Below are 117,098 nucleotides of genomic sequence, written 5' to 3' on the forward strand. Positions count from 1 at the left end.
GTCCTGCCAGCAGGAAGGGCTCTGCAGGGTGAGATGAGGGTGAGCATCTCCCTGCTGCCACCTGAACCCAGCACAGGTTTGGAGGGATCAGCCAGGTGAGAGTCGGAGTGGGGAGAGCAGAAGCGATGCCCTCTTTGGGTGCTTGGAGGTCTGTGTTTTCTCTTTGGTGTGCAGGAAGGGAAACTCCAAATCTGTATCCAGGTGCAGGAGATTGTTCTTTTGCCTTTGTAGCAAGGCTGTTCCTGCAGGCCCATAGCTGTGACTGTGACTTTGCCAGGAGCTGGTGCAAGGAGCTGCCCATGCTCCTGGGAGGGGGGAAGGGGGGGGGATGAATGCCCAAAGGACTGCTTTGGTGAGAGGCTGGGTGTTACTTTTGGCACAGGGGTAGCACAAAAATGCCTTTGCAGGGTTTCACGCAGAGATGGCCTCCGCTTAGATTTTAGTTCCTACAGTTATTTGGGATCTTCTGTTCAGTCCTGGGAGAAAGGAACAAAAAGGAGCCCTGCCTCCAGAGTACTGGGCAAAGGTTTTCCCATAGCTTTGATCTATAGGGAGGCCGGGGAGCAACAGCCATGGCTTCTGTTTGGTTTCATTCCTTCATATGGGAGGGTTCGAGCTACCGGCTGACACTCCAAGCTTTGTAGCATCATTAAAAGCTGCACCCAGAAAACCCGGTCTGTGCTATGGGCTATGACTGTAGGAACAGGCAGGACCGAGGCTGAAAAAAGGGGCAAAAAGGGGGGCAGTTCAGGCCGCTGTGCCGGAGCTCAGAGCGGTGTCCCAGCAGGGATGCGACCCTTCTTCTTTGCAGCCCATCCCAGCCCCGTTTCGGGGACGGCGGAGCGCGGGGGACACCGTGCGGCCAAAGCCGCCATCGCAGCGCTCACTGGGGCCCCTTGAGCCCCGATCCCCCCCCCCACCCCCGCGGTTCCATTCTCTCCCACCGGGCCGGGGTCCGCCGGTATCTCCGGCCCTGGTTGGAGCGGACCCGACTGCGGGCTTTGCTGGACGGCAGAGGAGCGAGCGGAGCTCCCGAAGCGCAGCTCTGACAGATCCGAAAATCTCTTTGTGATCTCAAAGTGGAGATGAAAGGGGAAAAAGCAGCGACTCGGCGGCGAACAACCGGCTCGCTAATGATTTACATCCCGCCTGCTTGTCTCTGGCGAGGCGCAAGAGGAGCAAACAGCTCCTGCCCCATCCCCTGTCGTGTTCCCATCTGTGCTCTGTTTGTTTAGGCGCTGTGTTTCGGGAGGTTGTGCAAACAGCAGGAGGGAGCTTTGCATCCAAAACGTTGCTGTGTCTGGGGCGATCTGGGGCTGGGAGCGCTCACTCTGCATGCACGCAGCGTGCTGACCCCAGGGTAGCGCATCCCTTTGAGAAGCAGAGGATGGGAGGGAGCAAACTCTCTTTCCAGCACAAACCCCGCATCTCATGGCACAGCAGAGCTCTGTTTCAGCCGCCTCTGCACAGCTGAGAGCCTCCAACCGTTAACGAAGTGTTTTCCTTTGTCCTTAAGGAACCTTTCCCACACACTGCACGGCCCCGTTTGCTCCCCGTTTTCCCATCCCCAGGTTATTGCAGCAGGATCCGGCCCTGGGCTCCGCGCTGCCTTTGTTCAGCTGGAGCAAGGGGAGGAGGGACCCGCTGCCTTTGTCTGCCTGCAGCACAGCTGGGGGCTGCTCCTTGGCTTTCTCCTTCCAGAAACGCTGCAGAGCGAGGCAGACAAAGCAGCGCCATGGGAATAAACCCGTCGTAGGACTTAATGAAGAGATGTCAGTGAGCGGGGACGAGGCGGGGGGGGGGAGGGGGAAGGATGGAGACGGTCAGCAATCAAAGCTGGAGATGTGCCGAGCATGTAGAGAGGGAGAGAAAGAGGAGCTCCTGAAGCAGCAGCACAGCAAGGAGCAGGTCTGGGTCAGCCGCTTTGTAGCGAAACCCAGCTCTCATTAACGGAGCCAATCCCACTGTCTGCAGCCAGCAGCAGTCGCCCTGTGGGGCTCAGCTCTCACCGTGGGAGTGCTTTCCCCATGGCTGTGTTGAGGAAGGAGCTGCAGAGCCTTCAGACCCTTCCAGTCACCTCCACTGTGCTGTGCTCCCGGCTGACGTTCGCTTGGAGACCTCTGTGTCTGATGGAGCTGTGATTTCCCCGTTAAAAAAAACACTGTTTGCTGTTTATCATTGGGTCATAAATGGCTTTGTTAACTCAGGGAGGTAACCGAGGAGTGGGAAGGGACACATCTGTGGTTACTTAGTGGTGAGAGATAGGGTGAGTTATCCATATGCCAAGCTCTGCCCCAGTGCAGCATCACAGCTCTCAGCACGCAAAGCACAGCATCTGCAGCCTCCTCCGAGAGCACTGTCCCCTCCCTGGCTGCTCTCAGCTATGGGAAATCCAACATCCATTCTGTGGGCTGTGATTCCCTTACAGGAGCAGGGGAAATCCTGTGGGTTTCTCCACCCCTCAGCAGCTCAGTGCTGGCACTCACTGCTTCCGACACACTGCCAGACACACGAGTGGGAGGATTCCATCTCTCCTCGGATGGTTTCCACAGCTGCACCTTGCATCCTGCAGCTCTGCTTTGCTCCTGCTGCTGCGGGAAACAGGAGGCTGCAGGAGGTGATAAAACAAGAGAGCTGTGCCTGCCTCGGAGGTGACGGTGGGCCAGGGTTGGGGAGCAGGGAGGTGATTCAGGTGCACTCTCCGTGCGTGGGGTTGGTTTGTGTTTAAGGCATTGCTGTGGGTGTTCGGGCCGAGCAGCGCTGGGCTGTTTGCCTCCCCCTCTGGGTGCTTCACGAACGGCAGATGGCATCCATGGGCTGAGCCAGCAGCACCTGCTGCTGTGTGACCCTGCCCTGCTGCTGGAAGGGGCTCCAATGGGCTGCCAGGGCTCTGCTAAAGGCATCCAGCAGATCCAAGGGAGTTTGCAAGCAACTCCACGTGGAAAAAAACAAAAGCCAAAGGATCTTGCAAATAACTCGATGTGAAAAGGCCGTTATGCGTCTCCCCCAGTGCTCCCGTGTGCAGGCATTGCCTCTGGGTCCCAGCGCCTCACAGCTGCTGTGGCAGGGCTGAATTCTGCTCCTCTGAGCAGATCTTATTGCTGCTGCACGTGGTGTGTGTGTTTGAATCCTACTCACACTGCTGAGCTGTGCCATGGATCATTCTGGCTTGGATAGCTGCAAATTCTCTTTCCCCAGATGCACGCTGCATCTTTCCTGTGGGTGATGCTGGTTGTTCCATCTCTGGCACAGACAGACCCCATTGCGGCTGGAGGGACAGAGCAAAACCCCAGCGTGGATCTCCGTGACCCAACCAGGGGCTTTGGATTGTGAGGAACAGGTACAGCAGGATGAGCCCTCAGTTCTGCAGGGCAGCCTAGCAGAAGTGTCCCAAGTGGGTTTTGTGCTGCGTTCTGACAGCACTGCACACAGCTACAACACCCAGCAGGCTGCTGCTGCTGCTTGAATGAGCAGGGATGCTCCAATCCATGCACTGCACAGCTCCACGAGCAGCAGACATGCACCAGGTGACAGCACACAACCCTGGCTGCTCGTTCCTCCCTGAGCAGCACTCCTGGTATGCTGGGCAGGGCGTCCCAAAGTGCCTGAAAGCAAATTGCAATCAGCGATCATTGTTCAGGGGCAGCAATTCAATGCATCTCACCTCATCTCACATCGGGAGGGCTGCTGCTGTCAGTCTGACACTGACAAGCAATTAAGATGCCAATTCAGTAGCGGGCACGCTTAGGCTTTGGCACAGAAGACCTGCTGATGACAAAGCACATTTGCTGAAGCTGGCCTGGAGGTTGCTGTGGATGGTGCTGCAAAGGGAAATGTTTTAGGAATAAGTGGGTTACGACCCGGCTTCCTTTCTGAGATACACAGATAATTTGATCTGCCTTGCAGAGCCTTTGCCAGCCGAGCCATTGCGGTTTTCCAGCTCTGAATGGCACTCAGCAAATCGTGCAGCCGATTGCTGCCGTGTCCCCATCTGAACTCCCAATTCCCCAAGTTGTGCTTGCTGAAAGGAGGGCTGATCCAGCACTGAGTGGTGCTGCTGCTGATTGCTGTGCTGGTGTTGTTGCCAACGAACGTCGCCGCTGTTGTCCTCAAGCAGGCTTTGTCTGCGCAGACAGGAAACTTCTTGAAAGCAAACTCTCCTATGTCTGGCTGCAGAGCAGAGATCTGCCTGCAGAGCTCCTGTGTCTCGTGTCAGACCCACAGCGTGCACAGCAGTGTGCTGCTCTGCTCCTGCTCACAGGGAGACCATCCCTGGGCTCAGCGCTCCCTTTGCTCATCAGCCAACCCTTCCCAAATGGGGACCCAGCGTGGAGTTGTGTGTGAATGCTGTCACACTACTTCCCAGAATCATAGAATCACAGAATGACCCGAAAAGGACCACAGTGAAAATCTCATTTCAACTCCCCTGCTGTGTGCAGGGTCTCCAACCACCAGACCAGGCTGCCCAGAGCCACATCCAGCCTGGCCTTGAATGCCTGCAGGGATGGGCATCCACTGAGAAAGCAGGGGTGGAGCTCCTCCACTGGGCACTGGGGTCCATCTGTCATTGTCACCGTTGTGTCCCCATCAGCTCCCCAACCCCAAGTGCCATCCCTGCCCAGCCACCAGCAGACACAGCCTCCCATTGTGCCCACATGCAGTGGACGTTGAGTCACAACCATGAGATACAAAAGGCTTCCAGCTTTTTTGGAGGGGAGTTTGCTTATTTTTGTTAGAAACAGCTCAGCATTTCTGCAGCCCTACGGGCCGCCCATTGCTGGTAGCTCAGCCCTTGCCCCTACTTTTATTTCTCTTCTGGATGTTCTTCACTTCTTAAACTTCTATACATAAAGCTGCTCAGAGCAATGCATTTTTCTTTGCTCAGTCTGGCTGGCTGGGGTGGGATTTGTGCTTTCCATGATCCATCCTTGTCTGCAGCATATCTGGCTACACGCAGCAGGAGCTCAAACTGCTCAGCATCCCCTCGTGGGACCAATGGTGCTGTGCAGAACGATCCTCCAGCCACCCATCCTGGGCACAAAGCTGACACAGAGAGTCAACAGAATGGATGGTTGTAGAAACGAGCCAGGCACGGATGGCCTGAGCAGGGGATGGGGGGTGATAAACCAGGCAGCTGCGGTGGGTGCAGGTGCAGAGGTGGCCCTTGTGCTGCAATGGTGGCATTCGATAGGTCATCAATTCCTTTTCCAAAGGCTCCCGTTTGCTGCTTAATGCGTTTCCCTTCTTCTGCTGATGGATGGGGCGCCCAGAGGGGAAGATCAGAGCAAAACCCCTTTCTTCGGTGTTTTTGGAAGAGTGATGGGTTCCGCATCTACCCGAGCAGCCCCATAGCGGGAGGCCACTAATGAGAGGCGATCGTTGGCCTTTTTGTTGCCTCTGGCTCTGTGACGCCTGGCAGGGCACCTTTCCCTATCGGAGTGCTGACTGCTGTACGTGGGTCTTCATATTCCGACCACGACAAGGATGTTTCTAACACACAGGCAGCGCTGTAACATCAATTTAGAATGAAGAAATAATAATCCAAACGCTAACAACAACGGTAATAATAATAATAACAAAGCCTAGCAGGCTGGAAGAGAACCAAGCTCTCATCCTGACGAAGCATCGGGTCGATCCGACTGCCTTTGAGGTTTACCTGACACAGAGCCAAATTCCTGCCTGACTTTCATGTCGGTGTTAGCAGACACGCAGCGCTCCGTGCTGCTGCAAAGGGAGCAGAGCTGGGACGGCTGTGGATGGGGTTGGGGATTTTCCGTGGGTTTCCCCTCCGCTGAGGAAGCAGCGGTGATACAGAAGGCCACAATAAGGGATCCTTATCGGCGGATTCCAGCCGACTTAGATCTGTGTCCCTTGACATTTCCATTAAAAAGGGCTTCCTGAGGGAGCCTGGAACAAAAGCATACCTCGGCTGAGTGTCAGCGAGGAGAACCGCGGAGAGGAATTTATCTGCTAGAAACAGAAAGAGAAGCAACCCCGAGTCATTTCCTTTCATCCCGGGGAAAGCCTCTGGAAGGCATCCTTGTAAATCAAGAGGACTTTAAACGTGTGCTTAAGGCTAAATCGTGCTCGAGTGCTTCCTGGGCCGCTGGGCAAACCCTGAGCGATCCTACAGCTGTGCAGGAGCTTTCACCTCCACCAGAGACGTTTTGTGCTCTATTGCAACAGGGAGCTTTGCTTCTTCCCCTTCCACTCGACGGCAATCCCTGGGCTGTGCCTGAACAGGATCCGATCTGTTTACTTTGACATCGAAATTACAGCAGTTTAGTTAATCTCATCTGCGCTTTGTTTGTCTCCCCTATGGGCTCTGCTGGCCGCCCGCAGATCGAAATGCAGCTCCTGTTACTGTGAATAATTCATTGGTGCCACTCTGCTTTGGTGCAGGATGCCATCAGGGCACCCAACCCAGCCCAGCACAGGCGGGAGATGGCTGATGTTAAACCTGGGATCGAGGTTTGCTCAGCTTTGGGGTGGAGAGGAAGTGTGGGAATCTGCAAAAAAGCCCTTTGCTCCATTGCCTGGTGAGGTTCCATACAGCCGCTGGTGATACAAAGCAAGGGTGCAAGATCCTTCGAGTCCTGGGGCTGCAGGGATGTGTGCATGGCTGCGTCCCACGTCTCGACTTCAGCACCCGTTTCTAGGGCTGTGCTATGGATGCCTTCAGCAGCACCTTTCTAACCCAGCACTCTGGTACCCAGCCTGCGAGTCCAGGAGCTCTGCTTTGCTTCTCATCCAGACACGGGATGGCACAGCCGATATCTCTGTGCTCAGGGACACAAAGCCTGCAGCGAGGGGCCGGGGCTGTGCTCTCATCCTTCACATGAGCCCCCGCTTTTGCCTCACCCCGTCTGCCCCGAGCTGCTGGAAGCGATGGGAAAACCCAGGTCTGATGAGTAATGCCGCAGTTATCTCTTTCTTCCATCGATACGGTGTGTCCTCACACATGCCACAACTGGGCAAGAGCTTTTGTTTGGGCTTCTCTGAGAGATCGTCGCATTCTTTTAATATCTCAAAACAAAGAATTACCACAGGGGCAAAAAGAAAAAGACCACACGGGGAGGTGCTGCCGAGTTAACCAGAAACGTCCGGACAATGAATTTCTATTGGGGCAGCATGCAGACATTCCGTTCCCCCCACGGATCCCTCACTGCACGCAGGGCTGAGCACCGGTCCGTGGCTTTGCCTCCCTGGCCTCTCCTCTCTTTCATTTTGCCCTCAATACGCGGTTGTAGGCTGGTTTATATTCTGAAAGAAAGCCAGTTCTGCCGTTGTTCTGTGTGTGGCTGTGGCTGTCCGTGCATCCCTCCCCCGCAGCCATGCATCTCTCCTCCTCTTGCACCCGGGCGCTTTGCTGCGCACCCTCCCCCCCACCTTGACCCCCCCACCTCTCCTTTTGGGTACAACCATCACCCCACACCCCCTTCAGCTCATCCCTGCTACGCGAGACCCCACTTCTCATCCCACCCAACTGTTTCCTTTACACCTCTGCCACGCTGCCGCACCCGTCTCCACCCCCCAACCCCCATTCCCCCCTTCATCCCAGAGGTTCCGGGGGTCCCCCTGCACCTGCCCAGCCCCGTGCCCCCCCCATCCCCGCACCGACAGCCGGGCGGGGCGGGCTGCAAGGCGGCCAATGGGCGAAGGGAGGCGCGGCCGTCGGGGAAGCCGCATTTAGGAGCGGGGCGGGCGGCGGAGCCGGGTAGAATCGCGGCATGGAGCGGGCGGCGGTGGGGCCCGGGGGCACCTCGCTGGTCGAGGGGTTCATTAAATCGCCCCGACCGCTGATGAAGAAGCAGGCGGTGAAACGGCATCACCACAAACACAACCTCAAGCATCGTTACGAGTTCTTGGAAACGCTGGGGAAGGGAACGTATGGGAAGGTGAAGAAAGCACGGGAGCGTTCCGGCAAGCTGGTAAGAGCTGGTCCTGCGTTTCTCCGTTGTTATTTCGGCAGCGGTACCGACTCCGGTTCCGTCCCGCCGGTACAACCGGGACCGGAGCGGTGCTACAGAACCTCCGATGCCGGGAGAGCGCGGCCCTAAAGGGGGGGGAGCAGGGGGGCTGCGGTGCTCCGCGCCCACTTGACCCAGTCGGGCTTCCTGGGGTGAGAGGGGTTTGCAGATATCCGATGTGGAAGAGCAAACATCGCGCTCCGGTCTCAAGGATCGTTCCCTTCCTCTCGCCCTGGTGTCGAGATGGTTTTACATGTTGACTCTCGGTGGCGTGCAAGCAAAGCTGAGCCCCTCAGAGCCCTGAGTGCTTGAAGTCGTGATTCACTGAATTCACTGCTCGGCCCCTTTGGAAGAAAGTGAAATGCAGAGCTCAGCCCCGAGCGTAGACCTGGTGTGATTCGGGCAGCTCAGCCTCAGGCACCCCGTGGTAAACAAGCAGCAAGGCTCTGAGCACCACAGGGGTGTAAGATCGGCCTGTTAGCGTGCCCCTGGAGCATGTCATCGAAAACAACTGTGAACTGGAGAGGTTTTCCTCTCCAACAGCTCTTCATTAAGTCAGACCTGCCGTTTCCATTCCCCTATCTGATGCTGCTGCGTAACCAGGGCCTTGCAATGCTGTTCCCACCCAGAAGCCTGGGAGGATCTCATCCCTGGGGTGGGTGGATGAGGAGCCCTTTCTGCACCAAACAAAGCTTGTGCAGTGGATCTTTGAGCCACGGGAAAAGGTTCCTACCTGTGGAAGCCCCTCAGGACAGAGACTTGTTTGTCTGGTAGCATAAGTCCATTATAATGCAAATCAAATCCACACACCAGTGGCTCTTCTATAAGTGCCAAAGATAGTCAAGGGCTGGACTAACTAGTACTGCAGCGAGCCGGCCCTGTGGGAACAGGAGGCTTAACCACAAATCTCTCCTCTTCCCACAAATTCTTTCTTGCACCACTCAGCATTTCCGGACCTGTTTAATCTTTAGGCTTATCCCAAGCTCAGATATTTGTTCCTTCTCTAAGTGGCTTTCACTTCCCAAAGGCCGAGGTGCGAGCAGGCACTGCTGCTCCTGGGTTACCCCTCCTGGGTTGTGCAGATCCCACATTACAGCAGCACTGGAGCTGCTCCGTGCACGGCTTTGGCCTCTGGTTAAATCAAACTGCACAGACGACAGACCAAATATTGAACCATCTTTCTTAGCTGCTTGGCCGTCCTTCTTTTCTGCCCCTTTTATTTATTTTTATTTTTTGCCCTACCCCCTCACGCCTTTCGTTTTGAAGGCTCATGCTGTGGTGGTGCATCCTGCACCTGCTGCCAGGGCAGCATTTGGTCCTTTGCTTCCCATCCCACGGTTCTTCCAGCCTGCTTCCCCAGCCCCAGGCAACCAGGAGCTGGTGGGGACCTTTGTGGGGTCAGGAATGGATCTGTGGGTTTGTGCAGCGTTGGGGGAAGGCAGCACCTGGAGTGTTCCAAAGCAGCAAAGCCTCCTTTGATCTCCACTAAGGGGTGAACCCCTGTCCCTTCTGGAGTGCGTTGTAATCCATATTTCATGGAGCATGAAACGCAGCACTTGCAATCTGGAACAACTTCTGAAGTGCTGCCTGAGGTTGTAGCTTAATGCATCTTTCAGCAGCTGCTGAAAATACCTGTTCTGCCCCCCAAAAACTGTTTAATTAAAAGCCTTTTTGACTTGGATAGTATTCGGGAGTTCTCAGGGCTCTGACAGCGGGGCTGTTTCCTGCAGGAGATTTTTTTTTTCCACGTAGCATTGATGGAGCTGGGGGTGTTGGTTGTGTTCCTGTATCCCTGGAGCTGCCATCCCCACTGCTGGCATGCCATCCCCTCTCTAAGGGCTGCAACTTGCAGTTAGGGAGGGGATGTTCTGGGACAAAGCAGCTGCTCGGTACCTCTGGGGAAGGGTGAGAAGCCTGAGGGCTGATGGGTGGATCAGTCACTGCTTCTAATGGTTTGGGCTCTGGTGAGACCCAAGCAGTGGCTTCTCCTTGCTGCGTGCTGTCCGTTAGGAGAGCCCTGGGGCTCTGCAAGCACTAAACCTGCTGGTGAAGGTCACTAAGTGTGAGTGTTCCCTGCTCAGGGCACACACAGCCAATGGCACCTCCTGAGGCATCCCACCCTGCGGCTGCTTTGTCTTTTCTTGGCTGCAGGTCTCGCTTTGAGTCCAGGCTGAGTCTCAGTCTGCTGTGTGCACCCCAAAGTGCAGTGCTGAGGGTCAGCGGATGAGAAGAGTGGGGCAGCAGGGAGGTGGGAAGCAGGAGCAGGGAATTCTCTGCATAAAGGCTTTGCCTGCATTGCATGGGGGTCACGTAATCAGGAGAGCTGGAGCGAAAATTGTTAAACTTTAACCTGCTCACCCGGAGCGAAGGTTCTGGCAAGGAATACCTGGGTTTCGAGAAGTTATGATGAAGTGCCTTCAGTATTGCTTTCAGTATTGTTTTGCACAACGCCCCGTGCCTGGGTTATTGAACTCCCTTGGCCGGAATCTGCTCTGCTCTGCTTCTGCAGTCAGGCTTACACCATGAAGACAGCATTGTGGCAGCTGAGATCTCACTGCTGTAGCATCTGCTGGCTTCTGGGGCTGCGGTGGGCACTGCTCAGCTCTGCTGTCGTGGCAAATGTGTGTCAGCCTGGGTCTGCCACTGGGCTTTCTTGCTCCCCTAAGCCAGAGGGAGCAATGTCAGAGGTCCTGAACACCACCTATAGAAGGGGCCCCGTGTAGCTGGGCCTGTTGGTTCTCCACAGCCCCCTCCTTGTTGCCATGAGACCCAGAGTGGGGGTCCCTTGGTGGATTAACTCTGTTCCGCATTCTTGTCTGGTACAAAACAAGAGGTTCTGCTGGATTCAGTTGTAAATTCAACCCTAGGAGCGCATTGTTTCTCCTCAGCCCCTTTGAAAAAGGATTAGAAGGCATCTATTCTCCAGCGCTCACTCTTCTTTCTCCTCCCCTTTCAATTTCCTCGTAGAAGAGAACTTGAAAAGCCAATGGAAGCCGGAATGCAGCTCACATCATCAGCCCAGTCCTGAGCTCTCTGCCTCTGCTCCCTCACACCAAACATTCCCTTCCCTCTCCATAATCAGCTCCTTGAAATAAGTACTTGCGAGGAGAACAAAACCTGTTTTTTCATTTCCGTGACCCCAACAAGACGTTATCTCTGCAGCCATGTGCAGGTTGCATTCCTCTGGCTGCAGCCCAGGCTGGCTGGGACTCGGCTCCTGTAAGAGCTGCAGGCACAGGGAGCGATGCTGAGCCCCTTCCCAAGGGCTGGTGCTCCTTGCCCTGCTGTGGGATGATGTGGTGCTCCTGGGTGCTCACTGTGTGTTCTGCTTTACAGGTGGCCATCAAGTCCATCCGGAAGGACAGAATCAAAGATGAACAGGACCTTATCCATATCAGGAGGGAGATAGAGATCATGTCGTCCCTCAACCACCCCCACATCATCGCCGTCCATGAAGGTGAGCTCCTTCCTCACTGCCTCTTTTCCTTTCGGCCGTTTCCCTGATTTACCCCATAGGAGCTCGCTGTGGGGAATCCATGGCAGGGGAACCAGCGAGCTCCAAAGCAGCAGGACTCCCTACAGCTTGAGGCAGGAGCAGAACTTGCTCCTGCCATCCTTTCCCTTCCCTGGGGCATAGGAAAACCAAACCACAACTTCAGCAAAAGCTCCTGCTGCTGGTTTCTGCTGTATGGCCAGGACTGGGCTCTGCTCCCAGGCTGTCAGGGCAATGCGGATGGCAGCCGAAGGGCAAGTCCTCAGGATCAGATTTGGGCTGCTCCAGTTGGAAACTTGCTCCTCGCTCCCTTGGTGACAAAGCAGCGTGGCTGTGCCCTTCCTGGTGCCTGGGGTTTGTCTCTCTGCGCCAGGTGTGTGTGTGTGTTGTTGCCACCTCTGTGGTGTACGTGAGGTATCCAAAGTCCTTTTGTCCTCCAAACAAAAGCACACTGGCTGGTGGTTTATAGAAGGTGTTTGCAAGGGCTGAGTCATGCTGCTTGCTGGAATTCAAAAAATACTGAGGCAGCTTTCTGCAAATAGGAGGAAAGCACTCCAGCTGTGGAGCACAGTGGGAGCAATTGGGAACGCACAAAGCCTGGCTGTGCCCGTGCCTCCGAGCCTTTCCCTAGGAGGTGGGGTCTGTGAAGCACGGCAGGTCCATGTCTCAGCCTCCTCCTGGAGGACCAAACACATCTGTGGCCAAAAAAAATCCGATTGTCCCCATCTGACCTCCAGGTCACAAACCCAGCACCTCCCGTTCTGCAAAGCACGCAGGCAGGCATGCGTTCGGCCAGGACCTCCGCTCATCGCAGGGCTCTGAGCATCCCTCCTAATGCTTCCCGTCTCCATTCCCATCCAGTGTTTGAGAACAGTAGCAAGATTGTCATCGTGATGGAGTACGCCAGCAAAGGAGATCTGTATGACTACATCAGTGAGAGGCAGAGGCTGTCGGAGCAGGAGGCTCGCCACTTCTTCCGGCAGGTTGTGTCGGCTGTCTACTATTGCCATAAGGTGAGTGGGGGCTCTGTGGGCTCGGATCCCACGGAGGCACATCTGCTGGTGATGTTCAGTCAGGGCTGGGAGCTGTGGGATGCTCAGGGCTGTTGGGTTTTCTTGGGAATCGGGGTTAATCCCGCTCCTTATCTGAAGGGTGCGGTGCCTTCGGGCCTCTGCGGGGGAAGTGCCCCGACAGCTTTTAGGAAAGGTGCTGCCTGGCTGCTGTGGTGTCAGGCTGAGTAACCCTGCACTGTCCCACCCATGTCGGGGGGAGACGCCCAGGGCTGAGCTCTGGGTCAGCACCTCTTCCTTTTGGCTGTGGGATGGGCTCTGTGTGCTGGGTGGGTGCTGGGGGTCTCCCTAGGGGTGCTGTAAGGCTGTGCTGGGCTCAAGCCTTGTGCTGGGTACTGTGGCAAGAATGGGGGGGTCGCAGGCACCTCCTGAACCCGGTGCAGACTGGGGCACGGCTTAGCAAATCCTACAAAGCACGGAGCTGTGCTCACCCTGGGGATGGGGTACTGGCTGCTTCTGTGGGCACAGGGCTGGGGTGGATGCAGGAGCCCGACGTGGCACGGGGTGCTGATAGCAAGCACCCAATTCAGGACGTGGTTTACAGCTCATCCTCGTGCAAGCAGCTGGAGTTATTTGCTGCTATCTCTTTGCTGTCACTGATGTGAACGCCCATGCTGTCGCCACTGTGCTGGCACCGTGAACGGCAGTGACCTCCCCGTGCTTCATTTCCCTTCCTCCAACATCCTGTGAGCTCAACCCGCCTCTCCTCCCCTCTTGCAGAATGGGATCGTTCACAGGGACCTGAAGCTGGAGAACATCCTTCTCGATGCCAACGGGAACATCAAGGTGAGGGGCTGTCGGCCCGTGGCCACACATTGGGGTTCACTCAACAAAGAGCTCAGGGATGCTGGCGCAGGGAGGGGGGCTGTGATGCCCTATTTCTCCCAAGGCATGTGGTTCCCCCTTTATGGCTCTGGGAAGGCTGCTGCTGTTTGCCCTGGAATGAGAGAGCAAGGCTGAGAGATGGGGACCAGAGGGCTGCCCCTGTGATCTGCAACTGAAAGGGAGAGGCTGCAGAGGTAGAGCGTCAGAGTAAAAGCCATCAGCGTTTATCTCTCTGCTGATAAGAGGGCAAAGTCTGAAGCGGACTTCAAAACAGAACACGCTGAGGAAGAAGTGGTTTCCCAGTGAAAGTCTCAATTCCCACAAGCACGGGGCAGCCAGGTGCCTCTCTCCTGGGTCAGAGTGGTTGGAGATAAAGGGATGGGATAAACTTTATCTGTGCACTGGGTGCTGGTGTCATTGGGACTGTGCCTTCTGCTCCCTGAGTGGTGGCTGTCCTGGGCATAATGAGTGCCCACATGCTAGCAGAGCTGATAGGGCACGTATCAGCTTTGTGGCTGTAAGTGAGCCAGAGGAGAGCCCTGTGGTGCTGCTCTGGTCACAGCTGGACACAGAGCCACTGCTCCACCCGCAGACAGCAGCCTTGCTGTTTGCTAAGAGCTGTGAGCTTGGACATGCTCAAAGCCAGGTTGGATGGGGCCCTGGGCTGCCTATTGTAGCAGCTGGTAATCCTGCCCAAAGGAGGAGGTTTGCAGCTCCATGACCTTCAAGGACCCTTCCAACCTAAGCCGTTCAATGATGATTCTGTGATTCTCTCCAGATTGCAGACTTTGGCCTGTCCAACGTTTACCAGCAGGACAAATTCCTGCAGACGTTCTGTGGTAGTCCCCTCTATGCCTCACCTGAAATCATCAACGGACGGCCCTACAAAGGCCCAGAGGTACGTGGTGCCCTGTCAGGTGGTCTCACTGCCTCTCAGCTTGGGTTTGGGGCAGCTCCGGGTGCTCTCCCCGTATGGGAGCTGGGATGGCAGAGACCCTTTTTGGGGTAGCAGCCTCCTGAGGCAGAGAACTGTGTGAACTGGGTGTTGTGGTCCTGCCCCATGGGGGGTGGTCCTGCCCCATGGCATGACCTGGGGTGGTGGCCTGGTCCTGCTGCCCTCGCCTCAAGGTCCCCATCCTTCCTGCAGGTGGACAGCTGGTCCCTTGGTGTCCTCCTCTACATCCTGGTCCATGGCACGATGCCCTTTGATGGCCACGACTACAAGACCCTGGTCAAGCAGATCACCAGCGGGGATTACCGGGAGCCCACGAAGCTGTCAGGTAGGCAGACCCTCACCACCCCATGCGTTCCATCCTCCAACTCATGCTCTCCTGGTGCCTGACCTTCCTCTCTTCCCCCAGATGCCTGTGGGCTGATCCGGTGGATGCTGATGGTGAACCCGGAGCGCCGTGCCACCATTGAGGACATCGCCACACACTGGTGGGTCAACTGGGGCTACCGTGTGCCTGTCGGTGAGCAGGAGCTGCTGAGGGAGAGCAGTGAATCCCCATTGGCCACGGTGGCCGAGTGGCTGCGGCGCTCCTCCAGACCCCTCTTTGAAAACGGCTCCAAAGTGAGGTGCTTCTTCAAGCAGCACATCCCTGGTGTGGCCCTGGAGAGGCAGCGCTCCCTTAAGAAGTCCAAGAAGGAGAATGATGTCTCCCATGCACTGCAGGAGGGGGCTGCAGTCCCGGAGAACCCCTCCAAGTCCATCCTCAAGCGGCCCAAGGGCATCCTGAAGAAGAGGAATTCCTGCGAGCAGAAGGTGCCCATCCCTCCGCCAACAGCTCCTGGGGGAGAGGCGAAGAGTGAGGATGGGGATGTGACTGCTGTGGGGCTGAGCCCGGTGCTACCCTCTGCAGTGCTGGGGGATAGCGAGGGCAGCAGTGTGGTCCCTGTGGCTGTGCCCAAGAAGGGAATCCTAAAAAAGCCCCCAAAGAGGGAATCAGGGTATTACTCATCCCTGGAATGCTGTGAATCCGGGGACGTCTTGGATGCAGGGAGCTTGGACCTTGAGAGCAATGTGTTTGCTGACAACCCCACCATTGAGCAGGGCCCCCCCGTCCTTCCCAGCAGCCGGAAGGGCATCCTCAAGCACAGCAGCAAATACACCAGCAGTGCTGAGCCCCACAGCCCCCCCAGGCAGAGCTTTGGATGCTTTGATGAGGTGTCCCTGCCCAAAGCCCCCCTTGCCCCCCGCCCTCGCCCACCCAGCGCTGTGAGCGAGGACAGCATCCTCTCCACCGAATCCTTCGAGCAGCTCGACCTCCCCCCACGCGTCCCCGCGGGCAGCAGCGGGGCCATGAGGGGCTGCGTCTCTGCTGACAGCCTCCTGTGCTTGGAGGAGGAGGAGGAGGTGGATGAAGGGCGCAGGTTGCGCCGCTGGACCGTGACCCACTGCCCCAGTGCGTTGGGAGAAAGCTGTGACAACATCACCGAGGTGTACCGGCGTGCCGTGGCCATCAGCATGAAGCTGAGCTGAGGGCATCCTGTGGCTGTAGGGATGGGGTCCCTGAGCCTGGGATGGTCCCTGCTGTGGGGAGGGGGGGCACAACCCCTCCTTTCTCCCTCCAGGGCTCCCTTGTGTCCGGGAGGGGGGCTGCCCTGTGTCGTCCCCGTCCCCCCCCCTATTTATTTTGCAGCCTCCAGGAGGATGTTGGATGCACACAGGGTTGTGGGCTGGGGAGGGGGATGCCCTGAGCGCACATCTCAGAGAGGAGGGGGTGATAAAAGGACCAAAGCCCTAAGCTGCCCCATTGCCTCCCCCCTGCTCCTGCTGAGGGGAAGAAGTGTTCTCTGTGGCACCACACCGATCCCTCCCTGCTGTCCTCCATGCAGAGAGGCTCATCTCAAGGGAGGGATGAAATGGGGTGAGGGGTGGGATTTCTTTTTCTTTGCACTGGTTTTGTTTTTCTTTTTTTTGGCTGCACAAGATAACGGATGGGGCAGGTAATATACCTCAAACAACTGGAGATGTAGCAAGGTGCAGGCAGGAGGCTGTCCTGGCTGCAGGCTGGGGTTTGCTGGCAATGGGGTGCAGCCCCATCCTTCTGCTGCTCTGAGAAACCTAACTGGAATGAAGCACCGACTGGAAGAGCGCACGCACTGTGATGGTGATGAGCTGAGGCTGCAGGAAACCCAGAGCTGCCCCACACCGCAGCCTGAAAAGGGGCTCTGATGCCAATTTTTCATGGTGAAAGGAGAAAAAAAGAAAAGAAAAAAAGAAAAGAAAAAAGCGCCTTTCCTAAGGCACTGCTTCTTTATTTATTGCCTCGTGTGTGAGTTAATGTAAAACTTCATCAGCACTGGATTTGCCCAGCTCAGTATCAGCCCCCCCCCGTGGGTGACTGTGGGGTGGCTGTGCTGCACTGCTGTGTGGGCAATGGTTCTGTTCCTTCCTCCAGCGTGGTCCAGAGGAAAAAAAAACAACATTAAATTAAAAACAGAAGGCGTGTGTTGGTTGTTTTCCTGGTTGTTCTTCCACCGCAGTGTTCTGGGGGATGCTCCAGGCTGGGCTGTGCTGACTCCAGTGGGGTCCTGTGGCTCTGGTGGTGATGCTGGGGCTGTGCGTGGCTGTGGGGTTTGCTCTAGGATGGCTGAATGTGAGTTGGCTGTGGGTGTGTGTGTCCTGGGGGGTGTAATGCATTGTGTAGTGCGCCCTCAACCTTTATTTGCAGGCTCTCCAGCGTGCCCACCCCATTCCTCAGCCAAGGGAACCCCAAAGCGTGCATCCTCCATGCAAATCTCCTGGATTTTCCACCCAGGAGAACACAGCTCCCAATTTTTGCTTTCCCAACGTTGCTGCAGAGCGTGTCCAGGTCTGTGAGCTGTGTGCAGGTGATGGCAGCAGGAGCTGTGCTCTCAGGCACCTCCCCTGGAGCAAAATCCCTCTGGAGATGCACAGCACCGCTTTGCTGCCCCCCCCCCCCCCCAGTTGCCCCCCTCTCCATCCCATTCCCCTCCGTTTCCTTTGTCTGCTCCTCCCGCTGCGGCATTGAAACTGCTTTTATTGCTCTCTAAAGCACGGTAACAATTTCCCGTTTCCACTCGAGTAAATCAGAGACATTTCAGGTCCCCACTGCAGGAGAGGGCCGACGCTGTGGGGCACGAAGTTCTCTGCCCCCCACTGCGCATTCCCTGCATGCTTTGGCCCCATGCAGTGATACCTACAGCTGCTGCGTGGCTGTGCAGGGCAAAGACTCCAGCTTGGCCAGCATCCCCAGCACAGCCAGGGAAGCAGTGGGGCTTTCAGCCCCAGAGTGCGCTCGCATCTCTGGGGTTCACCCAGTGCCCCATAGGGTGCTTGTTTGTCGGGTGTGGGGTGTAGGAACCTTCAGGTGGATGCTGGGATGCTGCATGGAGGGGGGGGGGAAGGGGGATCACCCACATCTGGAGCTGATCCAGGAGCCCCACGTGATATCTCTGAGAATCCATCAAGTCCTAAAAGAAGGGAGGAGAAGGATGTTCTGTGCCGGGGATCTGGCAGCAGGAGGGAACCCAGCCCAGCACCGCTCCCTCACAGCACAGTGACTCAAATCTGGTCCCATCCTGCCCGGGCTTGTGCTAGAAGCCCGGATGCACCGAGCCCATATTTGGGGCTGGAGGGGACGTGGTGTGGGAGGGGAACACGAGTCCTTCATGGGGCAGCAGTGCAGCACCGGGGCTGTGGGAGCAGCGGGGTTCGCGCCCATTGCTTTCCCAATCACCCATTTGCTGTCATCACCGGTTGTGACAGAGCCACACAGCTCATCTTTCTCATAGAAATCTCCTGTTATTTGGTTTTCTCCCTGCGTTTTCTGCTCCAGATATCCCATGTCTGTCTGATACAGCACGGGCCGGGGGCCAGCGCTATTTCTGAGACATTCTGCATTAACTCAAGTGCCAGCACAATTAACACAACAAAGTTGTGACGTTTTGCATGCGATGTTTTCAAAGCTGTGCTTTTTTTTTTTTTTTTTAATTTAATATTACCTGTTTGATTGCCGGATTTCTTTGAAGATCAGAAGAGGAAAAATCCCCCACATGAAAGCCTTCCTATTCTCAGCCTGGAGTGGTTGAAAAGAAAAGAATAAAAGGAGAGAGCGGCATCCGGAAATATTGCTCCCACTCCCCAGGAGAGTGAGGAATGGAACCATAGAGCCATAGAACCATAAAGGTAGGGAAAGAGCTCTGAGATCCCCAAGTCCAACCTCAACCCATCCCGCCGTGTCCCCACATGTCACATCTCCATGGTTGCTGAGTGCCTCCCTGGATGATGCTTGTTGGCCCCACACCTGGAGGGCTGTTGGGGCTGTTGGGACCACAGTGCAGCACCCGCCACCGAGGCTTGGTGAACCTTCACCCCATTGGCCTCAGCCCATCCATCCATCCAGTCCAGATCCCTCTGTAGTGCTTTCCTACCCCCTAGACAGACCAACACTTCCCCCCATCCCCCTGACATCTGGATGGTCGTCCAGCACTGCAAACGCTTCCTTAATGCATCAGCAGGATGGAGCGCAGGGGTGAGAGCAGAGAGGTTGGCATTGCCCACGGAGTGACTCTACGGAGCACGGCAGCAAAACCCCTCCGAGCCCTGTGCAAATCAGGCAGGGAGCTGGCAGCACTCCTGCAGAGCTGCAGGGCTGTCACAGAGCCCATGCTGTCTCCCTGCCAGCTGCAGCCCTGCCCGCCCTCCCCAGCCGGCTGAGCCGCCTGCTTGGGGCACAGGTTGGGCTCCTTGCACAGGGGTGAGGCACGAGGCAGGAGCCCGTTTTTCTGGTGGCAGGGCTGGGCGTTGGGGCTCACACACACACACACACACGCACACACACACACACACGGAGCGGCGCTGCAGGAGGTTCCCACCCGGGGATGCAAATCAAACGTGGCAACGATGTCCCAACCCCATGCAAATACCATGAGCAGGAATGAGGCCTCCTGGCAGCTCCGTGCTGAGCGTTTCCCTTTTTTGCACCTGGAAGAATTGCAGCGCAGTTACTTGGCTGCCTGCAATGCAATGCGATGGGGAGGGGGCTGCAGAGCTGCGTGGGTTCAACGCGCATCGGTTCCCTCAGTTTGGGAGCCACAACTTCAGCCCTTGCAAAACCATGTCAGGGTGCTCCTTTGCATTCACAAGCAATCAGATACATCATTTGGACCTGCAGGTCCCAGCAGCCCCCCGGGGATCTGCGCCATCAATTATTTCCTAATCTTATCTAAGCTGTCTCTTGCTTTCCCCCCCCCCCAACCCTGTGTGCCTTTCCCTCCCACCTCCCTCTGCTGTACTTTGTACCCTCTGACAGCACCGCTTCCCCCCCTCCAGCCCTTCTCTTTGATCGTAGGAAGAAGCAATTGATCCTCCTTATCTTTATTGTGGTAGAGACATTCCCAGCGCTGCCCTTAATTAAATTCCTCTTCATTTTCATCCCTCAGCCTTCTCTTTCTCCCAACCCCAGACACGTATTTATTTTCAAATGTGCAATTAAATTATTAGGTGGGCCACGAGCAGAAGAGGAGCTGCGTGCAGTGGGGCTGTGCTCCATCCACACTGTCCCCATCCTCATGGGGGGGGGGGGGCAATGGGGGGCAAACCTGTTGCTTTTCTTCTGCTCTCTGCCCCTGGGTTGGGCTGCTGGGTGATGTGAGCTCTGAGATCCATTGGCACTGTGACATACCCCATGTTGTGGCCAATGGATGCTGATGTGAATTTGGGGCAGGCTGAGCCCCAGTCTCCAGATGCGGGCAGCAGCACTGGGAGAGAGAAACCTGCAGCCCATTGGGGTTGTGCTCATCCCACGGAGGAGCAGAACCAACAGAGGATGCATTGCAGCAGCCTGGAAATCAGTTCCCATCAAGCACACAGTGCTTTGGGGTGGCCCCAACTGCTGCTCCCAGCAGAGCTGCAGGAGCTCATGGGGAGATTTTGGGTTTACAAGCTGCAGGTTTAACTACAGCGACTCAGAGGAAATGGGGCTTTGCTGAGTGTTTTTGGCTGCCTCCCCTCCGCTGCTTCATTTCCCTCCATCTCTGCCTCTCATCCCCTTTAACATCCCCATAGCACAGGACAGGCACCACGAGGCTCTGGAGGTGCTTGAAATCGAAATGGGGAGGGAATGTGGGCTCAGCAATGAGCCCCCACAGCCCCCAGCAGAGAGCCAAGGGAGGCTGCAGGCAGGGGGAGGCAGAGATGGCACTGGCACCAGGCAGGGGAGGGAGGCAGGAATGGCACAGGGGCAGCAGGATGGGCTCATAGGCTCCTGGTGGTGCCCACAGTGATGGCACTGTCAGCAGATACGATGCCGTTGTCACCGACCCACACTGCTGCCAGCAGGTGAGATCCCAGCACCCTGCAGCCGCTGGCTGTGGCTCCTCTCTGTGCTGCCCCAAGCCTTTCCGCTCGGAAATTTTTCCTCCAGACACTTTGACCTCAGGGGTAGCGAGTATTTTTCATGTAGATCAGTCGAAATTCCCCTGGAGACAGCGCAGGAATGCAAAGCATGTTATCCTTGGTACCAGCTCTTTCTTTTTACAGCCTAAGCTTGGCCAAGCCGGCAGGCAGGGGGAGGGGATGTCTGGGGTCCCGTTGGCTTTCCCATTGCTGGGGCCAGCCACCCTCCAGCCCCCCCCCCTCCTCCTACTCCTCTGGAGGAAGGCTGCTGAGCCAGGAGAGCTGAGGACAGGGGCTGTGTTGAGCTTTGCAGCAGGACCCGTGGCCATGACCCCCTTATGGAATCAGCGGTGGCATCTGCACCAGCATCCCATGAGCAGGAGCAAGGCAATGCACCCCCAAATGCAGGCAGGTGCTCAGCAGCTCCTCCTCTCCTTGGGGCAGAGAGGCAATATGACACAGTGGGGACATTTGGGAACTCCACCAGCAAACACATTATTTTATTGTCCGCGACTCGTGCAGCTGGGAACCTGACAGCATAATGTGAGCGAGACAAATCACCACCTTATCCATCTCCATTAAGTGCAATTACCCCCTTGGATACCAAGCCAATGTATGACAACTACTTCTCCCCATGCTGAAGAGCGATCCCACGTGAGGCAGGGGGAGACAGCAAGGCATGGGCTGCAGGATGGCCCTGGTTGCAATGCTATACCCAAAGGAAGAGCTGCTCCCACTGCCCCCACGTCCCCAAGTCCACTTCCTTATCCAGCTCCCAGTAGCAGACTGGCAGCCCAGCTGCTGCAATTACATAAAATGCAATTAGCAAGGCAGCCGAGGGAGGCCTGAATGGCATTAAGGAATTCCTCCCCAGCTGACGTCAAAGCTTCACCTCTCCTCCCTCTGGCACAAAGGGGGCTCTTATGAGCCTCTCCAGCCTTGCTTGGAGAATGTGAGTCCTCAGGGAGCCCCGAGCTGTGCTTGGTGTGTTGGAATTGTCCCCGTAGCCGTTGTCACTGCAATGCCCAGCTCCACGTGCTGGGATTTCTGTCTCCTCCCTCACTGGGAATGGTGGTGGGAGTCCGGACCTGGGGGCATGAGGATGCTGGAGGGGCAGTGGGGTTCTCTGCTCCTGCTGTCCCCAGGTTGGGGATGGGGATAGGGTGATTCAGGTGGGCTCACAGCTTTGTTATGTGGGATGTCAGCAGGACGTGTGGTGGTCTCCAGCTCTGAGAGGTGGAAAGGATGGTGCTGGCTCTTTCCAGGGCTCCCTGCTGCCCCTAGCAAGCCTCTAAAGATGGTTCCTAGCAGCTCTGCACAACCAGCGTGCCCTGAACAGCAGAACGGCGTTTTGGGGGCTTTTCTACCTCTCTCAAAGCTGTGCCCATCCCTGGACCCCACTGAGCACCGTATCCACCGCAGCTGCTCCTTTCCCCCACTAGCTGCAGAGCTTATGGGGCTCCTACCCCAAAACCTCGTCCTCCTGGCTCTGCAGCGGGCAGGAACGGGTTAAGGCGCTAATTAGGATGAGGGACACCGCCCGGCCCCAGCGCCCATAGGGGGAGGGGGGGTTGCTTCAGATCCCCTCCCCATCTTCTCTCCACCTCTTCTCTTCTTTACGGCTGCCGGGAGCCCTCCAGTGGCCGCAGCCTCGGAGCCATCCCTGGTGCGGGGCTCGGATGGGGTACCGGGCATCTCCAGCTCTCTGTATGGGGCTGCTGCTTCCCTGGGCAGGGACAACGGTTAACAGGTAATGAACGTGTGGATGCAGGCGGGCAGCGGTGCTGGGCAAGCAGAGGTATCGATGCCTGTGTCTGGCAGTGTGGTGATGGGGCAGCAGCCAGGAAGATGCAACGGGGGGGGAAGGGGTGAAGCAGGGGAGACCCCCAGTGTGGGGTGGGGAACTTGTAGGGGAAGGTCTGGGGGGGTGCTAATGTATGTGGGAGGCACAAAGAGGGGGTAAATGGTGACTGAGCCTGAAGGCAGCGCCCTGGCCTGGGGGAAAATAACAGCCAGTAGGCTTGGAGGATGTGTAAGAATGGGGTCCATCCATGCACCCAGCCCTTGGTGCTGCCAGGACCCTCCTCCCCCCAGGGCCTCATTGCCTGCCTCCTCCTTCCGTGTTGGCTCAGCTGCCTGCTCTGATCAATCCATTGCCTTTCCAGGTCAATGCAAGCAGCTGAAACCCAACCTGCTGCTTGCTCCTCCAGCTGTCTTCTCCTCCACTTCACCCTGATGCATTCAGGCTGGTACCTACCTGGTGGCCAAAATACTCCCAGCTGTGCCCAGGTCAGAAGCGATGCACCCCTCCCCGTGCCCCCGTGCCCCAAAGCAGCCCTGCACATGGGGCTGCAGAGCAGGACAGCTGCTAAAGGCCAAATTCTCAGCTGAGGCAAACTGGTTCAGTGCCTCCGGAGTTGGTGGAGTTGCACCCATTTGCACCAGAAGAGGATCTGACTGTGGATAGATCTTAGTATATATTTATATATATATATATATATGTATGTGTGTGTGTGTAGATATATTACATAAATATATAGGTATGAAATAATTTAAGAAACATCCAAGACTGCATGCTGTGCTCTTGTGTAGGGCTGGGGAGGCGGCTGCCCACCTCCCCCGGCGCTACCAGCTTTGATTCACAAATGGAAACAAGAGTCTTGAATTAACTTAAAAACCGCACACACACACGCACACACAACACATTGCAGAGGCTGGAAAACTCAGTGGCGTGATGCTGGAAAGTCTGGGTGTCCCTGAAGAGATCAGATCAATTGAAGCCAAAGGAAGGGGCAATAAATAAATGAGGGGAAACCAATAGAGGGGGGGTCTCGTTTGGTGCTGATGCTGTTTGTGGTGTTGGGTCTGCGTGGGGACGGCACCGCAGCCCTGCTCTGCCCCTGGTCCTGGTGATGGGGTTGGAGAAGCTGGTGAGACGTGTGTCCTGCTGTGAGCTCGCTGGGAGCAGTGATGCTTGCCTTGGACCTGCTTCCTCCTTTGCCACGTGCTTTGCTTCAGCTCCATCTTTTTGCTGTCTTTCAGATTGAAAGGGAAAAGCCAGCCCCGGTGACTCCTCTCTGTACAGGAACTTCTCCCAGAGCTGGGTTTGCTCCAGCTCAATCCTCTCTACCAACAGCCCTGAGGTGGGCCCTGCAGACCTTCCTATTGACTTTCATAGCAGATCAACGTTTAAAAACAAACAAACAAAAAATCCCATCCAAACTGTCCCCCTAGAAAAACCCAACACCGCTTTCATTACCAATTTCATCCAAAACTCCCCCACCCTGAGCATCCCACAGGACCGACTTCACCGTGCTCCGAGCAACCGCAGCTGACTGAGGGCCAGGAAAGCAACCAAAGAGTGCACAAAGAAATGACCAAAGGCTCCGGAGCGCCGTCCCTTCCCGCTCACTCCTCCATTGGGAAATGGAAAAAAACCCCGGTGCTGCGGATCAGCTGGGGAGCAGGACGTGCTCCAGAAAGTAGGTGATGGAGTCCCAGTGTTTCCAGAGGAAGAAAAGGAAGAGGACGAGCAGGGCGGTGCTGAGGATGCGCATGCGGGTCTTCATAAGCGGTGTGATGAAGTTGGCGATGGTGGAGACGAAGACGAGCAGCACGGCCATCAGAGCCAGGATGACATTGATGAATTTGCCCAGCAGTGCCCGGGCGTTGGCGTTCTCCACTCCTTCCAGCTGCACCACTTGCTGTTGCTGCTGCTGAAGCTCCAGCTTGGTCACCCGCGTCAGGCAGGATTCCACTGCTTCCTGCAGGGTGCAGTTGTGTTACTTAGCCCACTTGAGGGCTTTGGGGATTTGCTCTGTGCAAGGTGTTGCTTGCTGTAGCTCTGCTATGTGCACAAACCTATTATGATGGTGATGGGTGGTAGAAATGGGTTTCCCTCTGTGAATCTGTGCCCTGTTTGTGCTAGGAATGGCCTCTGTACCATGGGTACCTACCCAAACTGGGATAGCAGGGCTGATGTTAGCCCAAGCGTAGACAATCCCACCCTGAGCCTTGCATGGCTGTGAGCAGCTGGGGATTTTAAGGCAGCAGGGACTTCCTGGGGCACAGACAGCATTCTGGGGACACAGCTTCTTGCTGAGACAAAATCACAGCAAGGACCCAATCTGGATGGGGCTAACAGCTGGAAAAAGGGCTCCCTTTGTCCCTCCCTCCATTGCCCCCAGGGTCCCTTTCTGGCCCCCTTGGTGGAAGGTGCAATGTGAGGCTGAGCCCTGGTGCTCCCCTACCTGGATGTCCCGTGCCCTCTCATAGGACTGGTAGGCCACCTTTTCCTCCATGCTCGCCAGCTCCTGTTTCAGGTTGGTCATTTCATTCTGGTGCAGCTCGGTGAGGTCGTTCAGCTGCTCCTCCAGGCGCTCATACCTGTGTGTGGGGGCAGAGGGGCACTGGCATTGGAGGGACCCCCCCCCTCTTCCCTCCCCGCCCAGAACCCCAACCCTTGGATCCACCTCCCTCCTGCCGGGGGCTGATGATGGTAACATACCTCCTGATCCTCTGTGGTGCAGCTCCCACCATCCCCAGTGTGCAGGGCTCGGTCACAAGCCCAGGAAGGTTCCCTCATGGTCCCCTAAAGTCACCCTGGGTGACACACATTGCCCCCCCCCACTCTCAGCCCTATACCTGTAGCGTTCCTCTTGCAAACACTGTGTCATGTAGGTGTAATCCCGCTGCAGCTGTGCCTTGAGGTCCTCCATGGAGTCCTCCAGGTGCGACTGGCTGTCCTTGATCTCCCGCAGCTCCTCCAGGATGGTGTCAAAATTGCTGTGATGGCCTTCCAACGTGTTGGATTTGGGGCTCCCCAATCCACCGGGACCGGCCCCAGAATTGCTGCCACCAGCTGACCCTGAGGTGGCACTGGAGCACTCATCATCACTGCCATACTTGGGGCTGGAAACCAACGTGGCACTACCGCTGAGCGCCCGCGAGGCCTCCTCAGGGTGTCCATCATCCAACGTGTCCTTCAGGTGGGCGATGTTGTCTGCGCTGCCGAATTTATTGCGGATTAAGCTGGCAAATTCCCGAGGCTTGGACACCACTGCGGTGTGGGTGGCCTGAGACAGCCCCGAGAGCCCTCCTTTGACGCCCTCCACCACACCACCACCAAATCCACTGATGCTGGAACGGACGTTTGCCCCGACGTCCTTGAGACCTTGGTGCATGTCCCGGAAGACATCTTTGGGCTGTCGGGACGGGCCGTTTTGCTCGATCTCCTTCAGCTTTTTGTGGTAGTGCTCGAGCTTCTTGTGCAGCTGCGCGATGGTCTGCGCCGATTTCTGGTTCTTCTTCTCAAAGACCTGCTTGATGCGCGACGCCTGCTGCTTGTCCGCGTTGTTGGCCAGCTTCAGGTACTCGGCCACGTTGTCGTCACGAGCTTCCTGCTCGATCTTGATCTGCTCTGTGATCTTGAGGATCTTTTGGTGCAGGTGTTCGATGGCTGCCTTGGTCCTGTGGGGGTCCGGAGTGCCATCGGGGACGTCCAGGCAGATGGGGCCGTCGGTGTCACCGTGGCCGGTGGTGGAGGGCAGCCCAAGCGTGGCCACGTCCCCCTTATCCAGCTGTGGGCAGAGGATATTAGGAGAGGTAGGTTGGATATCAGGAAACATTTCTTCTTGGTAAGAGAGGTGATGCATTGGCATCGGGTCGGGATGGTGGGGGAGCCACCATCCCTGGAGGTGCTCAAGAAAAGAGTGGATGTTGCATTGAGTGATGTGGTGGGGATGGGTTGAGGTTGGACTTGGGGATTCTAGAGGTCTCCCCAACCTCAATGAGACATGAGGGCAGAGCTCAGCAGGGTGAGGCCCTGAGTGGGGGGAGCCTCAGCGTCATGGAGTGATGCGCAGGGAGGAAAGAGCAAGAGAATCTAACCAGAATGGGAAAGAGCAGGAGAATAGCTAACCAGAAGTTGGATTATTTTTCTTTCTGTCCGCTCAAGCATTTTTCCAGCCGTGGAATCATTCAGGTATGAAAAGACCACTAAGGTCATCAAGTCTAGCCATCAACCCAGCTGGTTGGGTACAGGCGGAATCCCAGTCAGAGGGCACAGACATAACTGATGGTTGTCCAGGGTTGGTTTGCGCTCTTAGCAAAGAATATGCAGTGCTGGGAACCAGCTCTGTGCTGGGGAAAGCAGAGAGGAGCTGAAATGGAAACCTCTCATCTGAACTCCCATCAGAGCAGGGACTGTGCAACCCAGTGGTCGCCTGCTGGGACCTGCAGGCACACAATGGTCTCCATTTAAAGATGGAAAAATTGAGGAGTTGGGAGAGAGAGAACCACCTTCCTGAGGCTGGGCTTCAAACACCCACAGAGCCTGGACCCCAGGCCAGCAACCCCCAACCCCCAGTATGCTGCTTCACCACTTGAAAATCATCATTCTTCCCAGCTTCTACATGCAGATTCCTATGCAAATCTCAACGGTTGTATAAATGGCTCCTGGCTTCTAATTAAGAGCTGCTTGAAAGTTAAATACTGTTGGCAGACCTGAATAATTTCTCATTTCCATCACATTTTCCCCGAGTGACCCTTTAATAGGGATAACGCCGCGAGATCATTACTTAAGAGTGTTTTATCACTGGGAAATGCCTTGTGCAGGAGGGAGGAATGTTCTCAAGGTGCTGCTTATCGAGGTTCCTTTCTGTGTCAAGTGCTGAGCCGGGCTCGAGGAGCAGGGAAATGCTCTCCTCTTGTTTTCATGTCCCTCCCTTGCTGTGGACACAGAGCCAGGGGCTATGCCTGTCCTAGTGCCCAGCATGGGGTTTGTAGGGCTTTATATAAGGCATGGCTCGTGCTTGCTGGAGACCACCCAGGGGCACTGGTTCTCATTATAAGGGTCTTCTTGCAGTGCTTTCTGTAGTTAACACAGATAACTACAAGCTCTGTGCAGCCCCCAGCCCCTAGGCTGGGCTTTTCTTATTTCTCTGTTACAGGGGAAAGGTACTCAAGGATGCAAGCAAAGGGAAAAACAAACAGGACCTGCCTGCTTCCAGGGCAGAGCTGCACGTAGCTCCATCCCTTTTGGATCAGCATTTTCCAAAAAGAACCCTGGGCTTGATGCTCCCCTTCAGTCCAGGGGAAGGTTTTGCTTTTGGTTCTTATGGCCAGGAAGAAGTGGGAGGCAGCAGGAAGCAGGCTGTTACCCCAGATGTCCCATTTATAGACAGCAAAGGACAAAAAAACAGCAGTGGAAAAAGAAAAGCAGCCCTGGAGCAGCCGGAACAGGAAACGTGAAACGGGGCAACGAAAGGGAGAAGTGGCTCAAACTTCTATGAAATGCGGTGTTATCACAGCAGAGCCTCCAGTTCCCTTTATCCTGGAGCTGAATTTGTGTTGTTTCCATGCATGTAACCCTGTGAAACGCTTGCAGGCTTTGAGTGGAGGGAGGTGGGGAGCCCCAGCTGCACCCCAGGAGCTTTGGAGAAACAGGAGGAGGTTTGGGAATCGCTGATCCCAGCCCTGAAAACGGCCTCAGTGGGGTCTGACCTCGTGCAATGCTGAGCTCCTGCAAATCCCATCTCTGGGATTTATTGGGGGGAGCCTCTTTGGGAGCACAGGGATGGTGGCACAGCGCTGATGCTGCCCACTGTGCTGCTGTGGTCGGGGCAAAATCCTCCAAAACCACAAGAAAGCTCTGCCCTATCTCAGACACAGGGCAGAACCATGTGAGAGCCACATCAGGTTATTGCTCTGAAAGCGGCAACAACAACAACAAAAAGACAATACAGATCTCTGCAGCATTAACAGGCAGTGCCTGCTAAATCCCAGCCAGCCTAAATGACTGTGCAGCAGATTTAGCAGGGGGATTAGCAGCAGCCACACTTTCCCTACATGCAGTAAAACCTTCTGGTAAGCACGCTGAAATGAAAGCGTCCATCTCCCATGCTTGTTTTCCAGGCAGGCTGGAGGGGGGAGCTGATGTGGGATGCGGGAGGAATGCAGGATGAGAGGAGGAAAATTATTCTTATCACCAGAGTTCAGCCCGGGAGAGCTGAGATATGCAAAAGGCTCAAGTTAATAAACTGAGCAAACAGTGCTTGGAGGGCCACGGCCGGGCACAATTATGCAATGCTGGTTTGTTTGCTGCTGCAGGTTTGATGGAGGAAAGCCCAGGTAGAAGGTGAGGAGCCCAGGGCCACAGCTGTGTCCCCAGCAAAGGGCTTTGGGTCACCCAGCGGGGCTGCGAGGGATTCAAACCCATTTTAAGAAATTGCACAACGATCACAGAGTTCAGAAGATAGCTCTCGGGACACTTACTCATGCTCCAAACTATTTTGGTTTCCATATGCTGCAACCTATTAGGAAGCATGGGAGATGAGCTAATGCCACGTGGCTGTGGAGAGGTCGATTTTTGGGTAGTCATTAATGAAGTGTAGCTGTCCCCATGGCCCCTCTCCCCCCGGGGGGCTCAGAGCAAAGCAGAACTCAGTGTAGATCTTTCCTGTGAGCTGCTAGCTGCCATCAGCCTGGCATTACAGGGGATGTCCCCAGCCCCTTCCCATCCCCATGTAGGTTCCCAGCCCCATGCCGTGCAGATCAGAGCCACTATTCCCACCCCAGGCATTGAAAACAGAAGCAGAAGCCCTGACTCACACCTCCCACTTTCCTTCCAAGCCTGCAGCAGGGACTGGAGCAGGAGCTCCATGCCCTCTTTGCTTTGCCCCATGCCCTCTGCGCCCTGCCTGCTGGCTGCCACCAACCCCATACAGACAGAGGGGACAGCAGCAGCTGCCTCTGTTCATTTCCCAGCCTGACAGTAATTTTTCTTACAGATAATCAGAAGCACGTTAAGGGTTTCAGCTCCCAGTGGAGCTTCCCACCCCATCCCTGCCGCTCCGGCACAGATCACCCCTTGGTCTCCACGCATTGAGTATCCACGTCTGGATCCCGCTGTCAGCACCAGAAATGAGATCTCTTTGCCCATCCTCCCCAAACCCAATCCCAAACCAAACCCAAACCCGATCACCACGGCACCTACCTCCATCTCCAGCAGATTCGGATCCCCCAGGGCTACTCGGCGCGGGCTGCTTGGCTGCATCCCCACTGCGATGCCATGGCAGGGGTCAGCCCAGGGGGTACTCAGGGACTGCCCGGGGGGGGGGGGCTCAGGGGCAGCACGTCCCCCAGCAGAGCCCCCAGCCCGGGTGCAGGGCTGCAGCCCCCCGTGCAGAGCCGTCCCCGCAGCCCTGTGAGCTTCCCAAGCGCTCAGGCAGCATCGGGGCTGAGCTGAGCTGTGTGCTGCCGGATTGCCGACTCAGTAAATCCTTCCGAGCTGTTTACAGCTCTACTCTGACTGTAGCTTTCAGGGCTGTAATGCAGAAACAGCCCTCATCCCTCCAGCGGGATACGCACGCCGCCTCCAGCCCTGCACGTTGCCTGTGCCCCACTGCGGGGTGTTGTGACGGGCACTGAGCGCCCACGCTGTCACACACCAGGATGCTGAGCCTGGGAAAAGCCAAGCGGAGGCACAAAGTAGAACTCCGGATGGGAAACTATGCATGGGAAAATCCCAGCCAAGCCACTGAGCGCTCGGTAGCCCGGCAGCAGCTCCGCTCACAGTTGGGATGCTTTGATCCTCACTGCACCATGAAGATCTCTGTGGGGGTGTTACTCATGGGAATGGTGGTAACGACACCTCTGCGTTCCCACCTGCATGCTCAGCACCCGCAGCTCTGTGTTCCCACTGTGGGAACTGCTGGGGTCTCTCCCTGCCTTCGCACCGTGTGCTCAGGGTTCGCTGTGCACGGCGATGCAGGAGTGCAGCTTGCTCCTTAGAGTGGCACATTTAGGATAAATATATGCTTGTGAGCCTCAGAGCTGTACTTTTAGCACGCCAGGAAGAAAGCTTGCAGCAAGCACACGGGGGACATCACGCCCCCAGTGTCACACTGATGCTGGGGAGCTCTGCTCGTTACCTATTGCTGAGGTTCTGGAAGTGGGGAAGCAACATCTGTGCTGGGGGCATGCAAAGAAGCAGCCACAGTACAGTGATGTGGACACAGACCTGAGTGCAACACCTGAAGGCTGCATGGAGAGCCAGCCACCGGCCCTGGAGGTGCCAAAATCCACCTCCAAAAGGCCACACCGGGGAGCAGCCATCTGTGTTAGCTCCATTCGGTGCAATAGAGAGCGATGGGGAGCTTGCACTGAGTGCTGCAGCCTCTGCCATGGCACGGAGCAGCCGAGCCGCCTACGTGCCAGCTCCAGGTATTTGATACTTCGCTTTGTCTCTTAACTGTGATTCCCTCATGTGCAATTAAAAAGCTATTAAATGTCACGGCTGCAAAGCGAGCGGAGCGGCAGCAAAGCTCGGGTACTGCAGCAGCTGGTGGCAGCCTGGAGTCACCAGTCCCTGCATTTTGCTGGAGTCAAAGCCAAGGTTCTGGGCAAGGAAACTGACCTGCAGCTTGGATAAGCTGCTCCCAGTGCTGGGCTCTGCTCTGTGCTGGCTGAGCATAAACATGGATGGCAGGCTGAATGGGAGAGGCTGGGCTGCAGCGCTCTGGTTTGCTTCTTTTTCAGTAAAAGGCATAAAGACAACAGCTTAGGAAGTCTCTTCTGCCACACATTTAATTGTACAGGCCGGAGCAGTGAGCTGATCGTGACCTAGATACATGCTTAATGGGGAGGGCTGTGCTGTTCCCACAGCTGAGACACGCAGACTGCCCTGAGCACTGCTTGCCATCGCCTCCCATCACCTCTCAGGCTGTCCCCACATCTGTCCATGCCCATGCATGGATACCACCACCAGCTCGGAGCTGCTCTGGGTGCAGACGTGGGTTCTGACAGGGCAATGATAAGGACAGCTGCAGATGGAGCAAGCAGGGGACATGGAGGCAGCAGCTGCTCTGAGACACAGATGCATTTCCAGTGCTGCTGGACCCAGCGCATCCCCCTGCACCAGCACCGTACATCACAGTGCACCAGAAACTGGAGCAGCCTGACATGAGCAGATCTGTGATGTGCAGCTGCCAAAGCACAGTTCAACACCTCTAATTAAACACCAAGGGTAGAAGCAGGATGAGGGTCCTGCTCACAGTGCACAAGCACAATGCCCAGGGCATCTCCAGCCAGGCTGGCAGGCAGTTGGATGAGATGGTGCTGGAGATCAAGGAGCAGATGGCTGAATTCATCCCAACAGCCCTGGGGCTGGGAGCAGTGCTGGAGGGAACTGCTCAATCCCCAAACCACAGCTTGCATGGCTCTGCAGGGACCCTGTGTGCCATAAACCCCAATGGGTGCTTCCTACACCAACAGTCCCCACATTTCTCAGGTCTGCCCTCTCCAGATTCTGTTGGCAAATCTCTCCTGCCCTCATCATGCTGTGAGCCTGCATGAGCAAGCCCCTGCCCACACACCCTGCACAGCAGCAGCAGATTCCAACCCAATTCACACAGAAGGGCACAGAGTCCTCCAAAAAGCACCAATTCCCCCGTAAGTTAAAACCCCCAGGAGCAGAAAGCTCAGGTCAGATAATCCCATGAGCATCCCAAGCCTTGCACTGGGTACCACCCTGCAGCCCTGCACACCCCGAGATCCTTGCTTAGAGGAGCAGATGGGGGGTACTTACAAAGACACCCAGGAGAGAATTTAAGAGCAATATCCTCTTCCCAGGACAGGAGTCAGGAGGGTGTGGATCTTGCATGAGGATGCCCTGCTCACTCCTGCCAAGCGTCAGATCCTCTCCCTCTGCCATGGCTGCAGTTAAGGAGTCCAAGGGGCAGAGAAAGGCGCAGTGGGATTTGCAGCAGAGGCTCTGCGAGGCTGAGAAGCAGCCAAGAACAGGCGGCACAGGCTGGTGAGAGGGGAGGGAGCCTGGGGGAGAGGCAACAGCCTGGGAACGGGGTGCAGGGAACAGCAAAGGAACCACGTGGAAACGTGGTGGCACTGGGGCACTGGGGACGTGCTCCTGCCCTGCACAGAGATGGGTCCTTGGGGTCATGGGGATGTGTCCTCACCCTGCTCTGAGCATCTCTGCGTTCCCCATGCAGTGCCACCACAGTAGGTCCCAATGGGGCAGTCCTGCAGTCCCTGGGCACATGTCACAGCAGCCCTGGACATCAATCACACGTGAGGAACAAATGGCCAGGACAATTCAGTGACCATCCCCCGCAGCTACAGTTATTCGGGGCCATGTCTAAGCTTGGAGAATTTAGGGGAAAATTAGTTTATGGGAGAGAGGAACGCCGGGAGCTCCGGGAATGGTGCTGCCACTTCCTCTGCTGGGTCAGGAAGTGCTAAAGCTGCCTGTACTGCAAGGGTTTGGTGCTGCTGGCAGATGGAGGAGGTGGAGGCAGCAGGGTCAGGAGTCCCAGGGCAGGACCATGCTTTGCTCACCCTGACTCAGCCCCCAGGAGCCCCATTCTGCTCCCAACCCTCGCCCACCCCCCGCTGCCCTGGGGGGTCCCCGTGACAGCCGGACCCCACGCAGCATGTGCTCAGCATTGCTGCTTGTCAGTGAGCAGGAGCTGGGGGTGGGCTGGAAACAACAGCCATATGTCAGAGAAGGCTGAGTGAGGAACATGATGTTTTCTGCTAGGGGGTGAATCAGTACGAGAGCCTGATCATCTTCTCCTGAATTAATTAAACAGCAATCCGGCGTATCTGCGCTTTCAGAACTGCTCTTCCCTGCTCCTCAAAGCACCGATGGGGATCCCAAACCCTCAGCAGCCCCCCCGTTGCCCAGAACACCCAGTGCTACCGCGTCCCCTCCTGCAGCAGGAAGAAGGATACTCAATCAGCACTGTGGAGCCAAACCTTCCTACCAGCAAGCTCCTGGCACCAGGGCATCTTCTGCTGAAGCTGGGCTCGGGCTGTGCTCTCCCTGCGTCCCTCTGTCCGTCCCAATTATCAACTGACACAAGTTCTGAGTAACCAGAGCCGTAAGAGGCACAAAACCCATCCCCTCCCCTCCCTGAAACCCAATGCGGGTGGATGCCAGCGGTGCTGGGCCAGCCAGGAATGGGCGCTGAACTTTGCCTGAGTGCCCCACGGGGCGAAGGCTGAGCCATCCCTGCTGCTGTGCTGGGGCTGCCCTGAGCCCCCCAACACCTCCACTTGTCCCCAGCCCAGTGATGGCTGTGGGGTGCACGCTCAGTGTCTCCTGATACAGCCACCGTGACAGCTATATTGAGCAGGGATGAGCCCTGCTCTGCATTCGGTGCCTCCGGGGACACCAGGGATTGAGCTGCAACGACTGACCACCCCCACAAGGCTGGGGAACACCTCCATGGTGCAGGGAGGGGAGCAGCGGGCACGGCATCAGGGCTGGCAGCCTATAAATAAGCGAGGCTCGTCTCCCTTCGGTAACCATCCCAAGGCTGACATGTACGAGCCCCAGCTGCCTCCGTCCCACCGCTGTCTCATGGAAGAAGCATCCGGACCGGGGCCGCAGCGATGGCAGCTGGTGCTGTCACTTGCAGGGGGAAGACGAGGGCAGCGGGCACGGAGCCTGCCTGTGGGGCGCGGTGTGGGTCCGCAACGGGGCGAATGGGGCTGAGCGCTGCCACTCGCCTCCCCCTGCGTCACGGCGCTGGCACAGACAGACAGACAGACGGCCGGGCGGACGCACCGCCCCGGCATCGCGCTGCGGTAACGCTGCCCTCTAACGGTCGCATTCCGCTCCACGTCCCCTCCGGTCCCCTGAGCTTTTTGATTTTGGGGGCTCACCTGGACGTGAACCATCCCGCACGCCCCGCAGGCTTCCACGCAGCTCCCCGGCAGCAACGTGCAAAGGGTCCCGCGGCTGCTCCGTCCCGACTCCGTCCTTCGCTGCGGGGATGGGGAGGGGGACGGGGACGAGGGTCCCCCTGGGATGCTCTGCTCCGCCAGCGCTGGCTCTCAGCCCGCCCCACTGCTGGGGGAATAGCAGCCCGGGGACCTGCAGCCAGCAGCTCCGTGGCCGTAATCCTCCTGTCTGCCTCCCCCTGTGCGCTGGCGGGTCACCAGGGGAGGGGATTAGGGAGATAAGGGGAAAGCTCTGCAGCACGTTCCCATTGCCTGCCCGTGCCCCAACCGTCCCCCTGCCACTGCCCCATGTGCCACCATGTCCCCAGCTGGCACGTCCTCACGTGAAACACCGAGCAGCAGATCCAACACCAGCATTAATGAACACCCCAACATGCTGTCCTGCTTTGGCTGAGGCAGCAAGCTGTGAAATCCAGCAGTGCTCCCAGGTTATTTGCATCTGCATCCCCAGGAAGGGGCTCCCGCAGCCCAAGGGCTCTTTGGTGGTAAAGATCCCTTTTAGGGCACAATTTAGAGGTCAGACAGTTGGGCTAGATGATCTCTGATGGTCCCTTCCAACTGAATTTCTCCTCTCCTCCCCTCTCCTTTCTCTTCCCTTTTATTCTCCTCATTCCCTTCTCTTCCCTTCCATTCAAAATCAGTTTCATCCTATCCTATCCTATCCTATCCTATCCTATCCTATCCTATCCTATCCTGTCCTGTCCTGTCCTGTCCTGTCCTGTCCTGTCCTGTCCCATCCTATTCCATTCCATTCTACCCTATTCTGTTCCATCCCATCCCACCCCATTCCGTTCCATTCTATCCTGTTCTAAATTCCCCTCCGTTCTAATTCCATTCAATTTCATCCTATCCTATCCTACCCCATCCTACCCTACCCCATCCTAAATCTCACAGCATAGGCACGCACAGCACAGCTGCAATTCTTTTTTAACCCTGCAGAACATCTCCCCATCCACAGCCCCAGCAGAAGATGAGCTGTTTGCAGGCAGGCAGCTCCCTTTGGGCTATGGAAAAATAATACGGTATGAGAATGTCACGTAGCTCTTGTTTCTCTAAATAGTTTATTTTTTCCACTGCCCCACAATGGCCCTGGTATTGCCTCTCTTCCTATTACTCTTTGTGTCATAAGCAGTTAATTATTCATCCCCTTGTTGCACTGCTGCTCTGCTCCCACCTCCTGGTGCAAATGGCTTCAGCTCCAAACTTGGGCTGCAACCAAAGAGGATTCAGCAGGAAATTTAGGCTGTGGCTGCTCAGATTAATGACCTGCACGGCTCCTGGCCCTGGACCTGGTCTGGGTGTTGATGCTGCCAGGGGGGGTCAGCTGCAGCTGTGGTTCTGCTATGGGGACAGATACCCACAACCCAGAGGTGCCCCATCTCTGTGCCACCGTCACAAGGGAGCAGTGCTGGATCTGCTACCAGCACAGCTGCACTTACAGCTATGGAGCAGGAAAAGCCAAGGGAAAACAAAAAATATCTCTGTGATCCTTTCTTCATTCCCTCACAGAGCAACACGGGTCTGCAGGTCAGACTTCCCTCTCGGATGCTTGGAGCCAAGGAGGAGCAGCTGGGGGGGGGGGCACAATGCTTCCATACCCTGCTGGGTCTCCTCCACTCTCCCACCCCCAGGCTCTGCCCAGCCACTTCCATCCTATTACAGAGCTATTCCTGGCCATGCCAAGCACCTTAGCCCTGTGCTGCTGCCTCCTTCCCAGAGCCACCACACCTCCTGTCCCTCTTTTAGTGCATCAAAACCTCAATACCCCACTTGGCTGTGTCACCAAGCCCTACAGCTTGGCTAACGCACTGCTGTACCTTCAGGCAAATCACAGTGATTTCTGACCCCTCTGGGCTGCAGCAAGCAGACACTGCTGACCTCTATAGACCAAAAATCCCTGCATACCACTGCCTCTATTTCTGAACTCTTTCCTCGTTATTTTATGACCATTGCCCACCCAGCACAGCTCTGCCATTCACCTCAACCTCGGTGTGCCGTGCTGCCACGGTAATCTCAGCTCTTTCATAATTAACAGGGCTAAACACTGGATGGAAATAGCATCCTCCCTATTAGCTATGCACAGAGTGGTTTAGAAATCATGTTGGGGGAGTGGGGGGGGTGATCTGCAGCCTTGCTGTGCTGTTCCCTTCCCATTGTGCCCCAAGCATGGGCACCAAGTTTGCTTCTTCCTGCATCCATCACTACTCCTTTCTGTTCACTGGGAATACACCAGCTGCTCTCCTTGCTGTCTTTCCAAAGCTGGGTTCATTTTGGCTGCATCCTGCTGCTGGCAGACACAGCTTTGCTTTCACACCTGGTGGAGGGGAGTGAAGATCCTACGGAGGAATTGGGATTTTGTCCCCAAACCCAGGTGAGATGTGACCCATGAAAGAAAGGGGATTTTGTCCCTAAGTTCAGGTGGGATGTGGCACCTGCTAGCTAAAGGAAGGGACCAGGAGCTGGATGTGCTGCAGCGTGCTGGAATGGTTAACAGAGGGGATCTGGGGTTGTTCCCCAGCTCTGGAAGCTCATTCTCTAAATGCAGTTGTATAATCAATAAATGTGAGGGTCTAGGAGAGGTGCAACCAGGCTCCACTCCTTCCAACAACGCAGGTTACCTTCACCTGTGCTCCCATGGCTGACTTATTGCTTGCCTCCAAGGTTCAGGCTGTGATTCAGCAGTTCCCATACAGCACCCATGGGCTGGGATGTGTGGCTGAGCATCAGCATCCCTCATCTGACCTCAGCGTGCACTGTGCTCACCCCTCTCTGGGTTATCAGCAGGTTCAGCATCTGATGAGCAATTAATAAGGTGGGCAAATACCTGCTGACTTGCCCCTTAGAGCAACAGATGACCAGCTCAAATGAGAAACTTCTGTTGAGATAAATCAGTGTCACTGGTCCCTGAATCCTTCCTGCCACAGCTTTTCCAGGAGAGGAAGAGGTGGCATCATTGGGTGGCATCAAAGCGATCTGAACTTTGCCAGGTTCACTTCTGTGCTTCTCAACTCAACTCCAGGCTTGGAATTCAGCACATCCCCGCCTTCTCCAACCCCATGAGGAGCACAAACCCCAGCAGCAGCCGGGAGGGATCTGCGCTCTGCAAACCCAATACACCAGGAGCAGATCCATCCTCATCTCTATGGCTCTGTACCCTCCCCCAACCATCCCATAATAATAATCCCTACCTTATCAGCCAGGCTCTCGCTGTCCTCAGTGAGCAGATAGACGGCCCCGCTCTCAGCCAGCAGGATGGCAGTGTCAGTGGTGGAGGACGACCTGGGCCGACCCTGATGCTGATGCAGGATGGCGGTGAGGCTGCTGTCCTGGGGAGCTTTTCGGATGAGGTGTGGGCTGCCCTTCTGGGGGTCCAAGGAGCCACTCTTGGCCCTCCGGCTTCCACTGTGAAGGCTGGTGCCACGCTTGATGGAGGGACGGGAACGGATCTGCTGCAGCACCCGGTTGAAGGCGGTGGGACGCGCTGGGAGGTCGTGCAGGGAAACGGCGTAGGAGACGCGGTGCATCTCCGGGGAGCGCTCCTTCTCGTCGGGGGATTCGTGGTCAGACAGCCCATAATGAGGTGGCAGTGAATCCTGTGAGTTCTGGTGCTCGCGTTCCCTCGACCGCCGGCGGCTGTGGAAGAGGTGCTTCAAGCCGTGGCCGAACATGGAGCCCTCAGACAGCTGCTGGATTTTCTGCAAGGAATGAGAGGAGAGAACGTCCTGTTATTGTCCAGAAGGATGGCATCAGCTCGCTCCCATGGCTGTGTTTCAGCAGTTGGAGGTTACAGAGACAAGTGACAAATGTCCTTTGGGGGTGTCCCCAGACAGTGCTCACACCAGCGCTGCGCCAAAACGTGATGTGTAAGGGCTAAGAGCTTTTTGGGGGCGGGGGGACACCCCCATTTTCCAAGAGGACCTGAGTGGGGGAGCCAGCACAGCTGCAGGCACCCTGAGTGAGTGCTAAACATTGATGGTGTGCAGAGCTGGGGACACGCAGGGTGGCTCAGGATGGCTCAGGGCTGCAGCTCCAGCAGCACCCATACAGGTCTCTGAAGGAGCAGCAAAAGCATGCAGAAAGCCACACAAACCTCCAAGCAACCCTAAGGGCAGCATGTTTTTAGTAGGAGAACCCACGGTCCCCCCCCAGCCCCACAGCATCAGCCCCAGCATGCAGTAGGGATGGCACCCCTCCTGTGGTCTGGGTGCTGGAACAAATCTACTGCTGATTGTGGCCACATAACTCCAGAGCAGTTCCTCACAGTCACTACAGTGCCTGGACAGCATCCCCAGGAGATGGGCACTGTGGGTCTCCAGATGATGATCCTGGCCCTGCTGAGGTTCAGGGGAATTTTGCTGCTGATGCAGTGCAGCAGAGATTTCTCCCCAGGGAAACTGATTCCCGTAATTGGAGCACTGTCATTTACTCATGCTTGAAAACAAGCATGCAGGGAGCTACTTATAGCTTTTGTGGCCACTTGGCAAAAGCACTGGTTTCTGAGATGTGACCTTTGGGAGCCACAGACGACCACAGGGCTTCACATCCCTGCAGGAGGGACCCCATCTCCTAAGCCTGCAGATATGAAAGCCCAGCATCCACGAGGGGCTCATTCTCATCACACCTGCAGGATGCACAGGGGATCACAGAACCACAGGATCATGAAGGCAGGAAAAGGTCTCTTGGATCACCCAGTCCAACCCCAATCCATCCCACTGTCCCCATTGACTGCAGCACCCCTAGGGACAGTGACTCCCCCCCCACCTCCCACCAGGGCAGCCTGGTCCAGTGCTGACCACTCTTATTTCCTAACATCCAACCTGAAACGGGGGTGTTACACAAGCACTAAACACTGCAGGGAAAACCTTGAATCCTTCCATTACCCGTTCATAATGAAAACGCATGCCCTCCTGGTTCTTCCCAAAAAGTCTGTAACGAATCCACAACGCTGGATTGCTACTTGGGGAAATTGTGATTTAAATTTTATTCTATTTATAGTGTCTCTATGGAAACAGAAGCAGCATTAGGTGGGTAATAACCACAAAGCTGTGGATTTCTGTCACCAAGGGTACGACGTAGCCTCAGATGCACAGTTTGCTCTTTAGGAAGTCCAGGTGGAAAGGAACAAGCAACGCCTTTCCTTGAGGGAAAAAGAAACAAAACAAAGGGAAAGGTGCAATAAAGACATTCTATAGCAGCTGCATTGGGTGGAAGCCAAAAAAAAGGGGAAAAAAAAGGAAAAAGAGGCCAAAAGAAGGGAGCAGGATCCTGGCATTGCTGGGCTGTGGATGTAGGGCTCGCTGAACTATGGACCTGTTGGCAATGAAGAGTGGCCCCTGTGAACACGCTGCTGCTCTGCAATACTTATTGCTGATGTAAAATCTCTGTTTTTCTTGTGTTGCTCCGGGATGTGACTGCACTTCTACAGCAGAGGCATTTTTCTGGCACAGAGCTGCTCGTGGCTCGGAACAGATTGTCTACATGGGCTATTTTGGAACTGCCATTGCTTAATAACTGATGCAATGGATATGGAGGTTAATCTTGCTGTGCAGGCAGCTGTAAACCACCAAGATTATTACCAGAATACACATACACACGTATTTATTAACACAGGTAAGGTCTCCTAGTGATGCCAGGATCTGGTTTCCATGGACTGCAGAGGAGCAGCTCCTGGCTCACATCCCTGTGCCAGTGGATCAGACCTGGGGTATCAGCTGGGTTTGGCACAGAGGAACTCGTGGTCCATCACCAAAGGTTTTCCAGCTCTTTGATGGGCTCTGCCCTGACATTCAACCTCCATTCCTCAGGTTTCAGATGCACAAGGAGGGGATCTTATCACCACGACCGTATAGCAGAGCCACGTGCCAGGTTCAATTATTATTATTATCACTATTAATTATGCATATCCCTGGCATGCCCAGAGGCTCCAGCCAATATTCTGCAGCCCATTGGAGGCACTGCATAAAGAGAGTGGAAAACTACCCCACTGCATCCCATTGCATCTCATCCCATCCCACAACACCCAGCACCTCAGGGCACCAGGGGAGGACAGGACCCCTCAGCCACAAACACATAGATGTTCTAAAATGGAAAATAAAGCACTCCCCCCCCCCCACGCTTCTCCTCTTGGGGACAGGAGGAGAGAACAAACACGTGACAAGTGTTAGTCATGTTGCTCCGTGCACTACCGAAGTGCTGTAGTGATGTAGTGCACTGCCTGCAAGCAAATCTGCACCTTTGGCTGCAACTACCAGGTGCTGCTGCAGCTGGGGAGCTCCGGACCTCAAATCTATAGGGCATGGAGAGGAGCTGGGAGTCACTGGATGATAACACGGAGGGCATCAGCCCGTGGCTGTCACCTTTGCATTGCTGTTATCAACCGCAGAGATGCTGAAAGCATGCTGGGGTCCTTGCTGCAGCATCTGAACATCTCCTGCATGGGAAGATGCTCTCCTTTGGGGGGGCTAGGGGCTTAGCAATCAGCCCCCATGGGGCATGAGGAGCTGTTGGGGTCCTTGGCATCACCCTGGGAGGTGTGGGTAAGCGATGCCCTGGGGAGGTGATGGATGGAGCTGCTTTGGTGACCACGCTGCTGCTGGAGCTGCCTGACAGCAGCTCTGCTCTGGCAGCCACAGGGGATCCATCTCACCTTGGCGGTGTCCTTTTAAGACCAAAATACGCTTGGAAAATTGTTCGTGCGATGGATTAAATAGAAATGTACCAGCGGGTTGAGAATAGGTGGCTGGCGACCTTTACGGAGAGGAGTTGTCCTCTGCGGCCCGCCTGCGAGGTTCAAAGCTCAGCCCACCACAATCCCACCCCACTGCTCATGCCAAGGCCCCCAGGGCTGCATGGTGGGACCCCCTGGATGGCTGCTCCCCATCACACGGGGTTGGGTCAGGCCCAAAGAAGGGGAAAGGCTGAGGACAGCACTGTGGGGTCATGGCTGCTCTCAGCTTTCGGGTTCAGAGGAAGGAAAAGCTGGGGCGGCGCAGATGGAGATGGTGAAACTGGAGATGGAAACGATGCCAGGTTTCAGCTTTCAGCCCTCTGACAGATTGGACCATTTGGGAAAATAGAGAGAAATACACCCAGATCTGAGATGCTTGGGGACACAGGAGTGGGAGCTGAGCTGTAAGTGCCCCTGTGCAGGGACTGGTGAGCCCAGAGCTGCAGCCAGGAGGCTGCAGTGTTTGTATGGCTCCAGCCACTCTGCTGCAGAGCAGAAATCTCCGCCACCCAACATATTTTTAAGCAAAACTATGTGTCATGCATCTGCTCTGCTCCTTGCCAGAACTTTTCTTTTCTTTTTTAAACCTCTTTTTCCCTAATGGAGCCTTTGCTCTTAGCACAGGACTTGGGGTTGGGGAAAGGTAAGCTGCTGGATCTATGCTGGGGCTTGGGGATGGGCACAACACAATGCAGCTCTTTGTTTCCATGTTCCCAGCTCAAAACTGTCCCAGCATACAGAAGTTCACACCTGAGGCTCCTTCACTGCCCACTGGGAGCTGAGTGTGGGGCTGTGAATCTGGGATTGGGCACCAGCCTGGAACAGCTCCAGAGGGACCTGGGGCAGGAGAACTTCCAGATGACTCCGCTTCCTAAAGATGCCACGAATGGCAGCAGTAGGAATTGGTGGTAGTGGTGGAAGGGCCAGCACTGAGCTCCCTTTGGGAGCTGCGGGCAGCACCAGGACGCAATTTTTCCTTCACGAAGCACATTTGAGGATTGACTCCATACAGGCAATTAATTATTGGGCTACAAATGCGTTACGGGGAACATCAAGAGGTAAACCTGCATTTGGGCACCGTGCTTGCATCAATAAAATCAATGGCAGCCTGGTCACTGCCATGAGCTGGATGTGGCTGAAGATGGGCTGAGCTCCAGCTCAGCACTGGATGCGCATCTGAGGGATGCAGGTGGATTCCTGGGGTTGTTTGGGCAGCGTGGGCAGCTGCTGGGACTGCTTCACCCCAGCAGCATCATCACTGCAGGGACATGCTCATCCCAGGGGCATCTCCATCCCAAGAGCATCCCCAGACTGCGAGCATCGCCATCGTGGGACCATCCTTAGCCCTGGGAACATTGTCATCCCAAGAGCACCTTCACCCCCAAGAGCATCCTCATCCCAAGAGTATTTTCATCCCAAAAACAAACCCATCATTGGACTATCCCCATTGTGTGGCCATCTGTACTGTTAGGGGTCTCCATGGTGGAACCATCCCCATCATGGGACCAATCCCATTGTGTGGCTATCCCTACTGCTGGGCCATCCCCACCGTAGGACCATCCCTATTGTGGGTCCATCACCACAGTGGGACCAACCCCATCGTAGGGCCATCCCTCATCCTTCAAGGTGACACCTGTGGCAGCACGGGGACCACATGCTGGTGCCATTGGCACCCACCATGCCACACATCCCTCCAGCACCCCAATGCCAGGCTCACAGGTCACTGCCTGCCCCAATAACCCCACGGTTACCCTACAGACAGTCCCAGCAATAACCTGCAGGGACCCTCAGCCCCCCCATCTCCCTCCCGTTGCTCACCTTCAGGTCGGGGGGTTTGGAGCGCGGCGGGGGACCACCACCACCCGCCTCCGGGACCACCGCCGCCTCCCCGGTTTTAGCTTCCATGGCTGCAGCTCCGTGCTGCTCCCCCGCGGCCCCGTGCTCCTCTTCGGGTTGCTGCAGCTCGTCCGAACGGCACCGCTTCATACCGCCGCTCCTCGCCCCCGGGATGCGGGGGCTTCTACGGCCGCGGTGGCGGCGGCGGCGGGCGGCGCCCGGGCGGCCGCTGCGGAGCCCTCGGGCTGCGCGCCGCCGCCCCGCCCGCTCCTGCCCCGCCGTGACCGGGCCGGGCGGCGGCACCGCGCCGCGGCGGCTCCGCACCCGCCGGCATCGCCGCCGTCACCGCCGCCGATCAGCGCTTGAGTGGCGGCCGAACGGACCAATGGCAGAAGGCGAAGGGAGGAACCGGAGGCGATGATTGGTGGACGCGCCGCGGAGCTGTCGCGGAGCGCGGTGCTGAGTTAACGCGGCTCGAGGTGGCGTCGCCGCCGCCTCCTCCTCGCGGGACTTCATTTCCCAGAGCGCCCCGCGCGCGGGGGCGAACTACAGCTCCCGGCATGCCCCGCGCGCAGCGTCCGTTGCTCTCCTCCCCGTTTGCCCCGCGGCGCTCCGATAAAGGTTCCGCGGCGAGCGCGGCGCCGGTTCGCTGAGGCGCTGCCCCGGAGGAGGAAAGCGGCGGCGGTGGCGGTGGGGGGTAGGGGAGGCGGGAGGGTGGGGGGGGGTGGGAGAAGAGAAGAAGGAGGCACGGCCGCTGTCGGGAGCGCAGTTCCCTCCGGGAGGGGAGGACAGGCCGCAGCCTGGCGGGGCCGGAGCGTCCCCCGCGGTGGGGAGGGGAAAGCGGGACGGACCCGGAGGAGATGGAGGGCGAAGGAGCCCCTTCGTGGCGGGGTGGGTCCGGGGGGCTGATCCGAGAGCTGTGCCGTTCCTTCGGTCATTACAACCGGCACCTGGCGAGGCTGCAGCATAACCTGAGAGAGACCAAGAAGTTCTTCCGCGACGTTAAGTATTCCCAAGGGAATCTTTTCGTTTCGGGGGTGGAGATCGGAGAGGGATCCACGAGCGGGGCCGGCGGAACGAGGGATGGAGGTGAGGGGGGCAGGCCTCAGAGTGGGGTCTATTAGAGGGAGGGAGGGGCAGAGTGGGGGCTGTGGGGCTGGGGGGGAGGAGGGATGTGGGAGGGGGCAGAGTGGGGCATGAGAGGTGAATAGGGGGTCTGGAGGGGAGGGGGGTTCGAGGAGGTTGCTGAGGGGTTGGTTGGAGTGGACTGGGGGACCTGGGGGGGAGTGTTAGGGCCTTGGGGGTGGGATGTGGATGGTGAGGGGCTGGCTGGGGAGGTAGATTGTGGTTTGCTGTTATGGTGTTGTGTTATTGCAGGGTTAAAGGGGCTGTGTGTGTGTGTGTGTGTGTATGGAGATCTGGGCTCATGAGGAGGGTGGTTTGGGTGACCATTGGTTTCTATAATTCCCTGAGATGAGATTGGAGTGAGGTGGGGATTGGCCTCTTCTTGCAGTGATCACACAAGAGGTGGTGGCCTTATGTTGTGCCAGGCTCTCTTGGATATTGACAGAAATTTTTGCTCTAAATGAGTCGTCAGGCATTGGCATAGGCTGCCCGGGGAAGTGGAAGCCTGGAACGGTGCAGAACTGTGGAGTTGTAGCATTGAGGGATATGGATCTGCAGGGATGGGTTGGAGGAGGGTTTGATGATCTTAGAGGCCTTTTCCAACCTTTATAATCCCATGGCTTGAGAAGGCTTGTGGGCTGCAGCAGGCAGGTCAGGTGTGAGTGAGGGCTGGAAGGTGAGCTGGAGCTTGTGTGGGGTTGGAAGCTGTGGGGTGGGGGCCAGCAAAGTGAAGCACACTGAGCTGGTGGCTTTCAGAATGCCCTACATGCATTGCCAATCAGCTGCTTGCACTTCATCTGTTAGTGTTGGCAAACATTTGTGAAGTTTGGAGACCTCCTGTCTTGTGCAGAACTTTGTATTCCATAAGACTGTCTTGTGAGAAGAGGTCAGCGTGACATTATATATATATAAAGATCTTCTTTATGCATTTCCAAATAGTTCATGAGTCATCTCTGTTGGCTACTTGTCCGTGCTTGTCTTATGCTTACCGTTCTTATTTGAAAGTGTTGTTGAGCTCTTCTGTTGGTCTGTGTCCAAAAAGAAAGTGTTACATATGAACTTTTAGGCTAGAAGTGCCTAGCTTGCTCAAAATTCATCCGACGTGTGTTTGTTTATATATCTTTCAGTGACTTTAAGGAAGGTGGAGCTAGCTCGTTTTGCTCTTTCTGTTGGTCTCAGTGCTCTTTGAGTGGAGCATTCGACAGGAGTCGTTCTTGTTTGGTTGCTTCTTGTAAAATGATGCCGGCCCGATATCAATTGCATATTTAAAAGTCTGCTCATAGAGCTTGGAAGATGTGTGTGCAGTATTAATTGAATATTCCTGATATGGGATACAGATTTCAGCAGGTGTCCTGCCTGTTTCTGCCACAGAGTGCTTAAAACCTGGTTTTCCAGCAGTAACCTTGACCTGGTTTGACTTTGCTATGCCATGTGTTACCAGTTGGCCTTCAAGTATCAGGACTGCAAGAAACACAGACTGCTTTGGAACTTGCTCATGCAAACAGTAATGGCAGTATAGGCTGTGGGTTCAGCGTTTCGGATTATAGAGGCTGTGTAACATTTACAACCCTTTGAAACCTAGGGCACTGATAGTGCTTATTGCCTTTGTGCATGAGTAGTGAGCTCTGAATGGAGTTTTTTTCTTGGAAGTTCTAGTTAAATTGTGTGCTTGTAGTACTCTGAAATGTGATGCTTGCTTTCTCTGGTAATGAGTGTTTTTCCCTGTCTAACACAGGGAGATTATTTTAAGTGTCAGAGGGTTTGCAGCACTCAGTTTGCACAGACTTTAGAATCATTTTTCCTAGAATTTGCCCTGCAAGTGGTTTCAAAGTGAAAGTAGTGTTGACTAAACAGTTCTAAAGTCTTTTTGCAGAGCTGTGCAAAATGTTGGAGCGTGAAATAGGTAGGAAATAGGAAGTGAAATGGACAGGACGCTTGTTGCCTACAGCTGAAGGAGGAAAATAAACAGAGAAAGTAAACTGAGATGTCTTGGAAACAAAACAAATGCGTGAGGGTTTGCTTTTGAGACACACGTGAAGCTGGTGTAAGAGTGGAGAAAGGTAAATGCCCTTTGAATCAACAGAAATCAGCAAGCTAAAGCACAGGCTGGGCAGTGCAGTGTGAAGGCAGCCCCAGGGAACTGCCAGGTTGGGCTCTACCTGTAGCTGAGCTGAGCAGCCAGGGCTGAGCAATGAGAGGGGCAACCTGTCCCACCTGCTTCTGCTCCAGGAGGATGACAGCAGTGTTTGTCAGGAGTGGATCATAGTGGTGCACATTAAGAAACAGCAACTCTGCCTCTGTACTGCCTGTCTTTTTCTTCATTCTGTGCTCAAAGTAACACCACCTCTTTAACCCAGGATCTGAGTTTGCTCTGTGAGTATTCATTTCAGAAAGCAACCTGAACTGCACCTTTTGTACAGATAACCACAGCACCCCAGCATTCTGGTTGGCAGCACTGGTATCATCTTGATGTGTGCTTGTCAGCCCTGGGCTTGGTGGCCTAAAGACTCCATGCATAAATGTGTTTTGGAGGGGGTGAACGTGTTAACCAAAGGTTTTTAGGAGAGGTTTTTATCTGATGCTGTATTGACTTGAGAGTATATAGGCTGGTTAAAATGTGACTTCTCCCCATGCTGCTGTGATCCTCAGGTTAGGGCTTGTATTGTGCTGGTGGACATGTAAACATAAGGTGAGCTTTAAGACCAGATAACATGTGGAGAGGTGGTAGGGAGGCTGTTTGAGAAGAAACTCCTTGAATAGGTCAGGGAAGCTCTGGCCAACGTGCTTGGAGTTGAGCAGAAGGTGAAGCTCGCTGCTGCAGACCAAGATGTTAAAGCTGTTAGGAGTGTTTGCTGGCGTGGTCATTAGCTGTGTTTGGCCTGGAATTAACAGCACTGCTGATGGATGTGTGGTGGCTCGTGTAAGGGAGCGTGTTAATTGTAAATCTTGTCATGGTCCAAGCATTCTGCAACGCATGGGCTGCCACGGAACTGGAGGAATTGGGAAGGTGTCAGTGTCTGCAAGGAGCACGAATGTGGCATCAGGAACACCACAAACGAGTCTGGAGATACAGGAGGAGATGGATAAGCACTGAGGGGTTCTGCAGGTTTGGTAAATACAACCTAAGCTTGTTTTGCCAAGAGTTGGTCTGCATTCTGTGCTGATTCCTGGTGAGAGATCTCCTTGTTTGTGGACAGGCTGCCTTTCATCGCGGGCAGCTGAATGGGATGCACGCGCTTAGGGACTCCCCTGCAGCCTTATTTTTGAAGTGCTTATCACATGTCTCCAAATGACACAGTTTCTGTCAGGGCCAGGAGATGCTCACACAGAGATGGGAGCATGGCTGCATCTCCTCAGGACATCCTAAATCTGTTTTTTTTGTTAGGTCAGCACCTCGGGAGGTTGTTTTTTCCCTATGTCAGTGCCACGGCCTCCTAGGTGCACTATGAATCTCTTTATGCCTTGCCTTCATAAGCAGAAATAGCAGTAAGTTCTGTGCAATACAGAATCACAGACAATTGCTCCATGACTGCAGCTTGCTCCAAGTTTGAGACCTTAAAATCTCTGAGGGTGACATGATGTTAAATATCACACGTTTGTTGCTGGTTCTGACTATAGCACATTTACTTGATGAAGAACACAGGGAGGTTGTGTGTGTGAAGAGAAGAATGATGTGGTATTCATCCATTCTGTGCTGCAGTAATTTCAGCTGAAATGATGGATTTCAATCATCTAATTGGCGTTAAGTGCATGTAAATGCAGAGGCTGCCCAGAGCAAGGAGTGGGTGAAATCTGCCTGTTTTTCTACAAACCAGTGTAAGGAAGATTTCATGGCCAATCCAACTCCTGATTGTGTTTTCATGGTATCTGAAGAGCAAACTTGAATCCTGGCTGAAATTTCAGTGGATGTAACTGGATCAAAGGAATCCTTATCCTGTAGATGAAGGCATAAATGTGCTCCATGTGGGTTTTCTCTGTCTTTTCTTTGATGCGCTGCTTGATTTTGCCCTCTGGTCACTTGATGTGGTCACTTTGCTCTGGTTGTGTCTATCAAAAGGCTTGTTTATCAGAGTTGCTTCGAGTCAGACTTCAACCAGTGATGCCTCCATAACCTTTTGTAGGATTTCCTTGTCATGTCAGAGCGCCCACTGTAAGGCCAGCTGGGCTCATGCGGTCTCCAGGCTTTTAGTTTATGAGGCTCCTAATTTGGATTATTTTCACAGAGTGGAAAGGCATCAAAATGAGGTGCAGAAGAACTGTTGGCTTTATTTGGTTAGCCGTATTGAGGAAGTGTCTTGGTATATCAAAGCGTCTTGTTTTCTTGGGGCTGGAGATGCTGAAACAATGTTGGGTGCCGGAACATGACTCACTGCAGTTCTTTTAATAGCCCTGGTGAAACAGGACCTTCCCCTACAAAATCCCCACTGGTGCTTCTGTGCTTTGCCATCTGAGCCCAACTTCATGCTCCTCTTGTTGCTTTGTCCAACCTCAGGGCGGTCATCCTTGTTGGTAGCTCTGAAATTCGGCCGTTGTGTTTAGGACTAAATTAGTTGTTTCGTTTTTGGGTGCTGTCTGCCTTCAGGTCTGGAAAAATGGGGCCTGCTCTTTGGCTGGGTGGAGCATCAGCTGATGGGGACTCGTGAGACTGAAGGGCAGCAAATGGGGAATTTGTTTGTATCCATTTTTTGGTACGACCAGAATTGTTCTGTTGCTGTGTGTCAGGTAACACAAAGCTGCTTACACTTCAGCTTAGATGACTGAGCATGAGAAAAGCTGTGTTTAGTACTTCTGAAAGAATTCAGCAGCTGAATTCAATAGGGAGACTGTTTTCCCCAGCATTAATGTAGTAAAAGGCAAACACGAGGAGTTGCACCATCACAGCTAAGAAATCAAACAGCTTGGTTAGTGGGCTGTTGTAGGGATGCTTCCAATGGCAGATGGGGAAGGAGAGCAATTCCAGGGAGTTCTGGCTGCTCTGCAGAAGATGTTCAGCAGTTTCCTTTTACAGCAAAAAACATTGTTTGTGAAATTGGTAAGAATATCTGGCAAGCTGATTTAGTTCAGCTATATGGATGACTCCCTTTGGATGGAAAGGAAAGATGTGTATTGTTAGGTGCAGTCAGAGGAACAAATCTGTTGCTTAATGTGTTTGAGGCTGCAGTGTTCTGTGCTGCAGATGATGTTAGGCCTTTGGTTGTTTCAGCCTTGACAGCTGTTTCCTCTTAGCTTTTAGGATCTACCATCCATCTGCCACCACCCTGTTCCAGAGAGCTGTGTAAACTCCTCCTAGGGCAATAGCTGGGGAGAGCAGAGCAAACCTGTTTCATGACTTGCTGTGGACCTCTGTACCGACACAGTGAAAGTGCCACGTTGCTGATGGACGTGAAATTGCTCCAGGACATGAAAGCAAATGCTTGGTGCTCTGTGGGTTTCTTAGCTGGCTGTGGGGCAATGATGTCTGAATGTTGGTGTTCAGCTGCCTTAGAGTTATGAGGCTTACTGTTCAGTCGACCTGTTCTGACTCAGTTTGTACTCAATTTCAGGGCAGAACTTCATTTCCTTCCCTCGCCATGAGGAAGAACACCTGCAGCAGACCGTGAGCTGGCACCCTTGCCTCCTCATTCTTGGCCAGAACTGTAATGCCAAATGCCAGTTACTCAACATACTGCTGGGTGAGAAGCTGCTGCCTACCACCAAAATCAGCAGCGAGGAGAACTGTAAGCGGCGGCGGATCCGTTTCACACATGGGACACAAACACGGGTTAGTCTAGCACTTCCTGAGCAATATGAACTGGTCCACATGATGGCAGCCCACCGAGGACACTGGGACACCATCCCTGAGGAGGACTTAGAGATCCGTGGGGACAGTGAAGATCCTGCTCACCGCATAGCAGAGCTGGAGGTCGTGCTGCCGTACTCGCTGCTAAAGGTAACCGTGTGTCTGCACACAGCTGGCCTTCCTGAACATAAGATGCAGTAAAACTTTGTGATAGTGGAAGTCAGTGATGTCAGTGGGAGCTGGAGGTGTTAGAAACGAGGAGGTGGGGCTCTGTTTGCAGTGCTGTGTCTGTCATTGCTTGTACCTCCCCTTGTCCCTTTCCCCAGTGTTTCACATAGCTGTAAGACATGCTCCTGTCCTGGATGTGTGTGGTTTGGTGCTCAGCAAAATACTTCAAAGGTGAGAGTTGAAGCCTTTTTATGGCTTCCATAAGCATTCTTTGAATAGCAAATCTTACACTGAGCTGTTTTTATTGCAGTGTAATGTATGTGGAGCATTGTTTTGGCTATCAAACATCCACAGTAGATTATTTATTCTTAAATGTAAAGTGCTGAAGTGCAAAGAATCTGATCTGTGTTCGTGCAAGTAAGAGTATAACTTTGTTGTTGAACAATGATCTATCAAGGTAACTTTTTTCTGGGGCACCTGAATTAAGGCATCATTTCAGCTGGGCACGAAGTGGAGATTCAGTCTGTTTTCCTCAGGCTGAGATGTTTTACAAACCCAGACTACTGTGAAGCCTACCCTTAGTGATGCCAACAAGGCAGTGCTGTGTTGTGGGATGTTTGTGGCCTCCCATACCCACTGAAAGAACAGAAGTGATGTTTGTAGATGGAACATGAGGCATCAGCACCTTCCTGAAGAGCACCGGATCAGCTGCTGCAAAGTAAATGCCTGTTCTGGATCTGCATGTGGAATCCTGCTTTGCTGTTGCATACAGAGTACTTAGCTTTATATTTATTTTGCTTGTGTATGTTTTTATGTGTCAGTTTAGCCGTGCTGCAGTTTACAACCCTCTGTGCATTTACGTTTCTCATGTGAGTGACAAAGATCCCTCTGTCTGGCTTTGGTTATATTTAGGACACTTAGATGAAAACAGCTACTCAGATTAATTTGAAAAGGGTTGGTGAAATAAAACCCTTTTCCAACAGCAGGAGAGGGAGGGTGAATCACAGCTAGCCTCAAGACTGACTCAAAGGATTCCTTACATAAGTTTGAGGGGCTGAAAACAAGAACAAAAATATTTTTTAAGGCTGGTGGGAGAGGAGGTAGGTGTTTGAGCAGGGCTGTGATAGTTCCCTATTAACTTAATGGGGTCTGGTGTTCCAGAGGGAGGCTTGCTTGTTTCACCCCTCTAGCTAATGTGTATTTTCCAGGTCTGCCTAGCCTGCATTAAGACAACTGAGATAAAAAACAAAGCCAACAACCAGCACAAGAGCAGCTAGTCGGGGCCACTGCTTCTGTAATTAGTGGATTTGATGTCTGCAGTAGTAATGGATGAGGCTTTTTGGATATTATCCAAAACTGTGTCTGCAGAAGTACTCTGAAAGAACTTCTGCTTTTTATTAGCTGTGAAATAAGACTAGTGGCCTAATAACATTTGCATGCTTGACAATACCATGATATTCAGTACGGATCTTAAGGGTTTAGCTTTGCACAGAAACTGGAATTTGGAGGATCTTGCCACCTTTTGGACAAGAAGGAGGGGAATTCAGTCTGAATTTTACCCCACCTGCTGTCTAGGATTCCTGGTTTATCATCTGTTGGCATTTTTTCCTTTCAACAGCAGAATGCTTGTGTGCTTAATGACAGCCTTACAATCTCAGCATTTGGATGTGAAGAGAACTTGCTGGTGTTTAAGGAAGCTTGCAGACCTTTTGCTGTGGGCTCGTGCTGTTTCAGGAGATGAGGACGTTGTTTGTGTGCTGCGTTTGATTTTGGCATTTGAAATCACATTCATTCTGCATAATGGGGGCACTTACTACCAGGAAAATATCACCAGGATCTGGGGGAACGTTGTAAAATACCACAGGATCTGTGCAGCCTCAACATCTCTTCTGAAAAGACTTAATTGCACAGGCTGGCTTGGGCCACCTAGATTACATGCTGCTGTGTTGTGCATCCACTTAGTGCTGAATCACGGTGCAGATGCTTGCTAAATGAAATCTCATTAACCACTGCTATGGTGAGGAAAGGATACGTTATATGCAAGTTGAGTGTCCATAGATATATGTACACACACACATCTTGTACTTTGTGATAAATCGAATATGAATGTATGCTGCTGTGTTGTGAATGTAGCACCTCTGGTTTATTCTGCTTTATAACATCTTGATGCCCAGATGCCCTTCTGTTATTACTGAAGGATGTCTTCATCAACTCGCAGAAAAAAGGGCTGAGGAGGAGAGAACTGAGAACTTCATTTCCTTGGGTTGTCTTTGGTGCAAATAGGTTTGTGAACGTGGTTTTTTTCTGTGAGCCAGCAGGGAAGGAAAGCATGGGGAAGGTGCTCCGTTCCTTGGGGATCACTGTGTTCAGGAATGCATTTAGGTCATGGGGAGTAATCCATCAGGCCAGACAGATTATTAGATTTACTGTGGAAGTAAACAGTTGGCTCTGTCCCTAAATCTTATCAGTTGTGCCTAGAAGCCCAAACAGACTTCTCTGAAGTATTGGTTTTCATCTGGGTGGTGTGGCTGAATGAGAGGAGGGTAGCCAAGCTGAAAGCTTCCTTTTTCTGCCTTCGTTTTGCTTTGTGCTCCGTTCTACTTTCAGTCTCAGGCTGGGAGGCTTTAGCCAGGGCTCGAAGGGAGAGAGGACATTTCAGCTGCTCTGACAAAGCTGGAAAACGAATAAAATAAAAAAAAAAAATACAGGATGGTTTTGTGAACTGCAGCAGAAGAACCGAATTTGAGTTTTTGTTGCATTTCTTAAGGTACTGTAGCGATGATTCAGGTCACACTAATTGGTAGCTGTTAAAGTAGGAAAGAATGTGGTTTCATAGCTATGGGGCTGTAATTTTAGAGCACAACCTGCTTAAAATTTGGAAGAATGTGCCCTGATCTCCTCCTTGAGAGCATTTTGGGCTGTGGCACTAATGCAGGAACACGAAAGGCTTCTGTGTTGGCTGAGTTCCTTCCGCACAGTCTTGGATTACTTTGGGGTGTGCTGAAGTGCTCATCTTCCTCTGTCCATTTCCACTGGAATATCTGAGGGCAGCAGATCCTGAATACATCAGCAGGAAGAAATTATTCTTTCCTCTTGTGGGATCTGTTCTCTGTTTCTAGTTTTGCTGGCTTAGCCATGCATCTTTTATAGGGGAAGAACACTGCTGCTCAGACTTGTTGCATGCGTTTTTCTTGCAGGTTTTTTTGAGTTGGCTCTTCCAGCAGAGGTTTAAAAGAAAACCACCAGCAAAATGAATTCAAAATAGAATCTAAGGGTAGATAAGCACCTCAGGTTAATAAAGAGGCTGAATTACCTCTCGTGTAGTGGTAACTGTCAGACTGCAGTGATCCCCTGACTCTCCTTGGAAGGCACAGCATTCAGGTGGGCTCAGCATGGTGGCCTTCCCTCATCGTCTGCTTGGTGTAGGAGCTGGGGTGAGAATCTGACTGGTTTTTGTTTTTATTTTAGGGATATAGGAGGTGGTGGCCATCCTGGCAATGCAGGTCTGAGCCTGTAGATGAACACACAGGCTGTCTATGTGATGTTTCTCTGAAGGTGCCTTTTTGCATTGCTGTTGACATCTGTACCTGTTGAATTATGCATTACGTGGAGAGGAATAGCTGCAACTACGCTGTACACTGAGTGCTGAGTAGGAAGCTGATGTTGAAAAAAGGGCCTTTTGGTTAAGAGAAACGTGGATGGAGTTACTTGACAGCAATCTCATGCCTACAGCTCTGTCAGAAGTGCTCACGAATGTGACCTTATGAGAACCTGCTGGGGAATTGCAGGAATCCAGTCTGAGTCACAGGTTGTCCCATGTGGAAGACTTGATCCCCAGTAGTACGAGGCTGCATGGGCACTAAGTAAGGCATTCATTTAATAATAATAACAGAAAAATGTTGCTAACGATGCTTGGAAAAGCCTGTGATGCCTCTATGGAAACAGAAGGCCCAGTTGCTCTGCACTGTGTTGGTTTTCTGCCTGTCTCCTAGAGACAGCACTGGCTTCCTCCTTTGTTTGTGGCTGGCTGAGTCACGTCCTGGGGAGCATCATCCCGCTCTGCTCCAGCCCTGTGCTGGGCAGGTGTGAGCAGCCCAGAGCCCCATCGCCATAATGACTTCCTGTTATCACTGGGACTAAGGGGTAGATGTGGTCAGGTCGTTCATTTTGGTAACTCTGGTGGAGAAAAAACGATGGAGGAATTCTTAATTAGAGCCCGTTGTTGTGAGCTGGGAAGATGGCACTTCAGTTTGTCTTCAGTTCAAAGCCTTCCACATTTGTTAAGTCAAGTCACACACACACAATTCTAATGCTGTTCTCATATGCTTGCAGGTGTATGTGTTCCTCCTTTGAACCTTTTCTAGTGAAATTAGTAAGAAAAACACCAGAACTCTAGGCAGCAAGGAAATAAATAAAATCTCTTAGGTATTGGATGGATTTGGAGGATGTTATAAGCAATCTTATCACAGCCATCTGTTCCTCCTCCCCATCCTTTGGCTGCAAACTCTTTGCCATAGGTTGTTGTGCTGCCCTACTCCTGGCAGCTGTGGGCAGTGTAATGCTTCTTGCTGTTGGAAGCTATGTTGAAAACTGACAGCACAAATATCTCTTGGAAGAGCTGCAGATCACGTAGACATCAGTGGGAGGCTGAGAGTGTATTTATGGGGGGAAGTTGTTGCAAAATGGGAAAGCCATACTCTAGGGAGTAACTGCTGTTCTGTGATAGTGGTTCTGTGGGAAACTCGTTGTAAGTTTTGTTCTGGATCAGGCTAAAATGCAGGAAAACAGTGCAGGTACACAGTGAGAGTTCTGGAGTCAGTGGGCACTGATTGATTCCAGACTGCATCCCTGCTGCTGTGAACTCATTGGTTTTACAGGTGGGTTTGAAGTAAGCGTTCTGAAGGGTGCAGATGTTTCTGTTCTGCACTTTGTGAATGAGTTACAGTGCATTCTTGCCTCATTGCTGCTAAAAAGGACCTGCACACAACTATCTTCTTTAACCTTCTTACTTGTCAGGAGGTGGATGTTGTGGTAGCGCCGTGTCGTGGATTCCAGTCTGCTGAAGCCACCCTGGGAGAGTACATGAACCAGGTCTTGCTTGTTGTCATCTTTGCCATCAGCGAGGCTGAACTTTCTTCATCAGATGAGAACGAACTGCGTGAAATCAAAGAGAAATTCTCTTTGCCCATTTTCTTCTTCAAGGTGCCAGAGTCAGGAGTTGAGCTGATCTCTCCTAAAAAAACTGATAACGAAAAGTCTTCTCTTTACTGCCAGCTGATGGACTTGGAGTACCTGAGCACCAACCACTGCAGCTGCGGGGCGCCCAGCCCTGATGCCGATGCCCAAAGCATGCTGGTGGAGCAGCTGGAGAAGCTCCGTCTCCTAAGCACTTTTTCCAGGCAGGTGCTGCAAAGGCACCTCGTGGAAGCAGCCACCAGTTTAAACGAGGTTCACTGCCGTTGCCTCAACATCTTCATCAACCAGGCTTTCGACATGCAGCGGGACCTGCAGATCACCCCCAAGAGGCTGGAGTACACCCGCAGGAAGGAGAACGAGCTCTACGAGTCCCTGATGAACATTGCCAACCGGAAACAGGAGGAGATGAAGGACATGATCGTGGAGACTCTTAGCAGTATGAAAGAAGAGCTCTTGGAAGATGCTGCTAATATGGAATTCAAAGGTAAACTGCTGGCGGGAGAGCGATTGGAACAAAGTGGTTGGGGATGTTAATCAGAGTAACAGTTGATGTCTCCTATGGGATAACTGATAGGAGTCTAGACTGCAAGCCAATTCAGACCTAGTACACAAAGGATTTGTTTCTGTAGTAGAAAGCACTGCTCTTAAATCTGAGGCTTGAAAATATTAAGTTTTATATTTCTTATGAACTGGGCACTTTTTTCCATTCTAGCTGTGCTGGGCAGGATATTTTATGTGTTTTAATTCCCTCTTCTGCAGAAGAAGAAAATGTCTCAGCTTCACTTCAGAAGGTGTGCTGGGACTTGGGAATAGGTCTGTCCTAAGATAAAAAGCTGAATTTTAACAGTGAGGACTTGATATTCTTTTTTTGTCATTTTTGCTTGATTTCTTTGAGGGATCTGCATTACTCTTTGGAGTATAGACCCTCCTAAAATGAAACCCTTTCAGATAGCTAAGGTTTTCCTTCAAAAACTTTAATGCACTGTTCTCCTGAGGCTGCACTTGGCCTTTGGTGTGTGCTTTTGGGAAATGTGGGAATCCTCACTGCATCTTAGAGTACCAGAGTCTCCAAGGAAAACAAGCTGGGGAACACAGATCTGTGTAAGCTGAGTGAGGGCTGAGGTGCTAACCAAATCTTGTCTCCAGGTATACAGGGCTTGTCATAGATTTCAAAGGGACAATTTGTGCACTGATGCTCTGCAGCTTTTTTCTCTTCTGCTTACGAAGCAGGGGCTTAATACATCATTTCTCTTCAAAGGAAAAGCAGTTCACTGGGCTGATAAGGAAAGAGATTTTTACTCCAAGTCAAAAACAACTCTGGGCTATTGACGTAGAATTGGAGTGATCTGATGAGATGTGAGAGGCCAAAACTGCAGATAACTTTGATTTATTTTCTCTGAATTTCAAACTGGAATGTTGTGTCCCGGGAGGAAGAAGAGAAATGAAGAACTGTTTATGCTGCGGGTTAGGATGTGGATATTTGTGCTTCTGGAGGTGGGAAATGGATAAGATCCTCCCTGTTTGTTGAAATGTTTGCTTGGTGTGAAAATGTCCTCCTCAAAGAGCTTGTTCTGACTGCAGCATGAGGTTATTTGCATTCAAGGGGGAAAAAAAAAGGCATGTGCTAAATGTACAGTTGTTAATTCTCTCCGTTTAATGATGCTGTTACTCCACAGACAGGCAAAAATCATTTCTGGTATTCAGTTTGTCCCATTAGAAGAGATACCCACTTACACAGAGTTGAAGCACAGCACAAGAAAGCACTGGCTTCCTTGTTTATATCCACAAATAACCAACACTGGTGTTCTCTTAGGAGTGAAGCATCTTGCTGGCTCTCAGTGTTTGCAGTGCTATCTTAGAAGGAGGATGGTGTTACTTTGAGGAGCTAATGCCATCTGCTGATCACGGATTGGTTTTCAGTCTGGGCTGTTGGCCAAAATCCAGAGACAAATCTTCCACTCCTAATAGTAACGTAACACTCTTTGGCCTGGTTGCAGTGCACTGTGTGTGATTGCTCTGTATTTGTTTGAAAACACTAAGAGTTGATCAACCTTTTCAAGGTTAGAGGAGGAAAAAACATCACGTAACCACCACTACTTCCTAACATCTGATGTCCAGCAGTGCTTGTTGCTTGCAGAGTCTGCTGACTTGCACTTCTCTGTCGTTTCTTTGTCTCACTTAAAATGCTGCTGGCTTCAGGTTACTTTATCTGGGTCTGAAGCAAATGATGTACCTCTGTAGGAGCAGAACAGTGGAAAAAAGTGCCTTTGGAGCAGAAGCTGCCCGGGGCGGTGTTGTGCTGTAGCTGTTTTGCAGAGCATTCACAGCAGCTCTCTGTTGCCCTTGCTGCAGTGGTGATATGCTGAGTACAGAAGATGCCTCTCTTCTTTTTTTTTCTTCCATGCAGATATCATAATTCCTGAGAACGGGGAACCTGTGAGCTCCAAGGACATCAAGTGTTGCATTAAACAAATCCAGGAACTGATTATTTCTCGGTTAAACCAAGCAGTTGCCAACAAGTTAATTAGTTCAGTGGATTATCTGCGAGAGAGCTTTGTAGGTACTCTGGAGAGATGCCTGAAGAGCCTGGAGGAGTCCTGGGAGGTTTCAGTCCACCCTGCGAGGAGTTTGGAGAAGTCAAAGGATGTTTCTGTACACATCACAAGCAATTATCTCAAGCAGGTACGGGGGCTCAGCTGGCAAATAGGACACCAGGATGTTCTAGTTTCTTTTACTCTGACACTGCAAGGGTGGGAGGAAATGGAGAGCTGGGGGGAACACAGCTTTGAGGCACCTGGTTATTAAGAGAGGTGCTAAAACTTGGTTCTTAAATTGTCACTTGCAGGCCTAGCACTTACCCTTCCTAAATCTGTATGAAGTGATTAACTTGCAGTCCAGAAACACTTAGGAGCTTATTAAAAAGTTAATGATTTGAATCAAGTGAATTCCATCCTTTATTTTCCCATTTTACCGTGAGCACAGCTTGCAAAGTTCATCTTTCCCCTGCTTTCCAGATACTGAATGCAGCCTATCATGTTGAAGTCACATTCCACTCTGGCTCAACGGTAACCAGGATGCTGTGGGAACAGATCAAACAGGTTTGCTTATCTCTATTACTCCTAGTAGGCATTATTGTGTAGTGAGGTGTTTTTCAGAGCAAAATACTTGAATATGTCTGGCTGCCCTCTAAATTTAGACTCTGGGCATGTGCCTTGGGAAGCTGTTGCTTTCTCTCTGCACTGTGAGTATAGTTTATTCCTGGGAATGCTAATATTTAATTTAAAGCAAATGCCTCTTTAATATTGTTTCCTTCTGTTCTGAAACAGCAAAGGAATGAAGAGTATTTTGAAACATTTGCTGTTTGTATTTTGGATAATTGCCTTGATTTTTTTTTTTCTCGTGTTTTGCAAAGTCTTGATTCAGTGCAGTTCACTGTTCTCCATCTAAGCAGGCTAGACTGCCTTGGGTCTTTGTTTTAGATTTGTCTTCATGCATGCTTCACAAGTCTCTGCTCTAATAGCTGTCCTGTACTGCCTTCTCTATCTTGAGTTCCTTCTATGGGTGACTGAGAGGAATGTGAGTTTTGCCCAAATAGTTGCAATGTGGACTGAGTGGTAACAAGCCTCCAGATTTGTTTTGCTTATTTCTGTTTTTTCTTTTTACTAGATAATCCAACGGATTACGTGGGTCAGCCCCCCTGCCATCACCAGTGACTGGAAGAGGAAAGTTGCTCAGGATGCTATTGAGAGCCTCAGTGCATCCAAGTTAGCCAAGAGCATTTGCAGCCAGTTCAGGACCAGGCTGAACAGTTCCCACGAAGCTTTTGCAGCTTCCCTGCGGCAGGTGAGTATGAGGAGATGTGAAGGAGAGCTTTCCAAGGGTGGCAATGCACAAAACAAGAAGACTTTTAATTGTCGAAAGAGTAATCTGTGCAGTTAGTGCTGCTGTTGTGAAAGGTGGTAGAGCTGATGTGAGCGTCCTAGTACAAGATCCTACTTTTAGAGATGCTTTAAGGAGGATCCTCGACCTTGTTACTCTGAGGGCTTTACACCAGGCAGGATGACAGTGCATGGGTGATATGTCTTGCAGTTAGAAGATGGCCATTCTGGCAGGCTGGAGAAAACAGAAGACCTGTGGCTGAAGGTGAGGAAGGATCACGCCCCTCGGCTGGCACGACTGTCGTTGGAGAGCAGGTCCCTGCAGGATGTGCTGTTACATGGTGAGCAATGCTTCATGTTCTGCGTTCTGCTCTGTGCCTTCCTACTTCTGAAGCAGTCAGTGGGTGGAAAGGGGTGGGAGGCACGTTCTGCTTTGCACTTCAGTGCTTCAGTGAGCCTCCATCTGACATGTACTGAGTACCTTGAGTTGCGCAGCTCCTAGCCTGCGAAAAGCTCTGGCCTACCAGCCTGAGAGCATGCTTTGTATGTAGCAGGAAGGAGTAAACATGCTTTGATTTCTGATTAAAAGGATATTATGCCTTACAGGCAAACCAAAGTTGGGCCGTGAGCTGGGCCGAGGACAGTATGGCGTGGTCTATCTGTGTGACAGCTGGGGAGGGCACTTCCCCTGTGCACTGAAATCCGTTGTTCCTCCAGATGAGAAGCACTGGAATGACCTTGCACTTGAGTTTCACTATATGAGGTATATTTCACAAGTGTTTTTCTTCATTCCTTATGGATGTCCTTAAATTCACTGCTACAGACGACCACTATTTGCATAGGCAGAATCTCGTTTGCTACTTTTCTAGCTTGCACTCAGTGCATTGACCTTGTGAAATGCTAAGCTGCAGTTTCTAGCAGATGCAAAACAGCTTCTCAGTCTCCATGCAAAAATGTGACAGGCACAGAACGGTGGGCAGGCAAGCTCTTTCCTGTCTTAATCCGATTCCCTGGTGTCTGCACTGTTCAAGTGCTTGCTGATTTTCAGTTAATTAGAATTAATGGAGTATGATAGCAAGCAGTTCTTCCTTCCCTGATTTCTGGTGTTGAATCAGTCCTTCTTTTCCAGTCTCTGTCCTTTCTGAGGTAGCTGGCCTACTGTATCTCCTGTAGTACTGAAGTCACAGCTATTGGTCACTTTTCCTTTAGAAAGTGAGGTTTGGCCTGGGGTGCAGGGAAGGCTGGAAGAATGGTCACCTTTCTGTGCTCAACTTCCTCCAGGTCTCTGCAGTCACACGAGCGGCTCGTGCACCTCCATGGCTCTGTGATAGATTATGGCTATGGAGGAGGCTCCAGCATTGCTGTTCTACTGATAATGGAACGGTTGCACAGAGACCTCTATACAGGACTAAAGGTAACAGCAGTCTGTGTATTTGCCTTTTTATGTATTCATTAATAAGAGTGTGATGTGGCCACAGAAACATCCTTACTGGCGTTCAGGGGGTGGTAAACAAGACTGCTGGTTCTCAGCCTGGTGTAAGTGTTGCATTGGGAAAGTAGTAACAGTAGCTCCTGTTTCTGTTGCTGGAATTCTTTTCTTTTCCTTTTTTCAAGAGGATGATCTTGCAAGAGTTAGAATTGAATTTCAGTATTTTCCCTTTGAATAAGAGTAAGCATAACTTCTTGTAGGAACCAAGTCTGTGTGTTTATTCTGCAGGCTGGGCTGGAATTAGAAACACGATTACAGATTGCCTTGGATGTGGTTGAAGGCATCCGTTATCTTCACAGTCAGGGACTTGTGCACCGGGATATCAAACTAAAGAATGTCTTGGTAAGGAAAACTTTTGTGTCTGACTAATTTCAAAGTCTTTTTGGACTCCCTTTAAGCAGGAGGGGAAGCGTGCTATAAATGCCACAGCTTACTTCATACAGAGTCTTTTAACTTGTGATGTCATCAGCAACAGCTGGCCTTGCAGCGGGGCTTCCCCAACTCAGTTTCAGTCAGGATGGGGGAAGGGAGTGGTGGAGGCTCACCTGAAGGTACAGAGCATGAGCTAGCAGTAGGACTTCCATTGCTTAGCCTTATTAAACCCAAACCACACCCTGTAGAGGACAAGTGAAGGTGTGTTTTGTTGCTGAGCTTACCTAGGTCATGTTCATGAGCAGCCAAGCCATCAGGGAAGCCTCCTTAAGAACAAACATTCGATCCTTCAAACACCAATCGAAACCATAATAATAAAAAGCAGTAATAAAACTGAGAACTGTGATTCACAGCTGTCTGTGTGTGAATTCCTCTACAGCTTGACAAAAAGAATCGAGCCAAAATCACTGACTTGGGGTTCTGCAAACCAGAAGCCATGATGTCTGGCAGTATTGTAGGCACACCTATTCATATGGCTCCCGAACTTTTCACAGGTATGCTTGCTGACTGAATGCACTGCTGTCTCACTCTGGCTTGAATTTTGAAAGCCATTATGCTAAATTAATCCATCAACTTTCTCATGAAGGGGAAAAATAATAACTTCAAAATCAAATCAAATCAGAGGACCGCATGCTTACAGTGCATCGTATGTGTTGGGTTTTGTGCATCTCAAATCTTTGCTTACATGAAAGAACTGTGATTCAGAAACTTTACTGAAATGGCTAACACTGCTTGGAAAGTGAAGCTGCATTTAATTTGGAAAGTATTATTCAGGTGGTTCTCGCTGCTCACACTGAAATACTTGTTTGCCCTGCTGATGAAATGTATTTTTGTCACAGGAAAATACGATAACTCAGTGGATGTTTATGCATTTGGCATTCTGTTTTGGTACATTTGTTCGGGACACGTGAAGTTGCCAGAGGCTTTTGAGAGATGTGCAAGCAAAGATCACCTTTGGAACAACGTTAGGAGAGGTAGGAATGGCTTATGTTGAACTCTGGGTGGTGCTTTGTGTTTGTGTAAGATTTGAGAGAGGAGGAAATAACTTGTCCTCTTGTAACTGAAAGGTAAGAATGCAAGTTGTGTTGTCACTGACTGCTTAAAGACTGACATTTGTAATTAAATTTGGGCATATTCTACTGAAAATCCAACAAATCAGCAGGGATGAAACGAGCAGGCTTTCAGTTACCTCCTGTGACACTGTGGCAAGAAGGTGGTTGTGCTAGCTAACAAACCATGTAAACCCTGTACAATATTTATGATGGAAGCTGGATGCCAGAATTAGCCAACCACTGCATGATCCCTTCAGGAATGCTTAATCTCTTGCAATTTCTGGAGGCCCTGGTGATCTGTACGTTCACATGTTGAATATGCAGCATGCTGGGAAAGCTGTCACAGGGTTGGATGTTATGTGACAGATTGGCAGCTGTTCCCCAAAATCTAAACTTACTCTCATTTATACCTCTGTAGGTTTAGCACAGAACTGTATTTTGTGGTAGCTTCACCCTTAGTGCTGCATCACAGGATCAGGATGTTGTACTACTTTGTGTCCTGAGTTGCTGTCCATATAATCTCTGCCCTTCTCATGTGAAAAAGATTAATTCAGATGAGTGAGATTTGTGTTTGGTCAAAAGGCTGCACTCACTGCTGCTTCTCAAGAACTTGCTCCCCAAAATACCATCGAGAGTGTATTTGGGGGGCGATGGGAAGGACACATTTCTTTTTATTGGGGAGAGTATTCATTTTGCTCCCAAATAATCACGAAGAGGAGGCTGCAGTGAAATCCTGGCCGTCCTCTGGAAGGCTGTGGGCTCCTGATGGACTTCAGCAACGCTCCCAGGGCTGACTCAGGAGTCTTGCTGCAACGTAAACCTTTATCAGTAGCACTAAACAGTCTGCTGTGGTCACTTCGACCTGCACCAAAGTAATGGACATCAGACACAGAGGTGCTGTCCTGTGTGATGGTGACTGGGGGTCCCTTTCTGTTTCCCAGGAGTTCGCCCAGAGCGCCTTCCTGTGTTTGATGAGGAATGCTGGCAGCTGATGGAAGCCTGTTGGGATGGAGATTCCTCCCAGCGCCCTCTCTTGGGGATTGTCCAACCTATGCTGCAGGGGATCATGGACAGGCTCTGCAAGTCGAGCTCTGAGCACCCAAATAAAGGGCTGGATGACTCTACTTGAAAAGGAAGAGCGGAAGGAATTTTGAATTGTGGGAGAATTCTGAACCCCTAACTCTGCAGATGGCTTCTTCAGATGCAGCTCTTTGTGGCTAACATGAGCGGGACAGGTAATAGCAACCAGAAGATTGCTCGTAGAGGTGAGACCTTGGGGATGTTCCATCTCGAGCAGCAGCCAGAGACATCTCCCCAGCACACCCCATTGATTCTAGTTTCCCTGCTGCAGCTTTTATTATGGAGTTGTGCGAGTACGATGGGAAAAAAAGAATCCACTCCCCTGAACTGAAAGGGATTTTTTGCCAATCCCACGCAAACACCAATCAAACAAAAGCATCCTGTGTGCTTGGGTAGCATCTGTGTTGCTAGGAATTGATTGCGACAGTCTTTACTGAGTAAAGTAACAGCTCTCTTCCCATGAACTGATGGTCCTCGGTGGCCTTCAGTCCACACATAACTCTGTCCCAATCACTGAGATTGGCACCAATTACCGTGCGGTCAGAGGAAAGAGAAAGTAGAGGCTTTAGGCTAGAAGGTGTTCAGAAGCTGAGAGGATCTGTGTCTGTATTAGCTTCGTGCAACACTCCAAATGTTTACATTGACAGGAGCAAAGCTTCCATGTTTTACCTAAGGGGGATTATCTACTGTTCCACTGCAGTTAAAAGACCCCAAGTTATAAGCTATTTATCTCTTATGTACCCTTCACCTCTTAGTTCTGTAAAACAAACTCTTGTCTGCTAGTTTTGGTTCATAATAGTTATCTGAATGTCTGAAGAAACCTGACCTTTCTTTTCACAGTCTTCTGGTAAAATGGAAGACTGCTCAGATTGCATAGCACAGAACCTTAAAGTCATTACATCTAATGACTGTCCATGGGGAAAATGCCAATTCATTTTAATTCCATGTGGGGCTCGAATTAGTTGTGATGGCAAAGACAGTTTTAAATTGTACTAACTATGACAGACTTTTTTTTTTTTAATAAAAAAAAAAGGTTTCTTCAGCTTTTATATAATTTCACGTGCTTGGTGAGAACGTAGTCGAGGGAAAACAGGTCATGCACTCTTCCTCAGTAGCTTTTGTGTGTCCATTCATCTGATTGCTTCACTCTGGGGTCTCTAATTTGGCTCTGTTGGTGCCCTCATGAAGTGGCTCACTCTCAAATGTTCTTGCCCCCGTGTCTTTTGCATCTCTGGGCAACAAACCTGTGGGGTGGAGGCTGAGATTAGAAACTGCACCTTGTTTACTACATGAGGAAATAGAGTGGGCAAGTTCTCACTACGTTTCCTCTTCTTCCCAGCTGCAGGGGATGGGCACCCAATGGCTTTGTTTCCCAGGGAAGCTGGCATAGTGCATCCAGAACTGTAGGCACGTGGAATTACTGCACCTTGTTGCTGGAATTTATTGGCTAGTACATAACAAAATTACAACTGATAATCTGCTTGTTAAACAGCTTGAGCAAAGGAAAGGGATACGTAATCCTGCAGTAGTAGTTTAGTTTAACTCTTTCCTTCTTTGTGCAATAGACAGACTTAATGCTTTTTTATATTAAATAAAACAACTTTTTTTTTTTACTTGCCTGCACACATTATAAGCATTTTTCCAGTCTGTGATGGCATTAACAATGTGGCTCTATACAGACACATCTATGGCTGCTCCAGCTGAAGGTGCAGCAGCCAAAACTGCATCTGCAGAAGAACAAATGCTTTTCCAAAGTAGAATTGCTGGGCATCGCCCTGCCCTGGTGCACGTTCATGCCACCCATGACACTAATAGTATTAACTCCTTTACTGTGCGTGGTGGTTATAACCTTATTTAAAACAAGGAGAGTCAAGGTCAGTCTCTTGCAATTAATAGATATAACTTGTGTAAATAAATGTATGAATAAAACTTAAATCTCTGTATATGCAATTCTAGAAACTTCTTGTATAGCTTTCCCCACATAGCCATTCCCAGACACTCCTCTGCTGCCTTTTCCTTGCTCTTTGCAGCTACTTTGTCTTGTTTCCATTTAGTATGTTTTCTTGCATGTGCGGCATCACAGCTCAGCAGGCTTTCCCAAACTTTGCACTGCTTTCTCTGCACTTTTTCCCATTGACTATGAAGTTCTTCCTGAGAGGAGAGCTTTCACAATTGCTCTTTAAAACGTCTCCCCCCCACACACTCTTTTTTTAAGAGTAAGGTGACCAAAACTAATAGGAACTGTATTAAAAGGTCCTGCTATGTGTAACCACTGCCACCTGTGTGGGATGGCATGCTCAGATCAAGAACGGCCATCCCACACCATAACACCTCTCCTGGAGCTCTGTCCTGCTCCAAGGGGAGCTCAGCTGTAGGATTTTAGATGCAAGCTTTCTTTGCACAGGTCAGGGAGGAGTTTAAGTGCTCATAGGGACCCATAGGAAGCAGCAGTGGAGCTGCGAGGTGCAAGAACACAGTGCCAGGTGCTGAGCCTTGCTCTGCCAGCACTCAGCCTTCACTTGCAAACACTACAGAGGAAAAGGAGCTGGGAGCAAAGGCTGAGGATGGCACAGGGCTGAATGGCCAAAGCCCTTCATTCAGGGGCTCCTCCTGACACTAAAGGGCTGCGGATCTGCTCCCTCCCAGCCCTCGTTACGGACAGCCCGTGGCCTTCAGCTCTGAAGCAGCAAGCAAATAGGAACTGTTGTAGACCCCGTGTATTTTGTATCGCTTTTCTATGTTACAGTGCTCTGTATTACGGCGTTATAACAATGTAACGAGCTTACCGGGCGCCTAAGAGGAGAGGAAAAAAAAAAAAAAAAAAAGTGCAATAACCGGAATCGTCTGCCCTGAATCGTTGTATTTTTACTTTGGTTTTGTACTAACCGTGTTTCCGTGCTCTGAGAGACGCGACCGTGAGTTCAGCCCTCAGCGCCGCTCTCAATAAACCGCTGGGTCCGCACTTTCTGTCCGTTCCTTTCGCGTCCCGGAACTCCGCGCTGCGGTCGCGGCGTCCGCCCGGACCTTCCGTGTGCGCACGCGCGGGGCTGCCCGCCGCACTGCCTGAACGCCGCCGCTCCGCCCGCCTGAAAGCACCGAAAGACAGAAAGCTCCGAGCCTCGCCGCTCAGTGCTGGGACGGGTGTGAGCCGCGTTTTAGCGGTCTGATCGCGGAGCCGGCGGTAGGAAAAGAGAACGGTTCCATCAGGCGAATGGCGGGGGCAGCCCGGCGCGCGGCGAAGGCCCCCGGAGGGGTCCTCGGGTGACGGAGACGGACGGAGCGGGGCGGCGGCCGCGATGAACCTGGAGCTGCTCGGTGGGGCCGGGAGCGGGGCTGGGAGGTGGGCGGTGTGGAACCGGGGCTGTGGGAGCCGGGTGGGACGGCCGGGGTTCGGGAGCGCGCCTCGCTCAAACGCTGCCTTTGCGTTCCGTTGCAGAATCCTTCGGCCAGAACTACCCCGAGGTAAGGGATCACCTGCCCCGCGGGGCTGCCCCGGCCCGCAGCGGCCCTGCGCAGCGCCCTGACCGCCCTCCTTTCACCTTAGGAAGCCGATGGCACGTTGGACTGCATCAGCATGGCCCTGACCTGCACCTTCAACCGCTGGGGCACGCTGCTCGCCGTGGGCTGCAACGACGGTCGCATCGTCATCTGGGATTTCCTCACCAGGGGAATCGCCAAAATCATCAGCGCCCACATCCACCCAGTCTGCTCGCTCTGGTAAGGGAGCGCTTCGTATCTGCTGCCGCTTGGTGTCACACCGCCGGCTCAGGCTGCCTGGGGCTCAGCCTGGCCCTGAGCTCCTTCGGGGATGGGAGCTCAGAGCAGCAGTGCCTTCTGAATAAAAGACTTCAGCCCAACATCTGACCTAAATCTCTACCCTTAGTTTAATACCATTCCCCTTTGTTTTGTCTGTTTCAGACCACGTAAAAAGATGGTCTGTTTCAAGATAATTTCCTTTAAAAGTGTTTGGAAACATGAAACACCCGTGAAATCTTCTGGTTACTAGAATTCAGAAGTTGGTTTTCAAGCCAACGGATTCACAGCCAAACCATAATATGAGATCTGCTAATTTAACACACCAATTAGTGGATGCTTTTTATGTATCGAAGGAGTAGCTTTTGCTTGAAGTGCCCCTTGTTTCTATAGCTGGAGTCGGGATGGCCACAAACTGGTGAGTGCCTCGACTGATAACATCGTGTCGCAGTGGGATGTGCTGTCTGGGGACTGCGACCAGAGATTCAGATTTCCTTCGCCTATCCTGAAAGTTCAGTATCACCCTCGAGACCAGTAAGTCCTGTGGAAAAAAAACCAATGCTCTCATTTGGGTAGAATTAATGATTATGAAAGTGTTTTGACTGGACCTTAAAGTGCTTTTCCTAAACCTGGTAGATCTTTTCAGGTTGTCTTTATGCAGTGAGGGCCCTAACTTGGATTTGTTGTGGCTTTCTGGATGTCCTCTGTGAGTGGGGCCCTAATGTGGATTGCTTGTGGCTCTTTTTATTTTGAAAGGAAGGGAGGAAAGTAAACATGGGAGCAATCCTTAGAACTGGGTATAGAAATGCCTCGTTGAGTTTACAAGTTACTGCACGGACATAAAGGAGCCTTCAGAAGAAGAAAGGAAATGAAAGCAGACGCTGGCTTGATGCCATTTTGTAGCATAAGAAAGAAAGGCCGGATGAAAGACTGAATAAAAGATGGTGTTATTCTGCCTTTCTCAACGTAGACCGACTTTTTTTTCCTATTGCTACATGTGGAAGCTTCTTTTCCAGAGCAGAAACTGTGAACTCTTCTGCTTTTGCTTTGCAGAAACAGAGTTTTGGTTTGTCCCATGAAGTCTGCACCAGTGATGCTGACGCTGTCAGACTCCAAACACGTTGTGCTTCCTGTGGATGATGATTCTGATCTCAACGTCGTGGCCTCCTTTGACAGGCGAGGGGAATACATTTATACAGGCAATGCCAAAGGGAAGGTGAGACTGTGGCAAGAGCCCTGGATGCTGTAGCTTAGCTCGCTTTATCAAGATGTGTGATGTTTCTAGGTTGCTTTCTTTTATTATACAAATGAATGTCTCTTGAATAATTGATGTGTCGTTATGTCCTCCTATTTCGCCTTCTAAGATCTGTAGCATGTAGATCTGAGCTCTTTGTGTTGCTCTTGTCTTTGACCATATTTGTTGGATCCTTTTCCAATGTTTATGTCGCAGAAGTGTCGCAGAATCTGTAGTAGAAACTTCAGTAGCAGAGTTCCAACTATTCCTGTGTAGATTGCTGAGGCTTCTGTTGTCAGGGTTAGTAGTTATGTGAGAGGTGCTAAAAGGGGAGCGAGTAACAGCAAGGTGCTGATTGCCTCCTGTTTCTTTAATCTTCAGATCTTGGTCCTAAAAACAGACACCCAGGACCTCGTTGCCTCCTTCAGAGTGACAACTGGCACGAGCAACACCACAGCTATTAAATCAATCGAATTTGCTCGGAAGGGAAGGTGAGTTACTATGGATTACACCAGGTCTTAGAAATAAAACCCCATCAACCTCCCACGATTATTTCCCACAACATATTCTGATTTATTTTGTTTTGCTCTCTTTTTAATGCAATGCATGTTCTGTGGCATTCTTCCCACAGCTGCTTTCTAATCAACACAGCTGACCGGATCATCAGGGTGTATGATGGCCGTGAAATTTTAACCTGTGGGCGAGATGGGGAGCCTGAGCCAATGCAGAAGCTGCAGGATTTAGTGAACAGGTGAGAAGCAGCAGAATGGGTGGTCAGCCTGCAGTAGAAAGGTCAGCTTGCCTTGAAAACGTTGAGGTTTGTGTGTTCTGTACCTGTGGGCGCCTGCGTGAAGGGCAGCTCAGCATCTTATTCAACAGACAAACGTTTGACATTTGAAGTGTGTGAGTCGCAGTTTGATTTGAAATGTAAATATCAATGTAATGTTTGAAATGTAAACCTCTTGAAGGGAGGTTGTGGCGAAGAGGGATTTGGCCTCTTCTCCCAGGCAACGAGCAGGACATGGAGCAATGGCCTCAAGTTGTATCAGAGGAGGTTTAGGTTGGACATAAGGAAGAACTTTTTTTCTCAGAGAGTGGTCAGGCACTGCAATGGCTGCCCAGGGATATGGTGGAGTCGCCGTCCCTGGCAGTGTTCAAGAGGCATCTGGATGATGTGCTGCATGCTATGGTTTAGTACTAGTGGTGGCAATGGTGATGAGGAGACGGTTGGACTGGATGATCTTATAGATCGTTTCCAACCTTGTGATTCTATGATATTATTTGTGGATGGGAAGATGTAAGGTTGTGGTCTGAAGAACAGTCCCACGGTCCTCATCCTCAGCATTGAAGTCTTTTATGGTTTCTTTTCTCTTTGCTTGCAGGACACCTTGGAAGAAATGTTGTTTCTCTGGTGACGGTGAATACATAGTTGCAGGTTCGGCACGTCAGCATGCTCTCTACATCTGGGAGAAGAGTATTGGAAACCTGGTTAAAATCCTCCATGGGACCCGAGGAGAGCTGCTCTTGGATGTAGCAGTAAGAATGCTGCCAGCTATCGTTAAGTTTCTCGTTTAGAAAGCTAAGCTTTCTGAGTTCCATTTACCAGTAAAGCTCCTCCTCTTTTCTCTTTCATATAAACCCAGTGGCATCCTGTCCGACCAATCATAGCTTCAATTTCCAGTGGTGTCGTGTCAATATGGGCTCAGAATCAAGTGGTAAGTGTTCTACATTGCTTCTTTTAGAGCTTTCCCTGCTGGTCTCCATCCATTCCAGTCCCAGTAGCCTGAATTATTGCACGTGGAAATCTTTTATTAAACCCAACTCAGCAAACTCTCTGGCTTCACCTGCCTAGCTTGAAAGATGTTTGCCATCTTGTTGAATGTGAGTAGGGTACTTACATTTCACCTGCTGAGCTTTGTGTCAAGTGCTAAATGTGATCTTGGGGATGTTGGATGGGGGAATGGTGTCATTCTGAATGTGTAGCTGAAACACTGGAAATTGGAGTGAGCCAAAACTACTGTGGCTAAACACAAACACATCCTTGGTTTTACACTGGCATTCATTTAAGGAGTATTGTAATGTCAGATTTTCAGCAGGAGCTTGTTTGTGCAGTTCCTAATTTGCCACGTGGCTCTATAGCTGATTGAGGCTTGATTTCCACACGGAATAAGATTGCAATTGCAGGAATCCCCAATTTGGCAGCTATTCCTTCACACTGAGGTAAATCTCATCTTGAATTTGTGACTTAGGAAAACTGGAGTGCCTTTGCACCTGATTTCAAAGAGCTGGATGAAAATGTAGAATATGAAGAGAGAGAATCAGAGTTTGACATTGAAGATGAAGATAAGAGTGAACCGGAACAGACAGGTACTGTAAATCTCTTTGTTGTGTAGTTGGCCGTTCAGGTGTTACCAAATAATCGTTAGTCCAAATATATGACCCTAATAAAGATTAAAACTGGCAGCTGTGGGGATGAGAGTGGTGAATTGGGATCAGTAGGGGCTCAGTTTGGCCACTGGGTGGTGCCGAAAAATTGTGCAGGGGAAAAGGCTGCAGTTACTGCAGAGAGAATTGAGAGCTCTTCCAGGTGAGGCATAGAGCTCTCCTCGTTTTTTCAGGCTTATATTTACATCACTTTTGTGTTAAAATGTAGCATTGGTTTGTAGGAACGAAGCATTAAAACAACTTCTGTCCAAGAACTCTCAGTGAGAACAGTGCAGCAGCTGGGATTAAAAACCTGATAGCTGCAAGGGGAAATGCCTCACGTGTGTGGTGCTGCAGTCCTCACCCCCGCATGCTCAGACATTTAAGAGCAGTCCCATTCTTTCTGAACAATTTGCTTCTCTCCTTTCTTTCGTTAATTCTTCCTTTCTCCCTGCTTCTCAGGTGCTGATGCTGCAGAAGATGAAGAAGTGGATGTAACCAGTGTGGATCCCATCGCTGCCTTTTGTAGCAGGTAAAAGAATAACTTTGTTGAAAGTGTGAATACAAAACACATCACTGACATTGCCCCCAAAGCAGCTCCCTCTGTACTCTTAGGTTTTTTGTGTCTCTGCTGTAACAGGTAGAAAGAGCTACTTGTGTGAAAAACCATTGGCAGAGAAATAGGCTCAGGGTTTGTAAATGAAAAGAAACAAGATATTAAAGACTCCCGGTTTTACAAGAAATCATAACTGTTTATTTTACAGTGATGAAGAACTGGAGGACTCCAAGGCTCTGCTTTACTTACCCATTGCTCCTGAAGTAGAGGATCCGGAAGAAAACCCCTATGGGCCTCCACCTGATGCTGTTCAGAGCTCCTTAACTGATGAGGGGATGGGATCTGAGAAGAAGAGGCAGTCGTCCTCTGATGGACCTCAGGCACCAAAGAAGAAGCCCAAAACCACCAACATAGAGCTACAAGGAGTACCTAATGACGGTGTGTAGAAGCTGCCATTGATTCAGCACCAGTTCTGCATCTGAGATAGTTTTTTTTTTTTAGCTTTGCTCAGACCAAAAACAAAAAGTCCAGAAGTTCACTCTTTCCTATGAAGTTAATAATTATAACAGTTACTAATGGCAAAGTTTGCTGGTGTTTTGCAGGCTAGAAATGAGGGCAGACATCCCAAAGCTGTAATTTTGCATTGCACACCTCATGTAAGCACCCTAAGGGATAACAGCCTGGTGACAGCTTGTTTTTTCCTGCAGAAGTCCATCCGCTGCTGGGTGTGAAGGGAGATGGTAAATCCAAGAAGAAGCAAGCAGGCAGGCCTAAAGGATCAAAAGGTAAAGACAAAGATTCTCCATTTAAACCGAAACTCTACAAAGGGGACAGAGGTGCTTTACCTCTGGAAGGAGCAGCGAAGGGTAAAGTGCAGGCGGAGCTGGGACAGCCTTTGACAGGTAAGGACCCACTGGGAGCGTCGTTGCTTGCTTGGTGGCCTTGCAGAGTCGTAGCACTTTATCTTCCCAAATGGCCCTTGCTCGCTGGATGCCACTGATGTCACTGCTGTCAAGGATAGGCAGACGTTTCTGTGTTTGTTTTTCAAGTGGAAGGGCTTTTAGTATTTGTAACAAAAGCGATACCTGCATGCGTTGTTGCATACGAGGAGCATGTTGGGTTTCAGTAGGGATGGCACTGGTTGAAATGAAGCGTTTCTTACAGTCTGTTTGACAATTGGAGCCTGGGATGAAGTGGAGTCTCCTTCTCTGGAGATGTTCAAGACCTGCCTGGATGCCAACCTGTGCGACCTGCTGTAGGGAACCTGCTTTGGCAGGGGGGTTGGACTCGATGATCTCTGGAGGTCCCTTCCAACCCCTACAGTTCTGTGATTCAGGAGCTGAATTCTTTAATCCTGGCTGTGGAGCAGCCTGAGTGGAATTCCAAGAAGTGCAATTGCTGTAAAAGAAGACAGATTTTGTTGGATCATTTTGTGTTCTTTGCTTTATGACCACGCTTTGTTGGTTGCTTACCAGAACAGGACTGTTGCTGTCACCTTTGTTAGGACCCAGACTTTGAATCTCAGACAGGGACTGGCTCTCAGCTGGTGGCAGTGTTTCCCATCTGTCTCATTTACTACTCGAGTTTATTTGGGAAATGCTCATTCAAGTGTAGTAAAGGAAGTACATGTTTGGATTAAATGATGTGCATTCTGTTTGGGGTTTTTTCACTGTAAGAAAGAGCCTGTGGTCGATACAGAAACGGATTCAAAGATGTGATGTAACTGAGATCTCAAGTTTTGCATTTCTTTGAACAAAGCAGTGCTGTGGATTTTAGACTGCACAGAATTGTTGGTTTTTTTTTTGTTTTTCCCTCCTCCTTCCCTCACTGCTGGTCCTGTGTTACCCCTGTGTTTTTGCTTATCGCTTCCTATGCAGTTGTTACAGTCTGACTTGCTTTTATGAGACCACTGTAGAATTTAATTTGCTAATTGTGCTCAGCTTGAGATGTTCATAACCCTATCAGTGAGTTCAGCACTGGGTTTTTGGGCAGCGTGAAGACAGAACTGGGGTTGAGTTTAGACCCCAAATTCTCTGCTTTCTTTGCCCATTGGAGGTAGCAGAGCTTTTTCAAATGTATTTTTACACAAGCATGTAAGGGTGTTCTGCCACTATGCTGGTATTCAGCTTGATTGAGCTAGAGGCAAATAACACTGCATGGATGGAGTCCTGTCTCAGTTATTGAGCTCCCTTACACAGTGCTGCTGATTTAAAAGGATCTACCAGATCCATGCAGCAGATCCCACCACTTAGTGCTGGAAATGTCTGTGTGAGTCACACAGTGAGTCACAGGCTGCCCACTGGAGGAGCTGCCCCTTGGCTCCCAGCACTCAACAACAGTCTTCTAGTCCATGAAATCCACGTCTCTCTTGTCTTTATGACTTGCAGTGTCTATTTTGAACAGCCAGTTCTCCCTGGGGGCCAACCCACGTGCAATGCAATGGCCTCCTGCCTGCACTGCTGGAGCTGGGCACACTCCTGTCTCTCTTGCATGAAGCTGTTAGCTCTGCTCGTTCCACGTGCTGCTGCTTCCTGCAGGAGCCCATCACTCACTCACACAGCCTCTCCACAAGCATTTATTCTCTGGGAGCTGCAGGCTGATTTGCTGTTAAGAGTGGATGTTTGGGAGCTGCTTGGCTGGGGCCTGGCAGCCAATATCTTGTTGTCAAAGCAGCTGTGTCAAAATTGGCTTTCAGTAAAAACAAACTGGGAAGCTTGATCTGTTGTACAGTTTTTAGAGCAAAGCCATGCAGCAGTCTTGTTTGACTTCAATGTAGGAGGAACTTGTTCCTTTCTGTTATGCTTCTGCTTTGAGGTTTTGGGGTCGGTGCATCTTTCCAGCAGGTAAGTGTGCTTGTGGGGTAAAAGCTCAGAGACCATGAACTGCCTCATCTGTGCCTGTGGTCTCAGATACAGGGTTCTTAATTTGTGGTAGACGGTGCCTCGTTGGTTGTATCTCATTCTGGAAGGAACGTAGAGAATCGTATTCTCAAAGGCTTTCAGTTTTTTTTCAGATGATTTATTTTTCACCTGTCTTTGATCTCTTTAGCAGGTGGTGCCATCTCAGAGCTGTTATGAAGACCCTCTTCTTTATCCTCCTCTGTTCTTTCCCGTGTTGGCACCGTAACATGGAGAACAGATGCAGCAGTCAGAACGGACTGACTTTAATACAGCAGCCTGATTGTTCATGGATTCAGGGAGTGACTTTTATAAGAGATGAGTATTGAAGAGGAAACGGCCTTCGTTATTCCTTAATTGCCTCTCGGTCGAGCAGTGTGAGATGCTGACTCTCAGGTCACACAGTTTGCAAAGAGACTGGCTGGACTGCCTTCATGTTGGCACGTGTGATGTTCTGCACTGAGCTGGTACCCGACCCTCTGCCACTCCAGAGCTCATCACCAATTGTCTTTTAAGTAATTTTTTTTTTTGTTCCTGGATTGAAAAATCCCCAAAGTGTGCGTTTTTATTCCTGATACCAATGACTGTGTATCCTCCAAACTTCCTTTTCTTTGCTGTTAATTCCCATTCCAGTGAGTTGTGGGCCTTTCTGTGCCAGCTGCGTTGCCTTGCAGCTTTGGTTAGCTCAGTGTGATGCCTTCTATGCTGACATGCTTAGTGAAACTGCTGCTGATTATGTGCCAGGTTTGATTTCATCTCAAGTGGCTAGAGACCTAACGTGAAGAATCAAGACAGCCTCTGAAGTCTGCAAAGAATGAATTTTCATGTTGTTAATATTTTAGACACGAAGGATGACTCTGCTGATGGGAAGAGGAGCGCATGGAGGTAGCTCTGTATAAAATACAGTCTAGACAGAAGTGTATAAACTGAGTGGTATGAAGAGCACTGTTGGCAGTGTCTTTCTCTCCTTGCAAGTGTGTTTATTCTGTTTCCATTTAAGATGCCCCACCAGGAGTGCTGTTCCCTCCTTAGCTGCTAAATGCTGGTACTTGGAGAAGGAACAGCCAATATTTCTCCTAACTGGAACTGTATTTTTTTTCAGCTACTCTTCCAGGGCTTAAAGATGAAATGAATAATGGTGTGATTGTAAAAGACAAACATGTGGACCATGACTTTTTAAAAATGCTCTTTTTCTTTTTTTTTTTTTCCCCCTATTTCTGAGTCAAATATAGAAGGTGAACACTCACAGCTTATTCCAGCTGTGCTTTAACCTTTCACCTGCAATACTTTCCATGTGGGATTGGGGTGGAGACGCTTCTCTCTATCTGCATCCAGATCTTTCTGTACCAAACTAAGTTTTCATTCCCAATGCCCTTTGTTCTGTAGAGACTTCCTAGTTCCTACAGATTACCTTCAGGTTTTCCCCAGATGCAATTATTGAGGTTATCACCAAGTATTTAGATTTCCAAAGCATCCTGCAGACATTAAAAGCCGAGGAGTCACGAAGGGAGGTGTGAATTTGCAGTGGGAAGCACGCAGTGATGACATGATACATAAGCATGGCAAGAGAGGAGACGTGTTACATCAGAAGGATTTCAGACTGGTATTTTCGTTTCCCGCTTTGGTGCTGTGATCTGCTTGATGCCATTTGTTCCCACGTGGGCAGCATCGGTTTCCTTTTGTTCTTTCTGCTCGTAGGATGGCTTGCATCTCCTGTGGAAAACTGTTTTGTCAAACCTGCCCATACGTGGCGTGGCTGAACGCAAAAAGCTTCACAAGATGCACAGGCAGTGGCTCTCCTGGTTGTGTTAAAGCGAATCGTTTGCCACAGGCTCCAGCCTTCATTTCTGTTAAACCCTCCCTGTACAGTCTGTATGTCCTTGGTTTGTTGTCTTCTCTCTTTTTGTTTTATTTCCTGACGTCTGTAGTTTTGTACAATACTGGTCAGATCCTGGCTTGGTGGTAGCATATAGCACTGGTTTAGGTTTGTGCCTGTAAATAAAGAGGTATGTTTTATTTCCTAAAGTCGTGGCTTAAGTCTTGGCTTTTCCAAACTTCGTGATGGTTTCTGTTGTGATGCTGCCAAGGAACCCTGCCTTACAGCTCTGGTGCAAACGTGTGCCTTCACCACAGCTGCTGTGTCATGGCTGGTTTTATTGCTATTCTTGGTTTTTCTGCAGTGTGGCATTTGGTTGGTGGTGTCTTTACTGAAATCCCCCACGGGTTGAAGACCTGAGTGCAGTGTAGGAACCCTGAGAAGTGCTGAAGGGAACTGAACACGAAGAGTGCTGGGTGCAGAGAGCATCTCTGCAGGAGCTGACTGCGTTTGTGGCCACTCTCCATCTCAGAAGCCATTTTGTTTTTGCTTTTAATAAATTAAGGGCTATTGGGAAGAGAAACTTGGATGTTCATTAGCCAAGCCAGTGAAGAACGTGGCATTCTAAATCCTTTCTGCAATCCATCGTTCAGACAATCTGGTTATCGACCTGGTTTGACCATAGCTCTGTTACACCATCAGAAAGAAACAACTTGATCATGGAGAGCTTTTCTCATTGCTTTGTTCTTTCGGGATGCAGTGGGGTTGGTGCTGTTGAATCCCATCTGCATCTGCTTTCCAACCCATGCAGAACCACTGGGTGCCATCAACTCTTGGACAATGATGGGTGCCAGTGACGCAGCCCTGCTCACCACTGATCTCTGGATGTCAAAATCTTGTTCTCATCATCTTGGTCCTTTGGGGAGGACTTCAGATTTTAGGATAAGTGTCTATAGAGCAGAGCCATACAGCCGCTATGTGTGTCATGATTTCTTTGTGCTAAGCAACATTGCTTTAGAGGTTCCAGTAATTAAGATGTATTGTTATATAGTTTGCTGGGAAGATTGAACTGGAACAGCAGCGTGGAAATTCATCTGAAATGGCATGGAAATGTCAAGGAGTAGAAAGGAGGACTTAATAAATAGTCAAGCAGATCCCAGTTGCTGGGATACAGTGGGTTTAAACGTTCTGCTGCCTGGGAACTGGAACTCCTCATCGGTTCTGACCCACACAGTGATGTTCTGCCCCTTCCCTGGCAGTGTCATGCTTCAAACCTGCCTCGCTGGGGGACGCTGGTGAGATTTCTGTTTGAAGATTGACCAGAAGTTGTTCTGACTGCTGAATTCACACGGTGCCACGTCCGATGGCTGCCACGAAGACCTTGGGGAGCGGCTGCATCCTTGGCGTGATGCTGCCTTGGGTTTTCTGCCTCCGGCTGGGGGCAGCTTCCTTTCCTAAAGTGACCATCCCACCAGAGCTGCAGTCAGCAGAGGCTCACGTCGCAGTGAACGCCACGTCGTGCAGCGTCACCTGCGGCCTGGGCCTCCAAGTGGAGGAAATGTGTGAGATCACAGCAGCAGGGGAGAGGAAGAACTGCACCACGCGCCGCTCGCACTGCACCACCACGTGGGGCTGCGGTTTGCTGCACCTCACCGTCCCCATGGGCAAACCCCTGGTGCTCAGCTGCCTGACCTCAGACGTCATCGATTTGGGCGTCAGAGGGTACAGCTGTACGTGGAAACTCGCCCCGGGTCTCATCACCATGAACGATGTTTTGTTTGCACCTTTCAGAAACCCGGGTTTCGCCGTTGCCTTTTCCCCAACCAAGGAATCTGATGCTGGGACGTACCGCTGCGACGTGCGCGTGTTGAAGACGTTCAGGGTCATCAAGAGGATCTACTTTGGGCTCAGGGTGATCCGAAATGACTTGGTGGACCTGGACTTTGGCAAATCCTTGACTCGAGAGCAGAAGCTGGCAGTCAGGAACGAGGAAGGAATCGAAGCCAACAGCACCCTTGTAGACGTGGAGGAGAAGCTGTACTTTTGGCAAAGAAAATCCTTTCATAGATCCTTGATAGGGCTTGGAACCGGGCTGGTAGGGGTCGTCATGGTGAGCCTGGCTCTCCGCTGCTTGCAGGAGAGGTTGAGAAGCAGAGCTGCAGAGAATCAGACTCAGTTCTAGTGGGATTTCTTGTCTCTGTCTCGCTTATTGTCACAAGTAGAGCAACATCAGTATTGGTGCACTGTTTCACAATGAGGTTTGTAGTTATTCTCTTGGTTGGGTTGGAGAGTTTGGGGTGTTTTTGTTTTGTTTTGCAGCTCAGAACTTGGGATCCTGTTTCTCCCTCATCCTCTTGAATTTCTTCTCCCTTGCCCAGGTTTTGTGACACAGATCCCTGAGGTCGGTAGCCGGAGCAAAAGAGGTGCAGAGAAGTGAAGATGCTGCAGCTGGGTCCCTGCTGGGTCTCTGTGGTCCTTCCCAGCAGATCCCAAGGTCTGTTTTGGGGATCTGGGAGTGCTGGGAGGAGCTGAGCCTCCGCTCCCTGCCTGTTGTGTTTGTTTGTCTCCCACTTCAGAAAGCTGAAGCACCATCAGCAGTAGTTGGAAGCTTCCACTCTTCCTTTTGTAGTTCAGAGCAGCGAGGCAGGGAGCATTAGGCAGCACAAGCACATCTTCAATCTGAGCACTGCAGCTCAAGGAGCGTAACGGGGTGGTTTTAATCACGACTCAGAGCTGAGCTCACTCCTAAAATCTTTAAAGGAGGAGGAGAGGGAAGAGTTCAGCGGGCCTGTGGCTCGTTTTCCTGGTGACTAATGAGTACAAAGCGTGCAGCAGCACTGTAGGGAGCATTGTTTCCCCATTGGTAGCAGAATCCGCAGAGGGACTTATTAAGTGCCTTCTCTCTCTGGTTTCTGTCTTTATTTTACAGTAAACAACTCTATTTACTCGCTCTGTTTCCTATTCTTTCCCCGTGAACTGAAGTACAGGAATGCACCACGCATCCAATTCCGGGGAAAGTAATGATGGAGCTCTGCTATTTAGATCAAAGCATACTATTATATATTTTTTTTTCTTCAGACCAGAAAAATAACGCTTTAATGTAGAAAGAGCTGAATATACAAGCAGGCACTTTATTTGCAGAACATGCTATTGAAAAAAAAAACAACATCAGACCAAAACGTAGCGAGCTGAATCTTCATGTCCAATTAAGTGGGTAATGGGTATATCTGAATAATGATCTGCAGGCCGTGGGGTTGTCTGTGTTTGAGTGAGGAACTGAGCCTGTTACCAGCCTTGGATTCTCTGTGGGTTGTTTGCTGGGTTCTGAGGGAAGAATTCGCTGCTCACAGCCACGGGCAGAGGTTGGTGGAGGTGAAGGGGGCCGTCCTGCAGTGCTGGAAGTTTCCCCTGGGTGTGCGTTTGTTGACTGGCTCCGTGCTTTGCGCTGATTTACTGCTGAGCTCCCCTGTTGAGCCCTGCTTTAGGCTAACTGTTCTTAACAACAGATTTCTCATCGACTGAAACACACGCAGGGCACGCTGCCTCTGGGCAGGGCGAGGGGGGTCAGCTCGGCTTTCTGCCCACACTTTCTCCACCCCTGAGCAAAATGCAAGCAGGGGAGACGCAGATCTTGGTTCTCTCTTGTCACCTCATCCTCTCACCCGCAGGGAATCTCCTCTTTCCAAGCAGCAGCACTGACACAGAGCAGTGCACACCCACATTTAGGACACCTCGAGGAGCCCACTGCGTGCCGGCTGCGTTCATCCCACCCAGACCTCTCCTGTCTGTGGCTTTTTTGATGGTGAGTGCCCCACATCCTGGGATATGCATGCAGCAGACTTTCAGAGCTCATTTTGCTTCTGAATGTGAAGAAATTGAACTCTGTGTGCTACAGATACACACCGCAGGAGTGAGGAGGCTCCGTTCTGCATGGGGTGAGACCTCCTCGGGTCCTGTCTGGGGCTGGAGGACCCTCTGAATAGCAGGAGCAGGCAGATGCTTCCTCGGGAGCTGGTGCTTAAAACCCACAAAGAAGCAGTCCCATCTGGAGGAGTCCCCTCACACTTTGTAATGCAAATATAGAGCTTGTTTCCTGTGGGCAGCCGGGTTTTAGAAATGCGGAAAGATGACATGAAAGGTCCAGGAGCATCCGTTTCCTCAGTGCTGATGAGGAGGTCAAAGTGGGAGCCAAAGGAGTCCTTCATCTTTTGATGATCCGCTCCCTCTTCTTGCCGAAGGGAGGCAGTTGCCCGGAGCAGGGAAGCTGAATATGGTTCTTTTAATGTTTTAAGATGGAAGGCAGTGATGGACAGCGTGGCACCAGCACCAGGAAGGGCAGAACGGGGCCTTTGGCTGCTGTTTGAAATGATGCTTTCCCTGCATGCTTTGAGTCTGCCTCTTCTCTCCCCTGTAACTGTCCTGCACTGCAGAAAAAACGTGTCTTTTTGCTGTTAATTTGTGCCTCAGCTTCTTTCTCCTCTATTTCAGCAGTTGTTCCTCTGTCTCACCCAGAGGAGGGGGCTGCAGAGAGGCTGCCTGCACACCCCTCCTCACACTGAGGCTCTCTGTGGCACAAACTTCTGCAGCCTGCTGCTGGGCCCAGGTATTAGGAAGCAATTAGAATTGCACATGCTAAAGCCAAACAGATTGTGTGAGGGAGGAAGTCAATTTGCTAATGGCATTAGCACTTGGATAGAAGGAGGCAATAACAGAATGGTGAGGCACAGGCAGCTGTTTAAATTGCTGTTAGCTACTGAAGCTTATCTAAATTGAATAACTAGATTGCCTTAACTGCTGGAATTTGAATGGTAGCTAAGAGGAAAACAACCCCCATATGCTGCTCTTACACCCAGCCTGGCTCTGCCATCCTCTGCACACTGATCTGTGTTAATTCTTTTGCTCAGTCCCACAGTCTGCTGGGGTGCATTGAGCAGTGCAGCTCACAGGCTGTTGCCTTCTTCTTCTCCCTTTCCCAGCACTTTGCCTTCCCTCGCTGCTGCTCTCCCCCCCTTTGGCTCATTTGTTACTATCTTGTTTGCTGCAGGCATCCCTTAAACCTCAAGCAGGATGGAGGGAGTGCCTGGAAATGTGGCAATTTTCTTCGATAGCCATTGGTTTTGTAGAACAGCTTTCCTAGCCCGGTATTGCAGAGGGTTTTGCAACATAACAGTGGATGTGGTTCGGTGGGAGCAACAACTGGGCTTGCAAATGCAGCAGCAATGCAGTGCTCAGCAATGGGGCTCAGCTCAGATACCTGCATACCTCCAGGAGAGGCTTTTAGCAGGTAAGGTGTGACATGCATAGCTTGTGGCTACGAAATGCATGCGAGTGCACAGCTACCACCTGCATAATGCATCCCCCTCCCTCCCAACACATGGAAGGATGCTTTGAAGAAATCCAGTTTGCTCTCCCCTTTCCTTTTGCTGCCTTCCTCCCAGCACAGCTGCACTGGGAGCCGTAGATATTCCGCTTGTTCCCTCCCCTGCCATTTCTCCCAGCTTTTTTTGGCAGTGACACCCTGCAGACATTTGTTCACTTGTTGCCTGTCTCTTGTGATAGCAACGTGGAGCTTCGGAGCGTGTGAACAAAGCGGTGTCTTTTGCTGAAGCACGCTGAACACTGATGGGTTTTTGGGTTCGTGTATTATCTCAGGTGAAATAGAGAAAAACAAACCCACTGTTGCAACGCTAATCCTAAGCAGGGGCGTGTTGGTTAACTCTGCATTAGAAGACGTTGAGTCAGGTGTGCTTAGTCTGATTCCAAGGTTTGAATGGGATTCACCATGGCCACCAATTTCCCCTTGGTGTCTGTGTGCCGTTAATGATGGCACTTGAGAAAGCAGAAACGCACTGGGGGCGATCCATCTCTGTGCTGGCTGCTCCCTGCTGCGTGCTTTAATTATGCTTCCCCCCCCACCTTACAAAGCCCCTCTGCTGCTGCAGTCCCTGAGCTCATTAAGGGGCTGCGGGGAGGAGTGGGCTCACCTGCGGCCCCGTTCAGTGTGGGGCAGAGGGGCCACAGCTTGACATGGGCTGAACACAGCTGAGCTGGGCTCTGGGACCTCATCCTGCCCCTAAGCCACACTTAGGGCTCAGTGCGTTGTTTGGCTGCCAGATAAACTCATCCCTCCACCCGTGGGCAGTGGGGGCTCCTTGGAAAAGGAGTCCATCCCTCCCCCTCCATCCTTACCCCTCCATCCCTCCCCTCCCCATGCACTGCACCATCCGAGCTCATTGGAGCTGGAAGCTTACAGGCCAGCTTCAAGAGCAGCTGGGGTTTTCCCAGCACTTTCCCAAAGGTGACCCTTTTTGCTTCCATCCCAAAGCACGTTCTTTTTGTGAGCTGATGTCGAGTTCAGCTTGGTGGGAACAGAAGTGCTTAAGCACAACTGAACGTGAGCGAGTGCAGCAGGAAGGTCTGGGTGATGTTTCCTGTGGCCACTGCTGCTCAGCCCCCATCTCACTGCCCACTCTGACTCCAGCACAACCACAGAGCTGTGCCACACACCGCTGCTCCGTCCCTTGCAGTCCATCCTGCAGGTGGAGGGAAGCAAACAGGTTTTATTTAAGGCCAGAAGGAAGGAGGGAGATGGATTAATCCAACAGAGCGCAGAGCAGGTGATTTCATGCCGTGCTTCCTGCCACGGTGGAAATTATTTTCTGTAATGGAAGTGAACCTTCACGAGCCTGCTGGCTCATGGCTGGTCTCAGGGATATCCTTCCTGGAAGAACTCCAGTCAGGGTTTAAATGCTGCGATGGATGATGAAGGTTTTTTGGCAAGCTATCCTAAAAATCAATTACCCTTTTTACTAATGAGCCACGTGAAATTTCTTTCTTGAGTTTTCTAGCATTACTTGCTTGCCATCAGAACACCAGCCAGGAAAAGCACACTAAATTAACAGATCTAAGCAGAACCCCAACAGACACCTGCAATTCCTCACCCTGAGGACAGCCCCTCCTCTTCCCATCAGATATCGCTGTCTGTGGGTTAGAACCAGAGCTTACTGTGTCCTAATTAACTTCTGCTGAGTTCTGCTGGGTGTTGTGTCTGTGGGTGCCATTGGCAGCGCAGGGCTGGGGGGATGCTGAGTGCTCCCAGTGCTCGTTGCCCTTCCAGAAGCATTCCAGGCTCCAGCAGTTGTCTGAAGTCTCTAAAGATCTTTATTTAAGAACTGCGTGCTACTGTAGCCAATAAATAACCATAATTACAGTAAATACAGTATGCTTACAGTGCTCCCCCTTTGTTTTCCTTAAAAAAATAGTCTACAAGCAAGTTGTTGAGAAGAAAGCTGCCTGGGTGCAGTGAGGCTGGATGAAAATATTCCCAGCTGATGGTTGGTGTGGTGGGGAACAGCTCTGCAGGTTTGGAGCAGGCAGGATTCAGGACTCCAGGCTTTATGGATGGGATGCCATCCCATTCTTTACCCCGTTATGAATGGGATTCGTTACTCAGCTCCTTCCTTGGGTGAAGGATGGGAACGTCTCCCATTTGGGATCAGTGTTGAATCATTCCTGCTGTAACTGAGCCATTCCTCATCCAAACTCACCTGGCTGAGTGCTGAGTTTGGTCCAGACCTCCTAAAAATCAGAAACGCAACGTTCCATCTGTAACTTCAGTACGACCAGGTAGGCTGTTGCATGTTAGATGTGAATATATCAGAGCTGTTCACCTGGGAGACCCAAAGCTTTTCACCCTCATTGCTTATCCCTTCCAGCATCCTCGTGGCATTGGTGGCACTGCTAAGAAGTAAGAAGGACCCTGTGAAATTGGATGACTTCCCTCACTGAGCCATAACAGCATTGGAACAAAACCCGGGCGCTTAACTCGTCCCTGTAAGTCAATTCCTAAAGTAAATGCTCACAGCAATTACACGTGAGGGATTGTTAATGAGACAGGAAATTGATTTGCAGCTTAATGCAACAGTGCAAATCCAGTGACCTCGTGTTAAGATGCTGAAATCTTCTGTGTTCTCCTCCAGCTCACAACACCCTTTAGGCCCTGTGCTGCACTTCAGAAGCTCTGAGTGCTCTCACAGGAGGTTTCTCCCACATCTTTCCCTCCTGCTGAGGGCTTTGGTTGGGCTTTACGTGTGGGTTTATTTTATAGCGTGGATAGAATTTAATTGGGTATTGCCTCGGGTGCACCTTGCTAAAGGAATAGGTGTGTGTGCACATCACTGTGCGTCCCAAAGCCCCCTGAGAAATTCAAGGGGAAAATGGGCTGCCCCCCAAAAGGCAGCCCTTGCTGTAACACAGCCAGTGCCTCTGGAAGCCCTCTGCTCTGCCTTCGGCCTCTGTGGGTGCTGCAGGTGGGGAATCCTCACTGCTCGCCCTGCTCTGCACCCAGCCCGCATCCCTGCGTGTGCTGCAACGCCTTCCAGTGTGCCCCTATCTTTGCCCCAAGTCACCCCCAGTGTCTGGTGGGCACATGGCTGCCTGCCTGCCCTTTTCAGGGCTTCTGTGTGACGGTGCTTTGGGGAGCTCTGGTGTGAGCAGTGCTGGGTGACAGCACAGGGCTGGGGGCAACGGGGTCCCAGCCTTGCTGAAAGCTGCTCTGCTCTGAATCAGCCCCAGCAGTGTGAGTGCACAGATGTTGCAGACTGCCTGGAACATGCAAAGGCACCACTTGCCTCACTTCCCAAGGTGGGGAAACTGCTGGGGTCTGGAACCTGTGTCACATCTGGGCTTAGAGCAGTGGCTATGGCCATCTCTTGGTCACACTTCTTTGCTTCTGTGTGTAGTCCTTAAAACGTTGCAGGAACGGAGCAGCGTTTTGGTTACAATGCATCCTGATGAAGCTGTGTGTGTGCTCGTGATTTATCTTTTCAAAAATGAGGCATAACTTGAATTCAAATAGCGAACATTTAGCTATCAAGGGGACCTACTTGTCACTTAAGGGCTTTAGGAAATACTGTCCCATGAATTTTACATGGCAGAGTATATTCAGGCCGTTTGCAATGCAGAGCAGTGCCAGCCAGAACATTTGAAATCCAACCATGAAGTTTTTCACTGATATAAACTGTGCCTGTGATCTACTTCAACCCATAAATACATGGAGAATGTACAAACCTTCCCAGGGATTGCTGCAGGTGGCAGCTATTTAGCACCCAGTGGCACTACTGCATTTAAATGCTTTTTTCACTGTGCTAGAAATCACCATCCTGTGAAGTTAAGTCAAGTATTCACAGCCACTGTTGTTGCTGGACACATCTGGAAGCATCTGCTGAGGCTGTTTGAGTCGGGGACAGGCTGGTGCAGAGCCTCAGCCCCTGAGTGTGGCAGTGGGGCTTTGCTTTGCTTTGCTTTGCTTTGCTCATTTGTGGCAGTTCATCCAGCACGCAGGCGGTCTAACCAAGCACAGTCAGTTGCTCTGCAGCTGTGCACGCACCTCTTGGAGGCACAGAGCTGTGCCTGTGCTGAGCAGCTGCTCCAGCTCTGCTGGTTGGGTTCTCATGTAACATCTGTGCCCAATGCTGGGATGGACATCGGGTCAGAGCCAAGCCTGCACCCCACTTGCTCTGCTTTTCCCCCCATGTTGCTCAGTGGGTGTCTTCAGGAGGAGAGTTTCAGTTCCATCCCACGCTGCAGAGCACAGCAGGACCCAACCTGGGCTCCCCCAGCAGCTGCACCTCAGTCCAATGGTCCCTTTTTGGGCGCTTCATGTCATCCTTCTCCCATTTGCTCCTCTCCCAGACTCTGCAGAGCTGCAGGGAATGGTTCATCAGTGCTTCCAAGCTCAGTAGGTGCAGCCACGTTTTTGCCTCCTCCACTCTGCATCGATCAGACTGCCTGTGACCAAGCCCTCATCTTCTTTGTTTTGACCTAACACTGAATTCCTCATTCACCTCTCATCCTTCCATGGGAGAAAGGCCCAAGGCCCAGCGAGGTGGATGGAGATATGGAGATGGTGACAAAAACACTGATGTAACAAGAGAAAACATTCTGCCAAAGGAAAAAAAAAAAAGAACAACAAAAAAAAAGGGTTCCAAACCTGAATAGAAATATTTAAAAGTCTTCGAGAACTTATCTGGTATAAAAATAGGAATTTATATTTAGGCGTTGTTGTCCTCCTGAAGGAACTGCTGGGATCTGCTGCAGGGATGGAGGGTTAATCCATGGAGAGCTGCAGAGCGAGGGGGGGTCCCTCCATCACTGCCTGCCACGCACCAGTGGGATCTGCATTGCTTTTTAGTTTTTAGTTTTTATTCAAGGGAAACCGAAGAGCCCTTTCTTTTGTTTTGCTTTAGCTGCCCTTTAAATGTTATTAGTTTTGTGATGTTTGTTTTCCCCTGCCTGTTCCCTCAAGCATTTCTCCTGCTCCCTAAGCACCGTGGCACCCGTTACCTTCATGCTTCCAGATGTGACAAACTGGTAATGGGAAGCTGTGGATGTGCAGCAGGCCTCACTCCTCCGGGAGGGCAGGGATTTATGCATGTAATCTCTTTAATGCTCACTGAGGCCAAGGACATGTTAGTTTTAAAATGATTAGCTGGGGTAAGGAATTGGCATCTAGCATAGGAGCTGCTTGCCAGTCCCTTCCCATTGCACCAGCGAGGAAGGTGAATCATTTCATTGCTTTACTGGGAGATGCAGAATTTTTAATAGGTGGCAGCTCTTCCCAACCATTTCAATCAGTGGGGCGGCTGGACATCCCCACGTTGGGGTGTCAGCCCTATGTACATTGGCCAAGCACACTGAGGATCCATCATACGTCCCCAAATCTGGGACTGGGGATGAATGCCCCGTTCCAGATCCTCCATGTTGCCTCAGCTTTGTGAAGTCTCCAGGTCTTGGTTAATTTGCGCCGTGTTCCTTTCTCTTCCTTCTTTCAGGTCCTCTCCGCCTTGAAATGAAGCATCTCCAAGCCTTCTGCATCAGGAGGATCTCTCTCCAAACGGGTGGATTTTCTCTTACCCCTCCCCAGACAACAAAGAAGCAAACAACAGAACAAGAACACCGCGGACCAGGTGGGATATGGATCACATCAAACATTGCACCTCACAGCATGGCAGCTGTTACAAACACGAGGCTGCGAGTTAACACCAGTGTCATAAAAAAAACAAAGAAGATGTTCACAAGCTAAACTCTTGTGTCCACCCGTCTCCTTCAGGATGAAGCAGAGAGTGGTGTCTCTTGTGGCTTTGTCTCCTTGGGCTCGTTGCTGTGGAATTTGGCTCTTATTTTGGGGAAGTGAATCGTGGCCCATCGCTCCATAGAGATGGCTGTGGTTGGGGTCGGTGTGGAGCGTGCCCATCACTTGGAAGTCCTCAGTCCCCAGATTCCCTTCCCCCTCCCCCAAATACACTGTACATATTTTAAAAAAAGTCAAGTTTAGCAGTCTGGTTCTTGTAGTACATGGCTTCGTAAGGCAGAAAACCTTCTCAATGCGGTGAACAGGGCAGTCGGCTGTCAGAATTTGGGTAGAATTCTTCTTTGCTATACTCACTTCTTAAAAAAAAAAAAGTCGATTGGTTGCAGACCCACGTCTTGTATGAAGTCTCATACTCTTCCAAAGGAACGACAACAAAAAAAAAGCTGTTTCTTTCTTCCTCCCTTCAGATAATGTTAGCAAATCCCTCTCTGTAACACTGCTGCGGTCCAAACATGGAGGTGCAGCACCAGACATTGAGCAGTTCCTGCTGCCCTGGGAGGAGGGATGTCCCACATCTCAGCTTTGCTGGCCCCATTAGAGCTCCAGGTACCGGATCAGGGCCACCATGGCCAGGGAGTTGGTGGTGATGATGGCAGCGTGTGGCACCGGCCTCGTCACGGAGTCTTCCACCATCATACTGGTCCCTGGAAGAAAGGGAGCAAGGAAGGGGCAGCTGTGGTGCTGCATGGGCACAAAGGTTTCTTGCAGAGATATTGATGGTGCAATGTTGGCTGTGGGGTTCTGCGTGCTCCTGCTGTGCGTGGCACAGGTGAGCCTCCCAGAAATGGTCGTGTTTGAAACAAGAATTTGGAGGTGGGATTTGAGCATTCATGCACTGAATCAAGGAACTGGGAGTGGGGCTCCTATTGGGGGCTCTAAATGAAGTCAGGATGTCACACAGTGAATATAATTTGGATGGGAGTCGGGGGACAAAGGGTTTCAGCTTCAGGTGATAAAGCTGGGTTTGGTTTAAGCTGAAGAGTTGCTAAGAGGGGCTGCGGAGAGTTTGGTGACCGAGTCAAAGAACATGACAGCAAGTATTCCTGGAAATGGATCTATTGTTTTGCAGCGTTCTGGGAAGCACCCTGAAGATGAGCATTTGTACCCGGGGTGCAGACGTACCACTATTTCGGAGGATGTGGACTTCTGCTGGGATCCCATCCCCCCCAGGCCCCGTCACCCGGATCTGTACGAAGGCATGAGTGAAGTCCTCAGGCACTGGGATGTCGATCCGACTCTTGCTCGCCAGGTACAGCGTGGGAGCAGAGTGGGAATCCTGCCTGTAAAGCATCTGTTGGAAGAAGCAGGTTTGAGTTTACGTTCCCTGTGGTTTCCTTAGTGTAACAGAAGGCTCTCGGCATGCTTGCCTGTACCTTGTACCCTGTAACTGCAGACTCATCTGCCTGTGCCACCACTGGGTCCCACTTGATGGTGACTGTAGACCCAGTCAGAGTCCAGGAGATGTTGCCTGGTGGCCTCCTTGGTGCTAAGAGATAAAAAAGGAGACAGAGATTCAGCGAGCCAGGGGCTGATGCAGGGGCTGTGCTGGTTGCACCCATCTCTTGAGCTTCTCTGGTTCATGAACAGAGCTGTGGGACCACCTTGTTGGTTTAATGGGAGGCATCCCAGAGAGCATTACAACATTTTTGAAGGAGAGAAGGAGAAAAAAACTGTTTTCCCTTGGTGCTATTTGTAACAAATGGCATTCCCCCTTCGAGGCTCAAAGTATTTCTTCATGAAGTGTAGATGTGGCACTCGGGGATGTGGTTGGTGGGCATGGTGGGGATGGGTTGATGGTTGGGCTTGGGGATCTTTGAGGTCTTTTCTAACCTTTACAATTCAATGACTGCCTGATTCTATGGTGAGCAGGGCTGATCCTAGGAAACGCAGGGAGCTGTTTTATTGACTATTTGGGATGGCTTTAGGGCACTGAGAGGTGGAAGCTGATTGGCCAGCTGCTCGCTAGGGGTGCACAGGAGGCAGCACCGTGTAATGGAGGCAGTCAGAGCTCACTCACGTGGCTTTATGGTTGTGATGTTGGTGGAGGGGCTGGGGGGCCCAGCTCCAGCACGGTTGTAGGCTCGCACTGAGACGTGGTATTTCGTGTTGGGATTTAGGCCTGTGACGTGCGCCGATGTGACCAACCCTGCTGTTCTCACTCTGTCAGCTGCCTCCTCTTTATCGCCATCCTTCCAGTACCGGATCTGAATAGAAAAGGGTTCAGTAAGGAAAGAAGTATCTGCGAATTTCCATTCAAGAACAGTGTTGGACGCCCCTTGGCACTTGGGACACAGGTTGGTGAGCAAGGTGAGGATGGGTTGGTGGTTGGACTTGGTGATCTTGGAGGTTTTTTACAGCTTGAGTGATTCTCCCTTGTTCCCACGATGGGCTCGTACCTCGTAACCCAGCAGCACGCCAGTCATGTCTCCCTGCTCCACTGGCTCCCAGGACACATCCATTTCTGAGGACAGAACAGCTTTGGCTGTAACTCTGAATGGAGCCACCTTTGGTTCTGAAAAAGATGAGAAAAAGGGATAAAATGCTTTTCCAAGCTCTGGGCAGTGCATTCACTGTACTGAAAGGAGAGGCTCGCCTTAGCACCTTAACCGTGCAGCCCGACAGCTGGTACTGTGTATTCAGAGCAAAGAAAGGGGAAGGGATTGAGGGACTTAGCAGGTCAAGGAGACCAACAGCTGCATGCTGTGATCTGTCTGCTCTGTGCTTAGGGAAGCCTCTATCTGTGTACTGAAGGAGAAGATAAATCCTGTGCTCAAATCACTATCGGCTGCCCTTAGAATGGCAAACCTCTCCTATCAGCAAGCCGCCAGACAGCAAGAGCCCCTGCTGTCCCCTTCACCTTCTTCTGCGGAGTACACGATGGCTGTGAGGCTCTCTGGTCCCTCTCCTTTCCTGTTGTATGCTTTGATCTTCACTTCGAAGGGGGTGTAGGGCCCGATGCTCTCATTGCGGTACACGTAGTGCAGGGATTCCGCGTGAGGCACGCGGGCAGTGAGCCATTCCTGAGTGCCCTTCTTACGAAATGACAGGATGTAGCCAAAGCCATCTCCGTTCTGGTAGTCTCGCAGTGTTGGCTGTGAGGAAAAAGCCTTGGGTGGAAAAAGCATTTCTGGATGGGGCTTTCAACAAAAGGGTCGCATTGAGTGGTGTGGTTTAGTGGCACGGTGGCAACGGGTTGATGGTTGGAACTGGTGACTTTAGTGACCTTTCCAACCTGAAAGATTCTATGATTTCCTTATGTCTGCCGTGAGCAAAATTGCTCCTGTGGCTGTTCAGATGCCACTGTGGCAGGAAGGTGATATTTAAGGTCCCTTCCAACCTAAGCCCCTCCGTTCAAGAGAGCAAGACTTTGGGACCGCTGCTAAGCAGTGTTTGGCTCCATTGTTGCATTGCAGCACTGATTTGCTGTCCCCTGCCCTCCCACAGCCCTCCTGCCAGTGCTGTGCCACCGACTCACCGTCCAGTTGATGATGAGCTCATTGGGAGCCCCGCCGCCACCGCCGAGCCCAGATGGTGCCACTGTGGGTGCTGCAGACAGTGCAGGTTGGGTTAAAGGAACAGCCGTGGTGAGGATGAGCGCAAAGACAGGCACAGGCGGCTGCCTCTCAGCCAGAAGTATTTCAGATATTTGTGAAAATCAGGTCTCGAACACTGGCTGGTCCCTGACATGCTTATATACCAGCAGCGTTCCTCTGAAGGGATGAGAATCAATCTCAGAAGCAGGAATTTGTGGTAGAGTTTAAATTAGAAAGGAGTTAATATGCACTTGGTGCGTTGAGAGTGTTTTTCCTGCTGATCCTACATCCCTTCTGCTTGCGTGTTCGAGCTGCACGAGATAGAATCAACATTTACAGCTGGGAAATTTATCTTGTGTTTGCACAGTTGTGCTCTCTAATATAATAGGGCTCTTTCACCTTTCTAAGCATTACTACCCAGAACGTATCGTATTTGAAGCTAGGATTTGTAGTGCTTTAATATATTGTTGCTCATGCTGGTGAGGCTGGCTGCCAGTTCTGGTAATTCTTTGTCTTTGATGTGTAAACGGGCAAAAAGGCAGAAAAATTTGCGATGGGTTCACCTCTAGGAGCACTCAAGGAGAAGACTAATCGCCCAGGCCAGGGCTTGCTGCAAGCCAGCCTTCTCTTTCTGCATGTAGGTGCCTCTGATTCCCCATTCCACCTCTGGGCATGTCTGCACGTACCTGCTTCTTTGGTACGGATTTTGCTGGAGGGTAAACTTGGCTCCCCAACTCCAAGGATGTTACTCGCTAAGACCCGGAACTCGTAATCCATCCAAGGGATGAGGTTCACCACCTGGGCTGTCTCGGCATTGCCTTCAATGTTTACAGGATCTATATAATCCAATAACACAAGAGGAGAACAAATAGAGCAAATGGTGGACAGCCTGCGAGCAAGACAGAGCAAGAGCTCAGCAGGGAGCTGGTGAGCCCAGGCTGGGACTTCAGGGACCACACCACAGCCCTGAGGGCACTTACTGGTGCGCATCTGCTTCCATTTGTTGGAGAGCAGTGTCCTGGCCTCGATGCTGTACCTGGCGATGGGGCTGTGGTTGTCGAAGCCACGGCTCCAGCTCAGTTGGACAGTGGTGTCACCGATGTCTCTCACCACCACACCCCCAGGGGGCCCCGGGGGTCCTGGGGTGAAGGAGAGAGGTGGACATGTTACTGAAGTGTCAAGGATTTGGGGGTTTACTGCTCTTTGTGTCCTGCAAGTCATAAATGAAGATCAAACCTTTCTTTTCTGGAGGCGAGGAAGCCTCACCTCGCATTTTTTCTTCTTCTAACGTTCACAACTCCCAGCCAAACGGAATGTGAGATGGCGGGGTGGTTGCACAGCAAGGGCTGAGCCCTCACAAAGAGCCTGCTGGTGCTTCAGGCTCACAAGCAGTGGGGATTACCTCTGACAGTCAGCGTGGCCGACTCCGAAGTGCTGTCCACAACCGTTTGGGCTGTGCACGTGTACCGCCCCGAATGCTTCAGCTGGGCATTGACGATGGCGAGGTCCCCGACAGCTTCCTTCTGTGCAGGGAGAAAGGACAGCAGGGAAACACGGCTGACCACAACCCACCGTGCAAAGAAAGGGGCTGGTGTGGCTTTTCTGCCCTTATTGTTGGTGTGTAGTTCCCCTTGGTACTCACCACGCTGGCTCGCCGGTAGTGCCCCTCCGACCTGTCCAAGTCAATGGGGAAATCATCCAGGGACCAGGTGAAGGTTAGGTCCATGGTTGGATCGTGGGATGCGTGGCACTGCAGAGTGAGGTTTTCACCCACGTTGATATCAGCACTGGATGGTGCCAGTGTGATTTTGGTGGCATCTGCAGAGGAAGACAAAGGAGGGCTCTTTGGACCAGGTTTGGCGCACAGCAAAATGAACTAACACTTCCTAACTTGTCGTCATCCCTCTCTAGCAGGATTTTAGCTGTTGGCTTCTCGTAAGATGAAGATAAGAGATTAAAGTAGATAGGAAACAGAAATGCTTTTCTCATGGAGCAGACGTTGGTGGCTAAGGTTTGGTGGATCTAGCAGGTTTGCTGATGCACAGGATGAAATGGCCTCAGATTCCCTGAGTACCCTATTGTTTTTTGGGGGTATACAGGGAAGAGAAATATTCCAATTCACAGCGTGGCCTTCTTAGCCTTGATTGACCCCAAGTCAAGCCAAACATCTCTACCTCGAACAGAGAGGATCCCCGTGCTGTTGGCTTTGCCCATGAAATTCTCAGCAAAGCAGGTATACTTTCCCTCGTCAGATTTGCTGATGTTCTGGAGGATCAAGGTGCCATCGGCAGTAATAGTCACCCTGGGAATGAAGAACCACAGCGAGAAAGAAGGTTAAAATGTCTACTCACTCTCTGCACCTACCAAACCATTTCCTGCTCTTGCTGATTTTAGAGAAAAAAGTGAAAAAGGCGGGACTGCAAGATACAGTGTAAGATTTTTGTCAAAGGAGAAACTAGAGGAATAACAAAGGGTTCGTGTTTAGGGATGTAGCAGCACGCGTGGGTCATCGAGTCTCATCCTCTGGCAAGAAGAAATGTCAGTTTTAGCAGTGTTTTTTTGGGGCCGAAGCTGGCTGTGCTGCTACCTGCTGCTGTTGATGAGCAGTTCGGTCCCTTTGGTCCAGAGCACAGTGGCTTTTGGTGCTGCTCTCGGTTGGCAAGGGATGATGACCTTCCCACTCCGGGCTGCAGGTATCAGTCGTTTCACTGGGTTTAGTCTAAAATCTGGTGCTAAGGCTATATAGGGGGGGAAAAAAGAGGGTTAGCAAGGCCTGCTGTGTCAGCATTTTAAGTGCCGGGGCGTTAGATACTGCTTTCTTGGATGGCTTGGTAACAAAGCATGGCGATATCTGGCGAGCGGGATGCAGGAGTGGCTCCTCTGCTGCTGGGTGTCCAACCCCTGCCAGGCAGGTGCGAGGTGACACGCGTCGCACTTAGCAATGGCAACATGACCCTAACAAGTGCAAGGTCTTTGAGAGACACAAGAACAGCTGCTTTTGAAAATGTAGAGGATATTCCCTACAGCATCAGCCCAGGTCCAGCCGCTATGCCTGAGCTGGCTGGCTGGGCGCAGAGCTCACTTCTTGGGCTTCTCTCCTCCCAAATAGAGGGAGGGCAATGGAAGGGAGTTGTGCTGCTGCTGTCTGTCCTGTACACTTTCTGTAGCTAAACAGATGTCCTTGTGCTCTTTCAGCATTGCTGAACTTACACCAGATTCAAATTTTAGAGGCTTGTAGAGCGTCGTGCTGAACCAGCAGCTATATTTCAATGGTGAGTGAAGCAGTTTTGTCTGCTCTGATCTTACTCTGAGATTGCAAACGTGGTGTATCAGGAAGGAGATCTGAAATGCTTCAGTGTCCCATTGAAACCCAGAGCGCTGGGAAATGAGAAATTACCTTGCACTGTTAATTCAGCACTTGCATATACTGTGCCATGCTTGTTCTCAGCCACACACTGATACATGCCAGAGTCCTCCAGGACTAGCTTGGAAAATCTCAGCTCTCCACCGCTCACTTCGATGCGGTTCTGTGCAAACAAGAGGATGAACCCATTAGATGCGAAGAACAGAAATGGAACTCCAAGCCTTGTCTGTTCAGGGCTGAGTTTCCTTGCAGGTTAAAGCCAGCCTGGTTTTCTGGGGGAGAAAGCACAGGCCATTTCCGCTGCATCCAGCCACCACCCCACGTGGCTACGCTCTGTTTGCTGAAACTGCTGAGAGCCTGAGCGGCAACTTGCAGCTCATACAAAGGCAGGAACAAGGTGATCCTTATCTGCCCTGACAACTGGCTCCGAGTTCCTGCAGTTGCATGAATCAATGGCTGCGATGGCAGTGACGGGAGAAGGACCTCGCTGGAGGTAAGGACCGCGACGTTGCTTTGCAGCCTCATGGGGGCACATGGAAGAGGAAGGCGGGTGATAAACAGGGGCTGAGATGGATGCAGTGAGGCAGTGAGTGCTACCTGGGAGGCCAGGGGTTGCCCATCCCGCAGCCACCGCACCGCTGGCCGGGGTTTGCCGGATGCCACGCAGCTCCAGCGCAGGTCAGACCCAATGTCAGCTTCCGTGTCCGTGATCACATCCAGCCAGTCCGGCTGAGCTGCAAAGGAGCAAGAGAGGTGGCAGAGCCAAGAGGATCAGATGAGAGGTTTGTCGTGCCAGGCAGGCAGAAGGATGCTCGTTGTGTCATCTCTGCTGGCAGATTTATTTATCACAGCGTGTTTCACCATAGTAACAGCCTTTGCCTTTTGTGCAGTGATGCAGGACTGGGTCCTCTCTGACTGCTGCTCTGCACGTGGACTGCACAAAATCATGGCATAAACCAGATCTGGAGAAGAATATTGTTATTTCTGTTTCTAAGAAGAAATGCAGTCACATCTGACCTTCAGAGAAGATTGAATTCAGGATGGGAGAACTGGGCTAAGTTTGCAGCTTGACTAGATCTGATTAATAGCTCCAAGCATTAACCCTTGTGAAAGGACCCTGGCTCGGAGGAGGATTTGATGGAGAGACAAATCTGATTTTTTTTTCTTTCTTTCTTTCTCTATGCTCCCATTTGTGGTTACCTCATTTTTGCTAGAATTATTGTAGGGTAAGTGAGGAGGTCTCTCTGTCCTTGCCATGGCCTAAATATATCCACGAAGGAAAGATCAGCAATCTGTGCTGCCTTTGTAATAGGTTGGACTGGGGGGGGATGTCTGGCTGGGGCGCCTCACCATGGAGAGGCACACGTGGAGCTGCCTTACCGTGAATGATGATGCGGCCCTGGTAGGTGTCTCTCCCTTTGATGTTTTCAGCCTCGCACTCGTAAGTGCCTTCATCCTCAAAGTCAACATTTTGGATGTGCAGGAGGGGCTCGCTGGAGATCCACTTGGAGGTCTGCGAGCCATCTAGCTTCCTCCACTTTATTCGAGGAACAGGGCTACATAAAAGTAAATCTTTTAGCCATGGGGTTTTACACAGCAGGTACCCAGCGTGGCACAACCCAGCCCCAATTCAGTCAGATCCCATCGCAGCTGGGCCTTGGCCAGCAGGACAGATCGGCTTTGCTGCTCTCCCCCTCCCACTATTCCCCCTCCTGTGTTCAGCAGATCCATTGCCGGGTCTGCGATTTGCTCCCCACCCCGAGCAACGCGGTGCTGCACTCACTTCCCAAAGGCGAAACACTCCAGAGTCACCATCTGCCCGGTCAGAGCGTAGGTGTCTGCAGGGAACCTGGCTTTTATGCTGGGCGCATACTGCCTGGCGTCTGTTAAGAGGAAAGCACTGGTGAGGAGTTCCGGATGACTTTAAAATTGCACATGTGAGGTCTTAAAGTGCAAAGATACCTGTGAGGTTCCGCTTCTCTGCAAAACCTTCACGAGTTTGGAGAATTTATAGCTGGGCAGAGGCTACGTTTCATTTTCCTTTTAAAAGAGCTCTGAGCAGGGTCTCTATAAACCTCTCCTTTACAACACCTACGGACTATTTCTCCCTGATTCCCTGCTAGCTTCACTCCCATCTCCCTGCCGAATCAATATCTTCAGCTGCATCTCCCAAGGTCACCAAAGGTAGTTTCGGGGGATATGAGCCTCTCCTGGTGCCATTTTTATTTTACAATCAGACAGAGAAACCCCGCTGATGGCAGCACTACCAGCGAAGCATGAAGACAGGGCTGCTTCCCCCAGGCTCCGGCCAATTAATGCTTTCATCAACTCTTAAGCTCCCTTGAGAGGCCGCTGGGTAATTTGTGCAGGTGCCGGAGCCTTCAGGAGCCCGTGTGCTTTGTTAATTTTGCATTTTCCCCAGTCCCTTTATGATAATTGAAGAGCACCGACCCTCGGCAGCCAGGCTGAGCTGGGAGAACTTGCTGAAAACGCTCTTGGTGATGAAGTCGATGTGGCTGGTGGCAAAGCACGAGTAGTTGCCGAGGTCGGAAGCCTCTGTCTTGGCAATGTAGAGGTTTCCTGTGCTCTGAGAGACGAAACGCCTCCCGTCGGCTGGGATGAAGTTGGGAAACTCGTTCAGAAGCCATCGGTAGGACAAGCCTGTGGGGAGCAGGAGAAGGAATGAGCCGCGCAGATTGCTGGCGGCCTCAGCTGGGATTTAAGCAAGCGGGTCATTTTCTGGACCTGTCAAAGCTTAAATCGTTCCTCGGATGGCACTTATTTTCTCCACGTGCAAAGTTATGCCTCTGCTTTGGTGCTTTTCAGAGTGAATTCATACCAGGTTTGCTCCCCTGGCATTCCCACAGAAAATCAAGAAGTGATGCGTGTGGCTGAGCATTGCCTCCACCTCCTGCTGCTGGGGGATGGGAACCCTTACCTGGGTAATGGGGAGGGGGGCTGCAGGTGAACATCACTCCCCAGCCTTCAGCGATCTTCACGGGTTCTCGTTCTTCTGCAGAGAATTCCTGCAAAACTAAAGACACGCAGTGAAACTCGCCCATGAGCAGCTGGAGGAGCTGCTGTGGCAATCTGCCCCTCCGTGGGGTGGTTTTCCATGGAATCATAGAATCACCAAGGTTGGAAAAGACCTACAAGATCGTCCAGTCCAACCGTCCACCTGTCACCAATCATTTCCAGTGGCTTTGCAGAGAGATACAGAAATATCTGACCCTGTATCTGAGCACTGACAATGCTGTGCATCAAACTGCTGCTGCACCAACACGCCAATGGGATTCCTGCACCGCGTCCACAACTTCTCCCCTAGTTTCTGTTTATTTATGAGGCTAGAGGGCTTGGTTTACCCCCAGCGTTACTGTGGCTGCATTTTGTTTGCTTTATGCAGACCAAGAAAAGACTTACAGCCAAAGCGGAGTGATGCTTCCCTGCTGACCACTGTGCCACGGGCGTTGGTTGCCACGCACTGGTAGGAGCCTGCATCCTTGGCTTTCACTGGGTTGCTTATCACCAGGTCGCCAGCAACCAACCTATACCGGGAATCCGGCCCCATCTTCAGCTCTGTGCCGTTCATCTTCCACCTGCCAAGAAGTGGGAAGGGAGAATATGTATTGAGGCTGTGTGCTCTCGTGGATGGTGCCACATAGACCCACGTTCTGGCGTCCCATTCTCGTGGTGTTTGGCTCACCTGTACGTTGCAGGGGGATTGGCTCTGGCTCGGCACATCAGTGTCACTTTCTCTTCTGCTGAGCCTTCAGGGAACAGGGTGTGTGCGGGCTGCTCCTCAAACACCGGCCCGTAGCTCCTTGTGCCACTCTGTGCTTGGCACCAGACTGCAAGAGAGGGGAAAACCTGCTTAGCAAAATGTGGCATTTTCTAAAAATTATTCTTTTTTTTTTTTTGGTTTTGTAGGGTGTCCCTGGCGGTGACAGAGCTATATCTGGAATAAAACGAGGAGCAATGTGAGAATAGCAGCCCATCTGTCGCCCAGCCCCAAGCAGGGCTGCGGGCAGATTGTGTGCATTCCCTGCTGAGCATCTCGCACCGACTCTGCTGTGCCACAGGAGCAGACATGCTTAGAGATGGGCACGCGAAGGAGCCCTGGCACAACCTCTTGTGAAGCACAGATGGGGTGGGAGCTGGGAATGTCGGGGTGCTCTCAGCATCCTGGAAGTGAGGACATGCTTCTGTCTCTGTACCGACGCTGCTGCTTTGTTCTTCCAATGTCCTATTGAGGACAAAGATGGAGAGCACAGCCTGGGTGTTCACAGCTAGATCTCAGCCCTGCACTGACCTCCTGCACACACCTGGCTGCTCCCTCCATCCCTGCAGCTGCAGCATCCTCAGCTCTCTCTTTGAGTCACGCCTGCTGCTTGCAGCTGGGTGCAAACCAACGCTGCAGACACTAGAAATTGCAATGCAAATAGGCAAGAACAAAGCAGAAAGCTGCCTGGAAACCTCTAACCCAAAAGCAGACAGCAGGGTAATCACTGCCAGCACACATCCCTGGCACCTGGAGCCATGCCCCTTAGCAGGAATGGGACACGAGGCAGCATCCCCTTCTCTGCAGTGATAAGCGAGGAGATGCCTAGCTGCCCCCAGCATCCTTCCATGCTTTGTAATTGAATTAATAACCGTCTTAAAACCTCCATGCCAACCTGCAATCTGCTTCCTTCCCTGCAGAACGCAGCGTGGTCACCGGTTAAATGAAGTGACTCCTGTAAGTGTGATGTTTTATGCAAGAGTAACTTCCAGCAGGGATCGGATCTCCGGGCCGAGGGAAAGCAGCTCTTCACCTGCAGCTCCCGGGGTTTCCCTCGTGTTCACGGCATGTGGAGACCAGGGTGAAACGAGAGAGGGGCTGCACTAATTGTCTCTGCGGGCTCAGAGCAGCTGTTTGCTCCCCATGTCTGCTCCTCACATCCAGGCTCTGCCCAATTAGCGGGGGCTCTGCTCCGTGCCTGTCCCTGATGCTCTGGAGCGAGAGAAGCAGTTTTGCGAAGGTCTTATTGCCTCCAGATCTGTGGAAGTGCTTTATTTCTCCCTTCTGGGATAGTTATATTCACCAAGGAGAAGATTCTCTCTGCTAGAAATCGCCTCCATTGGTTCTGCTTCTGCTGTGCTGCTCTCAGCTGGAAATAGCTCCTTGCTGGCCAGCACTTAACATAATCACGAGTTAATGGAGAATTAAGAAGGACGTGGTGTATTTGTTGTGTTCTGAGCGACGGCAGTCAATGGATTAAGGATGAACAGATTTGCATTCAGAGGTTAATAGGTAGCACATGGTAAATAACTTCTGATTATTTAACAAATGCTGAATTACAGTCTGTCCCATACATGCCTGTTCTCATGGGAGCTCTTTCCCAATGAGGTTTGGCCAATCATCCCTCCCATCCCACCTGGAGCCCAGCATCCTCCTCTGTCCCTTTTTCTCTGCCAAGGTTATGGGCTCCCACTGTCAGGCATCGATTTTCTCATACGCAATCAATGCCAGAAGTTCAGACAGATTTTATGTACAGTTCCAAGGTGTCTGGTTGGTGTTGGAGGTGAAATCCTGCATCTCTCTCATTAAGCAAAACGGCCGTTAGATTAAAGCGATAATTGAACTGTTACGAGTTCTGATGGCGGTTAGAGCTGAGAACTGAGATCAAAGCAGAACAGCAGATCTGAGCACCTCCGAGAGCGATCATCTCAGCTGTTGCTGTCACCACAGAACTCTCCTTCTTAATGTTACCACTGCAAGACCTTCCCAGGGCTCTGCCATTCGGGCAGTGGGGAGAAGGCAAACACAAAATAACATCTTTGAGCCTGCAAGCTGTGTGTGCACGAGGCAGAGGGATCCCTTCAGAGCTCAGCATGCCATATGCAGCCCTACTTCTGCGCTGAAACCCGGCTAGGAGCAGAAATTAGTCTCGATGTGCTGCTGTGTCTGGCTGGAACAACATTCGTTTTGAAGAAAAATCATTCTTAACACCAAAATAAATAGGGAAAGGTGGAAATGGGAAATGGGAACATTAAGATACGGAGAAATAGCTGCAGAAATGTTTGAACATTTCAGCGCTCCGAGAGTGATTTGTGCTGATGTCTGGGAGAGAAAAATACTGTATAATGAAATACAGCAGCAAGGCCGTAATCTTTGAGTGTAAAAACCATCCCAGACCTTATACCAGAAATTGCAGGAATAGAACTCAAAGAGTGGTTCTTATTGCCAGCACCTGGAACGTGCTGGTAGCCAGAGCTGGAAAGCCCCGATGTCCAGGGGCTGTGCTGAGCCACGCTCCAGATTTGGAGAGCAGGAAATCATGGATGTCTCAGCCGAACGTTTGCCAAGATGTATTGCAGGTGATGAGTGCATCAGCAGCATCCCATCCCTGAGCACCGGCAGCGCATTGTCAACTCCGGAGCCGCAGCCTGAGCCTGGCACGTGAGCAATTAATTGGTTTCATAGGAACGCAATCAAAGTGGTCATTTCTCACGTCCTTGGGAACTCGCTGCTTGGTGATATGTCAGAGGGAGGGGTGATGTTACCAACCCAAACTCCAGACCTGGAGCCGTCGGGTCCATCTTCACTCCTCCCCAGAGCGTTTCCTTCAGCCTTATCTGGAGCTGCCATCATTTGGTCCCTGCTCCTGGCTCATGTTTCCAGTGAGGGCTTCTCTCTGTCCCAGATGGCTTCTGAGATCCATTGCATCAGCAGCCAGAGGTCAGGAGAAAATAACCCTCGTAGGGTTTGGTATTGACTCATTTGTTATGGGCTCATCTTGGATGGGAATGAGTTGGACGAACTCAGCTGGTTAATGGGAGAGCCCAGCATCGTCCTGGGGCCTCTACCAGATTTGGGTCAGAGTGATTTCCAAACAGGCTAATTGCCTCCCAATCTAGGGCAGCCACCCCTCCCCTCTTCCTCTCCTGGGACCCACAGAACACTAAAAGGTAATTAGATATTTATAAGACGGCCAAGCAGCCTCTTCTTGGGATGATGAATTAGCTTGAAGACATCGTCTAATTCTCAACTGCCTGATATGAAACATCTCCCTGCTGAAAAGGGACCCTCGGTGTGTAGCCTGACACTCCCTGAGATCCAGCAGCGATCCCCAATGGATGGCAAATGGGGGAATCTTTGCAGCTGGGGCATAGCAGAAAGGCATCCATTCCAAGAACAGCTTCAGGCTCTTACCCACACAGATGATGACGGCCAGGGAGGTGCAGATGAATCCAGCGGTGCCTCCCATCCTGTGCTCCAGATTTTATGGCCGTGGCTCTATGGCTGAGTGGGGACAGCAGCCCTGCAAGAGAAGCACTGCACTTACCTGCTGTTCCACGAGGCACCAGGGCAGCTCATGTCCCTGTGAGCACCAGGAGGTGTCTGTGGGAACAGCCAGTGAGAAATATGCAGAGGTCTGAAGGAGCTCTTCTCTTTTCCCCTTTTCCCTTTTCTCTTTCTCCTTTCCTTTTTTTCTTCTCTCTTTTCCCTTTCCCTTTCCCTTTCCCTTTCCCTTTCCCTTCCCCTTCCCATTCCCCTTCCCCTTCCCCTTCCCCTTCCCCTTTCCCTTCCCCTTCCCCTTTTCCTTTTATCTTTCCCTTCCCATTCCCCTTCCCCTTCCCCTTTCCCTTTCCCTTTTCCTTTTATCTTTCCCTTCCCATTCCCCTTCCCCTTCCCCTTCCCCTTCCTCTTCCTCTTCCTCTTCCCCTTCCCCTTTCCTTTTCCTTTTCCCTTTCCCCTTTCACCTTTCCCTTTCCCCTTTCTTTTCTCCTTTCCCATCCTCCCATTTCTCCATCCATTCTTCCTTTTTCCCTTACCCTTCTCATTTTCCATCTCCCTCTCCTCCCCATACCACCAACTCTTCTTCTTCCCTCCTCCGAAAACAGCTCTCTCCTAACAGGCAGTGGCTGTGTGTGGGCATCCTACTGCTCAGCTCCAACCCCTTTGCCCTGGAGATATCCAAGGAGGACACCCAATTTTGTTTTCCTTCCCCTTCTTTGTTAACGACGACTTGGGAAACAACGCATCCCACACACTGAAGGCTCTGCCAAGCCCTGCAGCCCCCCCAGCCCCAGCTGGTCCCTCACTCCCTGCCCATCTGGCTGCCCCACTGAACACCGGCTCCATTCCATGCACCGCAGCCCCCGGTGCATTGCAGCTCGGAATGCACAGCGCCTGCTCATTAAGTGCCGCCGTTATCGTGCACCTGAGCAAACAGGGATCGTCCTGCGTGTGCTTCGAGTCTCGTCTCTGGGGAATCTGGGACTGGGAAAGCCACCTGCCCTCTGTGTCCTCACCCGAAACAGAACGTTTTCCTACTCCAAAGGGAAGAAACCACATCCCAGGTCCTCGTTTTCACCTTGGTGGGCTCAGGGGCTTGGATGCCAGCCTCCCCACACGGCACTGAGAGCAGAGCCCAGCCTGACTCTCAGGTTAAACGCTCCTACGGCAGAGGGGTAAATAATATGGCAGAGGTGGGGGAGGAGGACCTGCCCTAAAGCAGTGATGCTCACAGGGTGACAGAGACGGGCAGTATGAGGACAGAACAGAGATGGGCATGAGGTCCTGTCCCTCAGGCTGTCTCATGCCGTGTGCTCCATCCAGCAGCTCCAGGGTGAGTCAGGCCGATGAAGTCACTCGATGTCAATCAGCATCGTGCCCCAAACAGTGTCCTGAACCCACGGCCTTCCAGCAAACACTGCCTCATTGTTCACCCGCTGCCTGCTTCTCCCTCATGTGTCTCATGCTTCCAGCGTAAGCACTTTAGGACAAGGAGCAGCTTTTTGCTCGGTCTGTTTTTGAACGCAGTTCTGTGTTGGAGTAGGAGCAGAGCACATCTCACATCTGTGGGTGCGTCACCCCAAAGCAGCTCAGAGATCACAGGGAGGGAGTGCAGGATGCCCTGCTGCACAGCCCCTTCCGTTCCTTCCCCACGGCTCAGCAAAGCTGTTACTTGCAAAAATTAAGCTAGTTTGAATTATTCAATTAGTTATCAATTCATTATTTATTATGTAAACCACAGCTTTGATCCCCAGCTCTGCAGCTGGCTCTGCAGCTCGCCTCTTTCATCCCAGACCCCACTCTGCTCTCATTTTGGATGCACACATCATTTTCTTTCCTTGCTTCCTAGCACCCACTGCTCCTGTGTCTCCTAAATCCCTCCCCATGGCTGTGCTCCAGGACAGGGCTCCTATAGAGGTGACAGGGAGAGCTGCTCCATTTGTTCTCTAGAACCCAACTTCAGCACGGTCTGCACTTGAAATCCTCTGCAGAAACGGGGAAAGTGCTACCAGGGGAAACTCCAGGCATGGCCCACATGTAAGAGAATAACAGAGTAATTCCTACATGCACTGAAGTTGGATTTGTTCACTGTTAAGGACTGGACCACATCACCCTCTCCCATGCTGCTTGGCACGCTCCTCGTTGTTGTGTTACTTAAGAGATGGGATCCAGTGATGCTAAAAGCACACTTGGGGGCTGTGCTGCTCCCCCAGTTCCCTGCACCACGGATCATCCCCAGGCAGTGCCCTGAGCTGTGTTTTCTGCACCTGACTCCGAACTTCTCCCAGGCACAGCCACGCACTGTGCATCCGATCTGCTGGTCGTGCCCTTCATTAGGAGAGAGCCCTCGGGGAGCTGTTCTTTCCCCTCTTCATGGGGTATTTTGACAGTCACTCGAGAGCCTTCTGTTGTACTGAAAGGGGATCTGTCATCCCCGCTAATGGATGCTGTCATTAATACTTCCAGCAGCACGGGCACACTTGGAGACACGCACATGGGTTGCATTAGCACTGTGCAGGAGCCCCTGGGAGCAGAGAGAGGTCCATTGTCACCAAGACAGAATTCTTGGAAAAGAGCTATGGAAAGGTTTGGGATCCTCCTCAGCCTCGGGGACAGGAGGTGCTGCCTCATCCCAGGACAGCAGCACTGGGAGGTGATGGCCCCAGGAGGGCTGAAGAGCAGTGGGAGGACAAGGAATGGATGGTGGGCTCCGAATCCAGGCAACTGTGGCACAGGGCAGGGGACCAATGGCACCATGCTGGCCCTGCCATCTCCCAGCTCATGGTGGGACTTGGGCAGCAGGGAGAGCTGTCATAGCCAGCACACCCTATCATAGATCACTGGCTGTGATTCAGTCCTCCGGGGTTAGTTATGAGACAAGCAATTGGGTTTCTGCTGCAACATCCTCCACTGAAGGAGAGCTGCTGAGGGTGGATGACACAGTGTGCCCTGTGCCGTGTGTTCCTTTCATTAAGGAGCATTTCTGAGGCTGGAACACGCACACATCTGATCTTTGGCAGATTTTTCTTGCAAATCTGCTCAATGTCAGGTACATTTTGTCCACTTCCAGAACAGCATGTCTCAGTGAGTTGAAAGAGATTTTATAGTAATGTGTCTGTCCTTTTGCAGAGCTGTCTGTGCTCAGGAGAGATGCAAACTCTCAATTCTGCCCTTCCTGAGCTTCTTTGAGTTGAGAATCCACCGGTGGCCCCAGGATCTACAGCAGCAGTGGGGCAGCCAAAACCCTGACACCACCTAAAAGCAACACTGAGCATTGAAACCACTGTGATCCGATGGCCAACACACACCCAGAGGGGTTCAGCTCTCCCTGGGCTCATCAATCACCCCACGCAGAGCCTTGAATCATTCCTGCACCTCCAGGACTCCCTGCTCCCACCTGCTCTGTGCTGCAGAGGGGTGCTGGGATGTGCTTTGCCTCCTGGCTCCATCCTGCCCTCCCCTCCTCATAGAGATGCACAGTGGGTGCATCTCCACACTGGGCTCCATGCCTGGGCTGTGGGGAACAGATGGTGCCCACAGCACCCTGCAGGGCACCGAGCTGCAACCTGCAGAGCAGGGACTGTTCATGCCCAACATTGTTACTGCTCGATGGGCTGCAGTGTAAGCACAAAAGGCAAAGCTTTGGGGCTGGGGTGAAGGTGGCGTTTGTAGGCAGCAGGTGGAACAGATTGAGGCATTTGGGTGCTTTGAGTCTGGACTCAGTCAGGGCTCTGCACCAGCACTGCAGGCAGGGAGGTGAGGGAAACAGCTTTGGGCATGGCTGCAGTGATCAGCAGCACAGCACGGGGGGAGAGGGGTGATGTGGGGCACAGGAACTCAGCACTAGGATGGGAGCAGAGCCACCACACAAAAGAGTAGGGCACTCTTCAGGCCATGTTGCTCCTGAGGCCCCCCAAAGCCTCCAGGTCAGCCCCATGCCCCAGGTGTGAGTAATTGCAATCAGCCCTCATTAGTTAAATTGCCTGCAGGGCTGAGCTCTGCCCTCGTGGTTCAATGCAGAGAATGGGGAACGTGCTGGAAGGAGGTAAGAGGGGAAAGATGATCAAGTAATCATTGGAGGGGGGCATTTGGGCTCCTGAGGGAGGAGATGGGGGGCTGTAGCATGGTAGGGCTCTGGTGGGAATAGGGGGTGTGGGGGATCTTTGTTGTTTACTGCTGATCTGGGATGTGCTGTGAGTAGTTGTGCTGTGCTGCTAACCCCTGCCATGGCCTCTGTGTCCCTGCCCTTATGCTTTTGGAAATGAAGTCAAGCAATAAGATCCTAACCTAGAGTAATGCACCAAGCAAACCAGCTTTGCTTGCAGCTGAGGGAAGAATTGATCGTGTTTGCTGGATCCACAGAGGGTGGCACTTCCAAAACTTGGGGATGAGTTTTGGTTTTGTTCCTGTTTCTTTTTGCTCCACGGGAGCTGCGCTTCCCACCTGGTGCAGCAACGCTGCACGTCTCTGAGCAGTGCACTCTGAACTCATCTGCATCTGGAGTAATTCTGAATCACCATATCCATGGAAACTAATGCGCTTTCCCTGACACGAGCATCCGGATAGATGCTGCTCCCCTTGAAGAGCAGAGCTCTGGAAAGCCCAAACCCGTATTTTTGGGCTGATGCTGTAGGATTTGGGCTGTGAAATGGGAGGAGGAAAGAACCTCAGGTGTGAGTGATGGTGCCTAAAGCAATATGTGTGGTGAATGTGTTCCTCACCTGGGATGGGTGCACTCACCCTGCACCTGCCCTTGGCTTGTGCCTTATTTATTATGGATTGATTTAATTGTGCCAGAAGTGGGTTGGTGAGGGTTGTGCTGCCTCAGTGTCCCATCCAGCTCCTGCTCACACTGGGCAGCTTTATTAATTCCACCAGGAGAGGCTCATGGAGCCCTGTGCAAGGAGCAGGCAGGGCTTGTTGACGCGCACCCAGCAGGATGGCTGCATTAAGGCGCCGTGCTCAAGCTGTCTCTGTTGTCTCTGTGTCTTTTAAGTGCTTTTTTTCTCCTAATAATTGGACAACACATTAATGTACATCACAGGTCGTGGCACTTCACTGTGAGAGGGGCTCAGTGGGAGTTCTCTTTTAGTTCTCTTTTAGTCAGCAAGATCTCCCCAGCCAAGCAAACCCCGGTGCTGGTGCACAGCCTGTCAGGTCTTTGTGCAGAGGACAAAGCATGGATCTGCTTTGGGTTGGGAGGAGTTGATTGAGAGCAGTGTGTGTGAGATGGAGTTGTTGGTGTGTGATATAACCTTGATTATAATAAAGCAGATGATGTTGTGGAGCAGAGCAGCCCCCTGTAAAGCTCCCTGTACCGGCTTCAGACAAAAGCCAGGATTGTGGAGGAGGGAATCAGGTAGGATTTCCCCATAAGCTGGATGCAAGCGTGGTGCTCAGCCCATGTTGTCAGCACGCAGCTCTCCCTGAAGGCTGTTTTAATCAATAGCTGGAGTCAGGGGCAGCTGGAAGAATGCTCAAAGTCTTTGAGAACAAGGCCATGAGTGCCTCCAGCTTAGCATGCAGGTGTTGGAGAGATGTCTGCCTGAAATCCTCGTTAACACCCTGATTACATCTGCTCAAGATCAAAATATCTGGTGCTGCTGACAGACAACCCCATGTAAATTCAGTATTGCAAACCACTGAGCATCACCTGCAGCGCTGTCTGGGAAAAGCAGGATGGTGCACTGGGGTTGCATTGAAGGAGAAGCTGAAAGATGCTAAAAGTTGGCTGTTGGTGCAGGTGGGAGAGGTGAGATGTGCATGCTGCAATTGCCTGCCCAAAAGACATCATCTCCAAAACAGATTCTCCTCTCCCATCGCAGTGTGCCCGTGGGGAACCTCAGCCTCTCAAACTCTCCTACTTTCTGCAGTCGGTGCTGCTCTCAGTGGCACAGCTCTTTGATGTGTCACAGGTATAAATAGCTCCTACCTGCCACCGTGTCTGTCTGCCTGCTCCTACATCACTGGGGCTCCTACAGAGGCTATAGCGAGGCAAAGCAAGCACAGGGCTTGGGAGACCTGCCCCAGGGAGGGGAGTGGCATGGGGAAGCCTTGACCTCAATCATCCATCAGCCAATGTGCCTCAATAGATAGCTGTCAGCTCAGGGGACCCTGCACAGCCTCACACTCCCATCCCCATGGAGCTCCTTGGCCCTGTGATGAGGATGCAGTGCTAAAATCCTTTCCCTTCTCCCAGGAGAAGCTTGGGATATCCCTCGTAATGACTGTGCATTCACTTTGCTCCTTTGAAGGCATCATCCTTCTGTTCAACCTGCTCATCTGTCTGCTAAAAGCGTTTAACATTCCACCTTCAGCCAGTGCCAGGCTGCTCTCTGCCTTGTGAAAACAAGCAGGAACCTGTGCACAACACAGATCCCACTTCTCCTGTTCTGTAGCTCTGCTGTGGGGCTGCCAGCTCTTCCAGCTGTATGGTAACTGCTGCACACAGTGATTGAGCTCCGTGCTGCTGGTGGGAGTATCTCTCATGCCCACCAATGCCTCTGGGCATCTCCACTGGGGTTGTGTTGAACATCCCTCTGGTAAATGCTGGACCCTACAGCTGTGGTGAAGGGGCTAAGGATGTGCCATGGGGGACTAGGAAGGGAATGCATTTTGGGTTCAAAGGAGCACTTTCTGTATTGCTTGGGATCTGATGGTTTCCTTGACTGTAGTCCTTGTTTACAGCTCTCCAAGTGCCTGAAGACATCGGGGGGGGGGGGGGGGGTGGTAACCAAAAAGGAGTTAGATTTGGTTCCCTCATCTAGAAAGAGCTGGATAGAGCTTGTTAGAATAAGTATCTGCTTTTTCCTTTCCATCAGCATTGTTTGGCACTCAAAGGATTCTTGAAGGAATCCTCTCTTATCTCTTCCCATGTGTCTGTGCTTTAATGCCATCTCTGACAGCCCCTGAAGAAATGTTGGGTTTCTTGCATGGTGTGCTGGTCTATAGGGCAGGCTGCAAGCTCAGGAGGGACAGATGTGCCTCCAGCTGTGTGGGGAGATGACAGCAGTGCTGTGCCACGCCTGAGCCCATGAGATGGAACAAAACCATCCTTGTTCCAAGCAGGGCATGGCTGAGCAGCCAGCACGGTGATTCTCATGCATATCCTAAAGATGGGGATGCGCTTTGGGCACGCTCCTCGCAAACCTATGAAGTGGCATGGACTTGGGGGTCTGCTAAAGAAGGGAAGGAGCGTATCCATCCCTCATCCAGGCTCGGTGATCTTTCATGGCCAGTTTGGGGCTGAGCAGCCAGGCTATGGGCTGTGCACGTGGGCTCTGCATGCTGCGTTCTGTGCTCGCGTGTTGGAAATGCCTCCCTACAGCCCCGCTGTGCTGCTGCTGCTGCTGTGATTCGCGTGCGATGCGTCTGCAGAGGCACAGCCTGTTAAACGCTCTGCGCATCCATTCCGAGCGACAAAAGTCGTGGTTACTCAGTTGGATCATAATTGATTGGGTGCTGGAGAGGAGCGTTATGGTTCCTTTGTCTCAACGCATCGTCACTGCGCTCCGTGGGCTGAACGTAACCCCGGCACCTTCCCTTAGCTGCAGACCCTTCTCACCTGTCCGTACCAAGTATGCTTATTTCTAGGAAGTTTGGGAGCTGTGTTGGCTCAGCAAAGCAGCTTTTGGTGTTGTGGGTGCGTTCAGATCCCAAGAGCAGAACCAACAACTGCTTTCCTTACGGTCCCACCCAGCACTGTGGTTTCCCCTTGCCCTGCAGACCCCAAGCTATCCTGGAGGTAGGAGGTGTATTTCTGGCTATGTTGAGAGGTCAGAGAAGGCTGTTTTTGCATGGAGTGCTGCCAAATACTCAGCAATGAGAGGTTTATCTATACATGCATACCTGCCCCTAAACCTTGTGCCTCTGCTTTGCGCCCTGAGATGCTTGAGGGCATGCATAGGGGAGGCAGAGCTGCACTGGGCTCTGGCCAAAACCTCCAGGAACACTCGGGTTGTTCCCAGCTCTCAGGCTGCTGCCTCCCACCCTCAAAGCAACTAGTGTTCCTTCGGAGGGATGGCAATCTCATGAATGCCCCCAGCCCTGTTGAAACAATAATGCTGGGGCTGCGGGAGCAGTGAGAGCCTTGGAGGAGCGGGTGGGTGAGATGCAGAAGGGAGGAGAGCTCAGGAAGTTTACAGTGAGGGAGCGGAGCTCCACAGAGCAGCCCAGCGCTGCCAGCTGCTCCCCACCGGAGCACCCAGAAAGAGCAAAGCCAAGCACAGGGTTCTGTCTGTTATATTGCATCAAGAACCCCCACCCCACACATCCACACCTTCCTGTTGCAAAACGCTGACCAATCTCCAACACAGCAATACCCCCAGAGCAGCCCTCCCACCCTGCCCAGAGCAACTGAGAGTTTGGAGGGAGGTGGGGGTCACAGGGCACTGCTCTCCTTCTCTCTTTTCGAGGGGGAACCGGGGTTCTGCCCTCCCCAGCCGGGGGTGCTGAGCAGCGCCGTGCAGCCGGATCTCGGCAGCCCCCACCCCTCCACGTTCGGGCTTTGCGAAGTGCCGCCAGCCAGGATGCAAAGCCGAGGCGTAACCGTAGCAATTAACAACAAATAAGTTCCGACTTGATCCCTAAGAGCCCTTTCTGCTTACGGCCGTGCCCATCCCCTGCCACAAGTGACACCGCTGTGCCCCCATTCCTCCCAACTCCATTCCCAGCAGAGCTGAGTTGTGCCCGCAGAACCATCGCCCCAAGCAGTGTACAAACCCACGCCGTGCCCTTGCGTCCCCGACCCCGCAGGATTCGGCTGCTTCTCCCTATAAAGGAGAGTTGCCTGTGCTGGAAACGGTGCTCCGAAATCTGCAGCCTCATCTTTTTTTTTTTTTTTTTTTTTTTCTCCTTCTTTTTTTTCCTCCCTCCCCCCTCCGTTACGGTGCGGGAAGGAGAGAGCAGGCGCTTACCTGGGATGGGGTCGGGGGCTGAGCATGAGGCGGGGGAGTGCGGGGCCGCGGAGCTCCTGCCGCGGTGCTGAGCCCGACTGATGCCTGCCCGAGTGGGGATGTGTGTGCCCAGAGCCACTGCAGCATCTCTGCATTAGGATGTGCTCCTCCCTCTCCTCCCTCCTTGCGTGCGCGCTCCCTCGCTCGCTGCCAACCACCACGCCGGTCCCTGGAGAGGGGATTTTTCTTTTCTGTTTTTTTTTTCCCCTCTGCCTTTACCTCACTTGCCACAGTGCAAGGACCAGTCAGAGCCGCTTGCAGCATGATGCATAATGCATGTCTCAGCCTCCGGGCTGCTGCGCCCACCCGGTTCCTTCAGGAGCTCCGAAACCCTGTCCCTATGGGGTTGGAGCAGGTGTGGGGCTGGGGGGCAAAATCCCTGCTCTGTGGGGTGGGAGCAGCCCCAGCTGCTGGGCTTCACCAGGGACACCCGCTCCTGTGCAGTGTTTCTATATATATATATATATATATATATATATATATATATATATATATATATATATATATATATATGCACTCCCCCGTGCCTGAAAATATGTGTGTAACTGTAGGTGTACGTAGCTGGGTTTATGAGCAGGCTGCAGAAATTGCTTTATAGCAGCGTTTTGGGAAGTTCTGTTGAGACAAGTGTGGCTGGCATAGGTAGAACCTGAAGCACACGTAGTAGGGGGTCTGACCAGGAGGGTGATGCTATGGGATGTGACAGGGACAATCCAGGAGCTCCCAAGTGACACTGAGTGAGTCAAGGTGCCAGCAGCTCCCAGTCTGGGCTTGGCTGAGGGGTAAAGCAGGAGCAGAGCAGTGGGAGCAGCGGTCGCCCTGTGCTTCCCCTCCTTCCCAGACCAGTTAATGATGGAGGGAGATCAATGGCACTTGGGCTGTCCGCAGGTTAATGGCCTGCAATTACAGAGAAGTAATTAAGGCATCGGTATCTCTATTGATTGGCAAAGCTCCAGCGGTCTGCGTTCCTCTGGCCAGACGGAATGGGTTCCACCTGTCCTTCTCTTGTCCCTTTCTTTGCTCTTGGCAGCTCTTTTGGGGTGAGACCAGGAGGAATTGACTGCAGCCCTTCCTGCTGTCACCTCCGGGCAGAGCAGAGGTCTTTTGCCCATCCTCTGCCCCTCTCCTTCACATCTCTGCTCCCAAGGGTTGGATCTGGGGTATCAGTGACCCCTTGAGGCTCCATCCTGTAGCAGCTGGGGGAGGAGGCAGCTCTATAAGGGCTCCCATGGCCATTTCCCAGTGCTGCTGGAGCTTTTAGTGACGGTAATGGGGAATGTGCAGGAGGTGGAATCGCCCCTGTGGGGGAACTCAGGGCTGTCAGCATCGATCTGCACCCCACCGAGGTCGGGGGAGAAGTGGGTGTTGTGAGGTGCCATAAAAAGGGCTGAGCACTAATGCATGCATATCAACCTCATATTGATCACGGGGATGGGGCTTCTATCACTCATTTCTGGGCAATAACTTGATTTTCCCTACAGGAGTGATGGGAATAACAAGCATCTATCAAATAGAGTGGATAAAGGAATACTTCTAAGGTTTCCTGGTTGAGCCCACCTGGTTCAGAAGGATCCTGCTCTGCCTTGATGCTTGCTGGTCCTGTGCCAGGACTGCAATGCTCAGTGCCATTCCTGCCCCATCCTTCCAAATCCCATAGGACTTTGGGGTAGGGATTGGGATGGCTGCTGCCCCCATTGCCCCAAACACTCTGGGACTTCTGCCCAAAGTTAAGGTGCTTCTGTTCCCCACTGCTGTCCTATCGATGGGGAGGGGGTGGACGAAGCCCCCCCCCGCAGCACTGCATTAATACTTTCATCCTCTTAGTGAGGTCTGCAGCAATTACATCTTCATTAGCCAAATAGCTTTGTGTTTTTCCCCCCTTCCTCCAGCCCATTCTCGTCAAGGCTTTGCACGAGGGAGCAAAGAGCACTTCAGAGCCTTGAGTAGGGATGGGAAATGCAGGGCTCTGCCGGGAGCTGTGGGGTTGGGGGCACCTGGGTTAAACCTTGTCTCTCCAATGAGTCTGTTGGGCCATGGATGCTTCCTGCTCCAGCTTCTCTGTGCTCTGCGAGGCTGTTGGTGTTGTGTCAGTGCTGGATGCCAAGCAGCATTACCCATGCCCTGGGCACTGCTGAGCTGCCTATGTGGAGCAACAACTTGTGCCTCAGTTTCCCCAGCTGGGAAGGGTGCTGCTGTCTGCACTGAGGCTTCCAAGGTGGTTGGTGAGGGCTCTGTGCTCCCATGAACATCAGAGCTGGTGCTGCTGCTCTGAGTGCTTCCCCTCATGAGAGAATGGCAGGATGGTGTTAGGCAGGCTGGGCTGAAAGAAGTTCAATTGCACAGCAGTCACATCGCTCCCTTGGCTGATAGGCGCTGCCCCAGAAATCGGGCACAGTCCAGATGGGTGCTGCATCCTCAGGGCTCTGCTCTGCTCCCCTGTACCAGAAGCTCTCCTGATGTGCTCAGAGCAGATGCAGGTCTGGTGCTGCTGCTTTGAGCCGCAGGGTCCCCCTGCAGGGCCGTGTGGGGTGGGAAACGCTTCTCCTATGGATGGTTTGGGGTGAAGTGCTGCTGAGCCTCCTCCCTTCCCCAGCTCCTCCACCACCAACCTGCCCTGCTGTGTCCCATCACAGCTTCTGGGCTCTGCTTTTTGCTGGGAAGGGCTGTGGACGTGGATGGGAAGGAGACAGCCTCAGTGGCTAAAAAGGTGATGGACAGGAAGGGCAAGCATCGCCTGAGTTTTGAACAATGTTTTATTATATGTTTAGTGTTCTCTATACAAAAAAATCCCAGTCTTTTTTTTTTTTTTACAGTGATTCAAAAAAAATGCTATCTGAGTATTTTGGCTTTCTTTCATCTCTCATGCAGTCAGTTTATAAGTCCTTATATTAAACACTTCTTCTGCAGTCCGTAGCTCTTCTTGCTGTAAAGTGTTAATTTCACAGCTTCAGATATACATTTCTCATTGAAACAAGTGGGTTAACGCAAAGGTTTGATTTTTTTTTTTTTTTTTTTTTGCTTAAAAAAAAAAAAAAAGGCAAATAAATACATAGAATATTTAGACCAACCAGGTGGTTTTACAGAGAGGACGGATGGAGATGTATTTACAAATTAAAGGGAAACAAAACAGTCCGATATTTTTCCTTCCCATGAGAGAGGAAGAAACGAACACACAGAACGCTGTACTGCAAAGGAAGAAGTTGGTGTTGAGGGTTTGACACAGGGTTTGGGTCATGTTGGACAACCAAAGCCCAGTGCCTGCTTGCAAAGGGCACAGAGACAGGTGATGCTGGGCAGGGGGAGCCGCTGGTGCAGCAGGGCGTTGTGCTGGGACCAGAAACTCGACGTTATTCTCTTCAATAAAACAGGTCTTAGTGCAAGAAATAGGAGGTGGGTGGGTTGGTTGTTTTTTTTTTTATTATTATTAGTAGTATTATTTTTTACGTTTACAAGGTTTATTTTTATTGCTTAGCTGAAATTGTTTGCTGCTAGTACACAATTGAGCCGGGTGTGAGGTTGCAGGTTGAGCGCACAGCTGTGCTGAGGTGTGCACCGAGGAGAGGCAGCGGATGGATGGGGGGGATGGAGGATGGATGGGGTGTGAGATGGATGGGTGGACGGGCAGGAGGGTTGATGGGGCAGGCATGAGGCGGATGAGATACGGAATGGTGTGTACAGGATGGAAGGATGGATGGGCACCAGGGCGAGTGGATGGGCGATGGGGTGGATGGATAAATGGGGCGCGGGGTGGATGGATGCAGTGCAGAATAGATGGGGCAGGCGTGGGATGGATGGATGAGGTACAGGATGGATGGTGTGGGGGACGGATGGATGGGGTACAGGATGAATGGATGAGGTAAGGAATTGAAGGGTTGTAGGATGGATGGATGGGACTTGCAAGGGATGCTGCTGCACGGCTCTGCCCTCACTCCAGCCTCACAGCAGTGCGTTCTGCCTTGCCAGCTCTATCTATGCTTGAAAGCAGAAGTGGCCATCCTGCAGGGACTTGGGGACTTTCCTCTGCAAGAAGGCAATGCTGTGCAAGGGTGTTGTGAGGATGGGCTGTTGGTGTTTCCACAAGGAGGGTTTTAGGAAGGCTCGTTTTGTCTCTCGGTGCTTCCTGCAGCACTTCTGTCTCTCACTGCAACATCTCTTCAGGGAAAAGAGGAGCAGTCTCAGCATTGCATCAAAGCAACAGCCACTCCCTCCTGTCCTATGCCTGTGCTCCATGGTTAGCACCAGCTGGCCATGCGTATGCTTGTCCTTGCTTTTTATCCTCAGTGAGGACGCATTTTCTGTACAAGAGGTGCTCAGAGCATCACCTGCTCCAAGAAGTCCTGCAGGGATGGGCACCCTTTGATGGGCACTGCAGGGCCCAGCCCTGGGGCTAGCACAGAGCCTCCCCACAGCCCTCTGCTTGTCCCTGGTGAAACTTCAGGGCAACTTGCAAACAAATACAGTAATTTTTTTTTTTAACTGTATCTTCCAATTTTTTTTTTTTTAGTAAATTCACACCCAGCAGCACAAGCCCACAAAAATCACACTGAGCCATTCGTTCTTGGGTCCTCATTGCCTTTGTTTCCTATTTGATCACAAGGAAGGTGCTGCTCAGACTCTGTCACTGTTTCTGTGAGGCTTTTTGGGGCTCACTGAAGCCACGTTGCACTGGACAAGCACGGAAAGGCTGCAGGGTGAACACTGCCCAGCTTCCAGCAAGATGCAGAGAGGTTAATGGCAAGACACAAACACCAGTGTTAATACAAATGGCACACAGCAGACAGGTGGCACAGCCTGCCCTGCTGCCAGGACCCATGCCTCCTGGAGGGCTGGGGATGCTGTGTGGTACCCAAGGCTTCCAGTTCCCACAGCAGAAGCTGCTTCTCTATAGCAGTGGCTGCAGGTTGCTTTCCCTCCAAGCTATGCGAACTCGTACAGACAGCTGTGGGCTCAGGAAGCAGCCAGCCCCCATAACTGAGAGCTGTGTTATGTTTGGCTTAATGAGTTTGCTTAAAACCTGAAATGCGATTGTGGGATAGGCTGGGGATGCTCTCCTTAGAGAGGCCAATGGTGAAAACAGCAGGAACGGATCTGTTGCACGAGTGCAATTACAAGGAGGGTCACAGCAGCAAACATGGCCCTGCCCTGCAAGGTGACATTGGGAAGGACCCTGGCAGATGGCTCCTGTGCTGACCTGGAGCCCCTCAGCTGTAAGGTTGGGGTTGGGGTTAAGGGCACGTCACCCGTCTGCTGTCTGCTTGCAGCCTGTTTTCTCCCATGTGCTCTGTTAATGCTGACCCGGTCCTGGCTCTCCTCTCCAAAGTGCAGGATCATTGTGCCATTAGCAGCTTCAAGAATGTGGCAGAGTACATCTGAGCAATCCCTATTAGCAGTGTTCTCGTTAGCGATACGTCTTCGTAGCAAACCAGCTGAAAGAATAATTGCGTTAATCCTATTGCATTTAATCCATTAAGCTGAACAAAACCCTCCTCCTTAGGAAAGAAACGAAAGGAAAAAAAGAAAAAATCCATCCTAACATCATTCGACGTCTGCGAAACGGTCTGAAGGAATCCGATCTCTCTCAGCGAAGGTACCTTTGGTTTCAAAAGTGCAGGAAGTGGGAGAATACACACAGCGTTGGCCGCTAAAGGCTCTACCCTCTACAGGATCCATGCGTTCCCATCTGGGAGATGTCCAGCATCCTACTCCTACTGCTCCGCTGGCTCCGAGGCCGTCGCATTGGGGAGCGAAGCGGGGTGGGGGTTTAGTGTCAGTCTGTTAAACGTCCCGGGACGTTGGAAGCTGTGTAAGGCATGTGAAGGAGCACTCCTATCCGAGACGCTTCGTTACGGCGCGTTTCCCAGGCTGAAAGTAAATTGCGTGGGGTTTTGATATGTAAAGAACAGCGGAGGTGAGTTTGGCGCTGTGGGAGCGTCTCTCAGGGCTGATTGATTGGGGGGGAAAAAGGGGGGTGGGGAGGGGAAAGGCCGCTGTGAGAAATTAGGGGTTAGCTGAGAACGCCCAACCTGGCACACAGCTGCTGCTGGGGGGGGACCTCAGTGTCCCACTGCTGTTCCTGAGGGATGCATGTCCCTGATGTGCTGGAGCAGCGTGCAGGGCAACAGTGGGGGTCCCATAACCGCTCCCAGGGGGGGTTTGTTTCAGCCTGACCGGGTGTTTGGTGGCTTTCTTTTTGTTTCTATAAGCAGTTTCTGGTCCCCTCATCCCTTGTTCGGACTGGTCCTGCTTCCACTCCCTCTTTGCTACATAAGATTTATGGAGTTGCCTTTAAAAGAAAGCAGGCATGGTCTGGGGAGGGGGACTTCCCCCAGACTTCTTACAAAGCAAAGACGAAACTAAAATGTTTTGCCTGTGCTTCCCCAGGCAAGTGATGCTGTGAGCCAGGCTCAGTGGGCAAGTGGCTCTTAGCCATACTGCAGTGCATCCCAGCAGCTCCTCATCCTCCTGGGGCTCCCGTGATTTGGGCCTGGTGGCCCTCGGGGCTCCGTCCCACAGTGTTGAAGACCCACACTTCTCAGCTTGAGATGCTGCTGGAACTTTCAGGAAGGTTTGGGAGAGGCTGTGGGCAAGGTGCTGCGTGAGGATGGACATTGCTGCAATGCAATATCGTGCCAGCGTTGCCCATGTGGAAACCACTCTCCTTTTCTTCTGTACATTTTTGATGACTCATTTCTCTGCTCAGCCATTTTCCCTCCCCAAATTCCTCTTTTTTCCCCCTGTTGTCTGGAACCTTCCTATAAATATATATATTAAAAAAAAAATAATAATAAACTCCCTCCCAAAAGAAGAGAAAGGAAACGGGGAGCTGCATACAGCACTCCTGCATCCCTTCATCCCTGCGCTTCAGCTCCGATTCTCGCTACATCTA

At 51.8% G+C, this 117,098-nt stretch overlaps 6 protein-coding genes across 10 annotated transcripts; 4 read left to right on the forward strand and 2 right to left on the reverse strand.

Annotated features, from left to right (window-relative positions):
- Positions 1-7,730: 7,730 nt before the first annotated feature.
- NUAK2 (NUAK family kinase 2) lies at positions 7,731-15,840 on the forward strand (the record flags this gene model as incomplete). The annotated part of the gene is made up of 7 exons (XM_079546391.1): positions 7,731-7,931; positions 11,307-11,427; positions 12,325-12,476; positions 13,254-13,319; positions 14,137-14,256; positions 14,506-14,638; positions 14,720-15,840. 7 exons carry the CDS (start codon positions 7,731-7,733, stop codon positions 15,838-15,840), a joined length of 1,914 nt encoding a protein of 637 aa, XP_079402517.1.
- An 8,336-nt stretch (positions 15,841-24,176) lies between these two features.
- Positions 24,177-43,201, reverse strand: TMCC2 (transmembrane and coiled-coil domain family 2; the record flags this gene model as incomplete). 2 transcript variants are annotated; one of them, XM_079546295.1, is made up of 6 exons in its annotated part: positions 24,177-24,488; positions 24,975-25,110; positions 25,369-26,303; positions 32,312-32,452; positions 37,677-38,183; positions 43,034-43,201. In XM_079546295.1, 6 exons carry the CDS (start codon positions 43,199-43,201, stop codon positions 24,177-24,179), a joined length of 2,199 nt encoding a protein of 732 aa, XP_079402421.1. The 2 variants fall into 2 exon arrangements, with proteins under 2 accessions (XP_079402421.1, XP_079402422.1); XM_079546296.1 differs by lacking the exon at positions 32,312-32,452.
- Positions 43,202-43,842: 641 nt separating this feature from the next.
- DSTYK (dual serine/threonine and tyrosine protein kinase) lies at positions 43,843-63,299 on the forward strand (the record flags this gene model as incomplete). Of its 2 annotated transcripts, none has more annotated exons than XM_079546376.1 (13): positions 43,843-44,161; positions 49,720-50,105; positions 55,140-55,803; positions 57,727-58,001; positions 58,334-58,417; positions 58,986-59,162; positions 59,409-59,538; positions 59,804-59,960; positions 60,479-60,611; positions 60,915-61,028; positions 61,498-61,612; positions 61,958-62,092; positions 63,112-63,299. In XM_079546376.1, exons 1-13 carry the CDS (start codon positions 43,912-43,914, stop codon positions 63,297-63,299), a joined length of 2,808 nt encoding a protein of 935 aa, XP_079402502.1. In that variant the 5' UTR covers positions 43,843-43,911. The 2 variants fall into 2 exon arrangements, with proteins under 2 accessions (XP_079402502.1, XP_079402503.1); XM_079546377.1 differs by having other exon boundaries at positions 43,843-44,140.
- A 3,247-nt stretch (positions 63,300-66,546) lies between these two features.
- On the forward strand, positions 66,547-74,294 carry RBBP5 (RB binding protein 5, histone lysine methyltransferase complex subunit; the record flags this gene model as incomplete). 3 transcript variants are annotated; one of them, XM_079546410.1, is made up of 14 exons in its annotated part: positions 66,547-66,565; positions 66,687-66,712; positions 66,795-66,967; positions 67,397-67,537; positions 68,057-68,219; positions 68,619-68,728; positions 68,869-68,988; positions 69,620-69,773; positions 69,881-69,952; positions 70,487-70,604; positions 71,124-71,193; positions 71,426-71,655; positions 71,925-72,119; positions 74,266-74,294. In XM_079546410.1, 14 exons carry the CDS (start codon positions 66,547-66,549, stop codon positions 74,292-74,294), a joined length of 1,620 nt encoding a protein of 539 aa, XP_079402536.1. The 3 variants fall into 3 exon arrangements, with proteins under 3 accessions (XP_079402536.1, XP_079402537.1, XP_079402538.1); XM_079546411.1 differs by having other exon boundaries at positions 74,269-74,294; XM_079546412.1 differs by having other exon boundaries at positions 71,925-72,002.
- Positions 74,295-77,293: 2,999 nt separating this feature from the next.
- TMEM81 (transmembrane protein 81) lies at positions 77,294-78,112 on the forward strand (the record flags this gene model as incomplete). The annotated part of the gene is made up of 1 exon (XM_079546367.1): positions 77,294-78,112. The coding sequence occupies one exon, from the start codon at positions 77,294-77,296 to the stop codon at positions 78,110-78,112; it is 819 nt and encodes a 272-aa protein (XP_079402493.1).
- Positions 78,113-87,616: 9,504 nt separating this feature from the next.
- Positions 87,617-101,226, reverse strand: CNTN2 (contactin 2; the record flags this gene model as incomplete). The annotated part of the gene is made up of 22 exons (XM_079546374.1): positions 87,617-87,726; positions 88,205-88,373; positions 88,456-88,568; positions 89,100-89,286; positions 89,479-89,594; positions 89,940-90,174; positions 90,558-90,628; positions 91,302-91,451; positions 91,596-91,754; positions 92,018-92,138; positions 92,258-92,433; positions 92,790-92,917; positions 93,203-93,353; positions 94,013-94,142; positions 94,577-94,713; positions 95,360-95,535; positions 95,763-95,862; positions 96,431-96,640; positions 96,918-97,013; positions 97,400-97,575; positions 97,683-97,827; positions 101,172-101,226. The coding sequence occupies 22 exons, from the start codon at positions 101,224-101,226 to the stop codon at positions 87,617-87,619; spliced, it is 3,111 nt and encodes a 1,036-aa protein (XP_079402500.1).
- Positions 101,227-117,098: the final 15,872 nt, after the last annotated feature.

The sequence above is a fragment of the Tetrao urogallus genome (genome assembly GCF_951394365.1).
Source record: "Tetrao urogallus genome assembly, chromosome: 24".
Taxonomy (NCBI): Eukaryota; Metazoa; Chordata; class Aves; order Galliformes; family Phasianidae; genus Tetrao; species Tetrao urogallus.